Here is a 121,896-nt window from a genome sequence, read left to right as displayed (position 1 = left end):
GGAACCTTAAGAAATGACAGGGAAGCAATGTCCCATTATGACCTTTGTACTGAAGTGCCTGTAAGGAAAAACAGCCCAAAAAAACCTGAACAAAACAAACCCAACCCCCAAAACAATGAAACAAAAACTTTTTTTACTTTTAGAGGAAGAATAACAAAAGGTCCACCACTCCTTTTCAGTCAGACTCCCAACACATTAGGGATTTGTATAATTTCTTACTATATGAATTCCCTCTTTGCTTCCTATTATGTTCAGTGATTTACAATTCTGTCTCAAAGGACAGTGATAAAAGTGGTCAATGCTTTACCTGGAGAACACTCGTAACTAAAAGAAGTTTTAAAAACGTGTTCTTATGTCAGTGATGGTTTGCTGGTTATCCAGATGTAGGGTGAAATAAGAGATCCCAAAATAAATTACTATTTTTCCTGCAACATTAATAAGACTAAATAAACAACATTCTAAAATGGTTAGGTTTTTCAGAAAGAAAATTCAGAGTATTAATCATTTATGTACAGAAAAATACTTAAAAGCAACACTTTCAGGTATGGAAAGAAATTGCTGGAGAGTTAATTCTCTGTATTATTCTATCCACCTAGATCAGTAACTTTTGTTATATGCTTCCTGGTAACATTTCCCTGAGAAACTCTTGAGAAAGAAAACACGAGAACCAGTAATGTCTTTTTATTAAAATACCTCTGAAAACACTCATCATTATAAAACACACTGTGTGTTGCTGCGTGACATTTGTGTACACACAACACTTTCAGCAAACTAGACAGCATCAGGAATTACAAAAAGTAAGGCAAGCCCCAGAAGGTGTGCACTACCTTCTCTCAGGCCACTACAGCCAACTGTGTTTACATTTTTATGCCATTCCCCACAGAACTTCCTGGACACCTGTTAGGCCGCTCTCCCACCCCTCACAGTGAAATTCTGAGGATGTAAATGCAGACAGTGTCACAGATTCATGGGGCAGCAGGTGCCAGACTACAAACATCAGCCCAGTTCCTCTCCCAAGAAGATTCTGAGCTACCCTCATATTTCTAATAATTTAAGACTGCAAAAGTCCAAAGCACGCAAATCATCTCCTGCTTGCTTGAGTGCTACGTGTCTCCTGTCTCGGTCAGGACCGTTGATGCATCACCCCCCAGCTACAAACAATCACAGCTACTCTAACATATTCTTCCTCTCCATTCATTTTAAGAAATTCTAGCAGAAGAAAATGTAACATGTATTGAAAAATATGGGAAGAACAACTCTGTTATAAGCTAAGTTTTGCTATTCTTGTCTATGATCTTTTATCACTTAACTGTAAAACTTTAAAGTTTATGAAGACATTCCATTATCCACTAGTTCAAAACAATAACATTCATCTTTCAAGTACATCTTAATAGCTGAAAAAGACACTGAAGAAAGTAACATTTAAAAAGAGTAGATTTTTCTTTTATTATTATCATTATTATTATTATTATTATTATTATTCCATCTTATTGAAAGAACTGTATCATGAGAAAAGAATTGAAAAAATCATTCAGGAAAATTTTTCAACAAAATAAAAGTAATATGACTGCTTTCATTTGTACATGGTACAGATAGACAGGTGTAACTAGAAAACAGTTTAATCCCTCTAGACTGAGGTTAATAAGAGAAAAATGAATAGTCAAATTCCTTTTTGTGTTTGCATATGCATATATCCATAAAAAAATTCAAGGAGTTAAAACCCACATTATTATAAATATGAAAAGCTGATCATTAACTACTCATACACTTTATTCCTGTACTTAGTACCATTATGAGTGGAGCCCTTAAATGGGTCATAGTAACTGCTATGTAACTGTCAACACATAAAAACTTACTTAGAAAAATGGACAATGTTCTAAACTCAGAACACTTTAACTTTGCCTTTGCAGACACATATTCCCTTCTTCACTGACAAAAGATTATGGGGGAAAAATAAATTTAATAATAATAAAAATGTTTTGGAATAAATATTGGCAGGAAATTACTAAATGGGAACATGCTAGCTGCCAGCTGCTCAGCTGGTAAACCTGTATCACTTGCTTGTTCCTGTCATTTCATTCTTTATTCCTTTAGTCATTAAATCCATCATAGCCTTTCATGTTTCCTTTACTGGACTAAATGTTCAGGGTGTAACAACCCTAGAGAGCAGTGCAAAAGGTGGGAAATAGAACTGCACTTAACAGCTTTATTTTGGGATCTAAGAGAAGAATGAAAAGATTATTTTGTGTAACACATGAATTATGCATCATAGGCACCAATGAAGAAAGAGCAGGGCAAATGCAACATGGAGGAAAAATGTCCCATACATGGTGTTTTGCTGGGCAGCCCTTCTAAGAAGTTAGGATTTTATCCATGACAGCCCATATTTTGAACTTGAAGAGAAAGCATGAATTTTTATTTTTCTTCAAATACCACTTCCACAATAAAAAGCTAACCTCAAAACTGGAAGGTAATAAAGTTAAAAAACAAAACCAGAAACCAAATCCCAAAAGCCCAGCCCCTAAACAACATCCACCCTCCCTCCAACCTAGCAGCCATTTGTTTATTGGTTGAGTTTAGATAATGGAAATCTCATTACCATATTTTAAAGGTTTCCCTACTCTAAACTACAAGATAGAGTACTATGTTCTGAAAACCAGTATAACCAATACTTTCAAATCAAAGGAAAACAATCAGAACAGCAATGATGAGCATGACAGTACCATCTGAGCAAAAATAAAGAAAAAGAGGTTTAAAACATAGTGTTTAAACATCTACTAGTTAGCCTCACTTACATGAATTTAAAAAAAAAAGAAAAAGAAAAAAAGAAAAAAGTTCTCTGATTTTGTACATCCTCTTTTGAACCAGGTACATTTAATTGCAACCAGCAGGCACTCCACCAAAACACAGTATTTGCAACCCCCGTCTCTTTAACTGAGAGAGATTACTTTGGCCTCAGCATTGCTATATTACAATCTTCCTGCTTCAGAACATGCAGTTCATACATTTGACAGTTTTACTGCCGTAGTCGATGCACTCTGGCCCAATACACTCACAGCAGGCGTTGTGAAACCACCGGTATTTGGAAGCTCCCATGGACTCGCAAGAGATCTTGCACTGATGTATCGACATGCAGTCATCAAAATACACCACAGTACACATGTGCTCTAAACCAAGAGGGGGAGAAATTGGTTTAAAAGGTCTTAGTGTTTTTAAAGGTTAGTTAAAAATTAATAAAATAAGCAGCTTTAGAAGTACGATTGCAAACAAACAGGACTATGAGGCATAAGGAAAAAAAGTTGACAGTAAAAGCAGAGAGGCAAGGCAGAGAGACAAGGTAAAATCTATCAACTTCAAATTTTCAGCATCTACAACTCAACCTGTTGTCTGATCTCCTTCTGGATTAATTTACTTCTATATTCACAGGCAAGAATGTTTTTGAGTTTTGTCTCCCAGTTATGAGAGTGTAATGATGAGCTACGCCAAAATTACAAGCAAGAATGTGTCCTCTGAAGGTGTCCTCTGAATATGCAACCACTAAAAACTTCAGGTTTAGAGAAGTTATTTTTAAAAACCATCAAAACCCACTTATTTGCATGTAAATGCTTCTTTCTCCCTCCCTGCCTCAAACTCCACAATGATCTTCAGCCAGATTAAATCACAGACCTAAAGAATTCTTTTTTCATCAGCATGAAATTGCACACTTTTTTCTTCCTTTTTTTTAGTAACACTATCAGCTTTACTACTAATCTTAAGAAATCCCTTCTGCCTAAGTGTTGACTTCATGCTTCAAACACCCATACAATTACTTGAAATGCCATGAAGCTTGGTGTTGCAACATCAAAATAGAGCTAAGGCATTCACCACTATAAAATAAAACCACATTCACAACTATAAAATAAAACCATCCCTCCCCTCAGTCCACTTCCAGTTCTCCAAGCTGGCAGATTCTACCATCTTTCTTCTGTATTGACCAGGTGATTATACCATTGTTCATCCTCCAAAGCACCATGATTACATAACATTTACCCAGAGCATAACTTGGCACGCTTTGGGAAAAGCACAACTGGCAGCTGTCTGCAAACAGGAACATCTCCCTCACGCACATTAGCCCAACTTGTGAGCAGGAGATGTCAAAGGGCTTTCTAGCTTATTACTACTTATGGTGCATCTAGGGGAAACCCACTGATCTACATTCCAATGTGGATTAGAAAAAAGTAACCCAAACTTAAATAGTAAATCAAGACAGTAGATTTGGTTTGGGTTTTTTTAATGACTGATTTTGACCACTGTCAAATTATCTTGCTACTACCAAAACAACTGCAACAAGGCCAGCCCACTGAAAGCAACAGAGTATTCACTGCCTTGGTCAGGCTCCAAAGGATGTACACACCTTGCAGACACCTTATACAGTGCAACAGGCAACAGGGATCTCAGAAAGGAGAGGCACACCCAGAGCTGGAGCAGTTCCTGCTCCTGGAAAATCTGTGCTGCAAGTAAAGCTGCAGTTGTCCAAAAAATCTTGCAGTACCTGAAGTACTGCTGGGAACATCAACAAAGTGCACCGTAGAGAGCAGCTCCAACTTTTATGGGGAATGCACCAGGACTTGGAAACATTTCATCACCAGTGGCAAAAACCTTGGATTGCCATAGTCCCAAGAAGAAGCCCACACCATCCATTTCCAGAAGGCCCAGATAGTCCCAGGTATCTGTTCCCTTCACTCCTCACAGGAAGTTTTTAGTGGAAGGGTAGGGATGAGAAAATAGAAGCAAGTCTCCAGGCAACATTTTCATCCAAGTTGGTGCTGGGGTTCAAGCACAAGAACCTTACAGAAGTCTCTTTTCACATTATTCATACTCTTTATCCTTTTGCTCAATCTCTATTCAGTCCTTTGATACCTTTTTAGTAGTTTTCTACTGAAGTGTTACTACATTAAGTTTGATACTAAAATCCATAGTCTTAGAAGGTGTCAGCTGGAGCCACAGAGTCTCTGCCTCGAAAGAGGCACTCCTGGCTAATCTATAAGGATTTCTTCCTGCAAAATCACCTTTTGGGATGCCATCTCCAGCCGACTGACATAGCCTCTGGATAAGCCTGAGAAGCTTCAAATGATTCATGGCTGTCTCTAGCTATTTCAGTGGAGCTCTTTGAAAGAGGCACCTATCCAAGGGTTGCCAGAAGTGCTCACTATCTGTTGATCCTGGCACTCCAACTTGCACCACACAAAGGAAAGCCTAAGGTAGGTCAGGGAAGTTGTCAGGAAAGCTGTGCACACTCTGAGGTGTGCTGACTGCTCCCAGCACTCACAGGCTGTTTTCACACCAGAGAATGTCCAGCCCCTTCTGCATAAGGAGACTCCTGTGCTCACCTTCATGGTAATCTCACCTCTGACAGCCTCAGCAGTGTTAGTACTGCTTCACAAGTCCTGGTGAAGCCCCCAGCTCATCAGCTAATGCCTGCAGAAATGAAATAAAATTTCTGGGAAAGGAGAGCTTGTGATTTCCAGGATGTAAAGATTGATGACACTGAACAGGGAGACATCTCTGGATAAAGGAGGCCAGAGGAGCAGCAGCACCTGGCCTATAACTCTGGCAAAACTAGGTGGCATCAGTCAGCTCCTGTGAGACTGCAGAGACTGGTCTCCTGAATCACTCTCCCAGGACCAAAGCCAAAATTCAACCTTATTATGGTGGCAGCAACAACCAAGGACAGTAATCTTGACTGACTGGAGAGTGGAGAAGAACGTTTGTTTCCACCTGCACACAAGTAAAGAGGATTAGGCTCTCAAGGATGAGTACAAAAATGCTGCAAAGGGGAGAGAGCAGACTGCATGTGGCATGCCAGAGCTAGCAGTAGATCCATCTGGTCCCAAGTAGCTCTTGTAAGCAGCTGGAGGACACACTCCATGTATATGTTACCAAATTGTTCCCCACACCTTGCTCACTGAAAGACTGGCCAGGTCTGAGCAAGTCAGATTGTCCAGGGCGCACTGTGTTTGTCACAGGGCTCCCTCCTCAGCAACGCCTCTGTGCTCACGTAGAGGCTGAATCACTGGAAGCAGGAGAGTTCCTCCCCTCAAGCACTCAATCCTGCTCTATAGGCTGCAGAGAGTTACACAGGGAAAAAAAAATACATACCTACAGGCTCAGCTGGGATCTGGGAGAGTACTTAAACCGTTTCACAAACCTAATTAAACAGTCATCACTTGGCTCCCTCAGTATAGATAGAAACAATGTTACTTAGTGCAGTAACAGCTTTTTTATTTGCATTTGCCAATTTTCACACACTAAGGACCACAGACTGCAGATGCAGGGCGGGCGAAGGATACAGCAGTAAACTTTTTTTCTCAGAACATTAATTTCTCACCTTTTTCCCCCCCTCACACTTCATACTCAGTGAAGGTTGTGTGGGAGAAACAACAACCAAGTCTGAATTAAAAATGAACAGAAGAAATTACCAGGCTTTGCTATAAAACTATATGTATTGGTGTAATATAGAAGAATTTAGCAACTCAGAGAACCTTCCCCGTTAATGATAATTTACTATATGGGATCTGTGATGTTAAATTTGCTATGTAACTTCATCTGTCTGCTGGCCAGTTTAGTTGTAGCTCTAAAAGTTCTTTTAAAAGGTAACTGTCCATCCAGCAGTCATACCATTCTATCATAGAATGGTCTGGGTTAGAAGGGACCTTAAAGATCATCTAATTCCAACCCTCCTCCTGTTGGTAGGGATACATCTTCCACTAGAAAAAATAGTAGTCTAGTGGGAAGAGTGGAAAACAAGAACAAGAAGATTAACCTGCAACTGATTATGAACAATCAACTTACATGATCTACTACTGTTGAACAAGTCAATTTTATGTCAATCAATTTATAAAAACAAACATTTAAAAAAATCTTCCTAGACTACTTTACAGAGGTAGATGTCTCTTTACTGGAATTCTAGCTCTCCTCTCGTGTTGCACTGAAGGGGAGGAGAATTGCAGAGCAGACACCATCCTCTGTGTCATCAAGCAGTGTAAGTCAGAAACCCTTAACTACAACACAGATTTTGTTTTATCAACTGCCAAAAAATTATCTAGTTCCCCTCTCACTCTCGCCAACATCCTGTCATCATCTGAAACAACTAAGCTTATTTAAACCTCTGAACTCACAGTTTAGAGCTCTGAGGGTATCAGCTAGAAGTAAAGCAAAGAGAATGAAGTACAAATGTAGCTCCAGATTAATAACCATTGCAATCCTCTCTGAAGCAGGGGCTCAAGTGCCAGAAACAACTGATACAAAGAGCTCCAGCAGCTCCTGCAGTGCATGCATAACTTTGGCAGCTATAACATTACAAGTCGGTTCACAGGAGGAAAGGGAAGACACTCATTAGGAAAATAACGGGGAAGTTCAAGGTCTGGCAGCTGGGTTCAGAGCAGGCTGGGCTGAGAAAGGAATGCTTTATATCCCACCGCACCCCACCTCCTCCCGGATCCACGGCCGCCCTCCCTGGCGGGGGCTCCACACCACTCAGGCACAAAGCTCGTGCTTCCCGTGGCTGGTGCTGCTTTTCCTGGCACTCACCCAGAGCTGCATCGAGCAAGTCTGGCACCCTGGGCCAGCCGAACGGCGATCCCTGCGGGAACGCGCAGTAAAGCTACGATCAGAGCTGTGCTACGCTATGTGACATGGGGTATGTGTAAGCAGAGCCTTTCCAAATTTTGGAATGTCTTCCAGAGACAGCACAGAGACCACTGTCCCCCTACAAAATCCACCTCTCATTAGCCCCTGTCACTTTACAGGCCATGCCATTGGCTGCTGCCAGCACACCATGTTGGAGGGAAGCATGCAAGGAGCCACAGGAGAACCACAAAATGGAGGAGGCACAGCAGTGTAAAGACAACATACGGCATCTGTGTTCCTGCTAGCAGGAATATTCTTTCAAATCCCTGATTGTCACAGCCCTGGAGACAATTGCTTAGCAAGTGACCTTAAGGCTATCCCCAGTAGCAAGACTTGCCCTCAAGCCTAGCAGCATTTTTGGGGAAAAGGAAAGGGCAAAGACACAGTCTGTTTCTCCCACTGCAGACTGTGCTTGTGTTTGCTGCCACTGAGCACACACATACACATTCACAGACCCTTCCTCTCTTTCAATGGTCCCAACACTTGCCAGCTTGTTAAAGCAGTGACCCGACTGAGTGACTGAACTTTGCATGGGCAGAAGCCATCAGGCTCCAGGCACTCCCTCAGCTACCTCACTGTGCCCATGCTCACAAGGCTCTTCAGTCCCAACATACTACCCCTCCACCTTTTGATTATGGCTTCCCCAACAAACTGAGCAAGACAGTACTAGAAACAATGCTACCCCATGGCTCACACAACATCCAACACTATTCCCCAGCTGTCCTGCTTCCACCATAATAAACATCAACTGACCAAGGCCAGACGCTAATTTTTCTTTCCACCTTCTCTGTTCTCAATGCTCAAATCATCAATGTTTTTATAAGCAAAATTTAATATGACTTTTGAGAAAGCAGAGCACTACAAAGTTATCTACACTGTGACCAAGAGAAGAGACTGTTCGGCAGGCTTACGTATTTAGATAGTTAAAAGTACAGGAATAGGATGTGGAAAGTAATTTGCTATCTTTTCCAGTTCTTCACTGGTCACGAAGATGGAGAAGGCATAGCCAATGACTACAAGAACAGCTCTGACATTTATTTCTGTTTTAAGTGTCTGCTGAGGCCTGAAAGCCAGTGGCATTTGGTAACTATTTCCAAATACAACTGTTGTTTTTGGACTGTCGTCATTCCAGTAAGAGCTCTCTCAACCTAATCTCTAATATGTTCCTAGTAAAAAAAAAAAAATGAAGGAGACTTTTGACTAAGAAAAAAATGGCAGTGTTGTGTATTTTTCTGTGTTGTTGAACTCAGAACTGCTCCACACCCTTGAGATGCAATTCAAGTTCCATGTTTAATCCAAAACTATCATTAGCCCATCTTGTTGGTAAGGTAGTAAAGGACTGTCAGGGAATGGCCGTCTGGGTTGCAGTACCTAAGTAGAGTGGGTTATATTCAAGGCTGTACTAAACATAATATTTTTCCCTGAGTTTAGTTTATAACTGTAAGTACTGTAGTCTTTGCACACAGGGCTTTTTGGAGCTTTCAATTTTGCATGGCTTTGTACATTATTCTCATAATGCCAAGGAAGCATTTTAATAACATCAAAGACATATGAATGAGATGCTTTCTGCCCATCTGGTTTCTAGTTCTGGAATTAATTTATTTCTCTAATGTGCCTTAGCCAAAGGAAATTAGAAAAGTTGCCATTACAGTTCCATTTAATCAGCAGCAGTGCTAGTCAGACACACAACTAGGTCAATGGTTCACACTGGTATGGAAAAGCAGCGTGTCCATCAATTAGGGTATCTTTTATTGATAAGATAAAAGGGCCATCACAACAGCAACATATGGGGTTACGAATATTTCAAGTGTGTGTTGGGAAGGAAGCAAAGCTTTAATTGCACTAATAAAATAAATCAGATGCTCTTTTTCCCCTATTAAGCAGCAATTTCACTGTGAACTGTTTATGAGATTCTTTAAAGTCTGACGTAATGACTTGCAGGGAGAAGTGTTGCAGGTTTAGTATGGAAACCAAGAAACAGAGAGTATTTTTTTATACCACTGTCGACACTACCTCAAACTTCTCATCTTGCCCCCACCCAGCCACAGCAAACAGTGTTCTGAAGTCTGTCCTCTAAATTGAAGGTAAGAATATAAAAAACTTCATATAAAATAGGAGGAACGAATTTGTAAGTTGAACCCCTGCCACCAAGTTACTTATTTTGAAGACAGTCTGTCACTTCTACTTCCTAAATCAATCCTTCTAACCTTGCTTAGATTTACAATTAATCCCGGATTTCATACAAAAGGTCCTTCTAAAGATTTCAAGTTATGTCAGCTCAGATGAAAGAAATGAACAGCTGTTGCAGATATAAGTGCTTATGGCACATGGTTTTCTCAGACCTCTTAAGCCATGTTTCAGTTGCCTACCTCTGTACTGATACATGATTTGGATTTAGTTTCTGGTCTGTCCTGTCTCCTAAGCTACGGGTAACTGTTTCTAGGTCAGAGAACACACCTTGCCAGTGCACATGAAACAACATGAACAAACTGCCTCATGCCACAGGAGTAATTATGGAGATAAACTCACGTGGTTCAGTGTCTCCTAAGAGAATCAGTCATTTTAACACCATCTTCCACCTTCATCAACACCTTTGCCTCACTCCTTCTGTTATGTCATGCTCAAAATTAGGCTGAACCTTTTGCACATTCTTATGGGAAAAGAAGTGATCACAGAGAAGCATAGGATATGCACTGAGAAGGCTCCTGGAAGAGACAAGAGATGCTAGGGATTTAGACACTACAGTCATTACCTTTGTCACTAGAGTAAGGTGTGTGGACATTGTTGTTTGGAACAGAGACGTTCTGATGCTGTGGCTGGTTCACTGTTTCTAAAAAGGAGACAAGGTTCTCATGATGTGATAGTTCTTCTGCCACAGGGAAGGAAACAATATTCCAGTTCAGCTGAGTGTCCCCTTCTGTCAGTGCCCGGAAAAGGGAAGGAATCGGTTCATGCAACTCCTCGACCGTGCTCTTGGATGTTGGAGGTGTGTCGCTGTAATTACGAGGATTGCACATACCTGCAGAGGAAGGAAACAGTAAATTACTCAGAAGCCCCTAAGCTCTTCTTGAAACAGGCAGGAATATTTAGAGAATTAAAATTGCTTTTTTTTTTGCAGAACAGAACAGTTTCATATCTATCCCACTCTCAGCCCAGTAGTAGAAGTGCTATCAAATACAGCAGGACAAGCTTTCCATAACAGCAGATTTTGGATCACTCAGACTTCTACAAAACACATCTGTGACTTGTGAAAACAAAAACCTCATCTAAACAGCACTTTGCTTCCCTTTCAGTGTTAGCATTACAGCTTAGAAAATGGAGGGTTCAGTGGAAGATTTGTTTTCCCTGGGAGAAGAGACAAAGCACAGTACAGTCGATAGGAGCATAAACCTGGAATGCAAGGTTAGGACTGAACAAAGGGAGTATCTTGATAAGTCTGAGGTACGTGAAACTTTTGATCACAGTTCAAGTATTCCATCTCATCTGCTGCAGCAGCGCACTAGATCTTTTTAGTCATCTGCCAAAGATGCAAAGATCACTCTCAGGACAGAGCATGAGTCTGAATTAGTTTACTTGTGTAGAGACAGCCAAGATGAACTTCATTTTGCTACTTAGCTGGAGGGGCCACAACAAGTAAAATACTAGTTTCTAGTTTACCTCTTCCTTATTTTTCAAAGTCTTCTGCAGTATCTTTTTTGAAACCTTGTTATGTTGTTTCACATTGCCAATTTCTACAAAATGTTTTTGTGATATGCAATGCTAGTGCCCGTTTTTCACTAACCATTTAAACACTAACATGTATTACTAGCAATGAAACCAAAGGGCATCTCAGTTTAAGTCCAATCCATGGAAACAACCAATGTTAAACAGAAAATTTGTATCTGCATATGTATTTTAAACTCAGGAGCCATAAAACACTGTTAGAGACAGGCAAGTCCATTTTCCTCATGTACATCTGGATATAATTTAGGTAATTGGTAATTTTTTCACAGACACAGGTTTAGACAGCTATAGCTGCAAAGTACACCAATTCCTGAAGTATAAAAGTGATATGAGACATGAATGTTCAAAGTCTACCTGCCTCACACAACCAGAGAAGTTTCTCCTGCCCTGTAGATCCACTAGGACGCCAGCTTCACAAATAATTGTGTTTAACTAGAGCCTTATACAAACCCATAATCCTCTCAACCTAAGTAAATGGATTTCCACAGTGAACAAAGCAGAGGGAGGTTTGTCCATGGTGATTAGCATGAGACCTAGCAAATCTTAAGCAAGTGGTTAGCATTAACAGCATTTGGTAATAGGAACACTCCACAGCAGTCTGCTCCTATGAAAAGGTGAGCCAACTACAGAGTAGGAAAAAAAATAAGCCTCTTTTCCAAACAACATCAGGTCATACTAAAAAGTAGTTCCACTTACACAAACATCCTACTGTAAATGATTGTTTTCCTACTCCTCTCAATTAGGTTTGTTCTTCACAGACCTTTCTAGACTCACTGCTTTAATAAAAAAATTCTATTCCTTCCTTACCAGCTTTTAATAAGCACTAATATAAACAATACTTTAACAAGCACTGTATTAACCATACAATTGCAATAAAGGATGCCCACATGAAAGTCAGTTAGGAAGATATCAAACCAGGTAAGAGTTTTGTACAGATACATCAAGGGATGTATGCTTTAGTTGATGTCGTTGTAATAATGTTGTGAAACAGAAATGAGTGGACCTTTCTAGACCTGTCAGACCAGACCTCTGCCAGGTAGGATTCCAAAAATAAATTTCACTGATAAAAAGGACACACAAGGGGGGAAAAAAATTTAAACAAGACTGTTTACCAAAATCTTGCAGGATGTATACAAGTTTGTGTATGTATCAATGCAGTATGAAAATATTACCTTAAGATGGTACCAAAAAATCATTACTTATAGTTTAATGGGTAAATACTCATCCACAAAGATCCTTCACCTACTGTTTTTAAAAGCATTTGAATGATAATAATATTTTTATATAGTAAATATAAAATCAGCTTTGGTTAAAAAGAAAATTTAAAAGTTTAACTTATGAGCAGCCTGTAAGGATCCAACATGTTTACACTACTGCTTTGGAATGGATGAAAAGATGCAGAAATGGGCTATTGAAATGATTGAAGCAGACAAGCCTTTACACCAGGGACTAGAAGAGCTTAACTCAAATGGAATGGGGGACTTGTTGCTGTTCTCCCTCCTCCAGCAGGTTTTTCCCTGTCAGAGAAGGGAGAGAACATACACAAAACATGGGAGCATCAACTGAGCACCAGTACAGTTAGTGGTGGAGGATAGGAGGTAATTCCTGACCTCAAGGCAGCCATGATCTGTAAGACACAACAATCTATCTGCTTTTACAATAGATGTGATCAGCTTATAAAGAAACTTAAATATCAGCTCAGGTACCAGCAAAGACCTGTGTCTAGGGAGGCAGGTATGGCATGTATTCCTCTTTCCTCATTTGAAAAAGGCTACAGCAAGGATGATCCTACACTGAAGAGAAGAAGGATAGGACCATGACATAGAATCCAAAAAGGTCTGAGGCACCCAAAGAACCATCAGGAGAAGTTTTAGTTTATTCAGTACTGGAAACTTGCTAACTCCTCTCCTGGAAAACACTGTGGGAAAGAACAGTGAGTGACCTGCAGATTTATGAAAAGAAGCTTGTGTGTAATCCCAAGAGGTAGGTTCTTCCTCTCCCTATAGATCAGTACACTATGCATAGCTCTCTACAGCAGATAATGGTTCTAAGCTAGGGCAGTAACCTGCACTGAAAATGGGCATTTTGACACTAATCACCTTCATGAATTCAGAGAAAACTGACCTAGAAAAACTGAGAGTAGGTACAACACTCAGGATGCATCCCTTTAATGGAAGCCAGGATTTTGGATGGCAGCACAGGGAGACATACAACAACAATAGGAAGATGAAGCTTTTGTTACATGTAAAACAAGAAACAGAACTAGAATGCAACCTCCTTAACCAGGGACAGCACTCACTTGCAATGATCTGGGCACTCTGAACATCACCTGTCAGCAGCAATGTGTTCTTTTTAAGACTGTCATCTAGTCCTACAGTAAGACCTTGTCTGCTTCTTTCTTAGGCCTCACAAAGAGCTCTTTTTGTAAATAAAAGAACAGTGGAAACACTGAGCCATGCATATTTGCTAGTGCTAGCGTGGTAGTCCCAACTCAACCCTAAAGGTGTCCCAGTGCTGTACCTGTCAATGCACCCTTTGCAGGTAGAAACCTTCACACAGCATCCACCCCCACAAAGCAGGAGCTGTAGAGTTTCCTCAGGATGACAATTCAAACAGGAGTTTTATGTTTGAGGCACAAAATTATCAATCAGTGATGATGACATTTAACAAGCAGTGGCTGCCACCCCTAGCTCCACAGAGCAGACACAGCCTTCAGATGTTTGGGTCTCCACAGCAATTTATTCCATACCCACACAACGAGCTGTAAGATGCTTAAAGCACAGATTCTGTCCCAGTGTTTTACTTCTATTTTAAGACTGTGAGCTCAGCATGTGGCAGGAGAAAGCAATGTAAAAGAAGCATGAAGTCCCCCCAAAAATGCAAACTTACCAACACAGTCACAGCACTCGTCCCAAAGTGTGCCCAGGCAGAGCATACACTCCTTACAGCAGGAACAGTTCCCTTCCCCAGGGCGGCACTGACACAGCTCCTGGAATCAACAGACACTCATTACACTGCAGCAATCCCAGATGTAAAATAACTACACAGCAGAGTGATTTTTCCTCCAGCCACAACTCAAATTAGGGCATTAAAAAAGCTTAGTACGCTAATGCAGTGAGTAAACGGTGAAACAACTCCAGCCAAAAACCGATCCAAGTTTACAAAAGGATCTTTTGCACGTTTGCATTTTTTTTTCTTAAAGGTGACATTCTGAAGAGAAATCTGATGTAAGCATTTAAAAGACAAAAAAATCCTATTCATGGGAAAGGTGTGTGCACTTTTGTGCACGCCTAAATCTAGAAGTTCCTTGAATGTTTTTCCCATCACAACAGGAAACTTGGAGAAGGATGTTTCTTTATATATAAATAGTGACCGTACATTATAATTTAGCTAAAAAAGAAAGCTACTATAAGCCACATGTGCCCACTCAAGACATGCACGATGTCTACCATCACACCTATCCCTAGATTCTAAGAGGAACTTACCCATTTAAGTTGTCTGACCACAGGATTTTCTGCATCTCCAAACACTTGTTACACACTGCTCTCTGTTTGCAGCATTAGTGACCAGGTTTTCCCCTTCACCCACCTGCCCCCGGTCTAGATGATTCATTTTTGCTATTATGAAAACAACCCTATGCTTTGTCCCTCCAAATTGACACCTTGGGATACCTTGGGGAGACTTCTAGAGCCTCTAGAAAGTGAAATGACCTAAACATGTATTTTTCTTTAACCATCATTAACCTAAAAAGATGGAAAAGGTATGGAAGACAAATATTTCTCTTTATACTACCTAAACCCAAAAGCAGTGGTTTAGCAGTCCTGCTGGAGACACACACTTGTGGGCCTCAAAGCACAGAATGCTGCACGGTTGAGGAAAATCTAAAAACCAGGCAGTCTCCTTCCCTCTAACTCAAATCCATACTAATAATTCCTGTTTGGCTAAAAGACAGTGGCTTCACGACAATAATTCACAGCCTTGAATTACATCATAGTGCAAAACACAGACAAGCCAAGATGTCTCTTTGGTTGTCCTGTCTAAGAATTTGGTTTTGATGACGTCTGTCTAACTATCGCATTACACACAACTGGGGAGAAAACCAAATCCCATTACTGGAAACACTGACCACGGGATCTTTCCACCCCTGGCTTTACTGGAAGGGCCATTGGCAAATCTGTCATACACCAGGCCAGGGAGAAGATTATCCCCACCCTTTGATCCCATTATCCAGACGCAGAGGAGGGACACACTGCAGGAGACGCTCAGGGACAGGAGAAAAAGGCAGGAAGGTGGTTGGTTTGAAATTCTCCTACCCTGGAGTCTCCACCCATGGTTCCACCCCAGCTGGGTCAGAGGCACCTCTCCTTACAGGCAGGCACCAATGTTGCCTGCAAAGTGAGGTATCTTTCTGAAGCACCTTGGGAAGAATCTCACGGGGCAAAATTCCACTTCTTAAATAATTCTTTGCTTGCTTTTGTTAAGAAGCACAAGGTAGGGGAGAAAGGAGGCATTTTTATACCAAATGTCAGGAGCACATTTGCAAGGCAAGGCAAGGTACAGTTTTGCACCTGATCGTGTATGACCCCTGTTCTCTCTTTACTCTGCAGAACTGGCAACTGCAAATATCCACAGCCTGCTGAGCTGCACAGTGGCCACCCCTCACCCACACCAACTCACGTGGGCACACAGAAGACCAAGGAGTGCACTTCAGAGTGGGGGCAGAGCAAAGTCTGTCTGGGGACAGGTCTCCAGAATACAGCAAATGGAGCTGCAAGGCTCCCAGGTCTGGACTAAAACTGAACAAGCCCTAGAATGTGCTGCAGACAAGCTACAGTGCACTAATGCAGTATAAATCCAGATTCCTGATTTTTACGTTCACTTCATCCCAGATCACAAGTAATCTTGAATCCAGCAAAGAAAAAAATTCACCAACTATTGCTTGTGATACATAATGCTGAGAAACTGTTGCCTGCAGAGTTTATTGTGACCTGTTTGCCCCACTAACTGATCGAGAGTGAACCCCTGCTCCACACACATTTCTGCAATAGGCAGCCCACACAAACTGTGCAGTTTCCAAGTAAAAGATGAAAAACAGGCTGATTAATAAAGTATGTACATTTTTCCACAAGAGACACCATAAACTTAGAAAGATGACTTACGTGAATTAATGATGTATTTTTAAAATATTTATCTTACCATTTGATAAACAGATTTTGTCAGCCTTTAGAATAAGAAGCCTGAATAAAACAATTTTAAAAATAACCACGAGTACTTTTACTTTGGCCAGAGAATAATAGTAATAGATGTTAGCATTAAAAATATCCAATTTATTCTTCAACAGTAAAACCGGGCAAACAACTTCCACATTTTAAAGACACCAACAGGCCAGCATGTGGGAGGAGTCAGTTCTCACTAAACCATTAAATGTAATGCATGAATAGAAGCCAGAAAGTTCACTAAACTAAAGTTGTTTCAGTTTTATGGAAGAGTATTGTTAGAGAATCAAATGTAACCTTAAATTCTGCACTTGCAACCTGTGAACAAAAAATTCTGCTTAGCATCTGTGTGTAAGCACTGACTTGGGGACAGCATCATTACACCTACCAGTATTGTAACAAGTTTGTTTTTACAGGAAGGGCATATGAGCAATGCAATATTTAAGGTTTTATTGTTGCTGTTCGGGTTTTTTGTTTGTTTGGTTGGTTTTTTATTATGTCTTTATTTTAAAGTTGGAGGCAGAGGAAGGAAGAAAGAGCAACCTAATTCATTAATGTTCTGCTACTTCGGGGCAATAACTGTATGTTTTTCTATAGATCTGTTTGCACATCCATGGTTTCCTTCACCAGCTTTGAGTCCTCCTGCCTGACTCATCCACTCTGGATACTGGTACAGGATACATCTTTTTAAAAGAATGCTTACATGAGACGTGGGTGAAGCAAGGCAGAATAAGGAACGTTCTTTGTTGATAGCTGCGGGTGGTGAGGCATTAGTGGAAGAAAATATTACTCATAAGTCAACTTGGCAACTTCCCAAGCTGAACTACTGAAGGTGCATCAGAAAATGTATTTTGCTAGGCAAGAAATAAGCCTCACAGTTTAAAAACACAGTCTTAAGTAGGAAGTAGGCATATTTGTACAATAAAGACACTCCTGCTCCAGAGAGCAAACAATTTTTTTTAGAAGACTTCAACATCTGAGTTTTTCTCAAAGCTTTCTTGAAATTCCAGAGAGTATTTTTTGGTGCAGAGAGAAGCAGGACCTGAAGGTATTGGAAAACTCTCTGCAAACTGGAAGGGGGAGTGAAAGAAAGAGATCTTTTTTTCCTAGAACAGAAAATCTCCTGGAAGTGAACCAATGAGAACTGTTTTGTTAACCCAACTGGGTTACGTACTGCAGCTACAAAACACACACTGGAAGTAATTTTTAGATGCTGAAGCCCTGAAGTTAAGGAGTGGCATTTATTTCATACCACAGGGCTAAAACGTCTTGGAAATCCTTTCAGGCTGACAAGTTTGTACACAAGATTAACAGGAGGCAAAAAAGACAGATGAAAAGAGATTTTAATTGGAAAGATACCACACCAGCTGAGGTGGCTGCAGGTCTGTAGAGTTTGGGAGAGAAAATCCTGTTTTCTCCACAAAAGAATGTCTCTTCAGAAGAATCGTAAAAACATGCCTGAATTATAACACTATTTGTTTCCTTTGCACAGCAACAGTTTAAAGCACTGTTGCAGATGAGGCAGCAAAGCTCAGCTTCCAGCCCAACACCGACATTCCACCCGAGCCTGACTCTTGCCAGGAGCTCTGCACCTCAAGAGCCAACCTGGGACTCGCCTCAAACCCGTTTGCTACAAACAATTGTGGGAACGTGTCATCCTCAAGGTTTCTGCCTTCAAGGATTTCCTCCATGGACACAGAATGTGCCTCCCCCAGCCCAGCGAGCATGACTGGCCTTTTCATCTCCTCCACACATGGAAACAACACAACAACCCACGCGGCCAGGCCAACAGCAGATGTGCTGCAATAAACACTGCAGCACGCGCTCCCTGCGCACGGAGGGCTGCACCTGGGATGCACGGCAACGGGGACTGCAATTCCCCAACCCAGGGACATGGGAACGAGCTATGGCCAGAGCCTTGAAGGGAACTGATTTGGTGGACTCACTCTCTACACTCCCAAGTCTTACCCACAACTCTCTTAACAACTACAGGAAGCCACGAAGTTTCTTAGCAAAGGCTGAGCTTATGCAGAGAGATGCCTCAAGCTATTTTCTTACAGGCCTTTGCTTATGGAAAAAAGAGGAGCATCAATGAAGCTAGAGCCCAAGATGCAAAGGGAAAGCTGAATCCATGTGAGTTGTTGATCTCATGCACTGCTCTGGATCTAACTAAATAAATATTTATGTAGGGACCACCCTTAAGCAGAGCAGCTCCTAAGGAGTGGCAATAATGACTGTACTGACTTCTAGCCATGCTGGCAAAAATATTTATGTTAACTGTATGCTTTTTGAGAGAGCAGGTCTTTTGTCTCTCTCCAGGACAGGCAGCCTCGCTTTCTGCACACAGATGCAGATGACAAACATTCACAATCTGTTTGCCCCCCCAGTTGTCTCCAAGTGACATTATCTTGGTTTCAAGATACAGATTTTGCTGAACTTGAACAGTGATAAAAGTTGGTGAGGAGAAAATGCTATATGATAGTCAGGCAACCTCCCTCAACACGGTATTTCATTTTTAAGTTCAAATTCCTCCAGAAGACTTTAGAGGGGAGAAAAACATACTCTACTTGCCTACCTATCCAGAAAAGAACATGCATTTCATATACCAGTGCAGCACTTCTGCCACAACAGCACTGAAGTTTTAAAACAAATATAAAAGCCAAGAAGAAAGATGACAATTGCTTTAAGTCAAAGCTTTAGGATACTTCCTATCCACAATCAGACTAGTCTGACCTGATCTGTTCTGCTATAAAGAATGAATACTGACTGGTAAGTCAGGCCTGTGTGCAGGAAGACAGCAGCCAGATGGTGGAAAGGAACAGTGGAATTCCCCCGCACACATCTCATACAGCCTAGGCTACTTTAGGGTCTCAGAGAATTGCATATGATTTTGATTTTAGGGAAATGCTGTAAAAAGGGACTCCACACCAGCTGTACAAAGTAAGAGAGAACACACCTACCACAAGTAAAGCATTCAGTGGTTTCTCTGCATGCACAGGGCTGTGTTGTTACAGAGATGCCAACATAATCCAAGGAAAGCACAGTTGTATGAGCCATTTCCATGCACTGCTGAACCTCAGTCATTTATTGCCAGCTGAGTAAGAACTCCAGCAGCATTAACTCCACCCCTCCTGGGCTGTGCTCTGTTCAGACTAGTTCATAAAAATAAAGTTTAAATGCTTGCTGTCTCAAGCTTGACTCGATAAGAGATGATTACTGAAGGAGGAGATATCTGTTCTTTCACAGATGGTGGACTCCATCAGTGTCACTAGAAAAGGAGACACATCTTCCCTCTTCTACCCTTTGCTTACAGGAAAACAAGCAGCAGACCAACAGCTTCTAGGACTGAAATCCAGCACCTGGACCAACAACTTTCCCCTGAATCAACAAATCTGTACCACTGGATTTATTGTTTAAGTGCCACGTACATCCAATGTCACAACTAGCATGTTACTTACAGGTTTCAATCCTAGAGCAAATTTTAAAAAAATGCAAGAGAAGGGGCATCAGTTTGTCACAGTGCACAATGTCCAACATGCCAGTGAAACCAATGGAGTTCTGCTTGAAAAGGTAAAAATCAGAAGCCTCATTTTTGCTCCCCTATTTAACAACTCCACAGATTGTGGTGGGGCTGGAAGAAGCAGCAATTTCTTTTTTTTACTTTGCTTTAAAGCAAAGGCAGTGCAGAATGCAGAAGGAAGCCTACAGTCAGTCTTCATTCCACAGGACAGATTTTTGAATCTGGCAAGTGTTTTTATTTGTAACCCAGACAAATTTTAAACAGAAGTCAGTGAAATGGAGTAAATACGGAAATGCTTGAGGCCACTTCTGCATCTCTTTTCAGGCTGTGACCATGCATTTACAGAAAGCACACTGGCATGTTACTGCCATATGATGTTGGTGCTCTCTGTTATTGCATTTCCAATCTACAAAGAGGCAGTAGGAAACAGTTGCTTTTAAAGAAGCTGCAGCTGACCACATGAAGCCTCCTTTTTCAGTCTGGAGTCAAGAAGCATACTCTGTTTACCATTACTAAAAGAATACTTGGTGGCTACCAGAACTGCACATCATTTTGCTAGAAATTGCCCTTTTGTTCTGCTGCACACCACATCTCTTAACTCCTGCTCTAAGAAGAGCAACCTGGTCTCACTCTGTTTCTTTCACCATACAGATATGCAGTGAGTCAAAAGCAGCATCTGAATTTAACATCCATTTCCTACCAGTTCAGCTCATAAGTATTTGGTTTGGTTTTTAAGCATCTTTTAATTCACTGTACAAACCTGATGTTACTCCTGACCCTCTGCTTGAGATTTAAGGAACTGGACAAACTGAAAGTAAGGGAACATCTTAGCCTGACATAATCCTTGGCTCAAAAAAGTTTCAATTAAAAAAAAAAAAAAAAGAAACATGCCCATATAAATATGCACTTGGTATTCTCTGTCTATAAAATGGTTGTTAATCTGCACTTACATGGGTAGGAGACCAAACCAATCACTTTAAAGAGGCACTATTTAACATAAAATACCAGTCACTCGTATCTTTCCAGGACACAGTTTCAGGAAGGTTTGTGAACGCATGAAAGCAGCGAGAGGACACAGGACTCATACCTGGATCAGGCATTTGCTGACGTCGCTGGCACAGAGAGCCTTGTTGCAGCCTGCTGACGATGGGATCCACAGCAGGAACAGAAGGACAGTGACAGTGGGGGCCGTGATGTACTGTGACCTCATGTTTCCTGCAGGTGAGCAATTTTCACAGGTACTTCAACCAGCACTGAAACAAGAACCGGCGACTGAAAAGGCTATTTGAACTCAAGTTAAATTCTGTTTCATTCCCCCCCTTGCAATTCCTTCAATAAATATGAATACTTTTTAAAAAAATCAAATTGCGGTCAGTACTTGACAACAACCCCAACCCCTCCTCCAGCTGACTGGTTTATACAAAGCTTTCTGCTATTGCACCTTTGGAGTAAAACTGCGACGAACTTGAGATGAGCAATCTCAAGTTTGCAGTATCAAATATGTCATCCTATAAGCAGCAATGATAAAAAAGCCTTGGATGAGAAAACTCATCAGACCTAACTCTGTAAATGCCCAGAGTAGACAGATGGGTTTTATATAGTATCTCCTCAGCTAAGGTGCACACAGGTTTGTGGGACCAAGGCCTTACAGGAACCTTTTACAACAAGGTAAGTTGCCCCTGTCATCTTTAATGCCGACAGGCAGTTGTTTTCACATGGACCCACAGATGTCACACAGGCTTTCAACCCGATCACAGAGCTGTTAACTTCTTTTTTAAAGCTATACAGCCACCAACATTAAAAAAAGAAAAAAAAAAGTACCAGACACTTTGAACTACGTAACTTTCAAGAGGCAAGAAAGTGTCTGAGGTCAACCAGAGAGGACAAGCATCTGCTACATCAAACAGACAGAGGAACCTGGTTTGTTCAAAGCATTCCACCTTTCTCCCTTTGTGAAAACCCAGCCTTGTCGGCAGGTGGTATCTACGACAAATGGATCATGATTAGCAGCGTGCCTCTCAGTTTCTACTTGAGCTTTGCATATGAACCCGGCCAATAGAGGACCTATTGCACCAGGCACTGTACCAATGGATAATAAAAGGCAGCCCATGTTTGGGCAAGCTTACAGTGAGCCTGTATTGTTCTCCTAAGAGAGAAAGAATGTTAATGGAGCACTGGATTGCTTTATTTTGGTATCTTAAAATGTTTTTCTGTTTTATGAACTACAAAACCCAACACCCTCAATGAGCAAAAAAGTGGAAAATACATAAAGAAGGCACGATCTGGACATCGAAAGTCTGCGTCCGATTAGTCCTTCTTACAATGGTTGTTAAAAGTCTCCGAATCTCGCTGTGCTGGGCACGCCGCCATCTGTACCAAGCAGGGGTGGGAAGACCCCCCTGCAAGACCCAGGGGCACGCACGGACAACGCGGGATCTTTTCCCTCCCTGCTCTCCGGAGCCAAGAACGCTTCTTTCCAGCAGCTGCAGCTGCCGGCCCGGACCCGGCGGCTGTCGCATCCCGGGCGCTGGAGCCGAGGCGAGCACGCTGCCCGGCTCGGGGAGCGCTCCCGCCCGGCTCCCGCGGGGCTGCCTTACACAGGGGGTCCCGAGGGCCCGAGCGATGCCGTCTCCATTGCGAACCCCTCGGGTGCGCACCGGGGCCCGGGTGCCCCTGCCCGGCCTCCCCCCGCCGCTCCAGTTCCGATTCACCGATCGTTGCTTTCCCAGGGAAATTTTTCCCTTTTATCCGGCGTGGCGTCCCCCCGGAGCAGGACCCCCGCCCGCCGCCCCTCCGCCCCCGCAGCCCGCCCCGGCGGCACCGGCTCAGCATCGCTCCCCCGCTCCGCCGGGATCGCACCGGGCCGGAAAACACCCCAAAAACTCCTCCGGCCCATCGACCCACGCTCGGCTCCTCGTCCCCGCCGCAGCTCCCGAGAGGCCCGGGCCCCAAAGATGGCACTGCCAAGGGCCGGGAGGCCGGTGACAGAGAGGGAGATGCGGGAGAACGCCCCGCCAAAGTGGCCCGGGGCAGGCGGGGCCCCGCACGGGGAGCGGGTCTCCTCCTCCTCCTCCGGCAGGCACGCAGGCAGCGGGGCGGCCGCGCCGAGCCGCACCGAAACTTTCCTGCCACAAAGAGCAGCCACGGCTCCGCCGCCCCCTCCACCTCCTCCTCCCCAGCCAGCGGCTCCATCCCTGGCGCCCCCGCCCGCTCCCCCGGCGGCGCTCACCGGGCGGCCCCGGGCCGGGCACCCCGCGCTCCGCAGGCGGCTCTCGCTGCTCCGGAGGCGACGGTGGCGGCGGCAACCCCGCGCCTGGTCCTACTGCTCCCCCCTCGGCCGCAGGCAGCGCGGAGGCGGCAGCCTCGCATCATCGCCCCGCCTCGGGGCACCGTCAGGCGCCGGGACCCTCCCCCCGGGACCCTCCGCCCCGGCGGGCGGTGGCTGCGCGGGGCGGGGCGGGAGGAGGAGGCGGAGGCAGGGGCCGGTGGATGGGATGGGAGCTGCCGCCGGACCGTGGCCGACGGGACGGGACGCGCGGGCAGGGCCAGGCCTCTGCCGCCGGAGGGGCTTCTTCAGGGGAGGACGAGGGAATGTCCCCCCGCAACCCGAGTGCGGGCAGGGAGAAACTCGAGGGGCTGTGGGCAGGAAAGGCAGCCCGGGAAAGCCGAGCGGGAGGAGCGGGGCGCGGGGGTCGCGCCGAGCGGGCGCTGCGGGGAGCAGAGGAGGGAGGCGGGAGAAAACCGGGAGAAAAGGAACCGGGGGGCAGCGCCGCTGGAAGCGCCAGCGGGGAACGCGATGAACCTCCCCGAAGGCTGAGAAGGTGCAGGTGCCCGGGGGAGGGCAGCGGGCGTCTCCACTGGGAAGGGACCCTGGGCTTCCGGACAGCCTCTCCCAGGACCTCTAGAACACGGCTCGGCCGCGGCTTCATCCTTCCACGTGCCAAGCTCCAAGGGACCAAGGTAAAAATTTTGGTTCCTAAAAGAAAATCACAAGAGGATCCTGGCTGGGTACCCAGAAATTCGGAGTAGCTTTCGGGCTTCCCAGGAGGCAGCTAGACCCTGGCGAGGGAAATAGGGACATCTGCCAAGGAGTTACTACCGCATCTCCTCTCATCCCTTCTTCCCAGCTCCCGTCACTCCGTTAAGGGAAATCCACAGCCCGGTGTCCTCAAACAACACGAGGTATCATCCCACAGACTAAACTCGAAACAAACAAACAAACCAACAAACAACAAAAATCCCCCAAACAAAAACAAACGGAACCCTGGATTCAAATCAGAGAAGCCAAGAGATCATTATCTATGGGATTGAAACATTCGGAGCAATAAAACTTACTAAGAAGTAGCGATTGTAAGAACTCTCTTGCATAGATCCTGATCCTGGGAAATCGTTTCTCCGTATAAAGAAGACAGAGGCTAATGCTAAGTAACATCTGTCTTCGGATCTCCTTACAAGATCCTGCCAAAATATTTTTCTTGTCTCCTCCATCCCAAGTATTTTGTCACACACTTACTTTCTAATGCAGCCAACACTTCTGCAACCCAGTTTCTTTTCTGTTCTTTTTGCTAACTTCTTAATTATTGCTGTCTCATATTTCTGCCACTTCCAGTCACTGTGTTACTTTTTACTACTCCAGTAATTATTGGCAGAAGTAATTTGTACCCATTTACCGTTACCACCTTGCAGCTTCATCCAGTTTTCCTCATCTTTTCACGCAGGTAACACAGGTTTCTGCTGCATTTTAAGATTTTACAGCTACGTTCAGGAGGGTATTTAACTTTGACAAGAGATTTGCTTTTTCCTCAATAGTTTCAATTCTGAATGAGGTCAGGAAGATATTCCTGCAATAAAAACAGGAGCAAACTTCTCTTTTCACAGCTACCTAACAAAACTGAAAGTGAAAAAAAAAAGTGATAGGGCAGGAACTAGATATTAATTGGTGTTACTGTGCTTGAGTTACTGATTATTCTAAACTGGCACCAGCAGTGATGTGCAGGTGGAAGGAGCCTGCTGTCCACAGTCTCTTGTTCCCTGCCTGTTCGCCCTCTGCCCCAGGAAATGCCCCCTGGACATTCACACAAGCACAAGGAATAAGCTTTCTGTGGAAGCTCACCTGGTCTTTAAAAATCAGTCCAAACCAAGGGTTTTAAATCTCTTATTTCGAGTAACCAGCTGTCCTGCCCAAGCCTCATTTCCTTCAGAAATAAATTCACAGACATCAGATCCCAAGCATTCTTGAATAATTTATGGCCTGGAGGGTAACAAATCTTTTTCATGAATATCTGTAACCTCCTACTAATAAATAATTAACTGTCTGCTCATTAACAGTACTAAGAATGAAAAAGCATTAAATTTCACAACATGGAGATTTTTTTAAACTTTTCCATTGAGTCTCCTTATATATTCCAGGAATGCTAAGGCTTGATGTGTCAAGTGTTCCAACATTAAGAAATTCCAACTAATAACATGACCAATAAAATTTATTAAGTATTATATTTACAACTATTTACATATCCCTTCCATAGATTAATATTAAAATAGACAATATACAATTTAAGAATTTTAATTCAAAGGCATTTTGTTGGAAAAAATAGGCTCTATTACGAGACCACCATATAAGAGCAAAAGGGTTGTTTTTGTTTTACACAAAAATATTTTCAGCATAGGAAGTCATAGGTATGGCATTACAACAGCAGACTAGTATGAAGTATGATTTTGTAAGTATTACAACAGTTTGGGTATCAGTTATTGAAGGGCAGGAGTTCAGAGTCCTGTGGAGCATGCAATACAGTTCAATCCTTTTACAGTTATGGTGATGAAACAAGCAGCTAAATCAAACGCATGCCATACAAAAAGGAACTGCCGACCAGGAACACACTACACTTAATAAAAACGACAACTTTGGTCCAATAAAACATTAGACAAAAACAGTTTTACAGTTAAAATATCTATTTTATACAGGTTTGAACATTAATTACAGGACTATTTACATTTGCACAATATGTATAAAATAAATTATTTAAAAATGAAGACAATATTACATCTTTTTCCAAAAAGAAATCTGTACAGTAATTTACAAAACATAAGAAGATTGATTAATTTCCTCCAAGTCTTACACTTTCTTCCACAGGCTTTCTCGTCATTCTTCTGTGGGAGTTCAACTGTTACTGAAGTTTTGTAATACAAAGCTTTATAGCAGATTTTAAGTATCATTTGCTTTTTGGTGGATGTTTTAGTTATTAACAGCTTCCAGCGCTGTAAACTCACCAGGTTTTGTCATCTTTTTCAGCAATAAGCTCTAAAGCTACAGGCAATTTTAAAATACAGATAACAGCAGTTAACTGGGAATCTGAATTTAAAATTTGCATACATCTTCTGTGTTTGAGCAAGTCTCTGTGCCACACTTCTCTGTAGGAACACCTGAATTATTGAGAAAGGTAGTGCTCCACAGAATTAAGTGCTCTGTCTCAAAAGAAAAACACCTTTGTGCATCACTGCACCTCAGTCTCAAGCTGCCCGCAGGGAGGGGCGAGCCAGACAGTGCTGGTTGTCATATGGGTGTCAGTTCAAAGTCATCATTAACATCAACAAGAGGAACATAAAACTCCTGAATTTCATAAATGCTGATAGATTTGTATGTAGCAGGATCAAGCTCTTGCAGTTTCAGCTGCCACTCCAGTCTCTGCACTGCGTTCAGCGCTGCTGCTTCGTGCTGCTGCCTCATCAAAAGGCACGTCTGGTTTAGAATCAAAAAAGAAGTTGTTGAAATATTTGAAGAAATATTATTGCAACAAGTCTGAACACAGGAAGTATCTCTAAGAGCCTCTCTGCGATAGTAAATAATTTCCCCAGTATGTACTTAGAAATTTGCAGAATATTCCATTACACTACATGGCAGCAAAAGTCAGGCTATTTCTATAGTGATAGGCCTTCGTGTTGCCCCCATAAAAGCCCATGATATTGCAGAAAAATCTACTATTTATTCATCTCATCCTCATAATGACATTATGGGGTTTTTTAAAGTGGGAAGACCAAGGAGTATACCTTTAATTTGTCAAACTTATCATCAACGTCCTGCAGCCATGACATGAACTGTCTTGCATTAAATCGATCCCTCACCGACGTTTTGCTGTCATCAGTCTGCAAAAAGCAAAAATTTATTCAAACTTGATGATTCAATCTTAAACATACTTTAAAACACAAAGCCTGCTCTGTGGGACATAAACAATCCCACAACCACTGCTTCCCATGGAAAAACAGATTCAAAGTACAAAGGTATATAAAAGTATAAATGCTGACCAACACTTCCACTGTGAGCCAGCTGCTCACTAAAAATGGATATTTTCAGATTCCTTCAAGCTATTTATTGTGCTCTGGTTTTGAATTTAGAGTGGGAGGCTTAAAGATTTATACCTTTAATCCTTAACTATTAGAAGGCAGATCCTTCCACAAAATTATTGTCTCTCTTTTTTTCTCTTTAAAATTCAGTAACAAATCAATATTGCTCAGGGAAAAGTAAAAACATTAATAAAGGAAAACGTATGCAGCCTGATTTAACTGACTACACAAATATTGAATGCAGTTAAAAAATATTTTGCTATCACAATCCCCAAAAGAAGATTAAAAAAAGCGAGCAGACCTGTCTTATGTCCTGCTTAATTAAATTTTTTTTTTTAATTCCAACTATTTAATAGGTATTTGGAATGTCACATCTACCCACCGTGAGAAACTAGATATACTCTATACATAGTCCCAAAGCCAGAATATGCCAATCGTTTAAATAATCACCACTAAATACAACATGCTGCTGTTCCTCTTTCAGGGAAAAAAGATGACACTGCAGGAATTTGTACACTGTAGCAGGAAGAAAAAAAAGAAACCCAACCAAATGTACAAAGATTGACCTTTTTAGAGAACAAAATTAGTATTTGCTAATGGGGTAACAAGAAAATGGCAGAATGCATTACCAGACGATGTTTTCTTATGCATCTATGTTCTTCCCATTAAACAATTTTAAATCAAATTATCAAGTTGGCAGTATAAAACATTGATTTCAATAGCATTAAAAAATTTATTTCATAATTTGCTGAACATTATATGCAATGTAATTTCCTAAGAAAAATTACCACAGACTGAAACATAAAGCTGTTGAAGTAGTGAGGGGAAATGAGAGGCATTTTATTACTCCTCTTGGTATTCTACAGATGGTCAAAACAAATGGGAATACTGGGGGGACATACAACATCTCAACTTCTCCCCTAACAAAGATTGCTTTCATTTCACAGAATTCAAATACAGAATCAGCTCACTTAAAACAAATTGTAAAATGTTAACTACAAAAATGCAGTTATGTGCACAACTCATGTATTCCTCATCTCTAAAAAGCTCAAGGCCTATGAATTGGAGCAGAAATAGAGCAAAGGATATTCAGAATTTTGGAAGAGAAACATTTTTGCCCTGTCAGTTTGAAGTACTAAGGAAATGACGTAAATTTAAATGATGCTTTAAAAATTTATCTGCATGAAGCTTAAAATGAGACAATAATACATTCTCCATGAACTGCTGTCCTCCTGCTGAATCACCTCATTGGGCACAGCTCTAGTTTTTTAAAGACCAGGGAGAAATGCAGTAACTGACTGAGGAAACACTGGAAGATGTAATAATTCTACAAAGGGCTCCAGAACTAATGTAAAATCTCCCATATGTTGGAAATCTATGTGTTTCATTTTAAAATGCCCAACATCCAAAGCATCAACACTTTTATTACACCCAGAACATTTCCTCCTTCCATTATGTGCTCCTCACAGTCACTGTAACAGGTGTGAAATGCTGGTTCCATGTTTGTTAGTTGGAAAAGCTGTCCACAGAATACCAACACCATGAGATTATTTTCTCTTAGAGATACAGCTGCAGCCAACTTTTGAGTGACAATCCATACAACACGCACAGATTGTGAAGCACATTGCTTATTTTGTTTTAATCAGGACTAAATACCCGCACTGAACATGTAAATAACATGGCACAAGTAAGTCATATGGTGCCTGAAGTAATTTTGAAAAATGTTATTTCATCTGGTAGCATTCAACATTTCACTGTTGATCATCTGGTTTTTATAGTACAGTTCTAGTAACTGCCTTGTACAGAGGAAGAAAGTAAAATGTGGATACATCCATAAAACATTTCCAAATTTCATCACTTCACGAACTACTGCATTCCAATTATCCAGATTACTGATAGATGCGATCTTCTATGCTAATAATTTCTTTGCTCTTGTTTAAGCTGTATTTGTAAGCTTCAAAAACATGTTCTGTTTACAACTGAAATCTGTTCTTTATAACAAAATCAGCAGAGGAATTTGCTTATTTTATCCATCTCATAATTCCTGGCGGTGCAAGAAAACCAGACATAGTACAAAACCAGAAAAACCATGTACACACCCCCATATCCTCCTACTACTGAACACCCAATTGAGGCCAAATATAAGTAACAACCTATAGTGGGCATAGTCTTAATTCCAGGCAAATCAATGACCCTTTTGCTATGGGAACAGAATTCTCTCCAAATGCTTGAGCCAGGCTAGCCAGACCTTTTTGTCTGAAGCTGTGAAGGACAAATCTTTACCTGAGCATCCAGAGGGATGTTGTACACCTCAGCATCCAGCAGCACAGTGCAGGCACTGAAGGGCAGAGTTTGATTAGCCAAGGTCCTGGCTGCTCGGTAGTGAACACGTAGAACCTCTTGCTCATTAGAGACAATAAGCTTTTCCTAATTAAAATATCAACATATAAATACACATTTAGTAAGCTAAGGATTCATAAAAATGTCCACTAATCTAAACATTTCTTTTTAGGGCTCACACTTTTGAACAGTGTGAGCAATGGGCTGCTGAAGTTAGGTAGGAGGGGTTGTTCTTCTAATCAAATCCAAAATTTCAATTTAATGATGTGTCAATTTAATGTCAATTTCAATTTAATGAGTGTCCCATGGATGTCAGAACTGAAAACACCTTCTCCTTAGCCCCAGCCTCCAATGATGGCTGAATGCTCCCACTTACTGAGGCAAGTTCTGGTAAATGAGGGTGGTGAAAGATCAAAGGTAGGAGGGGCACAGAATTGTGACACAGATTTGTGGATGTTAACTGCATGAAGCCTTTTAGTCCAGGCACAGTGGCCAAGCAAAGTGAAGCAAAAATATTATTCGCAGGATAATTTTTTTTAAACAACATGCAGTAACTCCATAAATTTACTGCTGCAGAAATATTCTTTCCTAAACTGAGACAAGAAAAATACAACTCACTTGACAAATCTTGACTCACAGTTGCATAAGGCAGATTTCATTTGAAGAACAACCCATAGAAGCAAAATAACTATGAATATGCACAATATTTTAAGACATAGAAGAACGCTTGTATGTGTTTACTGCTCTGAAATAAAATGGCTCTAATTTTTATCAAAATAAAAGAAGGTGGATTATAATATTATATTTGCCCTTTTTCAGGAAACAGGAAAAGGGACACATTTCCTTTGGTTAGAATCATAGAGTCTGGGCTGGAAGGGACCTTAAAGATTATCTAGTTAAAACTGCCAGCTGTGGGCAAGAACACCTTCCACTAGACCAGTGTGCTCAGGGCTCCAACCACACTGGCCTTGAACGCTGCCAGAGACGGGGCAGCCACAGCTTCTCTGGGCAACCTGTGCCAGTGCCTCACCACCCTCACAGTAAAGAATTCCTTCTTAATAACTAATCTAAATCTCTCCTCTTCTGGTTTACAATTGTACCCTCCCCTTGTCTTATTACTATTTGCCTGTGTTAAAAGTCACTTTCCCTCTTTTATATAAGCCCCTTTAAATACTAAAATGCCCCAATGAAGTTTCCCTGGAGCCTTCTCTTCTCCAGGCTGACCAGCCCCAGCTTTCTCAGTCTGTTCTCCACAGGAGAGGTGCTCCAGCCCTCCCATCAGTTTCATGGCCCTCCTCTGGACTCACTCCAGCAGCTCCATGTCCTCCTCCTGCTGGGGACCCCAGGGCTGGATGCAGCACTCTAGGGGAGGGCATCTCACCAGAACAGAGTAGAGGCACAGAATCACCTCCCTCACCCTGCTGGCCACAATGTTTTTATTGCAACTTATTTTCAGTCAGAACTTGAACCATGTTTACAATCTTTGTGCTTCTTGGTTTTATATTTTTCACTGAAATACAAAATTCAAGCAAAATCCCTCTCTCAGCTGGGTTTGTTAAGTCACATTGGAACTGTCAATTGAAAAAGCATCATACTGGGTTTGATGTGGCAGCTCCTTGTGCAACTGTGTGGAAATCCTTATGATACCTCAGTGTCAGAAATGAGTCCTGCCTGTGCCCACAAGCTACCTGGCTCATGGTGCTGGCAGCTAAAGCTAGGCTACCAAGGAAAAAGGGCAACCTAAAAATAAACCATACTCCTAAACCAGGAATACTTTCTCTGTTTCTGTGCTCAAAATCAGTGATGCCTATAGATGTAGTTCTAATATAATTTTACTGAGTTTCTGAGCAGAATAATGCCAAATATATTTTAGTCTTAGAGCCACACAGGTCTCCTCTCAATACAGAATTTACTATGTCTTCAATTCTTTTAACTCAGCCAATTTGGTTCTGAAGTCTACAACCATAATTAGCTTTCAAAACTACAGTGTGAGGCTTCCTTCCCATTGCCTCTAGGATAAATCTGGGACACAACTCAGAGCAATTAACAGGAAAAAGCTGCTGTCTTACCAACTTGAGGGTTCTGCTAAAAGCTGTTCAAACCATTCCCCCCCACCCCCCACTTAGAAGCCTCTCCAATTAATAAATTTGGATAGAAAGATTACTTCTAAACATTGTTAAATTGAGAAAAATGCAGTCTGTTCCTTGAAAAGGCAAAAATCCTAAAGCTTAAATCCAGGACATATACAAATTAGTCTTACCCTTTCAATACTGTGCTGTAAACGTAGTTTCATCCTTACAACCTCCTGTTGTTTAAATAGTTCCTTAAGTGGGTCTGACAGTGATGGAGGTGGTGTAATCTGTGTAAAAAAGTTTTATAAATAGTATAGTGATTATGTATTTAACATGTTTAGCATTGCTTATGTGATCTACTAAAAAAAACCCTCAAGAAACAATACGCAGGACATTTTTAAGAAAAACATGCGCTTTTTACTTTCCATTAATTATGTGAATTCAATGTGTTTGCAGTAAAAGGTTTTAAGGATTCCATACCAAAAAATTAATATATCTAAGTGAAAACAGCATTTCAAGCTGTTTAGTGCTTTTAACCAGTCATTATCAGCATTCCATAGCTGCTCTTTTTAAAAGGCTATACTGTAGAATACAGTAAGAATACAACTTGCTTTCAGTTTTAAAGACTCTTTAAAGCACAGCTGTTCATTTTGAGAAGTTAACAACTGCCTAGCAAAATGCAAGAGCAAAGTGAAAAAAAGAAAAGTATTGCTAAAAACCTCCAAACCACTTGATATATTCACACAATGGCAACAGCATTTTATGCTGCACAAAGATAACCAACCACACTCTCAATCTTGCAATCATGCAGAACACAAGCAAGCACAAAAAGTAGACTAGAGACCCAGACAATACCCTGAAAAACCATTTCTTCCTGTCAGTTATTCAAACAAATTTTTTTAAAAAACTTATTCCTTAAAAAGAAAATAATTTTAAAAAATCAAGTAGACTTGAGTGACATATCAATGCTGTTACTGATTTTCTGTACAATAAACATTTTGCATCTTCAGTCAATTATAGTAAATGACCAGAATTACTGGTCATTTACTGTCTGGTCTGAGCTGTATAATAACACTGACAAGGCACCTGGAGCCCTCCTGGCAACTGCAGAAATCAGATGCTTTTTGAGAAGTACCTAATAAAAATCTTGGAAGCTTTAAGGCTCCACCCAAAGTTTACTTTTCTTTATGTCAGTTCTATCTGACAGTTCAGCACGGGTTTTAACATCTGCCAGATCTAAGAGCTTTGGAAAGACCCATTCAAACTACACGAAACACTATCTACTACCACTGATACTCAACAACCACAGGTCAAACACATACCTGCAGTTGCTATACCCTACCTTGTACCTAACACAAAGATAAATAACTCTTTTCAATAAAACAGATCCTTCAACTGTCAAGAATTAATAAATCCATTATGGAAATACAGACACACTGTAGTAGATTAAACTAGATTATTAGAATCAATCTCGCACCTATACATTCCAGTAAGAAAGTGATTTATTTACCAGAGATGGTTGAATTATTATTATATTGGATAATTATTTCAGGACAAATTTTCCCCAACTGGAAGTTAGCCAATATCTCTAGAATTATAGAACATAATATGCATAACTGATTGCAGTTCATTCCTTAAGTTATTATATGGTATAAAACGACATTCAACTCTTTCACATTTCAAACTACAGAACAGGATACACTTGATTTTTTTAAGTGAAAACAGTTTGGCTCTCAAACCAGTAATATTTATGGCATATGCTATTTTGTGTAAAACATCAGTATTAAAAACAAATATACACCCTATGGTCTAGTTTTTCCTGAAAATTTTGCATTTATGGTACAGTACAATAGTCTTGTTACAGCCTTTCAATAAAATAAGACGATGCTCTAAGTAATATCAAGCTTTAATTTTAATAAACCCAAAACATGCCCCAAAATCTCTGTTCTTTTGCTTACAGAAAAGCACACAGAAAAGAAGCAAGCTAGAGAATCTGTCTATAAATAAGTTTTGTGTTTATGCAACTACATTTTCCAGAAATAAAAATTTCAGAGCTGGCAAGCATCCATATCACCTGAACAATTTCACAGAATAACAGAATGGTCTGGGTAGGAAGGGACCTTAGGGGTCATCAAGTTCCAAGCCCCCTGACATGTGCAGGGATGCCACCCACTAGACCAGGTTACTGAAGGGCCCATCCAATTTGGCACTGAACGCTTCCAGGGACGGGCAGCCACAGTTTCTCTTGGCAATCTGCTCCAGTGTCTCACCACTCTTACAGTGAAGAATTTTTTCCTAATACCTAATCTAAACCTGCCCTCTCTCAGTTTGAAGCCATTCACCCTTGTCCTGTTCCTAAATTTCAAATATCATAAAATGTTATTCCCTTAAATTTACAGACTGTTTAATTGTGCAACAGAAATAAGAATCAACATCACAGAAATAATCTGAGAAGGAGCTGATCATCTAGACAGCAGAGCTGTGTGGATTTTCATTTAAATGTGTAGAATTCTGTTTCAGCGGACTATGTTCAGCTCTGAACACAGATCACGTTCGACTCGTGTGACACTGACAGGTCTCCGTGACCCCAGGGATCCCTACTGCCACTGGACACATCCATAAACTCTTCACTCCCGTTCAGCCCAGCACCACCTGCCAAAATGCACAGCTAAATACTAAGTTTGGTTACAGTCATTTATGGAATGATCTGGTTTTTCCTCTCTTCTTGGAAACTTGGGAAGAGTGAGCCTCAGACCCTTAGGAGTCTGAACACAGGATCTGGGCAGTCATACACCATCTGCTGGAAATCCCAGCTTGTGAACCAGCACTGGATTCCGACAAAGGAAATTGGTTTCTTTGAGATCATAAAGTCTAACTTAAAGGTTTTGAGGGAGGAACAGCCAGAGAAGCCACTCTTATCATCTAGTCAAACAAAATGTTACTAAAGAGAACACAAAAAACTGTGTAGGGAAAATACAAACAGATAGGTTGGACTTGCAAGAACAGAGCATGAAACTGAACACTACAAAAAAAAGGTGCCCTCTGTTTTTTGCATAATCAAAATATTAAACTATTTTCTTAAGATACAAAAGAGAGGGAAACAAAAGGGCCCTGCTTGCTTCAGAGAAATCTCTGTTCCCAGTCTTAGAAATGACCCAGAAAAGCCAGACAGAACTTGGTCTTGTGCCTCTGCTCCACCTCACTTGGAGCCAGCCATTAGAGCAGGTTTGATTGGACAGAGTTCATGTTCAAGTTGTGCTCTCCCCATCTCAAAATCCATCAGCAACTTTCCTGCAGGCTTTGCATGCTTCAAAACAACTACAACAAGAGCATCAACTCTCCACTCTATAAGCCTTCAAAACCCACTTGTGCCTGCTACAAACCTCCACTCTTCTGTGTCACCCCAACAACTGGCCTGCTCTAATGCTCTATTCCATGCATTTTGAAAAGAAGTTTCTGGTAATACCCCTAAAATTAGATTTTACCACTTGAGTTTCTACAGCAGTTCCAGGGAGACCAGACAGAATCCCTTTTACTAGAAACACATCTGCTAGATACTAGATAGCCATCTACTAGACAGCCATTGGAGGCTGGCAGTGAATCATCCTGGTACCTCCTCTCAGGAGACAATACAGATGAAGATGACTGGACCCTGTAGAATATGGAACAATCTAAAAGACAACAGAGCTGAGTACAATTGAAATTTACCGTTAGAAGATTCAGATTTGTTTCCCTCCATTTTGAACTGACCTGATGTCTCCTACCTTATGTTTTGCATTTGTACTGGTGAGAGGGAAGCCATAATTCATATGTGAATACTCTCACAGCCTTAGGTGATCTGGGTTGTAAATTACAATATATAAACAAGGCTGTGGAAACAAGGTTTTAGCACACTATCTCCTGGTTCCCACCTACAGCATGTTTGAAGTTCATCAGATAAACTACAGCACATCATTAAAATTCCAATGCAGAGAACAGTATGGTACACCAACCATTACGAGTCTCAGAGCCAAATATCTGGGCTTCATACAGACCTACACAAAGGTATCTGTAACACGGGAATAATTAAAGAAAGAGTATCTACTTTCTCTCTATGTAAATTGATGAGGCAAAAATTTGTTCAACAGAATCAGTAGAGAATCGAAGTGAAACAACTGTAAAACTCAACAAAAAGGTAATTTTACAGTTGCTTATTAAATTCTGGATTACAGGCACGACAACACACTATTAATATTTCACCATTTCAGAGAGATTAAGCCTAGCCTTTTTTTTCACTTTGTTGGACAATGTGTATAATAAACAAATACTAATTTCTGAGAATGAAGTGATCCTTGGTTTAGAAATACTCTTTTTTCATGGTATTTGCAACAAGAATTATTATGATTGTGATTTTCAATGGTGACAAATTTAACTGTTTACACAAGCGAATTCTGCTGATAACTTAAAACTGAACTATTACTAACTTTTTAAATGATGTATTTTTTCTGAAAGGAAACATGAAAAGTTTTATCAAAATTGTACATTTACAAAAGTGACAGTAATTAAATAAAGCACATAGTCATTGGAGATTTTTCAGACAAACAAAACTGAATTGCTTAGAGTACCTTCTTATTTAGAACAAAACTCATGCTTTTTCTTACAATTTAATTCTAACGAAAATAACTAGTAATTTCCTAATAATTTATTTTGGCTTCTCCAAATTCCTTTTGCTTCCAGGAGCCTGAAATAAAAAGTTTCACCTGTTCTCTCTACATCTGTAGAGTATTACCAAGACCATCAAAGTATATACAAAACAACTGACTGTTTAAAACATCATTACCATCAGAACATGTATATGTAAGGAAACAAACCAGAAGTCTAAATGAGACAATCAGTAACTGTAATCCTTCAATTACATACTTACATTTTTATCAACTTGTTTTAAAGAGGCTTTTCTTTTCACCAATTAATTAAAAGCCACTGAGCACAGGAAGCACACATCCATCTCTGGTATTTTCTGAACCTGTTACCCAAGATTTTGCTCTTCAATACCTAAATTTATTTTCATTAACTGAAGACTCCCCGTTATACACAGCAACAGAGACAGGAAGGAATCATAAGGCAGTGCTTTAACATCAAGTCAAAAACTCTGCCCTCCTTATGGCGTCTACACACACTGCCATTTATGACAGGGAACTGAATTCTATTGCTCAGGTAGGAGATGGGCCAGGGAAAAATATATGCCATGCTTCTCTACCTTCCCCTTATCCCAAATTAAGCACTGAAGTGTGATGCCAAAGCAGTAAGTTGTAGCTTGGAAACGGTATGTACTTGGCTAGCAGCAGCTTAAAAAAAGTGAAATCTAAGCCTCCAGCGATAAAGATGTTACAGATGCTGCAACAGCTACTGAGAAAGATCTGTAGGCATGGGAAGGCTGACAGCCTGGTACATTGTGGCAAAGCTTACCATACACCCTGGTTACCCACATCTTTCCTCAGACTATAACTGGCCTACTAATTCCAAAAAAATGAGAACAACCAGCTTGTACAGGGATTAAGACTAGCTCTGTAATGAAACAAACATTTTAAATTTACATATCAAACTTTTATTCATCACTTCATCAAAATATCCCCAACTCTACTGGAAAAAGCTAAAGCTTTTTACTCTCCAGTAAGGGTGAGTTATCTTAGATGATCTGACATGATAATTTGTCCATTCAGAAATGGAGAGTTTAGATCTAAACAAGTGTCTCTGAACTACAGATGTTCTTCAGTAAAAAGAAAAAACCTTGACATTATTTAATAAAATTATGAGCACTTTGGACTGATGGATTATAAAAGCCAGGACACAGCAGATTATACCTGGTGCTTTTGAGATAGCTGGCAGGCACTCTCCTTCTTAAAACACTTGGTGACGGACTTTGTATTTTGAAGCACTACACGTCTACCCCCCTCCAAAGGAAACAGCTTTGACTAATTAGTTTTAATGAAATTATTGATAGCAGAAATTCAGAGAAGCTCTCACTAATTGACTTCACTTCTGAAAGAGTAGGCTTTACATACTTTGAAATATAGTATTTGTCTGTGTGCCCCTGACAGGTGTCACACATGGTTTGTCTTATAGTGACTGTGAAACCACTGTTTGTATTTCCAGTGAATGGGGCTTTGAAACATGCTGCTATTCATCAATATTAATTTGACATATGTCAACTTACTGTTTGCAGCAGAATATTCAGAAGCAAGTTAGGAAGAATATGGAAGTTATGAAAATAAAACCAAAACATGCCTTTCATTGCATTGCATATTGAAAGACCATGTGACTTACAGTTGGGATGCATATCTTGCTCAGGGGATTGCCATCCAGCAGGTAGGAGCCATTGAAGGTCACGTATTCATCGTAATATTGAGGTGCCTGAGGAATAACACTGCACAGCAATTTACGCTTCTCTTCTATTTTCTTCCTTATGTGCAAGTATTCAAAATAGGGGTTTGCTCTCTCGGAACTGTATGGCTGAATCTCTTCAAGTTTCAAAGAATCAACAATAGCTGCCAGTGACTGCTGGGTCTTCTCCTTGGCCTGCAGCAAAGAAGGGTTTGCTTGCACAGGCTGAGGCACGCGTGACACCTTCCTTTTACGTGGATGATGTACCTGAGCATCATCATCTTCAGTTAATCTAATTCTTGCCTTCATAGATGCTGATGATTCAGACTCTTTTTCTGCTGTTTGTGTACAGCCAAGAGGATTCTGTTTGCCCTGGTTAGCAAGCAAATTTGCCCTGTTCCTTGTGATTCTTTGAGGTACTTCCTGCTGTTCCATCTTCTGATCCTCAGCAACTTCCTCTTCTACTTTAACTATTTGGCTGTATTTATGCACCTCTTCCTGTGTAATCTGTTGTGAACTATTTTCCAAATTGGAGAGAGAGGAGTATTGTGGTGGATCATCTGCCAACACATTTTCTCTGTCTGCAGTGCAGGGGCTTTTATTAACCAATTCATTTGTAATTCCCTTTGACATTCCTGAACTTAGTTCACAAAGCTCAGCATTGGCCTTACTATCAACAACATGCACAGAGATTAACTTTTCTTGTTGGTCTTTTTCATTTCTAATATCTGAAGTATCTGCTGTGTTACCATCCACTTCTCTCAGGGTATTCTCACAAACAACTTTACCAAGTGAGTATGAATTTACATTTAAGTGTGAACTGCTATCACTTTCAGGAGTATCTTTCTCTAATGGTACCATTGGTAAATCATTCACCCTTTCATAGCTCTGTGAAATATCTTTCGCAGAGCTCTCAGAATATACAGCTATGGGTCCATCAGTCTTAATGTGTGAAGGGAAGAAAGCATTTTCCAGCTCTCTGGAACTAGCAGCATCTGTCTCCAAAGCAGAAGTTGTAGTCTGAACTAGATTTTGCTGCTGTACAAATGATGACTCTTGACTGATAATGCCTGGTAAAGAAACATGCTTTGACACAACTGGAAGTGGCTGGACAGGTAAAGAACAAGGTGACTGTGAAGGCAAAAATGATGCAGATTCTTGAGAACTGGAACTTCCCTTAATTTCAGGGTGCTGAGGAAAAAACTCAGACACGTGTTGCTCTTTTAATGTCCTGCTCTCAGAATTATGCACTGCTATGCTTTTAGCATCTTGCTCTGATACACCACAACCTGAGCTGTTAAAGTCATTGTTTAATGAATTAAGTCTGTCAAAAGGCACATCCCACACTTTGGTTTGCTGAGTCACACCACTTTGACTACATGGCTCTAAATGCATGTTAGAGCCTTCTGAAGGGCTCGTCTGAGCACTATCTTTAATGGTATTTGTCCCCATTGTGGCCTGCTTGTTGCTAACAGTTCTGTTTGGAGATGATGTGAAGTTTGACTGCAGAACAGTGACACTGCTTTGGAAATCTCTTTCAAGTGTGCTGCACAGTAGTTCTGGTTTAGGAGAAGTGCTGCTGTAAGTCTGAACTGATGGCAGAGCGTTCTGGTTGTTTTCTTCTGATGTTCGAGGCTGTTTGCTGTGTTCAGAAACTGCAGCAGGCATGCTACATCTTCGAGCCTCTATAATAGGCCTACACTCATTTAAAACCAACTTAACATCTTCAGCAGACGCTGATCTAACATACATCTGTGGGAGCCTGTTCGTGAAAGGTGGCTTAATGCGATCTGGCAACTCAGCCAGACCATCAGCCTCTTTTTCCACAAGGGCTGGTGATTTGGCACTTGCCAAAAATGGTGACTGTGAAAAAGACATTTGGGAATCAGAACCTTCTGGCATAAAGTCTGAATCATATTCGATTACAGGCCTTGGAGTAGTTATTGTGGTATGGCAGGAATCCTCAGAGCTTGCAACAGAAACCATGGACACTGACCTGGAGCTCAGCCCCATCTTTTCACTCTCTGATTTGGGGGATCTATTTAAATTATCCAAAGCCAATGAAGACTTTGCAACACTGACACTTCTCGTATCTACTGACTGTGATCTGTTACTTGTAGCATCTTTCTGCTGTCTTTCCTTCATACAAACATCTGGCAACTCTGAACTTTTTGAACGAATCAGTTCTTTGCCTTTTACTTCAGCTAATGAGTGTTTGGGTTTTTCCTTCATTTTGTTATGTTCTGAACAAGTGCGGTTTCTCAAACGTTCCTTCTCTTTCTGTTTTATTTTTTCTTTATGCTTTCTATGCCACTGCTCTATTTCCAGATCTTTAAGGCTAAGCATTCTTTCAAAACTAGTTTGCATTAAATCATCGTTGACTAGTCTTTTTTCTTTAGGCCGAGCGTCCTTCGGTGCAGGAGCTGGTTTAGGCTTAAGTTTCTCATGTTCAAGTTTTAGTTTAAGCAAACTATTCTGATGCAGTTTATCTTTATGCTTGTCTCTCTCTTTGTATCTGTCTATATCTTTATCTTTTTTATCTTTCTCTCTACCATCTGGAGTTTTCAACAAATCATCTTTTGGTTTTTCTTTCAAAGATGACAGTTTGTCATGAACTGTTTTATTACTTTCGGCAATAGTGCACCTCCTTTCCTCTTGCATGTGTTTTGAGCTTGATAATGATGAGGTCTCCTTGTCTTTGGATTTATCTTTTTTTTCAAATTCCTTTTCTTTAGTTCTATTTTTTTCTAATTTAGTATATTCAGATTCTTTTTCAGACTGTTTGACTTTTCTTTCAGTACAGTGTTTTTCTTTGCTTTCAGCCCAATGTCTCTCTTTATCGGCTTTTTCTTTATCATGCTTCTTATCAGTTTTTTCTTTATTTCTTTCCTTGTCATCAACTTTTTTCAGAGCACCCATGCTTTTTACTTTATCATTTTCCTTATGGCACCTTTCTGCTTGCTGACAACTGGACTTTATTTTCTCTGTATTTTCATTTACTTCTGCTTTTTCTTTCTCCATTTTGTATTCATGCTTTAACTTTTTCTCTTTTTCTCCATGTTTTCTTTCTATCTTTTCAACATCTTTTTCTTTGACTGAGAATCGCTTTTCTGTCTTTTCTTTATTTTCCTTTACACTCTTTTCCTGCTTTTCAGTGTCTGTTTCTCTTTCTATTACATGCACGCTGGCTGCCTCATCTTTAACACCAAAACAGAACAATTCAATTCCTTTATCTGTAAGCGTAACTTCCTTTTCTTCTTTTGTATCTTTAATTTTTTCATCCTTGAGAAACTTCTCATTTTCCTTTTTGTTCTTCTCTTTTTCTCTCTCATCTTTAATACTTCTCTCTTTCTGGACCTGTCTCTCCTTAACTAACTTATCCTCTTTTGCCACAGTTTTTTCTAGCTTTGATTTTCTGTCTGAAGAAAGAGATTCATGTTCCGTATTTATGAACGTATCATCATTTTCATCACTTTTGAAAAAGTTCTCTTTCCAAAATTCTCTGTCAAACTCAATATTTCTTTGAACCTCTTTAGCATTATCTTTATGTTTGTGTTTCTCCCTCTCACCATCCTGTTCCTTTTTGTGCTTTTCCTTTTCTCTTTCTTTGTGCTTTAATTTATGCTTTTTAAGTGTTTTACCTTCCTTGTCTATTTTTCTCAAAGTATATTCTGAATTCTCAAATGTTGAGCTATTATCGTCCTCTTTAGTTTTAGGACTAGATTTTTCACCAAATTCTAAGTGAAAATCCTTTTGATGATGCTTGCTTTTTTCTTTGTGCTTGCAAGATTTGCCACTAGAACTTTCTACTAGATAATCAGAATCAGTGTTGTGATCATACCGAACTAATTCAGACTGCAATGTTATTTCAGAACCTCCTGGTGATAAGCAAGTTTTGGTGTTCTCTTGCTTCAATGGTGTTGACTGCTTCTCACTTAACCCACAGGGATGCTTTGGAGATTTTCCAGCGGTGATATGAAACAGTTGTAAAGAAGAATCTTCTTTTGAGGTGAAAGACTTCTTAAAGGTTTCTTCCTCTCTAGCTTTATCTAAAGAATCTAACCCAGAAGTAGCTATATTTGTTACTCTAGCATTTTCTTTTTCTTGCTTTACTTCTTGATTCTCTTTATTTTTGCTCTGATTTTTTACTTTCCTTTTAACTTTGCCCTTTTGCTTGTGTTCGTTTGTAACCACGTATTCTTTCTTCACTCTGACATCAGAATTTGATGTCTCTGAAACAGAGCAAGGAGAGACCATTTTCTTGTCCTGAAGTATTTCTTCATCTGAACTTTCAGAACTTGAATACAGAACTCTAGAGGGTTTCTGCTTTTTATTTTTGAATGATTTTGAAAAGACAACTTTTTCTTGTTTCACAAATAAGCTGGTCTTCTCAACTTCAGCCTCATCTTCTTTCCTTGGGTCTTTTCTAAGAATATGTTTGTCATCAATCATTTTTTTCATTTCATCTTCATCATCATCTTTGAACTCATACTCATCTAGAGCAGATGGAAGTGGTGCCTTACTAGGGACGGTTTGTTTGCTGTTGTTTGCTACGGAGTCCTTTTCTGCTTCTGAATCAACATTCCCATCTACACTGGAGGGATTCACAGATGGAGCTTCTTCAGAATCTAGAGTAAGGAAAGCGAAAATTAATTGAACACTGATTAGACACTTGTCACACTTCAGGATGAGCGAGTTCTGTTCATCAGTCACCTCTTTACAAATGAAAAAAGAATAAAACCTACCTTAAACACACAACAAAACTTCTCACTAGAATTAAGCTTTTTAAGAGAAAACCGAAGGCCATGAAATCAAAGTTCTCCCCTCCCTTTACAGCTCTCTCTCTTTAGGCAGGTAAAAATACAATTATCATTTATATCTAATAGAAGTAATGTACTTTAAATTTTGAAAACCTCACCTACTGTGCTTAATTCCTGTATAACCTGACTCTTTCTAAAGGACAATACCCTGCACAGACAGTTGAGGAATCAATTGCTAAATAGTAACAAGTTCCTATTTCACATATATAAAAATATTTTTAAGAGCAATGCTTTTACTAAGCTGAAGTTGATTTTGTGATGTGATGCCACAACTGTCCCTTAGAACAGAAGCACCACGCACTGTATTTTAGGTTATTCTAATGCCAGAAATGTTAACAGTACATCAGAACACAGGGCAATATGACTTTTTTCCTAGAAGTATAGAGAAACTTTGAATAGAAAACATTCCTAGGGAGCTGGGTTTTATTTATTTGTCTCGGAAAGAGAAACCAACTTTCACTATTATGTGACATGATACTCTTCTTCATGTGCTTTTCACAGATCACAGAATGGTTGAGGTTGGAAGTGACCTCTGGAGATCATCTTGTTCAACCTACCCTGCTCAAGCAGGGATGCCCAGAGCCAGCTGCCCAGGACCATGCTCAGAAAGCTTTTGAATTATCTCCAAGGACAGAGACTCCAAAGCTTCCTCAGATAAACTGTGCCACTGCTTGGTCATCCTCACAGTGAAAAAACATGTTCCCTGCTGTTCAGAGGGAACTTCCTGTGTTTCACTGTGTGCCTATTGCCTCTGGTCCTGTCACTGAGCACAACTGACAAGAGCCCAGCTCTGTCCTCTTCACAACCTCCCCTCAGGTATTTTTATGCAACAAGACTCCCCTGAGCCTTTGCTTTTCCAGGCTCTTTGTCATCTTCCTGGCCCTTCCCTGCACTCCCTCCATTATGTCAATGTCTCTCCTGTACTGGGGAGCCCAGAATTGGACCCAGCACTCCAGTGCTGAGCAGAGGCAAAGGATCACCTCCCTGAACCTGCTGGCAACATTTCTCCTGATGCAGCCTGGGACACCACTGGCCTTGTCTGTAGCAAGGGCTCATTGATCAAGCTGCTGTTGTTCACCATCATCCGGGGCCTTTTCTGCAAAGCTGTTTTCCCAGCTGGTCAGATCCCAGCCTGCACTGCTGCTTGGATGGTTGTTCCTTATCTGCTGCAGGACATTGCACTTCCCTTTGTTGAACTACACGAGACTCTCATGAGCCCATTTTTCCAACACGGTGAGGTTCCTCTGGATGGCAGCACAGCTCTCTGATGCACCACTCACTCCTCAGAACCCCAGATCCGTGTCATTAGGGAACCTCCCGATGGTACACTCTACCCCAGCCACTAAGGCAGGTATTAAACAGGAGTGGACTCAGTATTGCTCCAAGGTACACAGGCAGTTACTGGCCTCCAAATAAACTTGGTGCCACTAATCACCACCCTTCTGGCCTTGATGTTCAGCCAGTTTTCAATCAACCTCATTTCTTTTACCTAAAAGACTCTGAATTGTTGAAGATTCTGCGAAAGCCAAATGAATAGTTCCTGTCTGGCACTCAAGTAAGTTACTCATGGTCAAGAATCTTTTGCTTCTGAGGAGGCAACAATTCTGTGCTCCAAGAGGTGTTACATACTCCTCAATCTGCAGAAACACAGGAGGGGCCAAGAATTACTGCCTCCACTTCAGCAAGTTGCTTGCCTGGTTGCCCACAGAACCAGGGGTTCCCCCACTGGCAGGAACTTTTCTACACTGAGTAACTAAGTTTCACCCGTGGGAAACACTGACTCCTGATTCATTCATCAAAGGTGGTTAGAAATAAGTGACTTTGGGGATATTTTTCACCATGAAACAAACCATCTCAGAAAACACACGGTATCATAACAAATATGGTAATTTTCCTCTATATCTTTCTCTGGTAAAACCACCATTCTGATATACAGCTGATCTGCAAAGTGGGAATGGCTTCTTAAAGACAGAGAGAAAAGTAAAAAAAAAAAATTCAGAATACACACTTCAGATAATTCAATTGAAAAATTTAACAAACTACCCCTAAAAATAAAAGTGGAAGACAACCTTAGCAATATCAATTGTTACCCGCAGAAAGTCTTAATAACTAACACTCTGCAAAAGATTAAGGCCACTTAGCTTTAGGGGAAATTACGCATTTAAGTATGCAATTAAATAGCTACTTTTACCTGAGCAACTGTCCTCATCATCAGAGATGGGCACTTCTCTTTTCAATAGCATTTCCAGTTCTTCAGTTTCAGCAACATCAACAGGTCTTTCCCCATGCTTATTGGCTTGAAATGGATTTCCACCATGTCGAAGCAACAGCTTCACAATCTGCAGCATTAAATAAACTAACTTTTAGGCTATCCCCAACATGTTACTTGAGCAGGATAAAAATCCCCTGCTGCACACAAAAAGTGAGTAACATGATATGCAATCCTAAGTCCTATCCATGATACTGAGACTGGAAAGCAAGATTTCAGCAAGTAAAATGCAAAGTCCAGGTAGTATGTACATATTCTGCTCTGTAAAGGAAGTGAAGGGGAAGACTAGAGACAGCTACCCCTCTGTTACACAGACACAGCATCATTATAAAAGAAAGAAACAGAAGCCTTTTGTTCTTGCTGTTCTAGCATTTCCTCATACAATTTATCTGGTTCCCCACCTACCAGGATCTCTGCTCCTCTGCACTTGATTCATCCTCTCGGTCCAAATTTTATTACACTTAAGTAAGGAACAGATACAGTTTGACAAGTCACAGTACTATTGGTTTCCCCAGGAGTTCCAAAAAGCCCCGAGAGAGATCCAAGTATCCTACTGGAGGAATAAACCATGCCCACTCACAACTGCAATAAATCAGAATCATCATCTTTTCCATCATCAAGGGCAAGAATTTGTTAATGTTACAGTGATACCAAGGCCACTGCATTTTCAGCACAGTGTCCAGTATCAATTACTCTTTTTTCCTATGTGTAAAGAATGTGGAAATTCAGCAGACAGTGATACCTTAACAGGAAGCTTCAGAATTATTCTGGTACATAATGTCAAAGAGATAGGCATGGGCACCTGTACTGATACCAGATAGGCAAAAGATCCCATTCTCCAAGACTATGAAAGCTTGATCTAAGACCCAAGATCTTTGTTTACATACCTATAAAAAGCAGTTACTAAACAGCTAATAAAAAAACTCCCAACAGATTATCATAATTAATTTCTCTAGCTTTTCCAGAAAAACCTTTCAAACTGAACATCTTGTTTGCAAGGTGTACTTGATTTAAGGATGCATTCTATCTTTTGCTTTATACAGCAGAAACACACAGAGTAATGAAATAAGAGATATAAAGGGAAAGCAGAGTCATTTCTGCATCTTATTTGCAGAAATCAAGAACAAACTTAAAAGTCAAAGTAAAGTACCTACAGAGCTTCATTTATCTTCTCCCCTAAGTGCTGATTGGTGAATTTAAAATAATAGTAATAATATATATACATCTCTATTTTAATGCCATAAATAGTATTTAAAGAGAAATATAGGATATATAGCTTTAAATATTTATAAACACGTATATCTAATATACACAAATCCACAGTATACTGTTAGGTGAAATTTTTCTTTTGAGAATTCTATAGAGTAAAAGTTTCTCAAAAGAAGCAATTTAAGTGCTTATTTACGAAGAAAGTAAAGTTGAAACTTTTAAATATTTAAGAAAACAGATACTGGTAGAAAATATCTGGCAATAGAAGTCAGATGAAACAAAGACAATCAGAACAATTTTAAGATGCTCCCAAAACAGCAGAAGCAGAACTACAAGACCATACAACTGCAATGAGGACAGTTGGAATTTGTTCTGAAGCTTCAGCCTTTCAAACGAGGTATTTCTCCCCCTCCTACTCTCCCAGAACACTCACATTTCTGTGTCCACTACTAGCAGAATCATGAAGTGGGGTATCATCATCCAAGCCCTGTGTGTTCACATCTGCTCCCGCTGCTATCAGAACTTTAGCGACATCATAGTAACCAACGTTACAAGCTTCATGCAGTGGTGTCCAACCTAGAGGGAAGAATGGTAGGTTTAAGACAAAGATCAAAGATTTGGTTTTTCATTCCTGCACTATAGATCTCTATTGTCTCCAAACACTGCAAAACACACACACAGTACTTGGCAGAACAGCTGCGCCATCCATCTGATGAACAACACATGCTTTATCAACTTTAAACCTCACATCAATTTCCAAGTTATTCTGAGATTAAACTGAACACTGGAATCACAAATCAAATAGAAGACAAAACCTGGTACAAAATCCCCAGCCTAAACATGGTAGAGGTTCTTTGACTACTAAACATTTGACCTGTCTTACGTGTATATATAAATAATATAATGATATATGGAAACTGTTTGAAAACCACACCATTGGAAACAGTAAAGTGTGGCAAGTTACCATAACCAGTTCTCCTTCAGAGTTACTGAATACATAACTAGGAATCATTAACAACATTAGCAGCTAGACAATAAGCTATTAATAAATACTGGCGAAGAACTTACTCTGGTATTTCCCAGAACACTAGCCAATTTTTGCAATTTTGATTTCCACAAGTTCAGTGCTCATTTTCTGCAGCAGAGCATCAACTGAAGATGACAACCCACACATGCTCTATTCCTTACCTCAATTTCCTCTCCCTATCTTGACGACTTTCACTTCATAGCTGACGCGAACTCCTCTTGATGCCTTCTCAAAGCCCAGTTCTGGGGAGGCATTCAACTTTTGTTTCCAACATAACCAGTAAAAACAGTACTCGTGTGAACTCTGTGTCTAATCAGTAACAGTCTTGTACATCCATGAAGTGGTGGTATAAGAAACCCCTAACTTATCTAATCCCTCAGTAATGGGACTTCTCACCTTCATCTTTCACGCAACTTCCAAGCTGCCATTCATTTAAACTTTTTAAAAAGCTTAAAAAAAAAAAAAAGCTTCTAAGTTATTCTAAAGCAAAACACTTCCTCCTGTCCTTCATACACTAAATTTCCTCTTCAGTCATCACTTGGGTTACTCACTTCCAGCACTGCCTGGCTATCACTTCCTTCTTTCCATTTTCTTGCCATTTGCCCTTTTCACACTCACCCAACATGGTAACACTCTTCTGCTCTCAGCTCTCTGATCCCTGTCTTTTATTCTCTGTATTAATTATCTCCATAATTTACTTTTCTCGCTGTTGTACTGCTTTGCTTTTCCATCTTTTCACAATGTCCAGCCTGCCAACTCTAGTGCTGGCTTGCTGTCAATATCTGTTTCCTTTACTCCTGTTCTCACACGACAGTATCATTCTGGCAGATATCCCATGAGCAGGGTTACTTCCTCCATTACTAATTCATTCTCTGCTCCTTTAGTTCTGCCAAATCCCTAGCTAAAAAACCTCTAATTCTCCAAACTACGCTGCATCCTAAATTCCTACTTTTCTCCACTCATGACTCACTGCTTCAACCCTCCCCCTCTTCTTGACTTCTCCTTCTGCACAGTATTTTGAAGTTCAGCCATCTCTGCTTCTCACTTCGGATTACCAATAAAAAAATATCTCACATGATCCCAAACACCTCCTCCATAATTTTGAATGAAGTCTCCAACAACTTGTTTCCAACTGATTCTCAGAACCAGCTCTCAGCCATTGTCCTTTTCCTTCCAATCTGCCTTTAAAATTAAATATCAGCCCTAGGTCAGCCTGGGATGAAGCTGTGACGTTAACGTCCTTCAGAACAACCCATACAGTAAAGCGCATTGCATCTGGGGCTACACCAGTACTCACAGCATACTGGTGACTTTGGCTACTGCTGAACAGGGCTCGTGAAGTGTCATGGGCTTCTCTCTCCCTCCTCCTGCACAACTTTGGGAGGGGACACAGCCAGATCAGCTGACCCAAATGTAGATTCCATACCACAGGATGTCCCGCAGTAAAAGCTCATTGAAAGGAGATGGCAGGAGAGTAGTTTGTACACAATAACAATTGTCTTTCCAAGCACCTGTTACACCTGCTGAGGGCCTGCTTTCTGGGAAGGGATAGAACATTTGCCTGACGATGGCAAGTAATAACTGAATTCCTCTTCTTCTTTTGCTTGCACATGCAGCTTTTGCTATTCTTATTAAAGGGTCTTTAACACGACCCACAAGGGCTTTTTTCTATCTTATTTTCTCCCCACACCTTGTTGAGGAAGAGAAGTAAGAGAGCAGCTGGGTGGGTGTCTGGCAGCCTGCCAAGGTCAACCCACTACATTTCTTCTTCAAGTGTTTCTATTATTCTCTCAGTGATTTCTATGGACCTGTCTTCCCCTGAACCTCCCCCTCCTTTTCTAAAATTGCTCTTGTCAACAAGTTCTTCTCGTTTCCCCTCTCAACTTCTTTAAAGATCTCACTGTTCTACTTCTGCTTGGCTTCTTCTCTTCCTCTACATGCCAGTCCTGGGCAGCTTCATGTTCAAATACAAACTCAGCTAACATCTACAAACCAAGAAACTACTGATCTATTTCTTACCTAAAGTCAAGATTTCAGTTCAGCTCATTAATATCTTCTCTTGATGTAAAGTTTGAGCTGACAACTAATTATGCTATATAGTTCTTAGTTTCTCCTACAGAGTCTGCTACCTCAACTCCTCTCAACCATTCCCTCTGAGAACACAATTCAGACCCATAAACCAAAACCCATAAACCTAAAAATATCGTATATATTAACTTAACAAAGCTCATCAATCATTGCTTAAATCACAGCAAATACTGACACATCAAAGCTGTCATTAATCCAGCAGGACTAGATGACAACTGGAACCATACCACTCTCACCTGGTGAGAGTGCCCATCAGCTGTCCCAGTGAAAACAGCACATGACAGCACCACCGCCCCCACCATTACTGAACTCTGCATCTCCTCACACAGCCACAGTCTCACCATTTAACTCTGTCCTGCATAATCCTACCAAGTTCAGCAAGCGTGCACAGATTGCTGTACATACCTACTGTGCAAAGGCCCTGGACACAACTGAAACCTCTAGGTATTAAAACTGTTCTAATAATACACTCTCTGTACTACAGCATCCCAGTACTACCACTGGAAATGAAAAACACACTTTTGGGAATTTCTAGGAAGTTATACTTTTTCATGTGCCTACAACATGAACCAAAAGGAAACCTCTGTTAACAACTTGAGTGTTACTTTTAATTTACACAGTTAGGAGTACTCAACTTACCTGCAAAATCTTTTACATTTACGTTTGCACCTAATCTGATTAGCTCCTTGACCTGTTTAACATCCCCTCGAATTGCTGCCATATGTAGAGGAGTTTCCCCTCGTTCATTTCTCTTGTTAACTTTGTCTTTTTGTCTTGAAGAAGAGGTCGGAGTTTTCTTTTGTGTTGGTGTTGTTTGTAAGGAATGATTTAAGGTGGAATCTACAAAACAAGTTTTTAAATGGTCACTGTTAAGTTAATGAAAATGACGTGAAGTAAAAAGGTTGTCAGCATTTGCCTTCAAAGATGAAAATGACCAGTGAAATCATTATATTTAAATAAAAGACATTTCATCCTTCACACCTGTCAGCCCAATGCTGATTTTCAATGTAAAAAGGGCATTTTGCAAATTCTTACTATTTTAAGCAAGTTTCTAGGACAAATGAAGTCTATCCAAACTACAACTATCCACATAATCTGGTATAAATTCTCCTGAATCAAGACAAGGTGAGATCATGCAGATAAGTATCTACCCTGCTTCCCCTTCCTCCAGTAAAATTCCACGGGATTTTTATGTAGTGGGATGCCAGTTCAAGGAATTACAGTCTGTGTATTTTACTACTTACAAATCCTCAGCTGTACCAACACAGCTGGGTGGACTGGATGGCTCCTTAAGGAAACCCAGTCATTTGCTTTTAAATAGCAATTCTGTAAAAACTTTACACCTGTAGAACAGATACATACGTAAAGATTTTTTTAAATGCAGCTGGACCAAGGACAGTTTGAAATGGTGATTTCAAAACAAGATGTCTCCCCTCTCCCGTTAAATCAGAAGGAAATGATCCCATTTCCTCCTAAATTAAAATCCTGCTCCAAAGTGAGACAATGAGATAATAGTTAAGCTTCAGTTAAAAAAAAAAGTACTTCATGCTTTAAATACTCCATACAAAACAGTATCTGAGGCAAAAATAATGAAGGAAGAAATAAAATTTTTACAGCTAAATTAGATTTATCATCCACATGAAATAAATTTTAGCAGAAGTATGAATGATTTAAAATATGTGAAAAACAAAAAGAGTGCTGAAAAACATCATAGTTCCAAATATTCTGACTAGGACAGGATTAAACAGGCAGGAGGGAGAAAACTGTTAACTCTGTAAGATCACCTGGACTGTTGTCTCTTGCTGTCATCTGCATGAGAAGTGCCATCTGTTTGCGCTCTGACAGAGGGTAACCAAAAAGAATGCTAACGGGTGCTGATTTCTTATTCCCCGCATCCTTCTTCATTTTCTTTTTCTCCGGACCTTCCTTCTCTAGAAATAGGAACATTTTAAGACTCAAACTCCAATTCCATCAGTATATTTTTCTAAAAACAAAGCCATCCTCTTAAGGTCTGCAAACTTGTGACTGGTGGCAGGCAATGAAAAACAGAAATTACACCTCTAACTTACTGCATTGCATTAGTGATGGTTACCTGTTCTAATCATATTAGGATAGTAAGCCACTGAGATAAAGCACTTAAAGCTGTAAGCAGGATTACCAAAAAATTCTAACAGATGAAAAACCTGTTTCATAGAAGGACTGCTGTGTATGTCACGACTTTAATTCTCAGAGATTAAAGTCAGAAACTTAAAATTTCTGTAAAATCAGCTGGTCAGCTTTCAACATTGAATATAGATCTGAGGCTACACTCTCTTTTACTTCTCTCAAGACACCATGTTAAAAATTAGGAAAAGACTGTTTAATACTGGTATCTGCTAAATAATTGGTTAAAAGACTGTTTCTTTCAAACTCATCCTGTTATTTTATCTTAAAGCAATTTCTTCTCCAGAATTCATATCTTTCAAAAACATGCAGCTATTTTATATACATAACTTCCTTCTTTTGATCAATATTTACGGAAGCTGTTTAATATTTAATCGCCACGTTTTTAACCAGGAGCTAAAATTACATATTTGAGTAAACACATCAAAACCAAACCAAAACTAAACTTGCATCAAAACCAAGAAACCCTGTCATCTGCAAAAGCAGAAAACCTTAAAACAGAGGACTCCACTGAGGAAAACTTCACTGGCCTTCTGAAGAGAGGTAAAAATTAGAAGCTTAAGTCCCTTTGAGTTTCCCAGTTACCTAGTTACCTTTCCTAGTTACCTTCTATCATTCTGCCTTCTTTCTTGTTCCATTTGTTTCCTCTCAACTCATTTTTTGCCTTCCTAGCCTTCTCTAAATCTCATTTTCTCGGCCTGATTAGAGACACAAGCTCTAGCAATGCAATGCTCTTGAGGCACACAAAGGCACATCAACAGTTCCCATCTTGAATTCCATACTGACCCATAAGAAATGACATTTTATGGGCTAAACAATTGCCAGCAAGAGTATTTAAGAATGGAAAGCTACAGACCCACGTACATATTTTAAAAATCTCTAAATGTATCCATCATGTTTAAAAAGTAAACAAGATCTCTTTTACAGAATCAAATTATGTTGTTTTTTTTTTCCTAAACTGCAGGCAACTCAGAGTCTTGAATATCTAAAAAATTAATTCAATACCCAAATCAATACTATTTGTGTTGTGCCCTATTGGTAAAAACTTCCACATAGGAATATAAAAAACCCCTTTAATAGAAAACTGTACTTTCAACTTCTTGCTGCAAGCATGCTGTTCTCTCTGCAAAGATAATGTACAGCATACTCTTTACTGGCTGATTTAATACTTCCATCAAAATAACACATTTCAGACTGACCAGCATGATCAGCTATTTCTTAGCATATGCTTTTACTGCTCATGATTCTTTCCTTGAAAAAAAAATTATTTTCATTCTTAATTATTAGTTATATATATAGTTATATTTCATTCTTAATTATTATAGTTATAATATAACTATTTTATAGCTATTTTACGCTTGAGAAAAATAATATATTGAAATAAAAGAAATAAAGTTTTTTATTATCTAGGTTTTACTCCTTTATACATTGGGGATGTCTGCGTTTTTTGGGTTTTGCCTTTTTTAAATCAGCACAATTCATTCCTGCCTCATGTTCAGTGCTGCATTTCAGTGGTGAGGTAAATTATTCTTCTATTACACTTCATTAACACAGCATTTGCAAAGCATTTCTAGATCTTACCAATTAAAAGCATCAAATAAGAACACAACTGTTCTCACCAAGTTATACTGTAATTATGCACTTACTGCTCAAAAAGAGACAACTTTATTAAAATGGATATTAGACTTCATATTTGTTTCCAGTAAATCCAAACAGTTCAATAAACAAAAGTCAATACAATCAACAACAAATCTAAAAATGTCTCAAGATTATAGCAGGTGCACCTGATAATCTCCCCAGGGATCTCATGGATATGACCTGGTGCTGACAAGAGGGGTGGAAGAAAGCAAAGAAAAAACAAAACAAAAACAAAACAAAAACAAAACCCAAAAATACCAGGAGAAAGTGCATAGGGCATATAAAATAAAAAGTTTTATACATCAAAAAATAAATCGATGTTCCAAGAATACCATCACACAGTACACTGCACTTTAGCAGGAGGAGACCAACTTAACATTTAGGAACTTCAACATTTTAGGTAATCGTCATCTTACAATAACAGACAACTTTTCACAGCTGTCAACTTGATGTTTCTACTACAATTTCAACAGTAATAACTTCCCTAACAAAGGAACAGAATCAGTTTAAGATATTAAGTTTAGGAAGAATTTGATGTATGAAATTGATTATTCAACGCAATCAGGTGATTTGAGGTTTTTTTTGTTTTTTCTTATTTTGAGCATTTTGTTTTTAGGTTCCATGGAATACAAATATCTTCTTTTACATTCAACTTCTCACCACTTTCTGCTGTTCTTCAGCAGTTAGAAATGAACATAAGGGTTAGAATTAGAACATAAGAGATTTTTTCACTTTTTATTAAAAAAAATAAAAACTAAAACTCTTCAAGTGGCTTCAACCATCTTTATTAAATAAACATCAAAATCCACAGCCAAATCCCTCTCGACAATATCTCTTTAAGCTTTTCCCTTGGCAACACAAGCTTATCACCAAACATTTAAAAAAATTATTTCGAAATAGTTGAGTTATGAGAAACAGGAATACAGGAGCATCCAAGCACTTATCTGTAAAAGGCCTCCATGAAATCCACTCACAATACTTAAAACGTACTCGCATGAGGAACATCAGAGACACTGGTGATTATTTTAGGATAATTTACACATGACAGATTTTGTCCCAAGGCAATAATGTATCTGGGTTTTTGTTTGCTTGCTTTTTTTTCCAGTTGGATAAATTACAAATACCTACACAAGTAGTTTTTAATGTTTTGGAAAATTAAATTGTTAAGTAATGTAATACGTGGATTTCTCAGAACAAATCATGCCAAACTAGCAGAGTATTTCATTTGGTGAAATAACCTCCTCAGTGGGTAAAAGAAATTAAGCAAAAAAACCCACCAAACCCAAATTCAAACTTTAGGGCTCATGATAGCCTGTTTTCAAGCAAAAGACTCCCATTATAGTCCAGATCATAAAATAGGATCAAAAAATAGGACCATGCAAAATTAAAATATGAACTGCTTGAAACAAATATTATGAAGTCACAAGACTGAATGATCTACAACCAAAGAATAATATGTTCATTGCTAGGTCAAGATTAACTCTGCAGATGACGAGGTTCAGAGACAGAGTTTACTGCGCTCTGCATCATCACTGCAACCTGACTGAAGTTATTTCCAAGAGAAATACATCATGACTGGCTGTGTTTCCTACCCTCAGGGAATGAAAAAGCTTAGAATGTGATGCAGAGACACCACAGTGCATTCAACAAGGTAGAGATTTCAAGGTACCATTGCAATACTTAATTCATCAAGTTTATGACATATTTATTTAACGAAACCAACACACAAAATCACGTCACTTTCCTGCCTGTAGCCCAAACAACAGTTAAATAAACTTGTTATAGTTGAACAATAAGCCCAAATCCAGCAAGCAGTGCGTGAACAGTCCCTTCAACACCCACACTTCAACACCCCTGTGACTACAGAAAGCACGAGCACAGGAATTGTGTTACTGTGATGTACCCATGCAACAAGAAGAGGCCAGTTGTTCTGCTCTTCTGGATGTCAACTAAGTGCTAAAAGAAGTATGAACTGTGCCATGTTTGGATTACTTTGAAGACTGAAATGGAAGGGGTCAGAAAACAAAACCAAGATCCTGCTACAAACAGTAAATCAGGAGAACATAATTTCCAAGAAAGATAAACAAATTACCACATTCAGTGTAATTGTAACTCATTGTTCCTGAATAATCACTCTGTAACAAGACTCTCTTTACAACGAGAAGATTTTTAGGCTCTGCAGTTATGTTTAATTGTTATGAAAAATTCAAATTTCTCTCTTCAGACTAAGTAAGGTGGAGAAAGCAAACAAATCTGACCTCTGCAAAATCAACACTTGTCTATTGTTGTTAGTCCAATAACCACATCAGAGGTTACTTAAAACTAACTAGATTACTGAAATAAAACTAAGAAAATTTAAATAACTCTATTTAAGTAGTCTAAATAACTGATGGCTTTTCAATCAAATTATGGTTTTGGACTGGGAGACTTAAAATCAGAGAATTTCTTTTAAAAGATATGAAAAATAATTCTGCTTCGACCATCCAATCCAGCAGTCTCAATCAAAGCTTGCGTGCAGATTCCTCCCTAAGATTTACTCACAAATAGGTTAAAGCTATACTGCAGTATAAATAAATTTGCCTGCCGGATGTATACATGGTATTATTTTTTTTCTGATTGCTCTGACCAAGAATGGGGATGTCACAATAGAGCCCTCAGTTTTGAGAAGCCACCGCAGCCAGGGGAGTGTCACAGCCCTGCACAACAGAAGAAACACGACAGGATGCTACTGACAAAGACAAGGACAGAGTGTCCTTGTGTCCTTCCAGGTGTGTCCCGTTCTGAGGGGCTCCTGGCACTCACATGATCTTTCAGACCTGCGCAGAATTTGCAGCTCCTGCAGCCATCACAACTGGCACTGCAGCACTGCCTTTACACAACTTCATGGGTATTAAATTATTAAGAAAGTAACTAAAAGGCTCAATATTAAAATAATGAATATAAATTTATTGCAGCATTTTTTTAACAAAAAAAAAAGATTTAAATTTAGATAAAGAGGTGGGCTGTAATTGTTCTAGACTCTTACAGTACTGCAAATGCTGTTTGGTTTCAATCTTGCCAAAACTGACTGGGAGTAAAATGTACTTTGTGTATAATGTTGCAGAAATCAAATGAAAAAAAAAAAACCAAAAATATTTCTGTGTTACATCAATATTAATTTTGGCTGTCCATATTCATGAACACTTGCAATATTTAGATAATACCTGAAACAAACAAACAAAAAAAGCCCACCAGAAAAAGGAACAACGGAGCAATTTTTACAAAATCAATAAAAAAGGACAAAATTTTACTTTATGGAAGACCCAGGAGCTAGAACCAAGAAAGCTCTAAAAATTAGGTATCTCCATTCTTTGACTCATTTACATGCCTAAATAGGATGAAATCAAATTATCACGGGGGACAAACTGTTTATTAAACTATTAAATTAAATTTTCTAAAGTACCTCTAGCTACTTTTATGTTTTGGGGGTTTTTTAGCTCAGGCATATTTTTAAAGACCTTGAAGCTGACAAGAAGCTTTTTATTACCTTTTCTTTCTCCCCTCTGTGCCCAATAACACTCTCATTTCCAAAAACTTACTTTTTTCCTTCTCAACATTTGCCATTCTCTGTACACAGCTATCAGGGAGACACTTCTGTGAGAGGTAACAGTTTAGCTCAGTGAGAGCGAACCTTTTCCATGTATAATGCCAAGTTTGTGCCAGAAGCAGCACTGCATTTCATGATCACTGATGTCAGTCCTAATCCATGTCAGTGACAAACTTGGCACCAGTTTAAGTGTCTAATTCCCAGTGGTCTAATCTAATTGCTTAGGCATAGAATCTGCATTACAGGAACTGTTTTTTCATCCTAGTAATACTCCTGCTCTAAAGTTTCTGGAAGGTTTATGTACCAAGTTTCCCACCTGCAAAAGGGCTGTTGCTCTAACCTCCTTACCTCAGCAGAGATGTTCACCAAGTCGTGATGCTTGCTACCACAGTTAAGAGCTACATGCCTCCTACTTTTATCTTAAATATTTCTTGCCCCTACTTGAACTATTTCACCTCCCTGCTACAACTTCTGAAAAAAAAAAATTTGCAGTGTGAGCCTTGTCTTGTTGTGCATGTCTGAGTGTCTCAATCTTGCTTGTGGCAACTGTGACAATAGATGCTACAGCAAAAGACATACAAAAAGTTCTCCTACTTTACAAGATGCTTGGGACAATGACTTATTTCAAGTTGATAGGGGTGGGGAGACATGGCAAAAGATTTTCAACACAGAAAACTTCCAATAAATATTAAATATTACCTCTAAATATATTTATTTCCACAATGAAAAAAATAGTTATGGTATAACATCAAGCAAAAAATTTAATAAAGCAGGTGCTGGGAGCATACTTCTAATTTAGACATGGTCTTTTCAGAATCAAATGGTATTCTGAGTAGTGTAAGACTCAAGAATGCTGTAAAAGCACTGGAAACAGAACTAAAGCCAAGACCACTGTTTTATAATGTGACGACTGCCAATGTGGATTTCATACTACAGTTTCTTTACAGTAATAAAAATATGTATTATCAAGGAGTCAAATCTTCTGCAGGAAATCAATCCTGAACAAAAATAAACACACACTGAGGTATACACTTCTACCTCGCATTTAAATCTAAGCATATTAAGGGAACTAATGAATATATTCAAATGCACAATAAGCACTGTATAAAAAACTGTACCACTGAGCTTTTGAGAAATTTGGGGAATTTCAGTGTGTTCTGCTGGCCACGGATACTGTTTAGTTATCAACTGAACTATTACTGAACTGTTATTGCACAATGACATAGATAAGGAATTACCTAAAGCCAGAGATAACTGTACCTCTTGGAATGCATCCCGCTCCCTCCACCTTGATTTGAAAAGAACTGTGTGAAGAATGGCAGTCTGAGGCCTTGAAATCAGTTCTAATATAAATAAGCTTAAGCTGGGAAGAACTACTTAGTCTGTGCAGAAAAAGTACAGATCATAGGAACTTAAACTGAAAGGGAAGTGTGCTCTCCATGACTGGTTTAGTTAGCTCTGTCATCTTAGCAACCTCTTCTATGAAGGACAGTACATCCACCAATCTATCCAATGCTCCCTCCCCAAAAAAGGCTACAACAGGCTGACAGCTGTGTCTCAAATCAAGGCATTCACATGGTTTTTCATCTGTTTACTCGTTCAAACAAATGGACCTCTAGAGATGACAATACAAAGAAAGATTTGTTACTGAAACAGAAAGAAAGAATGAGGTTAGGAAACAACTGGAGAATATAGATCAGCTATGGTGGCATGCTGGCTATTGCTAATGACAGGATGAAAGCCTATCAGACTGAGATGCAACAATCAGAAGCAAGCAAGCAACTTTTATATTTAGTATTCTTTTTAAAGAGAAAAAAATCAGTGTAAAAACATAATATACAATTAATTAAGTTAGGACGTATCTTACCAACAAATAATTAGTTAAGGAAATAAAAAGGTTCTACCTGTGTCTGAATTGCGATCTTCATTTCTGGATGGACTAATAGTAAAAGGAAGTTTACGTTTCATGGAAGACTTTTCTTTCATCTCCTTCCCCACATCACTCCTATCCACTTTTGGAGTTTTGCTGTAGGATGCAATCTTGTCCTTGCTCTAATATAAATAAAAAGTATACTAAGTAATTTTTGCATAAAGCAGGATAGTCTTATAACGTATTCAGACTGAAAAGACTGATTTGTGAGAACGTATGTGCTTGTGTATAAGTACGTGTATTAAAAATTTTTTTGAACAAAAGAATCAATTGTCGTTTCTCTTTTAAATTACTAACTTCTATGTTATTCCTACTTTCAGATACATCACTGTAGAAATGCTGTTCACTCTTAGAGGCTTAATTAATTAGCAAAGGAACAACACAAACTGAAAAGAATTTGCCAAATCTTGATGACCACCCCAATTTCCTTCCCTGACCATAACAATCCCACTAGAAGCACATTAAAAGCCCACACTGCAATTCAGACTGAACTGGACACCTTCAAAAACCCCTCTAATTACCCTCCCCTGCCTCCACTCCCACCCTGTAAACCATCAATACAGAACTCCCTTTCTATTTCAACAATAACAGTGTAATGTTTCATTTGAGAAAAATCTATGAAGAAGCTTTTAAAACTGGTATCAAATGTAGAAACAACAGGTACAAGCTATTTGGATTCTTGAGTTGTAAAATCTAGAGATTTTGGCTTATAAATCATATTGCAAATAAACAGAGAAAAACCTAAACAGGCTCACTGTTAACTTATGCTTAACTTCACTAATATAGGAGGAAAGAAATGTAAAAGATACCAAGTTAGTGTAAAGGCTGCTTGAGAGAACCCTCTGCAAATCCCAACATCTTAGCCTGCCAATTGAGATGCAATGACATATTGTCTGTTCAATACATGTTGCAGAAACACGTTACTCACTCTGTCAGCTGTCACAACTTACAGTTTTATATCATTCCTAACACATGATCAGATGAAATTACTAATAGATTAAATTCCTAAAGGTAGAAGAAGAACATACACTGCCTTGCCAATCACTGAAAACCAAAAGGCTTGTCTTTGGTACTTCTGAAGATTTATTTGGATTGGTGGAAAACTAAAAAATAACTTGAAGTAAAGATACTGTTCTCAAAGGCACCTTCCTTTTTTTTTTTAATAGAAAAAGCCAAACTCAGGTAGGAAGATATCATTTGACCTGCTGAGTTTAAAATGTTGCCAAAAAGTTAAGCAGAAGTGATTAGAAAAAGAACCTGCAAACAAACACTACAACTTTCAGAAGACAAACATCTGTTCAAGGGAAATGACAAAGAAGGCATTAATTTGTGTCAACAGAATTCCCGATGTATAAGAAAACAAAATTCCAAAACAAAATTCAGAATAAAACCCATACATCATAACCAAAGCCAACCCTCCTTCAAAATCCCAAAGGAAACAGCAGCCTTTAGGTTTTTTTTACATGCTAGAACAAGAAAATCTAAAAACCCAAATCCCTCAAGACTCCCCTAGGCCCTTGGAACATACAGTGCTTGTGGTATTAGTTATGGAAGAAGTTAATTCATCTGATGCAAGTCAAAATTTCCAAATGCATCTCTAATTAGGCAAGAGCAGATCCAAACTCCATTAAGCCCTTTCCCATCTCTTCCACCACACACACAAGTCTCCCATTTGAGCCCAACCTCACCAAGAGCTTTTCCATCCCTTGTTTCAAACAAACCAATTATTTCTCCTATCTATGAATGTGAATTTCCCACAATATGATGAAGTGGCATCAAAATTTTATTTATTTCTCTAGAATATTATCTTACGTTAGGTACTATGCAATAAAAAGTATGAACTAAAAATAATCTAAAATTCCTAAGCAGAAAACATTAGTTTCAACCTGTTCTGTAGAAAAAACATCCAAAACCCCACAACTTTTTGCTGTTGGTAATCTTTAAACGTAATTCTTTTGGGGCCACTCCTCAATAAAATACATCAGTAGGTGCTCACAGAGGCACAACATGCTTAAGTAATTAGATAGCTTTACATTCATTCTTGTTTATATGTATTATGTTAAATATGACTGATGCATTAGTTTTTGAATAATAACTGAAAATTAATTTTATGGTAATCTAATTAGGAGGAGAGAGTTGAAAATACATATTTTCATATAAATAAAAGCACATTGAAAATAATATAAAAAGGCTATACACAGAATACACAGAAACTGAAAAAAAAGGAGACTATTTTGTTCCTTAGCTACTGTGGAAATAAAGGTTCAGCATTCAGTGGTGGACTTTACAATCCAAAAGGATGAACAGGGTGTTTGAGAAGTCTGTACAAAGTTGATGTTATTTATTATTTTCGTTGGCAATGCTGAAATAGAGACACAATCAGATATGCAGACATCATCACAACTGAAGGAGAGGGAGAAGCAAAGAGACCCAGCAAGGCAAATGTAAAATGATTTGAAAAGCAGTCTTAATACAAAACAAAATAGGAAAAGCCAGGATAAAACCAAGGTCCTACAAACTGATAAAAATAATCAACTGTACAATCACAGTAAAAATCTGTGTTAAAAGATAAACTCTTAATGGCATCTTGGATTTAACTTCAAGTAAAGGAAGTAGAGGAAGTAGAAATAGGAAAAGGAAGTAGAAAACCTGCAGGTTAGACCAGGCATTCTATTTTAAAGAGTGAGCATTCACTGTTCAATTGTTCCTGGTCACTGCAACAGCATGGACAGCTCTTTTTCAGTGTCCAAAGGTTCCAAACTCAGCATCAACAGGTCTGCTGCATTACCTTAATGTGACACATGGAAGCAAGCTAAAATGAAGCTGAAGTTTTTTATAAAATAGCCTGTAAGTCCTATGGACTTTCTAAAGAGGGTAATTAATCTACAGTGAAAACTGCTAATCAGATAAAACACTGAAGACATGCTGCTGTTCAGAAAACTAAACTACTGCTGCAAAGTGAAAAGCATTACATACTTTCCATGTCCACTGCAGCTAGAGAACGTTTAATGGCTTTAGACTGCAACAGGAGACTAGCAAAGGTTATTTATCCTTCTACTAAGTATCTAACTCTATGCCAGTCAGCATAATTAAGTATCAGAATAAACTGCCCAAGGAGACAGAAATTTCCATCAGGCAAGCCTTTAAAGAAAAGGTCTGGCAAACATCTGTCAGGAACTGAGTACAGCTTATTCTACTCTGGGGCAAATGGATGAACTGGATCCGTGTGTCTCAACGTTTAATGCATGCCTCACTGGAGGATGTAGTAACAAGGAAGAATTTTCTCTTTCAACAAAACCATACTAGTGTGCTATGATGAGGAACACATTTTTAATCTGTTCAACAGGAACTGTCTCAGAAGGCTAACAAACAGCAATCTGGACAATTTCTTGATATCCCATTCCAGCTCTATTGTCTGGTACTGCTACAATCAATGACAAGACACAAAAGGAGACAACAGAGAGCCATATAATCTAGCAGATGTACTAAGCCCTGGGAGAACAAGTATTCTTTTTCTGCCTTTCAAGATAATTACATACTGAAGCGTGTTCTGTATGGTATTAAATGCTTTTGGGCACTATTGTTGGAGTCTTCCAAGGAGAGAATTAATTCTTACAAACTCCAAATGTGTTTCTCCTTTGGATGACATATCCATAGTTTAATTCCTTTTACTTCCTGAATTTGGCCACTTTAAGTACAAATTCAGATAAATTAAAATTTCATCATGTTCATATGTTTACAAAATACCTCATACTAACATTAGATGGTCTAGTTGCTGTATACACTTGTACTATTTTATATGCTTGCCAGATGGGCAATTGAAATAAAAATACATGTACCCTAATGCATACATGATATAAACTCAGCTTATTAACAGGAATGTTATTTCTAATTGGGTTTTTTGAGTTCTCAGAAGACCTGAACACATAGCTGATTCACACAGCTATTCACTGGTTGTTAGGGCTGCATAATAAGCATTAATTTCTGGACAAATATGAAAGATTATGTCTAATAATAACAACAGTAACTGCACTACATTTCTCTGTCAACAGCTAAGAGTGCACAATCAGAACTAGCTAAACAGTGTAAAAACCATGAAACGGAAATAAAATCCTGCAAGTGTTTTTTCTTTTATCTTATGTTACCCATTAGAATAGTCTTATGCCATTTAGGTCATTACAGCTTTTATTTTGTGAAGAATGAGGATTTTTTTAATGGAGTGGTATCCTTTAGTGTTACTGTTCACTTGTAAGAGGCACTGTTTTTTATGAACATTATTTCACACTATTCCTTAGTACTTCCTAATATCAATTACATTAGCTAGTGAATCCCTAACATTTCCACACTTCTAATGCTTTAAGAACTGTTACTTTTAAATTCATGGCTGCAAATGTTTATGCATTGAGAAAAAAATCATTATTTGCTTTACAGATATTTCCATTACCTTTTGAAGATATTTCATTAAAACTATCACTGTTGATTTGGCCTGGTCAATCTTTACTTCAGAGTTCTATGTTTGTGTATGTAGTACAGACTTGTCTTCATGACTTTGTTGTTCAAACTCACATTTTACCTTTAGCCTTTTGCCTGCCAGATTTCAAATAATTTTCTTGGCTACATGGAAATTATGACATTTTGGCAATATTTTCTTAATCTTCTCTAATCCACTCTGAGGAGTGTAGATTAGTCAAAGGCCAGCTGAACACTTCTGACAATTGTCCCAAGTGTTAGAGAACAGGTATGTGACAGTTTAAGTGACTATTTAACAAAACCATATATTCAGTTCTTCTCAAAATATGACAATTCTATTGATTATGCTGAAAACCTGAATATAAGAACATGAACTGAAACACTTATACTCTCCATTAATAATAACAATAATTCTCCATTTTTATTTAGGATCTTATATTGCCCATTGTTAAATATCATACACTTCCAAACCAAACCCATTATTCTAATATCAAGCTGTACACTGTAGCAGGGTGGACAGTGAGCAACACTGGATAGAACAGTGCAAGCACATTATCAGCTTGCTTTTTTTGGTATCAACTTAACCAGTTCATCACTGAGATTCCATATTCACAGCCTTTGTCAAACTTCCATTCCCTACCCTTTCCTTAAATTGCTGAATAACACTTAAGTTAACTTGACCATATCTTAAACAAGGACCAGAAAAAATAGGGAAAAAAAAAAGAAAGCCCAAAATTATTTCATCCTTTACTAGTAAGTCAATTTCCTTTCCTCATTTTACTCTGTTACCTTCCTCTTCTTAGCTAAGTAATTCATCAGAGTGAGCAGAAAGAATTACCTTTGTCTCACTTTACTGAAACAAACTAGAAAGAGACTAAAAGTTCTAAAGGTTTCTATGAATGTTTTTGGAAGACAAAAAGTTACAAGTAGATGCTGAATGATCTTATCTTTTCCTGTTTTTAACCTCTTCCTGTGTTATATCCATTCATGAAATGGTTTTGCAGAGAATACAGACTTTGACAAAAGAGTAAGTAAGACCACACACACACAAAATCCTCTTCTAGAGAAGACAGTTCTAAAGATTGTTGGGAAACAAACAGATTCTCTCTCCTTAGGGCAATATACACGTCACTCATCATTCTCAATGCAGAGTATTATTCCAGCTTCTGTTACTCATTAGTAGCACAGATAACCCGTGGTCTATTGTACAAGTGTACCAGGCAGACAAACTGGTGAAATGGATGATTTGAAACTTGTCTCCAGAGCTCTGAAAATCATGGGATACTTCACATTTATAAACAACAAACCACCCTTCAGCATGACTAGACTTCCCCTATTCCTTCATTCCCCAACCCTCAAAAACAGACTGTACAATTTTTAGATGGGACTCCCTTGTACAGGAGCTGCTTTTAAGCTTTGTGCAGCACTTGGCTTTTAAGTCCTCCCTCACAGAGGGAAACAAGTCCCTGTGTTACAAAGGAATATTGGAAACTGGTGTTTTTCTTTGGTCTGTGCTCTGTCACAGGCCTTCACAAATGTTTTGTGTTTTTGCTACAGAGAGTAACACACTGTAAAATAAAATAAAGTACGGATTGTTGCTCTTGTGAGTATATGAAGACTTCATATTAGCTAAGATATGGAGACTATACACTAACTTACATCAAATAAAACCAAAGCATCCAGCTTCCTTTTAAATTAACTTGCAAGTTACTATAAAAGTTGAATTCTGTCCCACAGTTTCACTTACAGTTAAATCAATGTAAAAATGTAAAACTTTTTTCAATACTGAAGATATCAGAACACAGATTCATATTTATTTCTTCCAATTATAGCAACAAAAATCATGAAATACGCTTCATTTTACTGAAATTAAATGAGCATTAATATAATTTTTACCTTTCTTGCAGTTGTTTTTTCCACCATGGTGCTATTGCTGTCAGAATTTTCAACTTGAACTGTTTTTGTAGACCCAAATTTGGGCATTTTATAGCTGTTTAGCTAGTTGTATCTTGTATCAGTGGGTTCATTCTGTGTCTGAAAAACAAACAAACAACATTACATAAATACACACACTGCAGTGTCATTTCAGGACAAATGTTACTGCAGATGGTAGCAGAGCTGAATAGTACCCCAAAAAAGATGACTAATAATGACACCTGGCTTCAAGCATCTTCCTCACATGCAGCTCAAACCTTGGGGCAAAACCCCAAAAGATCTAACGTGGCTGTTGCTGGGGATGGTGTCATGAAAAAAGCACCAAGTCAGCTGCTAAACTGCCTCATCCCTCTAGCTTACCTTTTTGGAAGACTGAACATTTTTGGCTATTTTACTGGGTTCATAGGTTCAATATCTCATTTTGTGTTAAATGTCTTAAGGCTTAGAAAGATGAACAAGGTTTCTAGCAACACTGGGCAGAGAAATTAAGCCTCCTAGCCTAGGAAACTGAAATATTGTATGCTCTTAGTAGTATGGGAAGAAAGTCAAGTCTTGTGATTTTTTATCCTTTCTGTTGGATCAAGAGATGCCTGTTAGAAGAAAAATCTTCTAAAGCTTAAACCTGGAACTAGAAACCTTAATTTCCACTGTCTATCAAATCAATTATATAAGCCACCACTAGAGACAGATATATCTATATAAAGCTCCAAGTGCTGGGTAGTGTTTCATCTCCACCATATACCAAACAAGTGTCATTGCAGATTCAAATAATGGAAGAGGCCTGACTTGCCTCTTCCACAGAAGGAAGAGGCACCCTTCTCGTAAGAATGGCTGAGAGGAAAGGTCACACAAAAGGTAAAACTGCATTTGACAGCACTTCAGAGCTGGTGACCTTTTATTGGTGTTTTGAGTTAATGTATTTTGTTACAAGTATTTACATCATCAAAATCTTACTGAATTGTTGTAATTTTATGCCTGATCGAGTCATCATTTCAAATGCAACACTTTTATTGTTGTTTTACCATTAAAATTTTGGGATCATCACATAGAGAATTTGTTGCTGCTTTAGGACCATGGCCACTATTTTTGTTTGACACAGTTAACTGAACAACAAATCTGGTGCAGATGACTTTGAGAAAACAATTTTGCACACACTACACCTGACATGAGATGTCGATATTCAAACAAATTTCTACATCCCGCCCACACATCCATCCCCCACAAAGTGTAACTATGGAAAATCTGAATGTTTGTCCAAGACTAATACTGTTGTATACAACAATGTAACATGCTACTTTCTTAATCTTCCAGAACAGAAGGGGAAGTAAAGTTCAAAAAGCTAAATCCTTGAGACAGAGAGGTAGGAAATGTTGCACTAAGGTCTGCTGTCTTCCTCCCTTTTCCCCTACACCTGAGGAGGTGGGGTTTTGTCTTGTTGGTTTTTTTTTTTTTTAGCACTAACCAAAAGCTTACAAAAGACAGGAAGAGATTAATTAGAAACAATTTCACACTCTATAACCAGAACCTTGTCTCCCCTACCATACACGATACAATGTTGTGAAACTCCTACTGTTCTACTCTTACCTAAGACAAAAGAAACATTAGTACATTCCCTTCATTTGTGGAGTGTTAAAAGGATTTATGCAGACTGTTCAATTTTAATGAACGTCAAAGCACGTGGTTATCAGCCTTTTGTTTTTAGTCACTTTTTATAACAGCTCCAGGTACAAAAAATGATTATCAGTTCAAAGAAGAGAAAGAAACATGACACTGAGTTTCCTGTAATTTACAAAAACTTTCCTTAATCTTAAAAGAAGCAACAAGTTACAATCTTCACAGAATATCATGCTCATTAGACTCAATACAGTGTATTTCCATAGCAGCAAACATCTGTTTCATGGGTTTAAAAAGTGACAAGTCATAAATCTGATTTTGCTCATTCAGCCTCTCAAATCCACTCTGTAAGTTTCATTTGTAACAATTCCCACTGTATATATCATGATTACAACTACTTTAAAAAAAAACAACGGGTCAAAGTTTTCTTTATTATTTTAATCAGAATATTTCTCATTGCATATGCTACTGTTTCCTTCCCTTCCTTTTTTACTGCTATCTGGCTCCCTGAAACTACCTCCATTCCTGCTTTGCTTCTCTTCCCTTCCTGGTTTCCCCTGTCATTCCCTGGGGTATGACAGCAAGAAGCCAAACTTCATGAGCTTAGTAAAATGTATTAGCTTAGGCTTGGCTCCCTTGATCTGATTTGCCTCACCTACAGGGGCTAAACCACACGATCTGAACAAAAGCTGCCCTTCGCAGAAGGCCTGGACCCCCAGCATGTCTTACCTGGACAGCAGCAGTTTATTTTTAAAAACAGTAGAACAAAAAAACCCAGCCTCAAGTATTGTATGGGGGTAAGAGGAAAACACTTTCAAAACAGATTTCAATTAAAGGTATTTCTAATAATACAGTTAGCTTAATATACAAATAGAAGTAAATGAAAACAGAAAGCATAGGATGTTTAAATTTTCTTTACCAAATGATCAACAGGCAGGGGCAGATGTGCAGGAAGCTCCACTTGAACATGAGAGGAACTTCACTGTGCAGGAGACCGAGCACTGGGACAGATCAGCCAGAGGGGCTGTGGAGTGTCCCTCACTGGAGGTATCCAAAACCCCTCTGGACACACTCCTGTCCTGTGTGCTCTGGGATGACCCTGCTGGAGCAGGGAGGTTGGACCAGATGTCCCACTGTGATCCCTTCCAACCTGGCCCATTCTGTGACCAAAAGTAAATGTGAATTCATGAAATTCTTGACCCAAGCCAAACATGTTTTGAAAAAAAATCTGCTTTGGAAGTTCATTAAAACTGAGTGTCACATACTGGATTATCAAAGCAGAACCATCACACTTTAAGACTAACAAACAGCACTATTTCCATAAAGTGTTTCAAGTGCCAGATTGCCTGTTGCACAATCGCTGTGCAAAATTTAAAACAGACATAAATGCTTCACATATTTGAGAAAAAATATTTTTCATAAAGGGTAGTTTAAAAATAGTTTAAAAAGTATTAAAATATCACTGTGGTGGCCCAGAAATTAGGCAAACTATTCAATCCTGTGTGATTATATAGTGTATATAACAATAAAATTTTCTGCTGAAGAAGTGATTTTACTGACATTTTAAATTTTATTTCCATTTGTCTGGAGTTCAATGCCACTTCAGTTCAAGGTCTAAACACAAGTGTTAGCATTCATAGTGAATTAACACTAACATTAACTGAATTAAGCATTAACAGGGTCTTCCAGGGAAACCTAGATTTGTCTGCTTTCAGTTTTCCTCAGAGCCATTTCTTAATGCATTACTGGTTTATTAGGCAATCTTGATGGCACATTTTATATCACCAGAACCCTAAATTAAAAGTTAAACTCTTTACATTCAAATTATTCTCCTCTGTCACAAAAGCAGTGTCCTTGCTTTTCATCTGACACACAGACACAGAGAGCTGTGCTTTCTCTCAAAAAAACTGATTTCAAGTTTTTCAAGTTTATTTACTAAATAAACTTCTCTGTATGTAACAAAATCTGATATTCTTATTTTATGTTTGGATATCTTTCCTGCCCATTCATTACCAATCATGAGTCATAGTACTGGAAATACTGTTGAACTCTTCTCTCAGTCATTTTTCAACTAAGGAACTAAAAATTCTATTTTCTCCTTGAAGTAACAAAGGTAAGCATTTAGACAGATCTATGGGAAGTGACATAAAACACTAGGATCATTTCATATAAAAAACCCTGGACATAAAAACCAATCCCATCAAATCCCACCAACCACCAGAATTTCAGATATAATTAGCTACAGAAAATCAGTAATATAATAAGTCTCTAATGCCAACAAGTTACTGTATTAATTTGTATAAGCTTACATCTAGCACTGATGAAAAAGCTTGTCTTGAACCTATGTAAAAAACCAGGGAATTTATGCAGTACTACAATGGTGCTGCTGCCACAGTCATTCACTTCTTTATATCTTTTAGCCTGGTCTTCTGAGAAATCAAAGCACATGTCCTTGTGTTAGGTGCACATGTATAATTCACTAATGACTTCCAAGCCTGTAGATGGATTTTCTTTATTTTTGACAATAGCAGAAATTTTCAAACATATTAAGCACTCACAAATTTCATGGGAAAAAGTAGCCAGTGGATAATAAGAATAACAATAATAATCCATCGCCATTTTTCCCATGGGAAGGCTTCAATATGAGCTTCATGACATACCGCCTGTAAGAAAACTCCATGAGATGGCCTTTGTAAACCACTTTCCTTTTTTCTCTTAGTTATGAGGGGAAAGTTCAGTGTAAACCTGCACATGACCAGTCAGTCAACCAGAAGACACACACTGCTAAGAAACTAAGCATCATTAGTTCTGGTGCTCACTGAACTACTTGTTCCCTTTCTGGTTCAGGGTGTCTTCCCCGCAACACCTACAGCAAAATGTTACAGGATGCTTTGGGAAGGTTTTCTTTGACTGCCCTGTTGTACAGCTGACCTTGAAGGTCACCTGACTGCTAGTACTACATCAAAGCAAGGGGGCACAAGATTCATCTTCTATAAGAATACCAGTAGCTGATGAATTAATTTCCAAGACACTGCATCTACCCTCCTCCTCTAGAAAGCATCTGCATTTAAAAAGCAGGGATCTAGAGTAAGGCCATCTTCTCAACTACCTCTGCTTTTCTGTGTTTCCCATATCTTACTTCATCTGCAGGGAAGAAAAGCAAACAAACAAACAACCCAAACAAACAAACAAAATCCTTCTCTTTCAATAAGGATTTACTGCAGATTAGGAAACAGTGAATCAACTATACCAAATTTCTGCTATAAATAGCTGACAGGAATGCTTCAGAATGTTTTATTAGAATTACACTACTGAAAATGACAACTATGGCTACATCTAAATTAGCAAGAAGAATTATCAAGTGCAAATCTGTAGAGTGGAACAGCTGGTAACAAAAATCCCAAATTTACACTAGTCACATTTGGCAGATTTGCTCTGGACTACTTCTAGTGCAGTTCCATGTACTAAATGCACATTAAATGTTGGACCACATTCAACAAATTCCTAAACACATCTCACAGCTTAAATCAGGAGGAATCAAGCTCTGAAACATTACACATAGCAAACTAAACTACAGTTTGGAGAGAGGATAGTCACTGATTTAAACTAAGACTGACCTGATTTTCTCTTAGCAATCTCCTCCTCCCCAGCCCTAGAAGTTTGTCTCTTCCAAGTTTATTTTGAAATGACTGGTATGATCTAGATCTCAAAGCTATTAAGAGTCTACCGAAGGAAAAAAAAAAGAAAGTTAGTGGATGAGTACAAGAGAGATGTCTAAGAACAGCTGAACTGAGGGAAAGGCAGGCAAAAGCCAACATTACATATTCTGTTCAGAGAAAGCCAGCTGGCCAACCCGTATGTACACACTGGCTAATTAAGAAGTATGTAGGTAGCTCACGCCTAGCCATACCAAATGTTATCTGCATTCTGGTGGGAGTGTGTCAAAGACAGATGAGGTTAACACACTGGGAGAAAGGGAATGGGTATAGTACAAAGGACCAAAAAGCTACAGAAAACTGGTATTTTTACATCCTGTAAGAAGCAGACTTTTAGCAAAAAGATGTTCATTTAACTAAGTCTAACACTCTGTGTTCCTTTTTCTTCTTATCAGAAAAGTGCAAATTACTTCAGTATTTTATTTCACAACAAAAGCATCCTTCAGCAAACAGCTCAAAGAAGTGATTTCTTTCCAAAAGAGAGGTTAACTAATTATTAATGCTAAATGAAACGCATGATGGGAGATGTAACAGCACTGCCAATTATTTTCTTCTTATGGGACTCAGTGCTTCTACACATGGTTACTCAATCAGAGCCAACTGCTACACAATGAAATGGCTCCTGGTAAATAAACATGCATCTACCTTTTCACCTACAGTGTCAGTAAGAAAAAAGGGCTTGAGGCAGAACAAGAAATTATTCAGGATATTTCAGTCAGAGGCTGGGGATGTGCTAAGAGGCACAAGACCAGCAATTTGGTACTGTGAGGACAGAGGCCATTCAGGTTACATCAAACAGTAGGAGGGCACTGAAGTCCAGTGGTACAGGGCCAGGCTTTTCAGGACTGGAATTTAAACACCACATCTACAAAAAGAATGCCTGTCTGTATTTTAACCTAGTATCTCCCACACAGAGAAATATGTCTAAAGCTTTAGACTAGCCAAATGACAGAATGTGACTGTGACAAGGAGGCAGTGGAGAGAGAGACTTGAGAAGATAATGCTAAGAAGGGATTGTCTCTGGGAGAAAAGCACAGGGGACTCCATGGTCAACACACAAATATTTTTTCCCCACAATACTTTTATTCTGTGTTACAGAACACAAACCAGAAGCCTTTAGTCTTGCCCTTCCTACGCCTTGTAAAAAAGCATAAGTGTTCCATATCCTTTTTGTTTACACGGAGAATGACCAGCTAACCCTGTGGTCTATTTTTCAATACCTCCTTGGACAGACATACTTGCAGAAATGAAGTCTCAAACATTGCTGATGTCTCATGAAAATGTCACAGTTATGGTAAAGGATGGGACACTGCCGAGAGCAAGCACTTAAAAATCTCATCAGAACATTATACAAAATACTATTCTGAAGGGTCAAAATGTCAGTCTCTGCAGCCAGGAAAGTATTTGTGCCAAGGTCTTCATTACAGAAAACTATCAACACAGCTATTCTATAATCATTAGAGCAGTTTATTTGATCTTTACAATGAAGACACTGAAAAGGTCATTAAAGGTTTTATTTGAGCAGAAATAGTTTTAGGTTTCTTGTGCAAGTCCTATGAAAACAGAGTTACATGGATCCCCCCCAAAAGACTTCCTCTCAATCATTTAGCGACTGAGGGTACTGCTGTAGTCCAGCACATATTACTGCTAAGTAGGATTAGGGAATATTTTAACTGCCTGGGTGCTAAAGCCAAAATTGAACAGGTACAAAATCTAGAGTGTAAAACATTTTTTCTAAGCAGCTGATACTACATTAGATATATGCAGCTATAATGGACTAAATATACACTGCAATACATCCCTACTGGCAAGCCTACCTCCTGCTGCAGGCTAGAACCATATTATTCTTTACAAGATCAAAGGAAAACACATTCTGCATAAGAAAAGATTAAATAAAAGGCTATTTGTGCATACAGTACTATTTGAGATTGTATTTTTACCACATACTTCCTGTATGTGGTACACACTACAATACCTTCAAACACAATGAACAGAACAATTTACCAGACTCTTTTTGCCCTGCACTCACTCCATGGTGTCTCATTGTACTCACAATTCAGTTCTCTGGCAGCAACCAGCAAATAAATTACTAACCACTACTGGCTTTAGGTAGCACAGCAATTTAGTATGTTAGAGAGAACACTGTCTGAATGATACGTGCAGTGGCTTTTGCAGATGAAAGGTGACAAGAACATTTTTATTTGGAAAATATTCACAAGGTCTTTTCACACAATTGCAACGGTTCAGTGCATGCACATTCCAGTGTCAGGGTTATGATGAAAGAACTAAGCTCCAACACAGTCTCAAAGTAATGTGCCTAAGGCAACAGTCTGTTGCTGTATTAAGTGCAAATGCAGTACCCAAGCATGGACATGAGTCACAAATTTGGCAGATTTTACTGCATTTGACGATAAAAATATGACAAAACATTCTTGGTTCTGAAGTGAGAAATTCTTTTTTATTACAGTTTTTCTTTAAGATTTGCACAATACTCAAGACAACTCTGTGGATAGAATATGCAATGCTGGGATTAGTTCTACACCTCTGCTATACTTGTTGTGCAATCTCAGACACAGTGCCTTATCTCTCCCCTGCAGCAGTCTGCCCTACTAGATTTTAGAGGATATATAAAAAAAAAATGAAGAAAACAAAGCATCAGCCTAATAAACATACATTTCAGAAATATGTGCCATGAGATAAACTGGATATATATATATTGGAGACTCCTCAGATACTAGCCAATAGATGGAACAGCCTCATTGTCCTGTGAGTGAGCATTCCTACATTTTAATTTGAAATGTTCAGATACCGAGATCCAAACATAAGAACTGTACAAATCTTTCTGCAATGAACAAAATAAACTACTTATCTGAGCTCCATTTCATAGAAGCACCCTTTGTAAAATAAAGTATAACAGTAAAACAGGCATGGGCAGTGACTACTCACAACCTCCAGAACAGCTTTTAATGTACTCTGAAGTACCTACTCATCGCATGCCAGACTACACTATGCAGGGGAAGGATGAAGTCCCTAAAAAACAGCCAGCGCTCAGGCAGCAAGAAAGATTTTCCAATACTTCAGCTGGAACTCACCACTACTTCCTCCCAAAATAAAGGGTGTATCTCATAGTCTAGGAATTTCTACTAGGAAGAGAAGGAAAAAAAATTGAAAGGACATACAACTCTTTCCTGTGCAGAAAACAAACAAAACATTTGCAGTGGTTTTGTTGCACTTGCCTACATAGGACCTTGGGCTCCTACAGACAATCCCTATTTTAGGAGTTTTCCTGTGTTTGGTTTCAAGTATCAAGTTCCACAGATTTCACAACACTGTTCAATTGTTTCTGTGGTAGTAGTAGTAGTGCCTAGACTTATCAACGTCTTTAAAACGAATACTCTCAGTTAAAGAACATGACTGAATCTATACCTTTCTAATTAACCTTTAGTAAGATTTTGCTCCTCTTTCATTTCAACTAAACACAAGCTTATCAGAGAATACAAGAACTTCATTGTACACAGAATTAAAGAACAGTTGAGGTGAAGAGACATTTAGAGGTCCATTGAAGTCTCTCAGTTATCTAGTCAGTCAGACATTTTCAGCTTTAGTTGAACTTTACACAGACCAGGTTGAGTTTGTTACTTGAGCAGAAAAACACAGTAAAAGAAATATGGAAAGTACAAAACTTCCTAACTGCAGGCACCCCTAAATCATGCAGCGGCACTTCACAGGCAGCACACTGTGGAAGAAGAAAAAACTTTGACCCAAGATTTAATTTACAAAATCCTATTCACTGATTGAAAACACCTTGGTATGTCTTTGAGATGTGTTACAGGGAGGTTTCAAGGTACTATGGGTTCATGCATACAGTTCATTAGAGAGATCATACTGCAGTAACAGCTGTGTCTGAGCAAGAGATGACTCCTCTTTCACATCACAGCTCGTCATTAGAAATACCCCAGTGCATCTTCCCAAAGGTTTTCTTGCTACTACAGTATATTAAATGTCAACGAAGTAAGAACTGAAACTTTTATTGGAGTGAGTTGAACACTTCCTGCCTCACAAATTCTCAACTAAAATTCCAAAATCTACCTGTCAGAATGAAACCAACATACTGACAACCTGGTGAAGTTCTGAGGAACCAACAACCACAAACAGCTGCAGAAAGTGGCTTCACCTGCTCCTAGAGACAGATAATCTATTTCTCACTCTTAACATGATTCCTGCTATTTAACTTGATACCTTCTTTAAGTGAAGAAATGTCATGGACAACTCCAAAGAAATATTCATAAATCAAAACCAGGAGTGCTTCATATCCCTTCACAAATATTAATTTATTTTCACAATATTGCTGGACGATGAAAATGTATTATTTCCTTCATTTTACAGATGGCAAATTAGGTTGACAGAAATAATGAAAGGAAGAAAAAATGAAGTGAGGAGTTTGACCAATCTGCCACACTTGTAACATCAAAGACTTTATTTTCCAGATTATTTTGCATTGGATAGTAGTTAATACCTGGTTAGACCATAGCTATTATTGACGTTCTTTTCAACATCTGCAAGAAACCACTCTTTCCTACCACTGCAGAAGGAAAAAGGTCAAACAGTCTCCAAGCAGACATCCCCATGCAAGGGAAATGTTTAGCATGTGCTCATAGAAAGCCCATAGCTCATACAAATTCCAAAACAGACTGAAAATAGGTAATTTTCAGGGTCAGTTCAACTTCCTTCAATGTGGGATCCTCTCATCCTGTAACCTTCTCCTAAGTTAGAGAACTTATTCCAGCTTCTGCCACAGGACTCTTCTTGCAGCAGTAACCTAGACTGCACATACGCATTTAAACCCCAGAGATTGGTACAGTTTATCATTTGAAGTAGAACAACAATGAAAAACCCATCAACTCATGATGCAATTCTGCTGTGTGCAGCAGGGCAAATGAGCAGTGCTGCTCTAATACAGAGCAGACAGCATTTCTGGCACAGCAGAAGGTAAAGGTTAGCCACACTGTAGAACACAGCAAGAAGTCATGCAAATACTGACAAGAAGCGCTCGTTTCACTTCTTTGCAACACACTCCTCCCATTTCCTTCCTCTACTTTCTCTGAAGTTTCCAGTCCTTAACAGATTCTGAGATCCTCCGACTGCAAATGTCACTCCACACATCAAGATTACAAAAAAAAAAAAAAAGAAAATCAAAGCAGTTTGTTGGTATCACACTTCTAAACTCATATGGAATTAATTACTGTTTATGTCTTTCCAAGGCACTGCAGAAAATGCACAAAAACTACCATTTTGTCAAAATATCCTTGCAGGTGCTATGTCAACCAATTGAATATTGTTTGGCATGTAAGACCTAAAAATTACTAGCAGAACATGACAGAGGAAAAGAAGGATCCCATATCTGGAAGTGACTTTTGAAGTTCTTCCACACAGATAACTAAACAGGGAAGAACTAAAAAAAAAAGTGTGGTAGGCTTTACTTTAACATCTCACAGCTGTATACTGAGTATTGAAGACCAAGTATCCAAAAAGGTCATTTTCAAAGGATGAGACACTCTCACATAATTATTTAGATTCATGGACCCTAAACCTGCGTAAACCCATCTGCATCAAGATCCATCCAAAGAAGACACCAAGAAACTGCCAGCAAAGCCCTGTAAGGTGCTGAGGAAAGGTAGAAAGCAAAAGAAAGAGGGAGGAGATGAATTATTTTCCTAGATGAGTCTTGTACAGCTTCCTTCTAGGATCCTGAACTCCTTCCTTACTTAAAAACAACAAAAAAGGCCTTAGGAATTAATCTGTTTATATCATGTTATTTCAGGTGAAAAACCAATGTTGACAAACACAGCCTGAACAGACAGGATGGCACAACCCGGAAAACAGGTTAGCAGGGAAGATGGTACTTTGCAAGAGGGATCCCTAAAAAAGATTCTATATAAACAGAGAATTGAAACAGGAAAGCACTGGATGAGAAGGTACCTGAAGGAACAAGAAAGTAAGATCAAATACTATGATTTCCTTTTTTAATTTTTGAACAGAAATAGTTTCAGAAGTCTGAAATTCTAAATATTAGTTATTTAGTAAAAGGAACACACGGGGTCAAGTACCCAATTAGTACTCTCTGATTTATATAGAAATAGTATGGATGTCTACATTCAGGACAAACTTTCAGAACAGCAGTTCTACCAGTTTAAGATTATGGAATTCTCCATTATTTCAGAGAAGTTTTGGAAGGGCTGTGGGGTTGCTTAACAGTGAAGCATGTAGACTGGATAGATATATTACAAATGAATTTGCAAAGCCATAGCCTTAAGTAACAGGCTTGGAAAAAGATGACTTTTTCTAGGCGAGCATAAAACAGCAGGACGTTTGATATCACAGTGGCATCCCACATTGCACAGGAACGGCAGAATCTTTATCAATAAGCCAGTATTATCTTGCAAAAAAAGGCAGACTATTCTATTACCACTATCTAGTCAATCATATAATTTCCTCTCAAAAACCAAGTAAAGTGCTGCATTGAATGCATTTACATTTTATGAAAAAACTGATTTAAATTGAACAGTGAAGTACAAAAGCTGAAAGTTTGTGGAACTTGCATAACATAAACCAGATGATATTTTCATTAAAGAATGGTTAGGAATTACTTAAAAGTAGAAAACTCCTCCCTGATTCTGAGAGACTTGTGTTGAAGCTTCTCTTTATGCATGCAGATACACATTCCCTACCCTTCCCAAATGGGAAGGATAAGATGTAAGAAATGGATGTTTAGGAATAGGTTATCTCCAGTTATCTCCTGGCATTATCAACAAACAGACACAAACAAACAAACAGTACTGCCTCTCCCAGAATCGTGACAAATCTTTCAGAAGTCAGACGTCAACGCTCATTTCTGTGTGGCAGGAGTGGCTCCCACATAGTGCCAAGGGGCATCATTCCTTCTGAACCACTTATACTATTTCTACAGCATTCCTTCATGTGGGCCAGTAAGGATCTGAACCGGTGCCAGGATTCAAGATGAATCTGAAGGACACTTGTAGCATTGTACTATTCTCAAGTGCATTTCTCTGTTCTAAGATTAACCCTTTGTCTTTTCCTGGAGGATACATTATTGTTCTTACACAGGCTGGCTGCTCTGCAAGCAATCACTGGAAAGAAGCAAACAGAAAGAACCAATATAAACAGAATTACTTGAATAAATAATTGTTTTTCTTCTTTAAAGAATTCCAAAGGATCAAAAAAGGACTAAAGTTCCTTTGCAGATGGTCTCAATATTCAAATAATAATTTCTGACTAAATGCTCTTATTGCTAATTATACTTCAGCTATTTTTCGTATTTCTCCTTTGGCAACAGAAAATAAGATTGTTTCACTTTCAGTTTCTCACTCACAAGCTTACTCAGAATCAAGCACCGGAAGAGACTTTTTCCATTAAGTTATAGCACAAGTAACATACAGAAGACGTAGATGGATTTGTCTTGCTTTAAAAAGAAATATCAGAAACTGCATTTTTAACAGGCAAAATGAAGTGCAAAGAAGTTTTATTTATACAACCACCTAATCAGTAATTTAAATATTTTTTTAAATGACTTAATTAAGAATCTGTACAGCAGAACTTGGGAGACTACCACAGCTTTACAAGACTACCACACACAGGCAGTACAAGAAGAATGCATCCTTTGACTCTTAAAAGTTAAATTAGTCTACATTCTCTAGAAACTTATGCTACGTAGTCAGGACAGCATTTATTCTAACAAATCCTCACACAGGTGGCCAGAAGAACCAGTGTCTCTTGTGAGTATGGGTGTCATACTCCAACCGTATCAGCACAACTGTGTAGAATGCAAATATCATGCTCCCACTGAGGGAAAGACCTAGGTGTTAAAATAAACATTCACATGGGAAAACAACCTCACCTCTTCGAATCACACACAGATACGTTTCCAGAGTGCTTGAAGGGATCGCCCTTTATTCTCAATAGTCTCTCAAAACAAAGGAGATCCTTGAGTCTACAAACAGGAATTCTATTCCAGAGAAATAAAAGAATATGCTAGCCCAAGAACTCTGGCTCTTAGGAGCCAAAGACACGTATTGCAAAATCCATTAGTCCTCCCTTTTAATCTTCAAGTCTATAAATTTGAATGTTCACAGGTGCTTCCTCTTGAGTCTTTTTTAGGATGAGCTATGGGTTCAAAGGAAACACCTGCACAGTTTAGCTTAATATGATACTCTTTAAACTACATGAAGAAGTGGAGTTGTAAACGTCAGGTTTGATCTACTGGTTATTACTTAAAGATGTGGCTAAATAAATATTTTTCAATTAAGAAAGACTATTGCATATGCAGAATCTACCAGAATAAAACTTAAAAGCCTTTTTATCAGTACTTCAACAAACATAAGATAAGCAAACCTACTGCCAAACAATTTTCACCTCTTTCCACAGCAAACTGCTTTCTCTCTGGAAACCTACAGATCTCCAAGATAAGGGATTTCATAACTATGCCATACATTATTGCTCAAACCTCAGTAATTTCTATCAAATCTTCATAAACTAATGATAATTTGTCAATCTAAACCCAAGAAAAACCACGACTTATCTGCAGCTCTGCCAGAATGAACATGTGAAAACACACACGGCCTAAGAACAGATGAACTGCCAACACCTACTCGCAGTCCTTCAGCCATGGCAGCTTCAGGACAGGTAAAGCAGGCAGCTGGAGTGCTACCACTCATAAGAAGAATCCAAAGCCTGCTCGCTGGACAGAGAGCAACCTTGGCTTACTCATGGATTCTCAACTGGGTAACAGAGGGTTTTGTCTTGGCTAAACCATGAAGACATGCAATATATTCAACAGGCTTTATTGCCACCTCTTGGCCATCACCAAAGCTCACAAAAATAACAACAAAATCATCTGTCAGCTCCTTTACAGAAATAATCTTTCTTCGGGAGAAAAGAGATAGTGAGGGAACAGATGGAGTGGAAACAGAGAACAAGCAGAATACTGTTTGCAGACAAGTATAACTATTTAGGGCTGTAAAACTACAGTGAGTACTGCAGTTAACTTTCACTGAAGTTTTACTGTGTCATCTGGAGAATCGAAGGGACTGGAAAGCAAAGAACCAGTTATTTTCAAGATAAAAATCAGGATTTTTTTTTATTTGCTTAGAAAAGGTAAAATGGGTGTCAAGACACCTGTTTCTTCTTGAAGTCAAAAGATGAACAGATTAGCACGACCTACACATGAAAGAGAATGACACTAAATGAAAGGCCCATTTTCCCTTCATTATTGGACTAGTAATAAGAACCCAGATTAGTGCGTTGCTGAAGAGCATAGAGCACCACAGAAAGTTGGTTTCTCTCAGTTAGTTGTTTGGTACACACAAACAAGAGGAAGAAATTTCCACAAACCAGCTAAGAAAGTCACCTGGCCAACAGAGCGCAAAAGGTTTGATAGCCAGACACCTCTTAAGCAGGACTAATGCAAAAGGCTTGGAAAGAGAAGGAAAACCATAGGAAATGTCTTTACACACAAGCTCATTTCTGCTGTCATCAAACAACAGAACTTCTTAAAATCTACCACAGAACACTTGGAAATGTGTAAGTTATTTGGGGTTTGTTGCACTGAATATATTCTGAAGCCCAGCAAGGAGGGGGAAAAATGCTTTCTACCTCTGATGCTTTCCAGCCTCATGAATGTAAGACATAAGGCAAGGGAAGAGTTGTTCCAATACTCTCTATCTCCAGTAATCTACTCATGGGTAGAAAGCAGATGACAGGACCAGAGAAGAAAATACATAAGGTTTTCCTCCTCAGAGTGCATTTTTAGTTTTTGCCTCTAATATAGCCCCTAATTCTGTCTCTAATGTTGCTAATGGCTTTCCTTAACATAAACCAGTGTGAAATCATTCCTCTTGTGACATTATCGCTATCTAAAGCACTCCATGTAGAAGCTATGAAACTGAGGAGCATTTATTCATTTGTTGCTTGCAAAAGATAAAAGCAGTTGCAGCAGACATAAGGATGCTTCATCAGATCCAGGGAAATAATCTAAAATAAACTAAGGCAAAGTCATTCTCTCAAGGGCTTCGTGTCTCTCCATTAATATTTAATCTTTAAGCAAGGTGGCCATAAAGGTCCTCAACTGCCTCCATAAGCTTACAGAAGAACTTTTAAGACATTTCTAGGTTCTGGAATAATAATGAACTGGCAAGAAAAAAAACCCTAAAAATGTTAGCAGAACTCTGACTTCTGTTATTCTGTTAATAAAATCATTCAGTGTAATAACACAAAATGCAAGACTGAGTTTCTGCTAATATTTATTTCATACCATCTGTCACTAGAGTGTAAGTAGAGTCTAATGATGTAGTTAAAAAATAGTTTGATTTGGAGACTAAATGACCAATCAACATTTATAATACTCCATCTGCAATAGAACACGGAAAAGAAGAAGCACCAAACAGTCATGTCCAGCTTATAACTTTGTAAGATAAGATCCAAAAAATGTCAAAAGTGAGTTGTTCTGAGTGTGTATATTAACAGTGTGGTAGCAGGTTAATCATTACATATTTTGTGATCAATAGTTTTTTCCAGTTTTAAAGAGGACCAACTGCACTAGTGTCTCAGGCAATTTCATCAGCCTAAGGTTGTCTGAACATGGTAAATCAGTTCAACAAATACAATTTTCTTTCCTGCCTATATGCTCAACACTGAAGAAGAAGTTACGAATACTGGGGAAGAAGTTCTAGCTCAGTCATTCATGGGTGCCTGTATTTGGACTAAAAAAGATATCATCCAGGACCTTCTGCCTAGTTAAGTTAAAGCTGCAACCACTTATGGAGTTTCTAGCGATTTACACAGACATCTAAGGGTGCAAAAAAACTGTGTTTCAAGAATGACTGGTGACCACTGATTCATTAACATAGACATTCAACTTTCAGTGTATGCTTTTAATCCTATATTATGTGGTAACATACCAGTACCTCCTGCATCTAATGCCAAGCAAACACAGAAGCTTCACACAAGCCTGCTTATTAAAAGGCCCCTTCCTCTAAGAAGTCACCTATTGTGCAAGCCTGTTGGAAGAAACTGCACAGAGACTTCAGTTTGTGGCATGGGGTTTGCTTTCTTACACAACATCTGTCCTAAGCTTTAATGTCTGTAGTATTCTGAGTTCACAAACAATTTTGAATAATCCTCTGGGTGGGAGAAGAACACACAAAGAGATGGCAATAGAAAGGCAGAAATATTTATATTTGAAAGACTGAGCTGTCATCTTTGTGAAAGAACCAAAGGCTCTCTGATCAACTGCCCACACTCAGTGATTACTACAGAAAAGCCAGGAAACAGGAAAAGGGACTCTCACACCACACACTGGAAAACTGACATTGCCACAAGAAAGCCATCATGGTCCTCTAGGTGCCAAGAAAAATACTGGTACTCCTTGACATTTTAGCTTGCACAACACATAGAGAAAACTAGAATTATTAAGAGGGAGGTGGAGTGTAAAACAACACAGATAGTCAATGGGTTCACCATTACCTTCCCAAAGAAATATTCTGCTGTACCTCAAATCCTAAAATTTTATTTGAATCCTAAAATTTTATTTTATTTTTCAAGCTTGCACAGAAACCTACTAAATTCACAGAGGGTGAGATTAAGGTCTCCAGCTGATCAAGTCACAAGGTCAGCAGGGAGTCTGAATTTCCATCTCAAAGAATGAAGAAAAGCAAGAGACACCCAACACCTGCACAAACCTCAAATAGTAAGAACAGTTGAAATACCTTGACATCTCAGATAATGCTAAAGATCTGTTGCTCTGGGGACTTTTACCCAGCAAATGATAGCAAAGGATTACAGCAGAAGGAAAGAAAGCATAGGTTTCCTTGCAGTTACACAGCACCTGCACAGCAGCTCACCATGCCCCTACCTACAGTCACCAAGACTTCAGGACAACCAAGCTACCATCAACTTGTACACTGAAAAACACCCACACCCTTGCTGTTTCAAAATTAGAGAGAAGGAAGTGCCCCCAACCTCCAAATCATGGTTTGTCAATAAAAATGAATTATTTTAACAATAGTTACTGATTTCTTATAGACATGATGATCTCACCCTTTCCTAGCATTCCAAGATTAGACAATTTTTTCCTGGAACATAAGTACATTTGGACTACTCCACATTTGTCCAATAGGTTTTTGTTCCTCTAAGCATCACCACGCACTCAATTTTCTCCATTAAAGATTTATTTTATCCCATGAGTTACCTTGTAATTCAGAGGCATAGGACTCCCTTTCTTTTATACCACATAGGCCACAGAAGAAAGGCATGGAACACAGTGACAGTATCCGAGCAATTTCCACAGAAGCTCTAACTGACAATACCAATATTAAACGATAATACTGATATTGGAATGTGCTGCTCAGGGAGGTGGTGGAATCAACGTCCCTGGAGGTGTTTAAGGAAAGACAGGACATGGCACTTAGTGCCACGGTCTACTTGACATGACAGTGTTTGTCACAGGTTGGACTCAACAACCTTTTACAACCTACCTGATTCTGTGATTCTGCAAAATATTTATTTTATTTGGGAGTTTCAAGTCAAAAAATATCCTTTAATTTCTTATCTCATACACAGTCTTCAAGGAAAAAAAAGACTTAAAAAAAACCCCCAAAAACCCTCGACCAAAACAAAACCCCAACCAAACAAGACTGAATGTTATCAATGGTACCCCGAGAGTCTGACAGGAACTAGAATGAAGAACTGAGCCTGGCATTCTCTCATTCCTTGCCCTTCCTTTGTTGCCTGCTGTCACCTGTGCAGCGCGAGTTGCCGCGCTTCATCCACATCGGCGGCTGCCAGGCGCTGGCAGGGAAGGCGGGGAACGCGTTATCCTGCCGAGAAGCCGGGCAGCCTTGGCGGGGCGGCACCGGTGGAGCAACTCCCGAGGCTGCAGGGAGCAGCCGAAATTCCCGACACAGAGGCGGGGCGTGTGTGTTATGTGCGTGTGTGTCTGTGTGTTATGTGTGCTGTGTGTGTGTACACTGCCGTGCCGCGCTCGGCTCCCGCGCCCCGCTCGCCCGTGCCGCCTCCCTACCTTACCCACACATTCCCGGCCCTGCCTCCCGCGGGAACCTCCCGCAGCCGGCGGGCCCCTCACGCCGGGCGGCGGGGCAGGGGCCAGGCTCGGCGGGCCAGGCGGTGACAGCGGCGGCCATGGCTCCCGCCGCGGCGCTGACGGGCTGACAGCGCGGCCGGACGGAGCCGCTGCCCGGGGGGACAGGGCGGCAGCGGTGACACGGCCGAGGCGGGCACCGGGTGGGCGCTCCCAGGGCTCAGGGACAAGGGGGCGGCACCCCGCGGGCACCGGGTGGGGCCGGGGGTCCCCGCCGCGCGCCGGGAAGGTGCGCTCCAGTCCTTACCTTCTCCCGGGAGCGCGGCAGCGGGACGCGTCCTCCTCCTCCTGTCTCTGTGGACGGCGCGGCCGCGGGGAATCGGGCAGGGCAGCGAGTGCCACCCGCAGTGCCTAGGGGCTGAGGCTCAGCCGCGGCTCCGGGCGCTGGGGCTGCCGGGGATTGCAAACACCCCGCCCGCCCTTCTTTCTCCCGTCCGTCCTTCCTTCCCTCCCTTCCTTCCTCCTTCCTTCCCTCCCTCTCTCTCTCTCCCTCCTTCCCTCACTCACTCCCTCCCTCCTTTCCTCACACCCCGCGCCGCCGCTCGGCTCCCCCCGCCCCCCTCCCAGCGGCGCTCCCATTGGCCGCGCGCCGCCCACGTGGGCCTCGCGCAGGGCACGGGACGCGGGCGAGCCGTGCCGCTGCCAACGACGGAGCCCTCGGGGCGGGGTGGGCACCGCGCCGCTCCTCTCCATTCCCAGCGCCGGCCCCGTCCCGAAGGAGACGGGCGCGGACGCCCGCCGGGCGACGGGAAATAACGGGCTCGCGGGATGCCACGGACGGACGGGCTGGGACAGGGAATAGGGCGCGAGCATTGCGCATGCGCGCGGGGCGTTGCTGGGGCAGCGGCGCATCCTCTTGGGCTGCGGCCGCTGGAACCTTCTGGAAATGGCGGCGGCGGCCCCGGCTGGTCACGGGGCGAGGTGGCGGATGAGAGCTTTTCCGGTCCCTGCCGTGGGACGGGAGCCGACCTACAGCCACCAGCGCGCCCCGCTTTGCCTCGCCCCGTCCTGCCGCTGCCGCCCCCTCCCCGGGGAGGGGTTTTTCCGGCGGTGATGGCGCAGTGAGTTTTAACTGTCCGGCGCAGTGCGCGTGCGCGGCGGGCGCAGCGCGTTCCCGTTCCATCCTGTGCTATTCCAACCCATCACCGGGCGCTAGCGGGTACGGAGGGGCTGCGGCTAAAGGCCCCGCGATTTTTGGGAGAAGCCCCCGGACGCAGGTGCGTGTGGCGCGGTGCCGGAGAGCCCGGGGTGGCCGTTCGCTTTCGCGAAAGGCTCGGGATGCCGATCCCGCCGCGCCTGGCGGTGTGGTCAGTGCTGCATCCCCCCACCCCCCACTCAGGCACCATTCCCATCGGCCCGCCGCTGCAGGACAAGACAACTTCTGGGTTTCTAAACTAGATTTTTGGGGGTGCCCTGCTTGCACGAATGAGCCAGGTGTCCTATAAAGAAATCTAAGGGGTTATGGAATTGACTGACGATGTAGCCCTAGTTGTAGCCTAATTGCAGTCAGGAAAGAGATCATTCATCTGCAGTCGTGAAAGGTTTTGCATCTGCTTATAACGTAAGTAGTATGTGGCAGGACTTAAGGAGCACACGTGTGGTGCCGTACTCATGCACTCGTACTCGTTCTCGAGTAATGCTCTCCAGATTGCTTCTGGGAGGTGCTGAAGGGATGCCAGGTGTGGTATTTTTACACGACAGCTAAACAAAGCCCTTTAGCATGCAGTCATAATTGCCGTGGTCACTCTTCTACTGGATTGCTTTAATCTTTTACTGGGTAGAAATTCCTTAAGATTTCCTATTCATCAGAAAAGACTTTTTTTTTTTTTCAGAATCAAAAGATTACTTTGATTGAGGCTACCTATTGTGTGGATTTAATGTATATTCTGATCCCCACCCATGATGTACCAGCATGAATAGAGGACGGCATAAAAATCTCTCATATTCCCATGCTCCACAGCTTACTGTTCGGACAAACCTGTCTCATTTGCTTTCACAATCTTCCTGTACAAATGCTGGTACAGATCATTGGTGTTGTAAAGCAGCTGCCTCACTTTCACTCGATTCTGTTAGTTACAGTGGGTACTGTCCAGGGCCAGGAAGAGCTTTGTCAGTGTGAGTGACCATGTAACAAGGGGAGCTGCCTTCATATTGTGTTCAGCTGATGGCAGAGGCTATCTCTAGAAATGGCAAACTCAGTGAATAGCAGACAGCCTATGGGATGTCAGCATAAGTGGAGTAAGAGCAGTTTCCAAAGGCAGAATAATTTTTCCTGTCATGGTATTATACAGGGATCCACACTGTAAAACATGACAGGCTACAGGTGTGGCCTGCATTGTGATCCTGCATTTTGATCCTTGTGCATGAGTAGTGTGGAGTTCCAGGAATCTGGAGTGTGTTAATTGTTCACAATTGCAGCTGAGGTAACAGGGAAGGAGTCTGAAAAGCAATATCTGCAACAGCAGATGTTAAGGTCTGATAATAATATCAGTAACTGGAAAAAATACTATTCCTTAAGCCTTTCGTAACAATTACTGTTTGGACTAATAAAAAGCATTGACTGCTAGTTGTTACCCCTACATTTGTTTCTTGCCCTTGTTTCCAGCAGCCCCTCCCTTTTACATCTAGCACAGCTGCAAGATGCTTTTGTAGCTGCACGATGTTGGTGTGCATGGGACTTCCCTGATCTGCCATCCCCAGGGGAACATCCTGTGTCACCAGCCCTGTGATCTGCTGGTCTTAGGACAAAAAGGTCCAGCATCTGTTTGAAATGTGTCATTGCTGAATTCAGTCCAGTAACTGAAAAATTCAGACTGCAGTAGAAAAATCTGACATGAGAACTTGCAGGATGCCACACAGGTGAGAGGTGTGCCCCAGCCTCCAGGAGGTAACTGGCAGGTCAGCCTGTGGCCAGCAAACATCCTCCACAGGAATGGGATTTCATTGCTTCTTCCCATTTAATGACAGAACACTGTTCCAGAGAACGTTTTTCTAGCAGTGTGTGGTGATCATGGAAATCCTTTCTGTTATCCCACATCACACACATCATTGGGTATCTAGAATTTCCTGTTACTCCACACACTTCTTTCTGTCTTCACCAAAGGAAAGAACCGTCACCTCCCGCTCCTGTAGTCCAGTGGATTCTTTTGGTGTCTTGTGCTTGGGTGTCCTCAATCACATTTCCTTTCTCAAGTATACCTATTTTAAAATCTTCTCGAGATAGTATTTTGTTTTTCTTCCCCAATTTCTTTTATTTCTTTATCTTCCACTGTTAAGAGATTACAGTATGTGAGTTCTTTAATTTTTCCCTCCTTCAAGGAGAGGCAAACAAGACCACTGAAAACACAGAATCAGTTCTGTTGGTGCTGCAGTACCAGTTTCAGGAATGTGTTGACTGGTGCTGTAGTTGACTCATTTTTTGCTTAACTCACCACCCAGTACTCTTGCAATCCGGGATATTAACTACTTGATTGAAACTACAGAATTGCAAGTGTGTAATTATTTGACACGTTAGTGCTACTGCCTAGAATTATTAGTGGCCCTCTACTATTAAGGATAATAAAAATTGTATTGTGTTAATATTTCTTACCAAAAATGTCCTACATCTAGTAAAATATACTTTTTTTTACAACTAGTAAAAAGCAAGCACAAGGTATTATTTACAGGTATTCAAAAACAGAAAAGAGAACATGTATGATTCTTGCACTATTCTGGAACTCTTTCATAATGATCACCTTGTTAAATCTCATTACAATCCTGCATAAGTTACCATTGTGAAAATAATTTATTGTATACAGTAAACAGCTACATGTAACAAATAATGCTGAATATGTATTTCTACTTGCCATGCTTGAAATGTTCACATTTCAACAAAAGCTGAAGTAATGTAAGATGTGAATTTTTTTAACCATTTAATGCAATGATTGCCCAAACTTTTCTGAGGAGAAACCAGGACCATAAAGCGTCATGTAATGGATGAATGAAGTGGGTAAAATGAAGAGAGAATATTATTTTCTTATTTCTCTACAATCATTCCACAGTCCTGTAGCTGCCCTCCAATACTCAGTTTAACTAGTAATGTATCAGATTTGTGCCATGCAGTAGGGATAATGTCAATTATCCTGTTCTAGTCAAGTGATTGGCAGATTCTCACATGTTGCATCAAAATGACTGACAGCTTGTCTGTGGAACATCACTGACAAAATATGGGAACTGTGGAGGTCCATGTTCTGCTCATGAGACAGACATCAAAATTGTCATGTGCAGATGGAATAAATTGGGGAGAAAAGTGGGATAAGGCTACAAATTCTGTCTGGCTTTAAAAATGGGTGGAGTCAGGCGTTCTAGAGCTTTATTATTGTATAGTTGGAAGTTTCAAGCTCGGCAGGTCCAAAACTGTTTCCCTTCACCATGATTATGCAATCCCGTGGGATTTCACTGTTACATACACAACCCTGAATAACTGTAGCACAGTAAGTTCCACAATGCATGCAACATCCTCACTTGTGTTCAACATGTACTTCAAAGGTTAGGGTAAGATAAAACTGTATGAACGAGAACGCAGCTTTGTTGTTAAAATGAAACAAACAGCGTAGTCAGACTGGGATACTAAAATGAGTCTAAAATGAGTCTGTCTTTGCATCAAGATGCGAGATGCCGTCTGCCTCATTTCATGTCTCTAGAGAAGTGCCACATCGTGCCAGATGCCTGGCCTGCTGCAAGGCCTGAGGCTATTACAAACATGGAGTGACCTTTCAGAAGAGCATTCAGGAACTTTAAATGACAGATAAGATTTCAATCCATGTACTTTCTCTTGTGCACTATGTTTTGTACTACTACACAAGAATTTTTTTTCATGCTTGTTTGGAAATGCTTCACTCATGAGTTGTATGTATTTATTGAATTTTCTTTTCCATTTGTATGCAATTCAATTATTTTATAAATATAGTATTTTGGAAGAGAGAGCAAGTTTCTCACAAATGATTTACAGATATATTATGTTCCCAGAACTACCAACAGTAATACTGCTTTTTTAACGGCACGTGAAGGAACTTCACAGAGCCTGTTGAAATAAAGGTGGTGCATGAACAGAGTACATGAGACAGCCATTATGCAGGTAATCTGTAAAAACAGAATTTAACTCCAAAGAGGGAGAATAGTTTGGTGAAGTACAATTAATCAGACTATCAAAACAAATGAAATATAGTATAGCATAAAATTATAAATGATATAGTTAAGCTTCATCTATCTCATCAATTGTAATATGAATATAAGTTTCATGGCAGATTTTAAAAGAGACACAGTATGGTCTCAGTTGACTGTGTCCACATTTCCTATTTTACATGGAAATGTATGTCTGTATAGCTGAAGCTTTTGCCCAGTTTTATAAGCATGGGTATTAAAGTGTCAGTATGTAGTCAGTTTAAAAAAAAAAACTTCAGCTTTTTAATATTGAAAGAAATTCCTCAATTTCACACAGATTAGTTCTTGAAAGCAGCTGGTGCACAGTAGTAAGGTCAAAGAAGGATCTGTGAATCAAAGGTCTAGTGTCAGATGTTATCCTTAGGCAGATGTTGAACTGTTCCGGTATATTCTATCTTCCCCCATACCTTGTCTGTACTAAATAAACTGGCTCAGGAAGTTGGTTGGGTTTTGTTGCTATTAATTCTTCTAGTAGAATACTACTGCTCTTTGGGGCTTTACATTTTTCCTGATTACAGAAGGATACTAAGAAGAATTAAGTTTAAGAAGAACCACTTCTAGTTGAACCTACAAGATTTTTTACACAACATGGCTCAGATAACCTTTCTTGTTTGCATTGGTTTGTTTATAAATTGCCAATAAAAGTAACATGATGAAATTCTGTCAGATAATCTCCTTTCAGTTTGGTTCCTTTTGCATTTGCCAGATTTGTAATTTAGTGAGTTTTGTTGCTTCTTCAAAGAACTTCAGAAAAGCTGAAAGAATTTTCAGTGACAGATCAAAAGACACAACTTTTCATTTCTCATTGACCATAAGTGGACGCTTTCAGACTTTACACAGTCTACAGAACCGCTTTTCTTATAAACTGGAATTATGATTAAATTGTGCTGTAGTTAAAACCACAGTAAGTTGCATAGTCTAATTGCTGGGGTTTTTTTTAAACCAAAACATTAGATTGTGCATAATTTTACTGAGATTGAAGATACTTTATTCTTTTCAGACAGTTCATTTTATATTACAAAAATCCTTAGAGGTCATCTCGAACTCCAAAACCTGGTCCTTTGGGTGGTTCAGTCAGGGAAGTAAGGCCACCAGCTGGCTCACAAGAAAAACGTCCACTCCTGAAAAATGAAAGCAGTTTATTCATTGGTGGTATTGATAAAAATTCAGATTCTGTTTAATTGTTGGATAGAAAACAGTCACAACTCTGACTTAGGGCTAAAGCTACTGTTTTGTTGTTGTTGTTCTTCCCATCAACATTCAGAAAAAGTGTGAGATAGCTGTTAAGGTGAAAAGATTCCAAATTCAAGTATTGAAAGATAATTTCATAACTGAAATGCAAGATAGGACCACTTGTTTTCTTTTATATTCATTTACAGTTTGGCCAGGCAGCATCGAATTTTATCAAACATAGTTTTGTTATAGATGATTCCCTGTGTTTTTTTGAAACTAACTTTTTAAAGATTATTGTTCTTGTATTCAAAACATCTTTATAGAAACAATAATAATAGTAACACCCAAGTCAAATTAATTTCCCCATTGACACAAACGTAGGTGGGCTAACAAAGAAGAGTGGGAAATAACAGATAGAAAAGTTCAGCAATAACAACCCTCTAACTTAAAATCTTTGGTTTTTGTCAGAAATCAGAGAAAAACAACCAGCCAGCCAACAGGTATTTGTTGGTTTAAATCATCTAGACAAAAATTCCGAAAATTACCTCATTCACCTATTAAGTACTAAGACAAATCAGAATTCATGTTTCCACATTTCATGCTCTGGTCAGTCTTCAAGAACATGTAAATTCTCAGTTCTTTCCAGTTTGTTTTGGCTTTGAATTCATGCACTTCTGTTCAGTAAATTAATGACTGCTTTTTAGATGTATGCTGTGTACTCAAATCACTGGAAAAGTAATTTAGTTTCTCAGAAGAATCACCCTTCATGTAGGTGACCAATATAATATGTATAATTTATAAATACAGGCAAGTATATATTATAGTTATTATGAATATAGCATACCTTGGGCCTGGTTTGGGAACTTTGCCCGCCTTTAGCTCATCAATTATGTCTTCAATATCTTTGGGTGTCAAATCTTCCTGTAAAAAAAAAAAATTAAATCATTGACAAAACTGAGAGCGTCATCAGTCAGGCTAAATGCAGCACATCAAATTTAGCAGATCAGTGTGACCCTAGTGCAGGTAATTCCCATCCATTAACACACATAGTAGCTTAAAGAAGGAGGAAAACTGAAAAGTCTACTGTTGTTTTAATGCTGAGACTTTGTTTCATTGTAGTTACAGAAATTATATTTAAACAAACAGTGTTGATGCAGGCCAAGGATTTGTGTTTTCAGCTTCCTGGTACTGGGAGTTGGATCTCTGCCTACCCACGACATACACACAAGTCGTGACACATACTGCAGAATGGTGTCGGCTGCAACAAAAAAATTTGGGGTTCAGTTCAAGACAACACTTCTTAAATGAATCCACACTTTCCCACGGACTGCTTTAAAGTGCTTTAAAAGCTTATCAAATATCTATTTAAAAATTCCAGATTTAGGAGAAAGACCACAATCACAAAAACGCATCACTCCTCTTGTACAATCAAGACAGAAACTGAAATGAAAAATACACTGATACACTTGAGACAAAGTGTGCTATCAAGACGCTAAAAGGTGCTGTAGGTAATGAGTTCCTGCCAATAGGAATTAGAAAACTGACTGCAACTTCACAATCTGGAACAACTGGAAAATACAGGTAAGCCAGCAAAGAAGATAAATCCAAATTTTAGAAGGGAGTGTAGTACTTACATAGTAATTGTCATTTATTTGTACCATGGGTGCGTTTACACAAGCGCCTAAACATTCCACTTCTATCAGCGTGAAGAGCTTATCGGGTGTTGTTTCCCCAACTTTAATACCTAAACCAAGAAATGAATTAGGCTCAGCAATGGTTGTAACAAGAGTAATAAAGCATGAATCTAAATACTCTGTGGACATTGCATTACTTGTATTTTGGCCTTAGAAGCATTTGCAAAGTTAAACCCCCGAAAATGTTTCTGTTAAACAGAAGTTTCTAATAAGCCATTAAGTCAATTTTCAGATACATTTTTGAGACTTTGTTTACAGGTATGATTCACTGAAAAACAACCATGAAATGACAATTCTAAGAAACACAACAGATCTACTCAAGAACATTTTTAGTAATCAATACAATAAAATGGAAAAATAGAGACACACAGCTTTTATGTGCTGATAGGAAATGCATTAATATACAGTGTTAAATATTCCCAAATTAACAAATATCCAACCATTGTTAATTACAAATGCATAAACAACTTGCAAGTTTATACAAAAAGGATGATTTACTGAACTGTACACATACTTAGCATCCATGGCATGTTACTGCTCTACTGCTAGAGAGCTTTCCCCAGAGGCGAGTTAGTCCAACTAACATCTCAGAGTGTGATCTCTACAAAATACTGCATGGAAGGAAGAATGCTGAAAAGCAGTTTTCCTCCATTTACTAGTAGGAAGGGTTGGAAATAATAAAAGTAGTAAGGCCTGTCTCAGTAAAAACTACAGAATCATCCTTACTGCTTTGATTTCTCAAGCTGAAAGGTTCAGTTGAAATTCAGCTTTCTATGCAGTAATAAGACATTTCATCTAAATATTCCTTTTTCGGACGACAGAGTATTTGAAATGATAGATAATAGGCAGCTGTTCTGCAGCTCTTACTACTGGTTCTTAGAAAAAGTTAATACAGATTTTCATAGAAGGGGAAGAGTTGTCAGTTGCTGATCTCACCCTCTCCTCTCACCATAACCACCCAAAAAGCCCCAACTCACACAGAAAACCCCTCATTACTCCTTACATCCCATGTTGCACCATTTTCAATTGACTTTTTCCATGGAGAACTCATAAATTATGTTAATATCATGTTATCATCCAGAGGGACCTTGACAGGCTAAAGAAGTGGGCCCAGTGAACCTTATGAAGTTGAACAATGCCATTTTTTTCTTCTACTATATGAAGATTTTTACTTCAGTATCATTAAACAAAGGGAAAAAAAATACAAGAAATGTATTACAAATTTGTGTCATACCAAGTTTCTTCTTAATGGCTTCCAAAATGCTGTCAGAGTCTCGCAGCATGCACGGCGTGGTGGTGCAGACCTGAATGTGGTATTTCCCAACAGGTTTGCGGTTGTACATGGTGTAGAAGGTTGCCACTTCATAGACTCTCATGGGAGGCATTTCTAAAACTTCAGCAACCTGTGACAGGAAAAACATGCTCTACTGAATCCTCAGAGGGCAGCAGTAAAGGCCTTTAGCAAACCCTTTCAGTGAAGTCACCTGTGCTGTTTGCAGTAACAGGTAAGAGGATGGGGGTGGGTGTCAAAGCACAAATGTATTCCTGGTGCCAAGCTCCACTAAGGCACGGATCAGCACAGCGAGGAGCTGCAGTCAGCTGCCCTCCAGCATCTCTTGTCAGACACAAGGGCATGTGAGGAGTCAGCTGGGTCTGGGCTTTCCTCGTCTGCTCCAGCTCCTACTGCAGTTGTGCTGTGTGAATGAACAAACCTGTACCAGCCTGCCCACACTAATCCATGGGAGCCTTTTGGTAAGGAATATTGTAAGCTTATCTAATCCATCAATTCATAGAGCTGGTTTTCCTCAGGTTCTGTGACACCAGGGCTACATCTGCAGATTCCTGTCAGAGCTAGTAAGTAGGGAGTGAAGCACCATCTCCATGGAGCCAGTTCTAGTGCAAGTATCCCTGACCTCATTACCCTGGAACCCTGGCAAACTGCTGAAGTTGAGAAGTGGCTCTGGTTTCAATAGAGTAACTGTTTTACCTTCCAGTTTCTCCAGCAGGCAAGTAACAAATCATGGAAAATATTTGTTCACTTAAAAGCCTTAAGATCGTTTTAAACATAGTATCAACCTGAAACTTAAATAAACAAAAATACCCTGCCAGCTTTAATGGAGCTTTGAGGCTTTATGTTATGCTGTGGAAACTGTAGCAGACATAAGTTGCCTTTCTTTAAATGCTCATTTAACTCCTTCAGTCACGTCTCTAATGCTCACAATCCTCACCTTAAATTGAATTTAAAACTTTACACTTTAAAATAGATGATATGCCAGATGGTAACACAAAGTACAACAGATTTATTCATATGAATATAAACCAGGTTTTTTTATTTTTTGGTATTTGGTTACTGTCATGCAGCCTCTCACTTTGAAGCAGTGTAGTTGTTTGCCTGGTTATTTTGAAACTATTTTAATAATTAACCTGACAAGTCTTATAGGCATTTACTGTGAGGTGTTACCCAACACTCTGGACATCTACTACACTAACACTGCTCTTCAGAGCCTTACAGATTTAGAGATTAAGTATAATCCAGGCAATGTGTGAAATGCCATTAATCTGGGAGGAAGAAAATTCCACTGACATGACCTTTTTTTTCTTTCCCACATTCAGCAGTGAACAAAATCAAGTTTCTGTTCCTAATTCTAGGATCATTCTGGGAGAAGAGCCTATCTGAATAGGTTTTATTTAATTTTTGATTTTGTTCTGTCTGTGGTTTCTAGCAATGGGCTAATATTATGTACACAGAGCCCTGAATTTTCTGCATTAATTTTCCCTTTTATTTTTAAAAATGTAGTGTCATAGGGAATTCTCACAATTCTGTCCCCCATGTAAATTCCCATGTTAATATTCTAGTAAGATATTGAAAGAAGACAATAAAACTACTCTTGGAAGATAATTAAGTCCTAGATACCTTGTTCATAGCTGATATGGGCAGCCATCCGTGCTGTCTTTGGGCCAAATCCAGTACTGCCATGACAGCTGCAGACTTGTGTCCCTCGGGGTAGTTGTTGATGATCGCTTCTATTCGCTTGTTAAAGGAAAAGAAGGAAAACAGATCAGTACTGCTCTAAAGACAAAGTCTGTGTACTGAACTTTTTTTTTGTCTGCATACCTTTAGGTTTTCAGGTGTGAACTCAAAGGGAGTATCTGGATTGTTTTCAGGACTGTCTCTATGCTACAAGAAAAGAAGAAAAACGTGTTAAAATAGGTTGTTAGGAAATTATTCAGGACATATTTACTGTTGTAAAATACCTTCTCATTACACAGTTACAGTTGAGCTGCTTGAATAAAAACTATATATTCCACATAAAAATTTCATAGTACTAAAGTGATTACATATATTTGGGAAAGTTATCAAAAATATTGATACTTATTGCATCACTCTTAAAAATCATTACCTATTTTCTATTAAAAAATGATTTGCTGAGAAATACATGAAATGATATATTAAGAAAATGTATGGTGTTGTTATCAAAGTACATATTTTTAACACTGTTAATACAGTTTGACAATTATGTTCAAATTTACAATAGGCAGAGTAAGAACACTCTGGTTAATACCTTAATAAACAAGAGACTGAAACAACAGTTCATTTTTCCCTTTACCATGAAACATTAGTTATAAAAAAACTTCAGAATTCAACAAGAATTTTCATGTAGAATTAAAACATTTGCACATTCAAACACATTATTAATCCATTTTAACATATTATTTTGATTTGTAATGGATTTCAACATTTTATATACAATTCTGAATCAAAGTGTAAGAAGCAGAATTTTGAATTAATATTTCCAAAATAAGGTATTCTAACAAGTTATTTTTAAGGTGGTCTTCTAGGGAAACATCAAATTTTAATTAGTTCTTCTATATTCAGAATATACAAGTTTGGAGGTCTTGAAAAAAGTAACATTTTCCTGTAATAAAATCTTAGTTCTGATCAAAATCCTTTTCCACCAGAAAATGTTCCTGCACAAAATTTTTAGCTGTCTCTAAACAGATCATTTGGTTTCTTTAAATACCTATAGTTAAGTATAATTCCAAACTTCATACAGTTTTCAAATTGAGAAAATTTCAAATTAAATGGAAAGTTTGTGGGAAAATACAAGCTATACTTGAGGCTTGATGCGAAAAGTAATCTACAACTAGCCAATAATAAAAGCTTTAGAAGGGTGTTTAGAACAAAGAATCTCCACGGACTTCCACTTGCATCATTTCCTCCAGTAACAGAGGGTGATGTTGCAGCTGCCACACTACACTCTTCTTAATAAGCAGCAGAGGATTTAATGAAAAACTCTAACACTGCCAAGACACTTGCATACTGAAGTGAAGTATGCATCATCAGTGAAGAACTTAGAACATGTGTGGTCCACAGTTATTCTTGTATATAGAAACTGTAATATGGACATATTGCAAGGGCAAATACTTCAATTACATCTGTTGGTGTGTCCAGGCATTGCCTTTGCTTATCCTGTCTGTATCCCAAAGCAAACAATATGACTGCCACCGTCACTTTGAAAGCGTTGTGCCCTCACCAGTTTCAAGTCCAGTGTAAAACTACTGTCGATAAATACTTCACCAAGGATGACTTTCCTGTAAGAACAGGAATTACAGAAAGATGACTGATGCCCTTTGAACATGCTAATATTTTATTAAGCATTAATTTCTTGCTTATTGTGTGGTTTAGAAATAACATAGAAGAGCTTTTAGGAACACAGTTCCCATTATTTTAGACTGACCCTTCCAGATAAAGGATTTGATGACTCATATTTACTCTTGGTGAGGGTTTTCTATCAATTTTAATTGAAGCTCTCAAAAAGAGGCTGATTTTGGCAAAATCTGAAGGATTTTGATTGGAAATACTGTACAACTTTTATTATTTTTTCCCCTACAGACCTTTCCATGTCTTAGCTGCACAGATCAATTCCACAATTCATGATAAGTATTTCCATAACTTAGCTTTTCCTTCTCAAATCTGCATGCCTGTTTTGCTATTATTTTGCCTTCCGTAGCTATTTGATAGTTAGCAATTGTACTTATCACATTTCTTTTACAAATATATGTATTTGATTTATTAAAATCTCCCTCTTTGTCTGGAGCAGCTATTCTTTTCAGTGTATCATCTCTAAACTGATATCCTTAAATGCCCTGCATGTGAAGAGGAATAATAAAGACTTTATATTGGAAGATACAGGTGTAGCTGTAGCAAGGTTTCACGATATATTGTGAAAGTTATAGCAGAGGATTTTCCTGAAAAACCTGAAAGGGCTTAATCTAATTCTGCACCATGGAGAGTTTAATAATTTTCATCAAGAGCTTACACAGTTCTAGGACTTCTGAGCAGTTAGAAAGTTTTATGTTCTCTATACTTACATTTGTCTGACAATGTGCCATTTATGTGAGACTTGCATGCACTGACATGTTCCTAATTTACATGGTTCCATTTCCACGTTTTTTTAGGATACAGATTGTAGACAGCAAGTAAGGACGCAGTATTGTAAAGAGTACTCTGTTAAATTAGAGTGATGGAAGGTGGAAGGAACCTCTGGAAATCATCTGGATTAAACTCCCCTGCTCAAGCATGTATACCCAGAGCTGCTTGCCCAGGACTGTGTCCAGATGGCTTCTTCTGAATATATCCAATAATGGAGACTCTACAACCTCTCTGGGCAACCTGTGCGGTGCTCTGTCACCCTCATAGTGAAAAAGTGTTTCCTGATGTTCTCTGAGGCCATTGCCTCTGGTCTTGTCACCTGGCACCACTGAAATGAGCCTGGCTCTGTTCTCTTTGCACTCTCCCCACATGAAAGTCTTTTTCCAAGTCTCTTCTCATGCTCCCCAATTTCCCCTAGTCTTACGTGAAGTTTTCATTCCATTCATACATTGAATGTATCACATTTCTATTGCAGAACCTATTTAAGTGGGAACACCTTCACTGCAAAGGCTGCCCACACCATAGATGCCAATGCACTCCCATGGAAGCCACTAAGGCTGCTGAGTGGTCACCCCATAGTCTTTTTCCTACATTGACCCGGGCCATTTTATTATTACGCTTTCTTTTTTCCCAGTGATCTAATCATCTGTCTGTCTTAACACAGAAAATTATTAAAGAGCACTGAAGAATTACAACAGAATAATTAGAATATTTTAGTTTCCATGTATACTGCAAAAAAGTTGGCCTGAAACTTGACCTATGCCCTATGGTAAACACCAGTCCAAAGCACTGTAAACCAAAATGAGAGAACCGGTCTGCAGGGGTGATGTTTAGGACAACAACCTGTTCAGAATCCATATCAAATCAGCACTGAAAAAATATGTATTACTCCTCCTCTAAAAGGAAAGTACCCTACATTCACTACTCCAACAGAATTCAAGCTATACCCCCTCTTTCTTTAAGAATGGTGGAAGTGCTCTCAAACCCAAGTATCTCACTGACCAACTTCACAAGGAACTAAAATTTGAATACAGGAATTCTTCAACCTTTTTTGCTGAACTCTCTGTGCAGCCCTATGACAAAGCCACATCAGGGCTGGTGATGTGTTAAGAAAACGCAGTCCATGTATTGAAAACAATAAAGTAAAAGAGCTAAGTTTTAGCTGTTAAGAAGGCCAAAATCAGGTAAAAGTCAAGTACAGAGAATGCATGTTTCAATGAAGAAAGGTGATCATAATAAATGTGTCTGGAATCAGGCCTTCCCTAGCCATCAGAACTTAGAGATTTGAAGCATCGCCCTTACATTCCTACAGGCAAACACTCTGCCTAATTTTATACTTGATATCCTCTCACTGGAAGTGTGATGTAGTTGCCTGTGATGGCACCTAGTTGTATTTAATGATTGAGAGAAAGGCTCTTTCCGGGTGTTTCAGAATACAAAGACATTTCAGCAGAAGTCCTCTTATTTCTGTGTTTCTGCTAACATGTAACACGTTTGCAAAGGGCAGCATAGCATGCAAATCAGAAATGCCTGTTAATATTAGATTTTATGACAACCAGCTCTGTTGCTAGCCTGTCCTCTGTTGTTACAACACAGATACACTGCATGCATTTACCTTCCTCACTATAGATTTTATAAATGAGAAGTACAAGAAGCAGCAATAAGCTTTGTAAAACAAACCCGAGACATTTGTGTGCAAAGTGACATACTACAAAAACCACCACAGCAGGTTTATTTACTCCTATTAGTCCTGCACAAGCAGTTTTTAAACAAACTTTTGACACTTCTTCTGCTTGTAATTAAAAAACAAAAAGCATTGAAAAATTTTTTTCCCTCTACAGAAATCCAAGGGGAGTCCATTTTTCTGATTGTATATGAACACCTGGTGTTGGTTAAAATAATGCCTTCATCTCAAACCAGCAGGACAAGTTTCCCTTGAAATTTGCCATTTTAACTAACATTTGGAATTTAGTTAGGGCAAACGATTACACACACATACAGTGACATCCAATTATCTTCTTCCCGTTCCTTTTACTTCAGAGAAGAACAAATATTACCTTATTTAAAAAAAAAGCAAAACAAAAAACCACAAACAAACAAAAAAACCCCCACACAACCCAACCAGAAAAAACCAAGCCTCCACAGAACCAAGTTCTTATGCTACTCTAGCAAAAATTTTGCTGTGGAATAATTCATCAATGATGATATTAAATAAACATCTTCAAAGCAGTCAGCTTTTCTACTTGCCTTTCTCTGTTATCAGGCTCCTCCCTGCAGTACTTAATTTAAACAATTATATAAATCTTGAATTTACAAAACTATCTAGCTTCTTATATCAGACATCAACAGCCATTAGGGTGCCAGAGATATCCTTTGCCTGTCTTCACCAACCTCCAACTACACTTGAAATTTCCTGAATTGCCCAGACTACAGCATCTCCTCTATTCCTTGAATACCTGCTCTCACCCTGTAAATCACCAATTCCTGCTCAGATTTCTGGAAAAGTGCACAAAGCATATACTGAGATCCTTTTAACTTCATTTTATGATTAAAGCTGTAGAGACAGCTGTAGAAAGGAAAGGACAACAACAACGTGTCCAAAAATCCCGAGCACCTGTTTTCAACAGTGGTCACCTCTTTAGTAAAGGGCTGATTTTTACCAAGTATTGGGAAAATGCCAAATTATTCAGCTGTTAAACTGCAGACTAGCTAAAGCTCTGAATAGAGCAGAATGGGACAAAATACACACTCTCTTGAGATGCTTCAGGTTCTCTTCAGAGGTAGACAGACAACACAGCTGCTTTACACACTCATATTCAAAGGCTTTTTACTTTTTGCAATCACTACTACTGTTTATGCCTTTTATGACAGTGCCTAATGGCCTCAATTCCAACTCATTGTACGACCTGCTGTATCACACAGAACATGAACAAGAACTGTACTTTTCAACTCCTGTAAACACAGCTAGGACCTGAGCCCATGCGTAATTCTGCAGCAAATTTCAGAACACAAGAAACTGCACTTGCAAAAAGTTTAACAAGATTCAATTCAAACTCAACTAAAATGAATAAAGGAATTAAGAACTGGTTTATAATGAAATAAAATTTAAGCAAAGTCTCATCTGGAATCACATACAAATTACAGAGCATTTTCACTACATAAGGCAAGAAACACAAGAGCCAAAAACTGAAATAAAACCTTTTGATACTCCATTACAATTCTAGTAGAAGGTTCTACAGAAAAAAACCCTCTTCTTTGTAAATACCTGTGTGTTTCTACAGCAAAGTTCTGCCCATCGGAAGCTTTTAGGCAGATTTGGAAAAGCACATACCAAACTCTTCTGACCCACCCCCCTTACAGTAAAGCAGATTATTTACCACAAACAAGGCTCCAGTGGCATTACGCTCTGCTGTTCCATGCAAGTATCGGATCTGTCTTACCTACAAGCAAAATACAGTGTTAATGATGCACATACTGCTAGGGGCTGCTTTCAGAACCAGTCTGATTTCCACTCTAATCTTAAGCCATTAATTCTACTGCCATCACTAATAGTTTAAAATGAGTCAAGAAGAGGCTATTAAGGACTCTCCTGTACTATTAGGAGACCAAATATCTTGTCTCCTGCCTTGACCAATTCAAACAATGTAGAAATTAAAGGATTTAACTCTGCTACTGCTTCATTTAAGTGCCTTGAACACAAATTCTCATCCAACATTTGAGGAAGAATTTCTCAATTTGTGACTTTATATCCTATATGCTATAAAGTTTGCAGAAACCACCACTACTATTGAAGTTCTTCTCCAGTAAACATTTACACGCTTCTTCAGCTTTTACCGAACCAAACGCTGAGAGCTGGCCTAAGAGGGCAAATGTAAACACAAACCTGAAGAATGAACAGAACACAGACCCATATGCAAGTTCTGTTCAACTATTCTCTGTACTCTCTGACATGCCAGAACAGATCAAGATTTCTACATTCTGGCCGGTATTAGTAAGATTTAATAATTTTACCGCAAATATTTATTCTACTAAAATTAATTTTATATTAAATTACGTTTATTTTTATACTTAATTCTTGAGCAACTTTGAGATTTCTTAAAGCAGAATCACGGAATGGATTGGGGTGGAGGGCAACTAAAGATCTTGTCGTTCCAATGCCCTGCCATGGGCAGGGACACCTTCCACCAGACCAGGCTGCTCAGAGTCCCATCCAGCCTGGCCCTGAACGCTGCCAGGGATGGGACGGGTCACATGACAGGGAAAGGCTGCAACCATCCTGGGACACTACACTGCAGGTGCCACTGCGGGACCCGCTGCTACAAACACCGAGCTGATCACGCCGTCTTTGCAGAAGGGCCGGGACTGTGGGTCCGTGCTCTATAGACTCGGATTCCAGGCACCGCCCTACCCCAGGCCCCCCTTCCCCACGCGCCGCCGCGGCCTCCCCGCTCTCCCGCGGCCTCCCCGACTCCCGGCCGGCGGCGGCAGGGAGGCCTTACCGAGCGTGCGGCCGCGGCGCGCAGGGCCGCGCACAGGAGCATGGCTATGGCTGCGGCTGCGGCAGCGCCGACCCCGCTCCCGCTACTCTCCTCGTCCCGAGCCCTCTCCTTGAGGCCTGCGCTCGCCCTCCGCGCAGCGCCAAGGAGACGCGCAGCGCGCATGCGCGGGGCGCGCCCGCAGCGCGCGTGCCCGCTCTGGGAGCGGAGCTGCTCCCGCCGGGAGCCCGGCCGCGACGGCTGCGTGAGGGCGGCCGCGGGAATTTCAGCCTCTCGTGGCACCCACCAGCGTGTAAAAAACAGATTCCTTCGGAAACAAGAGCTGGTAACAGCGGAAAACCGCTTGAAGCTAGTGAGGGTTTTTTCAGCCCTGTGTTTCCCGACTTCCTACCCACTTCTTGTTTGGAGTTTTAATATTTGAACTGCTTGCACTTATGTTTTGTCCTCCTTCAGGAAAAACAATAAACATAGATTGTCTTTTTGGCCTCTGATAAACATTCTCTTATGACCCGGTGATCCACTTAATACAGTTCAAGTGCTGGAACTGAAGATCACAGAATCACAGAATGGTTTGGGTTGGAAGGGAACTTAAACATCATCCGGTTCCAATCCGCGCCGGGGCAGGGACACCTTGCCACTGGAGCAGGCTGCTCACAGCCCCCTCCGGCCTGGAGCACTGCCGGCAACGGGGCGTCCACAGTTTATCTGGGCTACATGCCAGTAACAGGCTCTTCCTGAGATGCAGCTGGCTCTTAGCAGCATGGTCCTCAGGTCTATCCTTGTGCAGAGCCTTGATTGTTCGAGTTCTGTGATGAGGAGAGCAAATGTACCTTTTTCACCGCCAAATAAGTTCACATTTTTCGAACAGCAGCTAAGAAGGAAGCCTTTTATTCCAGTGAGTACTCAGCATTCCAGGTTGGCAAAGCATCACCTGATGTTCCAACATCTTTTACTGTATCCTCCTTTTCTCCGATGAGGAATCTCCCCTGCAGTTCCCTCCCTCTCCTCTACCCTGGCTTTCAGTGGGGCAGCCTTATTAATTTCATGAATTTGACACTGAAAATCTATCCATGCATATTTTATTTTTACAAAAACTCATAATTTGCTAGTTGACATTGTGAGTGAGCATTACTTCTAGTAAATACACTGTAGAACAAAATTTCATCTTTCCTTACAGTGTTTTCCTTCATCCAAAGCATTGACTTACTTTCTCATCTGCTTACTTATGTTGAGAGATCTCTCTGGTCTTTCCAAAAATCGTTATTTTTTAATATATTGGTATGTTCATATTTAACTACTACAGAGATCTATTTTAGGAAGTGTAAAAACACAGGGGAAAACACAAGAGATTGTATTAAATAGTTAAGACCATTAAATGTTGGAAAACAAAACATTCTTGGTAGCAATCCTCATGTTGCAGCACTGTACAGAAAACTGACCTCTGTACTTGGGAGTGTTTCTGACAAAAAAGTGTTGTTATCCTTAATTTTGACAGATTAGCTTTAATTAATCAAAAATGATACGTACTAAAAGCAAAATTAGTGTAAAATATGACCTGAGATCCATTTCTCTAAGCAAAGTAGTGACAAAGCAGGTCATGAAGTCCCTGCTTGATAAACACACTCACCTGAGAACTGTAAAAATGAGAATGGGTATTTGGTAGCATCACAGAAGAACTCCTCCAACAAAAGATGACTGTATGGGTAGTGTAGAGATTGTACATGGAACCACTTCTACAGAACACATTTCATTAGAAAAATAACTACAAGAGGACAGAGACTGAAAAGAAAATGAGAAGGCACATGGAACATGGAAGAAAACCAACACACAATTACTTTTGTTAACCATTTGCCCAAAGTTATTGTACTCTTTAAAGTCCTTTGATTGTATTTGGACTTTCTACAAATGTTGTTGTTTCAGTATGCTGTAGCAGGCTAAATTTAACTTTTGTGTGAAAGTAAATTTCATATTATATGTGAAAGTGTAAATGCACCTGAAGTTTAAAAAGAATCCTAATTTAAGATACTACTCAGATTATTCAGAAATGTGTAATGATAACTTGAATGTACCCAATACAGATAGATACTTGTGCTGGGAATAAAATAATCATAGTATGTAATTAAAACTTTGTTACCCAAAGATGAAGATTTCTTTTAGAATGTGATAAGGAATTATTGTATTTATTTTGCAGTTAGAAAGATGTGAGGAAAATGTGTACTGACTCCTCACTTATGTGAGCCACAAGAAGTAACCAAGAGCTGGAAAAGAACACAAGCCCACCAATTCCATGGGCATTCTATTCTGTGAGCCGTGTTTTTCTCCTAATCTGAGAGAAATTCAGCTCATGGTGATCCAGGCATCCATAATCCCTGATTTGCAGCATAGGGAGGGCACTAGGAACAAATTCTTCCCAATGAATAGAGAGGGATGAGGAGGTAAATACATTAACACACTTAGCATTAGACACTTTAATGCCCAGGCTGGGGACTTGCACTCTTTCTGGAGTTAACTGACCCTTGTGCTCCCTGTGTACAGAGCCTGCAGAGCTACTTTGCTAAATTAGTCTCTCAAGTCAAGTAGCAAAAGCTGTAAGGAAGAACGTCTTCCAAATAACGTACACAATTTGATTTTAATTCTTACATTGCTTCTGTACTCAGGCTAAATTTAATTTAAGCTGAAGAATGTTTTGATGTGTAAATAAACTGGTGTTAGAGACATTGCTTCTGTCTTCAACAAGGCTATGACAGGCTAGTGTGGCTTCCATTGGCATCTCCTCAGTTTTTCATGTTAATAATCTGTGAAGTTCAAACACCATTCAGAAAAGGGATCAGCCTCTTTTTGCAGCAGCTTTGAACTTTCTTTATTCGAAAGGGCAACTAGAACTATAATTAGGTACAGCTAGCTGTCATTATTTAGCTCATTTATTATTTATATCTTCCTCCCACAGTGCCTGTGAACCTCACATCTTGTGTTGGCAGAGATAGGAGTCTGAATGTTGCTCTCACAAGCTCCAAGTAACACAGTAGTCCCTGTGGCATGGCCCTGGGTTTGTAATCTGGGCTTCAGGGTAATGCAACCAGTGATGTTACAGCCTGTAGCATCCCACGCTCAGAATTTACTGAGGCAATCTCTCTCTACCTTTCAGGCAAGAAACCAGAGATGAACCCCCCTGCAGACAGCTACTCCCTGCATGTACTCTAATTCTTGTCAATCCCTCACTGAGGTCTCTCCCCATCCTGGAGAGATTTTACCCCCATGTTGGGTAAATTATTGTTTTGGTGGTCTGTGAGTTATTGTTTTACCAAGTTCTGAAAGTCTTCTGGGAGATGGGAGAAGAGTTAACTGTAATTTTCAGTGGAGACAAATACGGAAAGACATTGGATGGAGTTTTAGGCAGCTTTCTTTAAAGCTCCTGATGGTCAGTAACACTGTCTTTTTACAAAAACCCTGCATGACCAGAATGGTGACAGCTTTAGGAACAAGTTGCATTGCTTTGTCATGGTCTTTAAGAACCTCTCCTCTTTTCTGCAGTGTGCAGATTAATCTTTCTGGGATGCCTTCTTCCCCAAATCCTTCTCTGTGAAGGAACAGCAGATGGAAAAGCAAGAACTTGAGAACAGCCTGGTGGGTATTGAGTGGGTGAGGTTAAAGTCGAATACAGTAGAATTGCCAAAATAGATTTGAAATTTCTGTGGAGCTTTTCTCCTGCCCCCTGCTCCCCCATCTTCTTCCCCATTTAAAAAAGAATAAGTAAAAGTTTAGACTACAAGTTGTTTTAGAAAGAGGGCAGTGCAGAAAAGGAAAACCAGTGACCTACTTAAAAAGAAATTAAAATGCATTACACCTCTTGGGGTTGAGGTTACAAAAAATAGTAACAAAAAAAAAGCCACACAATGAATGTGTGTATGAAAGGAGACAGCTTCTTCATTTTGCCCCTAAAGCTAGCAAAATTCTACCAGGAGTTAATTTGACTTCTGGTCAAATTATTATTATGCAGTTGTTATTATCATGCAGTTTAAAGGGCTGTTTTTACTTTGCCTAGTAAGACTTCTAGGGCACTGGCTTTCTAATGTATTAGTATCTTGTCTGAAAACAAATGCTGCTCGTTCTGTCAGATATCCTAGAGCACAGTAAGTTTCTCCCCTCCTTGTCTGCTATTCTGTCTATTATAATAATTATACTGTATTTCAGTAACATTTTCTCCTGAGTGATTATGTAGACACCATCCTAGATGACCAGAAGCTGTTTTTCATTTGTTCTTTAATCTTGGATCTGTTCACCTTGGATGGTCCTGGCAGGACTTTATGCTTCTGTTGGCATAGCTCTCACTATCACCAGGTCAGATCTGCCTTTCCCTTGCATCAAAGTGGATCCTCAGGGAAAGAATCTATTTTACCTAATGTAAACCAAAACATGCATTCCTACTCAGAGCTACCTTCATGGCTCTATGGATAATAATTACAAACACAGGAATTAGGTTTGTCTTATATCCAAAGCCTGGATAGTAATTAAGTGTGTTGGGAACAGAAGTGCTGATTTGATACCTTAGTGATTTATTAGATTCCAGCTGTTCCCCACTTCTGATACCTGTGGTGAAACAAATAGCTGCCAAGCTGACAGCAGCATCCTGGTGCACAGATCCTGCTTGCAACACGAGAGCCTCCCACAGCTATGTCCCCTACACACTCACGCCTTTCTGGGACCCAGCACCCAGCCTGGGTGCCAAGAGCATGACTGCCAGAGCCTGGGCCCGGCTTTCTCAGGAGAGCTGACACAGTGATACACACTCACACTGCAGAGAAGAGACAGAGGAGAGTTCCTGACCCAAAACCACATATGCCCTTGCTTGTCTGCAGCTTGCTATTCCTGCCATGATAGACAGTGACATTTCAAATTTCCCATTTGTCTTCCTCTTCTGACCGTGTTCCTATGAACTTAATTTCATCCTCTCTTTTAATTTCTGTTGCCCACTCATCACACTGTCTTTAATCATCAGCAGCCCTTCTAGTCACTCTTCTTTGGGTTTTCTTCTTTACAGATCCAGGCATGATTTAACCCCTCCCATCTTAAAATAGTGCCCTTGAACTCACCTGCCTTTCCTGTTTAGTGCTTTATCATCCTTTCTCTTTACATCTCTCAGCATACAATTCCTATCTAGGGTTTCATCAAAAAATTTCCCACTTTAAAGAAGCTTCTCCCCTTGTGCTTTGCTGACTTCTAAGTCTATTATGTATTTCTGTCACTCTCACATTCTTTTCTCTCTCCTGAACAAATGTCCTAGTGATTTCAATCTTTCCCCGTTCACAGCCATTCAGAATATTGCTGCAAACACTCTTTCCCTAAATTTGGCCACAAAATATGGGAAAGCTCTGACTTCCCTTAATTCTCCAAAGGATTGGTTTTATTTTTAAGACAAGCTGCATTTGGAACAGTTTCTTCTATTTAACCCCGTAATTATTTTGATTCAGTTGTACAACAGCTTTCTTGTGTCAGAGACTGGGTGATGTCATGAACTATGGGACCAGCAAAGACACCAGATATCATTTTGCATCCTGGACCCTTCCTGACTAAATCCAGGTTCAATCTGCACTGCACTGGCTCACTGTCAATCACTCCTCAAAGGTAAGCAAGGGCCTCCCTTGGCACTAACTCAACAGAAATGCCTGTCTCCGCTGCAGGTGCAGGAAATTACTGTAAAGACTTGAATGGAAGAGTGATGTAAAAGAAAGGAGAACCAAATCCCAGTTTTGGCAGATGCATTCTTTTCTCTCACAGTTTCTCCTCCATTTGTGGTGTCAATGATTCTAAACTGTCATGCAGAGAGTGCTCTCTCCATCTTGGACACTGTCCTTGTGCAGCGACAAGACGTCACCTGGCTTCGAATTGCCAGCTCATGTTTGGCATCAATTCAGCCACCTGGGCTGCAGAGTGGTGAGTCATGAATAAAACCCAAGTGCATGGGATTTCCTGGGCAGGTTGAGGTGGGTTCTGTGGAAAATCTATTACAATATGCATTGCCCAATTGTTTCATGTTTGCCCTACGCTGCCCACTAGGAAGAAATTTCCCATGTGTGTGAATATCTAATACAACCTTTAAATTCCTTGTTAGAATTCTTTGCTCTGATGGACTGATAGCTCTGACGAGACTGCTGGAACTGATAGCAGACACACTGATGGGTGCTGATGTGTCATTTTCTTGAACTTCCCCATCTGTCCTCTCCTATTTAATGCTTTGATTTAACCTGCTGGAGACAACATAGGATGTAAGAGAGGCTTTACTCAGAGGAACTGTTCCAGTGACCAAAGTAGTTCTAACATAAAAAAGCTATATTGGAAATTACTGTAAAGACTTGAATGGAAGAGTGATGTAAAAGAAAGGAGAACCAAATCCCAGTTTTGGCAGATGCATTCTTTTCTCTCACAGTTTCTCCTCCATTTGTGGTGTCGATGATTCTAAACTGCCAATTGTAATATTTATTATCTCAAAATCTGCTCAAATCAGTAGATGTTCACTGCTTGGAATGCTGTCTTTCCTATTTTGCACAATCTAACTGTAATTGGTGTTAAGTTATTCTTATTTATTATGGAAATACAAAATGTGTTACTGTGCTCTTAATCTGCATAGACTGAAACCATCTGCTGTGGTTCACAGCTGAAGAACAGGAGATCATAAATTCCCTCTAGTATTTGTATCCAGCCCTCATTAAACAAGTAATCATTACTGCTACCAAGCTGTAAGTCAGAGAAATGCACAATCATCATCTTAACATTTAAGCATATGAATGACCTATTCCTTTTTATAGCAACCAAATATTTACATGCACATTTACCTTTTGACTGGTAGGAGAAGGCGGCTTACTGTGGCTCAGGTAGAGAAGGAGTAGAGGGTGTTCTCAGATGAGTCAGTGAGTAGCTCCATGCTGAGTAAAAGGTGATTTAACAAAAAAATAAGGAAAGTCATGCTGTACTTAGTTGCAGGATGGCCTAGTTTACCTCCAGAATGTCAGGAAGCAAGACTCAGTGTGGATAACTCTGCAGTGAGAAGACCTTTTTGAGAAATATATTTTGTTTGTGTTGTACCCAAATATGCTTCAAATCTGTTTGAGTTAAAGGCGTCCTGTCTGCCTTGTACCCAGACATATCACAAGACTGTTTGACTTAGGAAGTGAAATATTGTGTAATACCTGTTTGCTCAGCATAGTTCCACAAAAATAGTAGAGCTGAGATAATTGTATCCCGACTGCAAAGACCTGAATCAGATGGTCAGCATGCAGTCTGCAAAACACCCACCTGGAGAGGCTGGACTGCACCTGCACACAGAAGGGTATAAAATCTGTCTGGCAGACAGAACAGACTGGCTCTGACCTAGAGAAAGAGGAAGCAAACCTTTGGACCTGACTGGTCTTGATGCACAGGAAAGCTGTGTGTAAACAAAAGTGATACACCATGGAGACTGGGGAAGAGAGAGTATGCCCCCTTTAGTTCTGACTTCCCATGGAGAAGTTAAAGAGCTCAAACTCAGCCACCACTGCCTTGGAGGCTAAGAATTGTCAAATGATGTAACCAACATAGGTTAAACCACAATGCAGCAGCAGTGTCACAGTGTTGTAGATCTAAGGCTTAATGTTTAGGTCTGTATGTTTAAACAAGGCTTGGTTTTTGTTTGCTAGCAGGAGGTTTGCCAAAAAGCTGAGCATAAACACATGTCTTCTTGAAGTATTGACTGGCTCACCCTCTCAGAACTCTTCCATTACAGTGGTCCCCAGGGCTCAATTGCAAAGTTGGCAAAAAGCAGATTCTGGTACCAATACCAGTTTACCAGGCTTTGCAGGACCTGAAAAGAAACTCCTGCCAGGGGGTGTAGTACCACACAGAAGCTTAGGACAGGAACAGGATATCTGTGAGTCCAGTAGACCAGCTCTCCTGTGCAAGTAAACTGGGGTGTTTTCATCCATGTATTGAACACTAAGTATTCTTGCTGGTTTTGGATATTGATAGATAGATAGAATTGATATGTAGATAGAATTGTATCCTGCACTTTACCCATGCCCACTCTGTGTAATCCTCTGGCAATGAAAATAGTGATTCAGTCTTGGTCTTAAATCTGGCTGAGTTAAACTAGAGGTGAATTTGGTTCTGACTGATTGATAAGTAGATTTTTCTTCTGTTCTAAATTAAATATAGAAATAGGAGCAGCAAGGCTAAATTTGTTAGAACAGCTTTGAATCCTTATTTAGCTTTTTTTTTCCATGATGCAAGTCTTCAGCTCACTATCTACCCTTATGTTTCTTACAACATATTTTGGATGATGATGCTGCACTCTTTCTGGAACTGTTTACTCAATGTATTTGTTGTATTTGCGCAACATTTTACAAACAAGATAGGTCAAATTTTTTCCTTAGTGACATAATTCAACAGGCTTCACATAGGTTCAGCTGGAAGGAATGTGGTCCAGTTAGTTTTGTTTGCAGATTTATTGAAAATCAATTTTAGACTCTAGGTGTGCACCTAGCTTTCTAGCTGACCTTAGGATGGGAAATTCCAAGGCCCATTTTTTCACTTGTTAAAAATGACACTTGTGAATAAATGTAAGAAACTTCCAGGCCTTTATCATTAGATTTTAATTGTATTTTCTGTAAAAAACTTTCAACCACCAGTCTTTAAACAGTTTTCCAAAGAAAAGTTCTTTTCCTATCCATTTAAGGGAGCAGGTTCACTCTTAATTACCCTGGCCTGACTTCTAGAGGAGGAAGCGATACACTAAAATCTAAGCTGTCAAAAGAAGGAACCATAGAGCTTCTTGATGGATTTCGTCTAGAGTCAGTTCAAAGAGGCTGAACCTTTTGCTGATTTCAAATATACAACATGTATTTTGTATCATAGAAAATGTTTTAGAAGAAGGAGATGATACAAGGCAGTGTTGTGACCCTATGAGTGCCTCAGAGAGTTTTAAACAGTGTAAGTTAACAGGCGGAGCTCCTCAGGCACAGATACCCTCAGAAAGGGGTAGATTTAAAACTATCTTCACATCTAAAGATCTTGTAAGATGACTCAAGTGTGGCATAGAATCTCACTTCAGTGCTTTATATCACCGTACTTCCCATATATCATTATGATTATAACACTTCTCCTTCAGTCTGGAAAGGCCTGAAATAATGAGCTTTATCCTCAGAGCATCTTTATGCCTGGGTAAACACTGTGCTAGTTTGATTCTGAAGGTCACAGCCTTTGTAGCCAAGCCTTATAGATACTGTAATCACCTGACTTCAGAGAAGATATAAAAATAATTGTGACTCCTTTTATCATACATGATGCAAATAGCATCCATAAGTCTGATTGGTTAGGCAGCCCTCCCGTCTTATTTAAAACTGTCAAACTTCTCTCCTTGTGTCTAACACATACTTACATCCAGCAATATTCTTTTTGTTCAAAACAAACAGAAATAGACCCCTTTTCAAGCAATGTGTGCTTAAATGTGGAATACATTTGTAACCATGCAGAGTGTCCAAAGGCAAATGGTATGCATGTTGAGAAAATGAAAATAAAACAAATTCATTATTTGTACCCCCATCAAATGAACAAAAAACCCACCAAAAGCTGTGAAGCACAAACATCACCTCTGTGTGAGTGCCTGAGCTCCAGGCTGCTAGGAACTGCAAGGATTTGTCATCAATATTTGGTTAATTAAAATGTGATGTACTGCTGGCCACTGCAGGACTGGATGGGTCTCCAGTGTAACCTCCTGCAGCCAATCCCATGTTCACACACTGTGTTTTGTAACATTCCAGTGGGAAACAAAAGCCTATGCCGATACCATGTCTTAGCAGGCAAAAGCATAAGCACTAAGTCCCTGTGAGGATTTTTTCAGATATTCAGTTCACATCAAACAAGTTCACTTCACAAAAAATGTGAAAAACTTCTAAAGAAAGGTTTTTTAAGATTAGTGTTTGTTAAAAGACTGGATTTGAGTCCTGAAGAGTGCACATAATCTTGAATGGCGGGGATTTGTGAGGCTGCACTGTTACTTGCTAACAGATGCGGTTTGCCTTTTTTTGTCTATTCATGGTAAGCAGTGTATATTAAACTAGGTTTGGTCAACAACTGCATTAGAGCTTCTTTGAGAAGGCTTGACAGGTTGATTTATTCTGAGTTGTTGTCACGAAACAAAAGGATGAAGTAAAGGTCAGGCTTTGATATGAGGGATGGACAGTCATTAGCAAAGCGCTGATTGCTGTTGGGGCAGTGCCTTTTTCTGTCGCAGCTGCTGTCTCCATCCTGTGATCCAACTGCACCAAGAGGAGCACAGCGCTGCACTTGCCGATTTGCAAAGGCCAAGCTGACGGAAAACATGCAGCTGTGGTTCGGAATACGCGAGGAGCGGGGCAGCTCCTCCGGCAGCTCCTCGTCAGGCTCCGGGAGGCGCAGGGAGCGGGGCGCGCACTCGGCTCTCGCCGCACTCCGGTTACCGAGTGCCCCCCAGTGGGGGCTGCCTGTCCGGGAGCCTCCGGAGCTGCCAGTACACAGGTGCCTGCAGCGTCAGAGCACACGGCGTTGCTACAGCACTTTTAGTTTGGGTGGCGTGGTCGTTTTTTGTCGTTGTGGTTTTCTGTTTGTTTGTTTGTTTGTTTGTTTCCTAGTTAAATAAACTCAGGACTACTTATTTTCATACGAAATATATCGAATAGAGTGTCTGGGAGCTGTTCCTGAGTAAAGATTCTGTTTGCATTCATTTGTGATTTTCTGCAGTGATTTCTATCTTGGGGTTCATTATGGCCTTGTATACAGCCTTTTAAAACTATTGGTAATGAAGTATTTCCACTTCAAGCATTTATTACATTAGTCCTGCATTTTTGTTAGGTAGCTACTAAATTAAATACTAGAGAGTACCGAAGTCATTAGCTAACATTTGAAAGAAAGTCCTGTAAGGCTTTCTAGCTCACAGTGCTTAATAACTAAAGAATCACACTTGGGAGCTGTGGAGATTAGGTCTTTTCCACCTGAAGAATGTATCTGTGAAGTATGGCACTGGCACTTGCCAAAATAGAAACTTGTGAACAATTCTGGTGTTCAGAAGGTGGCACATAAACTCCCAAAGCATTGTGAGTGTCAGAAGGGAGACTACTGTACCCCCCAGTCAATAGATGGCTCCATTCTCTGCCACGTGGAGCAGTTTTTAGAGAAGGACCTCCATTCAGGCTGTCCATTCTTCTGTACTTGGGAAACACTGGTAAAAGGTGAGAATTGTCACAATACAAAAATCCATTTGCATAAATTTTAGATCATGTCCTGTTATAAATGCCAGGACAATTTATTACCAAATTCCATAATTTCATTTATTAAAAATTCAAATCACAAAATTTGGAATCAAATTTCAGAATTTTAAGCAATAAACCCCTCCCCCCCCACAAACAGCGACACTTACTTGACAGAGTTTCTTCCGGGAAAAAGAGCCAAGGGTGACCCATAGACATAGACCTTGGCCGTCTGTGTCTCTAGCTGGGTACACGAATTTGCCATGTTCGAGGCTTGGTTTTTATACTCTTTATTCTGCCTCTGGCAATATTTCCCCGTATTTCCCTTTGTTTCTTGGTTAGCTATTCAAACTCAAATCCATCTCCGGTCGGATTGAAAAGAGCTCCCCTCCCAAGTCCATGTGTTAATGTTCAGTTTCTATGGATCCTTATAGCTGATGAATGTTCGAGATATGGGTGATATTGCTTGATGGTCTGTGAAGGTGGCTCCCGAGGTGTGAGTTGCTGATACCAGCTCATCTCAACAGGTCCCCTCCCAATACTTGAGAAAGCTGCAAAGTCTTTTGTTCCCTTCTGAATGGAGAAACCTCCTAAAACATAGACTTTTACCTGATATAAATTTATACAGCTTTATAATTTTCCAGTTTACCATAAGAACATGAATTAATCATCTCACGTTTTTCACATGTCCCGACATACAAAACACATGCCTGCAGTAGACAGCACAGTACAGTATTCCCAAGGTACAGAACATGTGACACAGATGAAAGATGGAGTCTGAGGAGATAATGTTGTTCTTCACAGATCTGGAATACATCCTGGCAAATCTGTGTTTGTAAATTTATCCTCTGATGACAGCATGCAAGATAAAGTGGGACAAATACCAGACACTCTGTGCTTGATCTTGTGGCTTCCTTTGTCAGAATAATTTTCATTATTTAGAATGGTTCCTTTAACGGAAATGTTAGGAAAAAAACCCTACTGAAAAATTAAGTGCTATTTACATAGGTTAAATGTAGCCATGAAATTAGCCTTCTTTTGCTTGTTTTATATCCAATGAAATAAATTTTTCTACAGTCTTCAACAGCTGAAATATGGTGTAAATGAAGTGAGTATAAAAGCAGCCATTGGAAACTACAGTCCTAAAAAAAAGCTAAGAATATCACTGACTATTACAACCAAATTCATAACTTCAAAGAAAAATGTGTGGATGCTGCTCTGACCCTGCAAAGCTCTGGCACAAAATTTTATGCTCAGGAAGAGCTTAAGGAAGTGCTGTGCCTCAAATACATGTCGGTTTGCAAGGCATGTTCTTTCCCTTTTGTTGCCTTGTGACCAGGAAGATAATTCACAGCAGTTCTTTGGGAAGCGCATGCACTTCTTCACACTGCTTAGCCAACAAAAGGGCAATTTGAGATTTTATGGGACTATTCCACTTTAGATGCCTGAACAATCCAATATGCCTTTGGTGGCTCAGGGACTGCAATGATGCAGCAATGTTTCCGGCCAGCATATTATGTTTGGGTGTCTTAGTTTCCCAAATAAGCAGAAAATTTCTACCATTTTTATTAGCCTAAATGAGATAACAGATCAGGCAATATATTATTTACATTATATTAATTCATGTACACAAATCTTTCTCAGAAACTGAGGCCTATAATTTGATACAAAGCATACTTATGTTTTTACCCTTAGTAACAACAATTTTCATGCAAATAACAGATACCAAAACATTCACCTGCAAGGACAGCTTTGGGATGTGCACATGCAAGCACAGATGTACACATATGGAGCTCCCCTCATTGAAAATGTGGTCCAGGTAATGCTCTGGTTCATATGGGAGGAAGATGAAGAGGCACTAATTTGTATGTAAAATTCTAGGGATGTGCAGGATCATGTAATAAAATTTTGAATCATACTAAATAATAGGAACATATTGTCATCATGTGTAAGTCCTGTATCACCAGATTAGCTCCTGGACATTTTTTTCATCATTGTAACATTTTAATGGCTTCCATAACAGCTGAATACAACCATAGAACTTCAGAAAATTTAGTGATTTATAAGTTTACAAAAATTATTTTCTGCTTGATTTTTATCTTCTGAAAAACAAAGTGTTGTCAGAGAACTGTAATACCTGGCCAAGTAAGGATGTCAATGTTACCTGCTGCCACAATCCTTTAGTAAGGATTACTATTATTATTATTATTATTATTATTATTATTATTGGTAATCCTGTGAAGTCCATGGAAGAACAGCCATTGGCAGCACAATATCCCTACATAGATGTCAGGTATCCAATTTTTCCCAAATTACCTTGTCAATCAAGAACGGGCACTTGACTCGTTTCTTTAGTTCTGTGTCCTGACTATCCTTGGAAGATGCCTCAGAAGAAGTACTGAAAACTGACATTTTGTAAGACAAATAAAAATATTTTAAGCAATTTTTTCTATCTTCACAGCACTTAGAGTTTCCTAAAATTTTGCAAGCAAAGCTAAGTGATTTTTTTCAGAGCTCAGCAATTACTCTTACTTACATATGTGTGAAGACACCTTCTTAATCTCAAGAAATCTTAATGTAACTGAATCTTCATCCCCAAAATGGCAATGAAGAACACTGCCTAATTCAGCACACATTTTTATAAGCTAACCTTTGCAAGGCAGTGACTTGTGAATAGCAATTTCTCATCTCCCCTGCTATGCTGCAATTTAGTCCTCTGGAAAGACATTTTAGGTAAATTTACCAAAGGCAAATGTAATGATGATGATGATATATTAGGAGCTCCCAAGCTGGTTAATTTTCAGAGGCAATGGAAATTTATTGAGAGCAGTGGAACAGCCTGTGCTAGCCTCTGGTCACAAGATAAAAAGGTGTTTATTTTTAAAAACGCAAGTGAGGATTGACAGTCATAATCTATTTTCCACACTATTGCACCCCGGTCAAGGGACCTTTGGTGTTGCACAGGGAAAATGCAGCAGCCTGGGTGTCCAGTGCTCCCCAATCGCCAGCAGAGTTTCAGAGCCAGAAGTGAAATAAAAATTGGCAGTAAAGTGAGCCAGTGGGTAACTGTTCCTCTGAGATGCCTGTATTCAGGATTGTCTTGTGGATGCCAAACCCACTGTCTACCCATCTCATTCCCTGGAGTACCAAGAGGCATAACAGCTTATGTGATAGTGAGTTTGTGTTTCACACACTTTTTTTTTTTTTTATTAATAAACTTGTTTAAGGATTGTTTTCTCTGGGAAAGTTTTAAATCTATGCTAGTTTAATTATATCACTGACAGGGAGTTCATTTTCATCTTCCTGTGAACCTGTCTTAGTTTGAAAGACAGGTGTCTGCTAGGGAGGAGCAGGGCCTCCCTTGGAATGGAGAATGCAAACCCCCTCCCTCCAAATTATTACAATGTAGAGAACTAAAGGGGCTCTCAGGCAGAGGTAGGGGGATAGGAATAACAGTTCTTTGCTAGTATGCATAACAAGGCAAACGAACAACAACAGCTACAGCATTAATAATAAACAGAACCAGGAACCGAGGCGCTTTCCCCTTGGGTGCAGTTCCGCTCACAGCCGGCAGTGGCGCTGCTGGCTCCCGGCAGGCAGGGCGGGTGCGATGATTCCCCCATGGCTGCAGGGGGCGCTGTGGCGCGGGCTCGGGGAGCACGCGGTGATGGTGGCTTCGTCCCAGATGGGAGCAGATGGAAAAGATGCACCAGAAACTCCGGAGCCGAGGCTGAAGACATGGGAGGTCTTGGCAGGCAGGAGGTGTGGGCTACAGAGCGGCGAAAAGACTCAGAGCAGTGCTGAAGGGACAGCAGGGGAGTGGGATAACAGCGGTCCTGCTCCCAGCGCAGCGACAGGCCCCTCTTTTAGTTAGGCAGGGGATAACAAAATCCCAGTTCAGTGGCTGCTCCCAGCAGCAGAGGCTCACCTCACACCAGAAGGAAAACAGGACCAAGCTGCGCTTCTGCAACAGCAAAATGAGTTCTTTTCCTAAGCACCAGCTACACTGTCACCGTCTGAAGGCTCCGATCCAGTGAGTGAGAGAATTTCCCCTCCCACCTTTCTCAAGCACCCAGCCATTAGTGCTTCTTACCAACACAATGGGGAAAATGCCACCAGTAACAAGTAAAAAAAGGAAAAGGAGAAAACCCCACCTAAACCCAAAAAACTCAACCCCCAACATAACGATTATGTGCTTTAAAGCCTGTTTTTATTTTGGCTTAGAGAGCTTTTGAAGTGACATATATTGTGCTGGAAAGAGATATTCCAAATCCTGAGACAAACTATCTACAGAAGCTGTGGCACCCCTGTCAGAAGTATCAGTGTAACTATAACTGTATGCCTGTATCTGTATGGATAATTTCACTTCACAGGCAAGTTTCTGCTTTGTAATAGTGACTCTGTATCAAAAAATACTCCCATTTTATTTCCCGGAGATAGCAGTTGTGAAAAAGGCATATTGTGTGTGTGGCTCTACGCAGATATTTACTATATGTAATATGCTAGGTAGAAAAGTTATGCAATATTAACATTTAAATAATATAGTAAATGTAGTTTTAACATTAAGTGTTAGTAGAAAATGTGTGTGTAAGATATTTTCCTTAGCTCAAGAGAAAAGAGAAGATAACCCGGAGGTTTCTGCACAGAGAGAACAATTACAACAAGCCAGACTAAAACTCCTCTTGGATTTTTCAGAGGGAAAGATGCATATCTCCTTGAATCCACAAAAGCCACCTGGTTAAGCCAGACTCCAGGACGCCAGGGGTTTAGCAGAAGGCTCTTGGCAAACACGGGTTTTCCTTAGATAAAGTATGCATAATCATTAAAGTTTGTCCTCAAAAATAGAGAGGTTTCTCCCTAACGGGGCCCATCTCCTTGCGAGCCTTTGTCTGGAGAGGAGAGGGGACAGTAGTCCCGGGCTACCTTCTTTACTCTTATTTGTCTCATTATTTGTCCTGTCTCTGAAAACTTCTTAAACTTTTATTATTGTATTAATTTTTTGTAACCAATTTTTATTCTTTATTAATTTTCATAAATTTCAAAAAGCGAGTGATTGGCGTTTATCACACAGTGGTCAGAAGCTCTGCTGTGACTTGTGAGCCACTTACAAGGTGGGGAGGGAGAGGAGTCTTCATCCAGCACTTAGTGGAAAGCTATGTTGGCTACATAACTAATTTCACTAATGCAACATAAATTTTCACTAATGGATTCTCACCAGAAATATGTTAATAGGTAGCAGCTCTTTCATAATACACCATTTCTGGCTGTGAATGGTTGCAAATTACCATGGGCTGGATAATACACCAGAACAACTGATTCTCTTTCAGCTCAAAGATACCCAGTGCAATTACTATACATAAAAAGACCTGTAAATAGGTAGATTAAAATATAATCTACCTTTAGACAGAGCCTTTAGTCCACCAGAGTGACATAGGCAGCCTGAGAGCAGGGAGGACAAAGTTCAGAGTAGCGATGACTGCAGATAGAGAAAATATGGAATTAATTTGGAAAGTACTAATAATTCAGGTGTGAAAAGATGTAACCCAGGAGTTGAACTCAATACATTAGAAGGATTAAAAAATTATATATATTCTCATATTGTTGTAATGCTATTTGTCCATGAGGTAGATAACCCTAATAGATGTACCAGTTGGGAGTATGTAAAAATATCAGTATTTGATAAATACAATTACTGCTTCAAGAATTGTGAAAAAAACCCTGAAAACCTGAAGCATTGTATTGTAAACACTAGTTTAATGCCAGAAAATACTCAAATTAAAAATATCTCTTCAAAAAAACTTTCAAACATCACAATTTTTAAGCAGAGGGACAATCTCCTAAACAAGACCTCTCCTAAGTTCAGAAAGAAAAGAACTATCAGAAGAATGTGTCCGGAAAAAGGCTGATTTTACTGCCTCTACTTTGTGATTGAGGATTCAATATATGCATATAAATGCATAAAATAAGATGCAAAAATATGAAAATGCTTATTTACAAGTCCAGGGTTATATTTTACAGTCAAGTAATAGCAACATCAAGACAATGTTACTACTGAAACATCCAGCTTCAGTAATGGCTTTGGTATTTAGGAATATACATACATTTGTACGTGGAGCTCTATCTTCTAGAAATCTGGTGTTGACAAAGTTCTTGGTCAGGTGGGAGGAAGGATAAGGGGGGCACCAGTCTGTCTGTAAAATCCTAGAGAAATACAGCCCCGAATAACATTAATATGGACTGTACTGCAAACAACTGTAGTTGCAAAAATTAGGGTGACTGCAGGCTATTAATACAGATGTTTTATGTCACATCTGGGAGTTTAACTGTGGTGGTTTCAAATTTAAACAGTCCAGAGACTTTTTTGCTATGGCAGCATCAGCCCTCCAGAAGTCCAAATATATGTGATGCCATTCAAGTCCTTCCACATGTACCCATTTTATTTCATAATGTAATGTTGGAGGGCCAGCATTTATCCACACTACCACAACAGCTGTGTGGAGTAGAGTTAAGGGTGTTGCTCTTAGAAAATACATTTCAACAACATTTAGCTTGATGACAAGAACCATGACTCATAACACTGAATAATGTTTTCATGGCTAATAATAGGCTGCAATTGATATTTTTCCTGAAAAACAGTTTCTGCTGTTACATAAATCTGCAGATGATGCTCTCAGGGACTACAATGATATTTTTATTCCAATCAGTCAGATGGTGGAATATTCTATAAAATGGAAGTGGGTGTTATTTATACTTACATGAGCCTTATTACTGGAGGTGCATGTTTCATCTTCAGTGTATTCATCCCCTGTTCTGAGAGTCAGGACAATGCTAACTAAAAGCTCTTGTAAAATTGTTTCAGAGGTTGGATGTTTCTTGCCAACCTCTGAAATCTTCCTCCAAAGCATGGCATTGATACATGTGACATACATGTATGTATATTGACTCAGCTGAGAAAAATAGTCATTTTTTTTTCAGATTTTCACACTATTCACCTGTTTTCCTCTGTCAAGGAACTCACAGATGTAGACTATAAGAGATTTTTATGGAGGTCTGCAAGCAGGAAAATTTCTCCCTGGTTTCTCAGTCTTCCATTTAGTGCTTTCAATCTTAGAGGCTCCTGTGTATGTTTTCCTCTGAATGAGGACTACAGAGTAACCATACATAATTTGTACATCCTTGCAAGCATCCTGGAAACATCTCTTAATTTCTCAATCAGTAACTGACCAGATCTGTTACTTTTAGATCAGATTTTAGGATATATTTGGGGTTTTAACTTTATATAACCAAATTTGTTGCCAGGACTTCGTAAATGCAGCAATGAAAACATGGGCTTCTCAGTATGTTGATGTTAAGATTGTACTGCACTTTACTCCTGTCAGTTTCCATGAGACAAAAATGGCATTTGGCTTCAGGTTCTAGTGGAAAGAGAGGCTTTCAACCCTCCACCCAAGACTGGAATTGCTAAAGGGAAAAGAAATCTCTATGTGCAGATGTTATTGAGAAAGTATTTTTTTACCATGTACAAGATTTGAGTTGTGAAAAAACCTGAAGGCAGAATAGAAGAGTCATGGAATAACAGAACTGTTTGGACTGGAAGGGATCTTGAAGATCATCTCGTTACAAGCTCCCTGCCATGGACGAGGACACCTCCCACCAGACCAATTGCTCAAAGCTCCATCTGGCCTGGCCTTGAACACTACCAGGGACAGGGCATCCACAGCTACTCTGGGAAAACATTTTCTGTCTCTCACCACTCTAATAGTAAAGAATTTCTTCCTAATATGTCATCTAAACCTGTCCTGTTTTGGTTTAAAGCCATTTCCTCTATTTTTCCGTGCCCTTGTAAAAAGTCCCTTTCCATCTTTCTTTTAGGCTCCCTTCAGGTACTGAGTGGAAGGCTGCTATAAGGTCTCCTCAGATTGACTGATTACTGAAATTACTGGTTGTAAAATGTCTACTTGAACTATTTTCCAGTCATGAAGTATACATTACTGATTAATTAATCATTTATATCCTTCATCCTAGACATTGACTTAAATTAATAAAAAGGGTAAGTAAGTCACAGCCTTTCTTTTTTCCATTAAAAATAAAAACAGATGCTGCAGCAGTCTTTAAAAGAGCTACAGAATTTGTTATGAAGGCAGTAAATCTGACTTTGGTATCAAGCAAATTTGTAAGAACTATAAGAGAGAATAAAATCAGACAGTGGGCAAAGTGTAAATATGAGATATAGGGGAAACATCAGCTCAGATTTCTTTTTAGTTGCAACTTTACTGCAGTCTTTTGAAGGTGTCAATGAGCAGGTGATTACAGTTGTTCATACATATGCTTTTCAGAAATATTTTAAAAAGATTTCTTACCAAAGGCATGTAAAGCTATCAAGAGCTAAACCAGAAGGTCTTTTGGGAATGAATATCATGTTGAAAAATAGGAGACAAATGTTGGAGTTAACATCCTGTTTTCACAAATATATTTCATAGGTAATTAAATTCTTGCCATTGATCTTGGAAGGGTTTTACTTGAGCTGGAAAGGGTGCTGATAAGAATAGCAACATTGATCTGTAAAATGGAGCTACGCCCACAGAAAAAGAGTTAGCTATCTCAAGACCATCTACTTGGAAAACACATTGTGGGAGGGAAGGGGAAGAGATGTGTTAAAATTTATAACACCATAAGTAGTACAAAGAAGGGAGTTGAGGAATAGGTGTTCACTATTTCCCACAGCATAAAAGCTACAGAATACTCAGTGAAATGATTTGGTATCGGGTTTAA

The 121,896-nt window shown here is 39.7% G+C and overlaps 4 protein-coding genes across 8 annotated transcripts; 1 reads left to right on the top strand and 3 right to left on the bottom strand.

Annotated features, from left to right (window-relative positions):
• Positions 1-665: 665 nt before the first annotated feature.
• On the bottom strand, positions 666-23,539 carry TWSG1 (twisted gastrulation BMP signaling modulator 1). 3 transcript variants are annotated; one of them, XM_063396526.1, is made up of 5 exons: positions 23,357-23,539; positions 21,215-21,342; positions 14,281-14,380; positions 10,421-10,687; positions 666-3,167 (listed from the first exon to the last, which is right to left on the bottom strand). In XM_063396526.1, the coding sequence occupies exons 2-5, from the start codon at positions 21,335-21,337 to the stop codon at positions 2,986-2,988; spliced, it is 672 nt and encodes a 223-aa protein (XP_063252596.1). In that variant the 5' UTR covers positions 21,338-21,342; positions 23,357-23,539; the 3' UTR covers positions 666-2,985. The 3 variants fall into 3 exon arrangements, with proteins under 3 accessions (XP_063252596.1, XP_063252581.1, XP_063252589.1); XM_063396511.1 differs by having other exon boundaries at positions 21,215-21,380; positions 23,357-23,534; XM_063396519.1 differs by lacking the exon at positions 23,357-23,539 and adding an exon at positions 23,032-23,171 and having other exon boundaries at positions 21,215-21,380.
• A 53-nt stretch (positions 23,540-23,592) lies between these two features.
• LOC134550155 (keratin, type II cytoskeletal 2 epidermal-like) lies at positions 23,593-45,227 on the top strand. Of its 2 annotated transcripts, none has more exons than XM_063396541.1 (2): positions 23,593-24,087; positions 43,559-45,227. In XM_063396541.1, the coding sequence occupies exons 1-2, from the start codon at positions 23,617-23,619 to the stop codon at positions 43,745-43,747; spliced, it is 660 nt and encodes a 219-aa protein (XP_063252611.1). In that variant the 5' UTR covers positions 23,593-23,616; the 3' UTR covers positions 43,748-45,227. The 2 variants fall into 2 exon arrangements, with proteins under 2 accessions (XP_063252611.1, XP_063252619.1); XM_063396549.1 differs by lacking the exon at positions 43,559-45,227 and adding an exon at positions 24,255-25,329.
• ANKRD12 (ankyrin repeat domain 12) lies at positions 25,637-84,327 on the bottom strand. Of its 2 annotated transcripts, XM_063396420.1 has the most exons (12): positions 84,121-84,327; positions 65,334-65,471; positions 58,942-59,089; positions 51,435-51,581; positions 50,290-50,490; positions 46,969-47,111; positions 45,249-45,396; positions 38,181-42,865; positions 32,066-32,164; positions 29,749-29,892; positions 27,172-27,267; positions 25,637-26,863 (listed from the first exon to the last, which is right to left on the bottom strand). In XM_063396420.1, the coding sequence occupies exons 2-12, from the start codon at positions 65,418-65,420 to the stop codon at positions 26,678-26,680; spliced, it is 6,084 nt and encodes a 2,027-aa protein (XP_063252490.1). In that variant the 5' UTR covers positions 65,421-65,471; positions 84,121-84,327; the 3' UTR covers positions 25,637-26,677. The 2 variants fall into 2 exon arrangements, with proteins under 2 accessions (XP_063252490.1, XP_063252499.1); XM_063396429.1 differs by lacking the exons at positions 58,942-59,089; positions 84,121-84,327 and having other exon boundaries at positions 65,334-65,470.
• Positions 84,328-90,040: 5,713 nt separating this feature from the next.
• Positions 90,041-102,054, bottom strand: NDUFV2 (NADH:ubiquinone oxidoreductase core subunit V2). The gene is made up of 8 exons (XM_063396499.1): positions 101,876-102,054; positions 100,754-100,816; positions 95,058-95,120; positions 94,857-94,973; positions 93,177-93,345; positions 91,883-91,992; positions 91,093-91,169; positions 90,041-90,196 (listed from the first exon to the last, which is right to left on the bottom strand). Exons 1-8 carry the CDS (start codon positions 102,035-102,037, stop codon positions 90,103-90,105), a joined length of 855 nt encoding a protein of 284 aa, XP_063252569.1. The 5' UTR covers positions 102,038-102,054; the 3' UTR covers positions 90,041-90,102.
• Positions 102,055-121,896: the final 19,842 nt, after the last annotated feature.

Source organism: Prinia subflava, chromosome 1 (assembly GCF_021018805.1).
Source record: "Prinia subflava isolate CZ2003 ecotype Zambia chromosome 1, Cam_Psub_1.2, whole genome shotgun sequence".
Lineage (NCBI taxonomy): Eukaryota > Metazoa > Chordata > Aves > Passeriformes > Cisticolidae > Prinia > Prinia subflava.
Note: the sequence above shows the minus strand (reverse complement) of the source record. Positions and strands in the feature narration are given on the sequence as shown.

Coding starts and splice junctions, on each gene's coding strand:
- TWSG1 (XM_063396526.1), bottom strand. CDS start 21,337: ATGAGGTCACAGTACATCACGGCCCCCACTGTCACTGTCCTTCTGTTC. Junction 14,381..21,214: donor TCAGCAAATGCCTGATCCAG/GTATGAGTCCTG, acceptor TGTTGATTCCAG/GAGCTGTGTCAGTGCCGCCC. Junction 3,168..10,420: donor ACCTTACTCTAGTGACAAAG/GTAATGACTGTA, acceptor CTCTTGGTTTAG/AGCACATGTGTACTGTGGTG.
- ANKRD12 (XM_063396420.1), bottom strand. CDS start 65,420: ATGCCCAAATTTGGGTCTACAAAAACAGTTCAAGTTGAAAATTCTGAC. Junction 51,582..58,941: donor AGATCGCAATTCAGACACAG/GTAGAACCTTTT, acceptor TCCTATTTCTAG/AGAAGGAAGGTCCGGAGAAA. Junction 27,268..29,748: donor ACATCCCTCTGGATGCTCAG/GTAAAGATTTGT, acceptor TGCTTTTTGCAG/ACTGATGACAGCAAAACGTC.
- LOC134550155 (XM_063396541.1), top strand. CDS start 23,617: ATGGGATGGGAGCTGCCGCCGGACCGTGGCCGACGGGACGGGACGCGC. Junction 24,088..43,558: donor CCAAGCTCCAAGGGACCAAG/GTAAAAATTTTG, acceptor TGCTTTTCACAG/ATCACAGAATGGTTGAGGTT.
- NDUFV2 (XM_063396499.1), bottom strand. CDS start 102,037: ATGCGCGCTGCGCGTCTCCTTGGCGCTGCGCGGAGGGCGAGCGCAGGC. Junction 95,121..100,753: donor CCACTGGAGCCTTGTTTGTG/GTAAATAATCTG, acceptor CTTTTCTTGTAG/CATAGAGACAGTCCTGAAAA. Junction 94,974..95,057: donor TCACACCTGAAAACCTAAAG/GTATGCAGACAA, acceptor TCCTTTAACAAG/CGAATAGAAGCGATCATCAA.